The sequence below is a fragment of the Chanodichthys erythropterus genome, chromosome 17 (assembly GCF_024489055.1).
Source record: "Chanodichthys erythropterus isolate Z2021 chromosome 17, ASM2448905v1, whole genome shotgun sequence".
Classification (NCBI taxonomy): domain Eukaryota; kingdom Metazoa; phylum Chordata; class Actinopteri; order Cypriniformes; family Xenocyprididae; genus Chanodichthys; species Chanodichthys erythropterus.
This window is the reverse complement of record NC_090237.1, coordinates 20075194-20219372: the sequence shown is the minus strand read 5'-3', so window position 1 is coordinate 20219372 and position 144179 is coordinate 20075194. Positions and strand designations below refer to the sequence as shown.

General features: G+C 35.7%; 9 protein-coding genes and 1 pseudogene across 9 annotated transcripts in view; 5 read left to right on the top strand and 5 right to left on the bottom strand.

Annotated features, from left to right (window-relative positions):
• scarf1 (scavenger receptor class F, member 1) overlaps window positions 1–2025 on the top strand; it is an 8505-nt gene extending 6480 nt beyond the window's left edge. Inside the window, exons 10-11 of the mRNA XM_067365283.1 lie at window positions 1–71; window positions 596–2025. The exon at window positions 1–71 is cut by the window's left edge and continues 55 nt beyond it. Coding sequence (XP_067221384.1) covers window positions 1–71; window positions 596–1668 — 1144 coding nt within the window. The 3' untranslated portion in view covers window positions 1669–2025. The remainder of the gene's footprint in view (window positions 72–595) is intronic.
• Window positions 2026–2305: 280 nt separating this feature from the next.
• Window positions 2306–7814, bottom strand: vtna (vitronectin a). The gene is made up of 8 exons (XM_067365412.1): window positions 7368–7814; window positions 7173–7292; window positions 6685–7080; window positions 5466–5605; window positions 5141–5297; window positions 4897–5049; window positions 4356–4814; window positions 2306–4260 (listed from the first exon to the last, which is right to left on the bottom strand). The coding sequence occupies exons 1-8, from the start codon at window positions 7420–7422 to the stop codon at window positions 4139–4141; spliced, it is 1602 nt and encodes a 533-aa protein (XP_067221513.1). The 5' UTR covers window positions 7423–7814; the 3' UTR covers window positions 2306–4138.
• A 4099-nt stretch (window positions 7815–11913) lies between these two features.
• On the bottom strand, window positions 11914–20831 carry LOC137004163 (uncharacterized; annotated as a pseudogene).
• Window positions 20832–26580: 5749 nt separating this feature from the next.
• Window positions 26581–35469, top strand: sarm1 (sterile alpha and TIR motif containing 1). The gene is made up of 8 exons (XM_067366145.1): window positions 26581–27038; window positions 28724–29342; window positions 31023–31235; window positions 31354–31445; window positions 32291–32617; window positions 33989–34178; window positions 34461–34582; window positions 35349–35469. The coding sequence occupies exons 1-8, from the start codon at window positions 26581–26583 to the stop codon at window positions 35467–35469; spliced, it is 2142 nt and encodes a 713-aa protein (XP_067222246.1).
• A 2174-nt stretch (window positions 35470–37643) lies between these two features.
• Window positions 37644–42320, bottom strand: slc46a1 (solute carrier family 46 member 1). Its single transcript, XM_067365384.1, has 6 exons — window positions 41895–42320; window positions 40856–41247; window positions 40317–40777; window positions 39216–39299; window positions 38984–39140; window positions 37644–38892 (listed from the first exon to the last, which is right to left on the bottom strand). Exons 1-6 carry the CDS (start codon window positions 42180–42182, stop codon window positions 38829–38831), a joined length of 1446 nt encoding a protein of 481 aa, XP_067221485.1. The 5' UTR covers window positions 42183–42320; the 3' UTR covers window positions 37644–38828.
• Window positions 42321–50562: 8242 nt separating this feature from the next.
• Window positions 50563–70749, top strand: foxn1 (forkhead box N1). Its single transcript, XM_067366242.1, has 9 exons — window positions 50563–50702; window positions 55191–55340; window positions 56296–56619; window positions 56955–57062; window positions 59823–59941; window positions 61230–61326; window positions 61853–62060; window positions 69712–70176; window positions 70481–70749. Exons 2-9 carry the CDS (start codon window positions 55209–55211, stop codon window positions 70747–70749), a joined length of 1722 nt encoding a protein of 573 aa, XP_067222343.1. The 5' UTR covers window positions 50563–50702; window positions 55191–55208.
• Window positions 70750–72611: 1862 nt separating this feature from the next.
• Window positions 72612–85149, bottom strand: unc119a1 (unc-119 lipid binding chaperone a1). Its single transcript, XM_067366342.1, has 5 exons — window positions 84662–85149; window positions 77476–77589; window positions 77220–77319; window positions 74312–74484; window positions 72612–74200 (listed from the first exon to the last, which is right to left on the bottom strand). Exons 1-5 carry the CDS (start codon window positions 84774–84776, stop codon window positions 74088–74090), a joined length of 615 nt encoding a protein of 204 aa, XP_067222443.1. The 5' UTR covers window positions 84777–85149; the 3' UTR covers window positions 72612–74087.
• A 2750-nt stretch (window positions 85150–87899) lies between these two features.
• Window positions 87900–94407, bottom strand: crybb1l3 (crystallin, beta B1, like 3). The gene is made up of 5 exons (XM_067366340.1): window positions 94342–94407; window positions 94134–94252; window positions 88415–88547; window positions 88175–88317; window positions 87900–88065 (listed from the first exon to the last, which is right to left on the bottom strand). Exons 1-5 carry the CDS (start codon window positions 94405–94407, stop codon window positions 87900–87902), a joined length of 627 nt encoding a protein of 208 aa, XP_067222441.1.
• Window positions 94408–96889: 2482 nt separating this feature from the next.
• Window positions 96890–99515, top strand: cryba1a (crystallin, beta A1a). The gene is made up of 5 exons (XM_067364365.1): window positions 96890–96928; window positions 97037–97155; window positions 97580–97721; window positions 97817–97959; window positions 99314–99515. Exons 1-5 carry the CDS (start codon window positions 96890–96892, stop codon window positions 99459–99461), a joined length of 591 nt encoding a protein of 196 aa, XP_067220466.1. The 3' UTR covers window positions 99462–99515.
• A 2022-nt stretch (window positions 99516–101537) lies between these two features.
• On the top strand, window positions 101538–105270 carry dhrs13a.3 (dehydrogenase/reductase (SDR family) member 13a, duplicate 3). Its single transcript, XM_067366339.1, has 5 exons — window positions 101538–101767; window positions 101871–101989; window positions 102077–102200; window positions 102275–102601; window positions 102682–105270. Exons 1-5 carry the CDS (start codon window positions 101641–101643, stop codon window positions 102939–102941), a joined length of 957 nt encoding a protein of 318 aa, XP_067222440.1. The 5' UTR covers window positions 101538–101640; the 3' UTR covers window positions 102942–105270.
• The last annotated feature ends 38909 nt before the right edge of the window (window positions 105271–144179 follow it).

Below are 144179 nucleotides of genomic sequence, written 5' to 3'. Positions count from 1 at the left end.
ATCCGGCTGGGTGACTGATTCATTTGAAACTGATGATGGAGAGGCCATCTACTGTGAACCACCCAGGGAAGGTAAAACTGTTATATATTTCTAGTCTTAATCTCTTTGTCATTTTTACTCTTTAGTTGTTATGTTAACATTTATTTGAAATATATTTTGCCATTATAAATGTTTTACCGTCACTTTTAATCAATTTAATGTATCCTTGCTTAATAAAAGTACTATTTTTTTTTTTTAAATAACTCTTACAGACCCAAAATTCATAGATTGATTATTTTAGAATTTGCACCAATTTGCATTTATTCCACCTCTGACTGTTCACACTAAAGCCACATTGCAATAAAAAAAATATATATTTAGTATAATTTTAGTATATTTGTTACTCACACTGTCATAAAACAGATTTCATCCACCTATTTTTATGCACATTTTGGGATACTGCATTAAAAAAAAAGCTGGATGGAAATTGCAAGTTGCGCATAAATTCTAAAATTGTGCATAAAAACGTACGCCATATTCAATTGCAATGTGAAAGTATATATTCAGAGCAACTTCTGAGCAATACACTGGTTCATATTTACACATTCTCTCACAGATGTCCTTACTGTGGCCGGTGGAGAGCTTCAGGAGCTGAACTCCAAGTGTAACTTCTTCCCTGACCCATCAACCTTCAGCAGCGAGGACATGTCACAAGCTTTTGGTATCCCTCGTACTTCCAGCATTGCCAAATCCAAACGCCCTTCAGTCTCTTTCGCAGAGGGCACAAAGTTCAGCCCTAAAGAGCGCCGTAGCTCGACCCAAGATCTGCCAGGAGCTACTCGGAAACCCAAAGCCTGGGGTGTGTTGATGATCTCTGCCCTGCAAGGAGGACAGGGAAACCATAGTGAGATAGAAACAGAAAAAGAAGAAAAAAACAATGAGGAGAACATCTCCTCTGAGGAGCAAGGAGCTGCCTCTGAAACATCACAATCCGACTCGGAAAGATATTCTGGCCCGCTCAGGACGTACCTCACTGTGCCCGGTGGGAGACGACGCACACTTTCCAATACCAAGAAGAACACCCAGCCATCTGATGCCAGCCAGGATGCAGATTCAGAGAAGTTAACAACTGTTTATGTGACTGTGGGTAAGGCCCAAAAGATGGCTAAACAAGAGCCTCCTTCGGAAGGGCCCGTTCAGGCAATGCTGCGCAGATTGGGCAGCCTACAGAGACAAAGAGAGGAGGCCGCCCAGCCCAAAGGCAGGGGTCAGGCGATTGCCAAGCCCCCGCGGAGGAAACTGGGAGCACGGGCCAGTGCATGGGAGCAAACTACTGGGTCAGGCCAATCAGAGGTGGTCATGAGGAAACCTAGTCGCAGGAAACACAGCTCCCTCAGCTCTCCCTGTACAGTAGGGGCAACAGACTTTCCTCAGGAGAACAGCACTCCCAAGAGGCCCCTGTCCTCTATTTTAAAAAGTGTTCCAGAGAGCGATATGCTCCATAGTTTAGAGGTGGAGCAAGACACTGAAGTAGATTGTGAGACAGAGACTCTGACAGACCACGCTTATGAGACTGTGGCTCCGTCTGATGGGGTCTCCACCTCTTCAGAGATCATTATTAATGAAACAGTTATTGACCAAGCAGAAAATGAGCCAAGATATGAGAATGTTTATGTAAAGCATTCATAATTTTCCTGAACCTTAAAGCAATAATTCCCTTTTAATTAGTACTGTATGTAAATTTTGCATAAACTGCATAAACATATCTACATTAAAAAAATGTTCATTTATTTTCATTATTATTTCCATTAAACTGTAACTTTTAAGTTTAAAGAAATTACCTTATTTTTAGATATATTTTAAAAATATTTTATCAGGATGCTGCCCTCATAATTTATAAGTAACTGTTTACATAACACTGTGACAGTAAAGCCTTTTACATTGTTACAAACATTCTATTTCAAATAAATTGTTCTTTTGAACTTTTTCCACTCAAGAATCCTGAATTAAAAAAAAAAAAAAAAAATTAAAGTCCCCTTGTAAATTTTTATCCCTTATATATCATTAGCCTCATAGCATAATTGCACGAGTAATTTTTTGGCCAAATTGTGATATCTGCCTTTGAAATATGACCTGGGCAATTATGCTATGAGGCTAACGATATATGAAAATGCTAATTAGCCCCGCCCCCGCCCGCTCGCACTCGCTCAAGATCCACTCGGTGAACTTACTGAGGTAAAGCTACACAATGGTATCGCTTTTTACGCCAGACACATAACGGTAAATATGATTTGCCTTTTGCTTGATTGTATTATCAAACAGCTAATAATGTGTTACCAAAGTACCTTTTAAGACAAGTCATTTCACTCGGCGGCCATCTTTGAAACGCCTCTCGGGCATCCTGGGCATCATGCAGCTCCTATCTCTTTGAATGGGGGAAACCTCAGATTCTCCAAAACTGTTTGTCAACCTTACGATTAAATTTCATATTTGAAATCACCAAAGAAATCTAACAACAACCGACTCTTAAATTTATTTTCTAAACGCTCGAATCATGACAAAAAAAAAGTATTTTTTTCAGGCTGGATCAAGCTAATGTGCATGCGCAGACCTAAATGCGCGTCTCTTCGGAGGCGCGCGAAACCGGTGATTCTAACCTATGATTCTAGCGGCCGCTGAAGTGACGCGATGACTTTACCAGTCGGCGATTGGCTCTTGGCTTTAGAAGGCGGGACTTATTCCGCCATATTGCGCGTTACACTTTCTCCCATTCAGAACAATACGAGTTATATATTATATAACAATACAATATATTCTTTGATGTTACACAAACCATGTTCCCGTTAGCGAGTGAGACAGCTGTCTTCTAACAATCAGTATCAGAAACGCTTTGAACACCATAATTTCAGTATAGTTCATCATAACATTGTTAAATACATCATACACCCGTTTTTTATATCAACAGAAAAATATATCGGGATACATTCTCACCAGACTCCTGCTTCAGAGCAGTCATAGTTAATGATATGCTAAAGCCCGCCGCACGTTGACGTGATTGGTTACAAGGCAGTTTGTGACATCAGAAACACCAGCGATTTCAAACCATGGGTTTGAGACTCATTTTTTTTCACTGCAGTTTTAAATAGAAAATACTCCGCAATGGTGTTGACTTATGAATTTGTACATGGTTTGTCTTAAAGAATATTAAAAACACCACATAGACGTATAAACAACATTAAAAACTTGATTTTCACCACAGGGGGGACTTTAAAAAATCGTACAGACCCCAAACATTTTGCAATTATGCATGAAATAACTTCCATTACAATATGGAAAAGATTAAACTCCTAAAAAGAGTTTTTGGCATCTTTTTCTCTATGCATAATACATAAGAATTAGTCATTACATGCATCACTATAGCGCAGTTGTTCTTGGCAGCATGACAGTGATTACTAGTAATATGGGATCATGTACATAAATTCAGTTGCTTGATTGATAGTAGCCTCAGTCTTTGGATAGAGCAAGAAACCACAATAAACTGATGAAAAGTGCCAAAACACTCACTGGAATTTAAATGCATTGGTTGTTGGCAGCAAAAATGACAAAAACACACAATTTTACAGAAGCTTAAACCTTTTTTTAAGAGACATCTGTTCATATTTTTCGAGAGGACTTTCAAAGTCACAGCCTAATAAGATGATACAAATAATTAATATTTTATTATTTTTAGATAAAAAAACTTTGTTTTTGAAGGATTGCACAACTGTTAATCACTAAAAGCTGTAAAGCTTATGGCAACTTTAGCCTTTTTTAAGCATCAGTATATTCCTCTCATGCAACTGCTATTATTCTCACTGCACATCTGAGTATAATTATGATTATATTCATATATCTGTTTATTTGAAATGTTGTTTTAGACTAAAAACTGCATGGTGTCCACTGAGCTTAATCAATCACCAAAACAATCAGAAATACACATTAGATTAGTCATTAAGGAGGGCGACTTGTAGAACATTTTGAATGATATCATTCCATTTGTGTGGAAATCTGTGGAGAGATTCTATAAGGCCCTACTGATCACCTTCATTTTGACCATACAAATGCAGCTTATTTTTGTATGATAAATACTATATTAAATGGCAGTCGTTTGCAGTTGGACTCATCTCTTTTCTGCTCCTGGCATGTCTTTGCAGCCAAGCCAGTATTTTCCAATAGGTCTTGGATATGGAGGGTTTGCATACTCAACCCGCTTTGTTCGGAGATTCACTCTGTAGTACATATCTGTAAAGAAAAAGTTTGACAATATAATATAATATAATATAATATAATATAATATACTGTGGGCTAATATAATATTCTCTTTTCAATTTCAGTACCTCCTTTGAAGAAGTAGACACTCTGTAAGGGCTGACTCCTGCTCAGTATGTCATAGACAATGTCTTCCGAAGGTTTGTATCTGTAGTCATAATCATAGTCATTTTGTCTATGATAATAGTCTCTGCGTCTGTCCTGATCTCGGTGTCTGTCCTGATCTCGCCACCTGTCCTGCCCAAACCTCTGAGCATACTCCTGTCCAATTCTGATGCCCCTCTCAGCCATAGTCTCCCAGTACGGGGACCTATTCTGCCTGCGCCTGGAATCCCACTGCTGACCCCACTGCTGCCCATAGCGTTGACCCCACTGCTGGTCCCAATCCTGCCGATTTCTGTCCTGACGCCTTCTGTTGGGCCATCTCGGAGTGACGTAGAGTCTACCAGCTAGCACAGCATCCACAGGAGATTTGATGCCAATCCAGTCTTTGTTAATGAAGTGATGGCCACCGTGATGACTTTGGGCTGGAAAAAAGCAATTAAAAGTTGTGTTTTGTAAGCTTTCCCAGGTGCATAATATTGATATCTTGCTCTAAAAATGTATTACCTCCACCAAAGAGCTGGTTGAAGTACTCAACCCATCGGTCATAGTAAATATTAGTGTATCTGCTGAAGAGTGCCGAGGGAGATCTCAATGACATCTGAATGCACTCCTCATGGGATGGCTGGTGCTTGAACTCATAATGGTAATACTGGTCTCCTAGATAGAAGAAACATATTCTTTGTTTTGTAAAGAAGATTAATGAATATGAAAGTAAAATCTAAATCTAAATTCAATGTGAAGGCCTGACCTTTAAAAAAATAAACTCTCTCTTTGCCATGATGGCTGTGAGCAGGAATGGCAAAGGCAGCATCAAGATGGTCTGGTATCTTCTCAAATCCCACAGATATGTCCCGTGGGAAGTCTTCATCTAGTACTCCATCATCAAACCTCCAGTATTTTTTACCCTGGGAATAGTATAATAAAGTACTGTATTTTGCAATCACGCAGTGAAACATGGAATAACTTTGATAAAATAAATAAATAACACATATACACTTTTCACACTGAATACACTAAGTACTTGAAATTGTAAATGGTCCAATTAGCAGATTTAAATATGAAATCATTCATACTTTGAAAATGTATGTCTTTCCTTGGCAGTTTATGCGAGTGAAGGCAGCATCTATCGGACCTTTTATTCCCCAGATGTCTTCAATGAGCTTTGGGTATCCCGGTAATACTGATCTCTCATCGAGCTCAAAAAAATATTCTCCTGGTGACATATCAAATGTTCAATTAGAAAAAAAAGTATGGAAAAGGGAATAAATAAATATAATCAGATGAACAAATAATAAGTAATTCTGCAGAATGTTATATTTTTTGTTTCATTATCTTATTGTTTTAACTTTTGTCTTTTGTCTATATATATATATATATATATATATATATATATACATATATACAGCTATGGAAAAAATTAAGAGACCACTCCAAGTTCAGAAATCAATGTTAAGTGGTGTCTTAATTTTTTTCATAGCTATATATATATATATATATATATATATATATATATATATATACACTCTGAAAAATGCTGGGTTAAAAACAACCCAAGTTGGGTTGAAAATGGACAAACCCAGCGATTGGGTTGTTTTAACCCAACTGTTGGGTTAAATGTTTGCCCAACCTGCTGGGCAGTTTTATTTAACCCAACTATTGTTTGAAAATGACTATATGGCTGACTTAAAATTAATCTAAAATGAAATTAAAATGTTAATTTATTAAACATATTAATAAATGTTAATTTTCAAGATATTTTGGGTTCATTTTAAGTAAGCAATATTGTAATTTTGAGTTAAGTAAAACTACCCAGCAGGTTGGACAAACATTTAACCCAACTGCTGGGTTTGTCCATTTTCAACCCAACTTGGGTTGTTTTTAACCCAGCATTTTTTTAGAGTGTATATATATATATATATATATATATATATATATATATATATATATATATATATATATATATAAATTTTTTTTTTTAATTTACTTGTAGTAAATATAATTGTATGTACATTTTTATATTATTGTTGTCACGGTAGGGAAGAAACAAACACAACAACGTTAAACTACGATGATACCAGACAGGAAACTAGGGGCTTAAATACACAGAGGATGATTGACTGATGTAAAGCTAATTAATAACCAAGGAAACTAACTAAGAACTAAGGAAGGTAAAAGAGAAAAGAACACAGAGAAAATGAAACCAAAACTGACTATGTGTTGCAACTGTGAAAAAATTTAAGTAATTTTGTATACTGCTTACATTTTCATTCATCTATGCTGTGAGGCGCTTACCTCTGAATGCATATAAAGAGCCGTTTTTGAGCTGCATGAAGGAGTCAAAGGGTCTGCCACTGCAGACCTCAGCATCAGGGTCTTTGGCTTTTGTTGGTGTGGGATCAGCAGCTGAGGTTGTGCGTGCAGTTGTGGTTGGGTTCTTGATGGTGGAGGGTAATGGAGAGTAATGTCTAGTTGGAGTGGCAGCAGTGGCAATCACTGGTGTTGGGTCATCATTTAACGTTGAATCCGAGACTTGAGAAGCTGGTATTAATAGGCTGAATATTTCAGCAAAGGTTGTTGGAGAAGGGGTCAAATTTTTTTGCTGTGATCTGGATCTGATTGGAACTTCTGTGCTATTTGTTTCCTCCTCATAATCATCCTCAGGGTAAGAAGGAAAAGTGTCTCCACGGGCTGCAACAAGAATAGTTTCTCATGCATCTGTTTTGTTCATTGCATTTCACATGGTTATGAAATGGTTTATGAAATCACACTGGTAAACTTACTCCTAATACGACATAGGGACTCATAGTCTTTGCAACAGCTTTTGTAGTATGTGCACATAGAGTCACACTGGCAGTTCTTGGTGGCATCAAACCCATTTTCACAGCGCTCAATACACGACTCTGATAGGAAGAGCAAATTTCCAATATAACACAGAAAAAGTATATCTTACGGTTATAAAAAGTAAGTGTTCTTACCTTGTTCAGCTGCATATGTGAAAAAAAGCAGTCCTAGCAGCAGAAAAAGCCTCATCCTGGTGACTAGTGAATGTGACTAAAGAACTGAGACCATCAGGACAGAAGAGAAATCAGTGGATCAATAGATTCAGAGGTCACTCACCCACTTTTGTTTACTTTTGCAATATGTTTTCGTCTTTGTTCAACTGTAGTCATTAAAACCAGAAAGGGATTGTTCTGCGTTCTAATAATAATAACAATGACAAAGCTGTTTTATAAGGACTACTTTATGTAACATTTCATTTAACTTGATTAATATTAACATTAATAATTCCGGTCAAAGCAAATGACTTTGAATGTTTGTTGTTGTTGTGGATTATACTATTTTGAGTGATGAATTTAAAGTTATTAGAAAACAATAATGCTTGTTTATAACTTTCAAAATGTAGTCTGTTTAACAGAGTCCACCATGATGTACTTTACTAGACTAATGTGGGAATGCATTACTAGGGACAAATAACCCTGTTGACTTCTGTGAAAAGTTAATGATTAATAGGTCCATTGGACGCAGGTTACCATTTTGTAACCTGTCAGCATCCATACACAGACTTCACCTTGCACAACTGCTTACAAACATTTGCTGTCCTAACAAGTCAGTTCTGGGAATTTCATGCTGTAGATTTGTAAACACTAGTTTAGCATTCATATTTGCATATTTATTGCTTATTTGTTACTTCTGAACAGGTAAAATAATACTGATTGGCAGAGCTGGGTACCCCGCTAGAAATGTTATGTTCCCTAAACATCTCACTGGTGTTAAGGACGTTGCCTAGTAACGTTCCCAGTACATTCAGAGACGGTCACGATGTGGAGTTCTTTTAGGGTTTGGGGGACGTTATTTGGTGGATCTTCACAGAACATTCAAGATGTTCTCTGAACGTTTATGGAACAATACTTTATTTGGAAATGTTCTCAGAATGTCCCTGTTGCCCTTGTCAAAATATTTAATTGAAAATTAGAGCTAAATTGACTAACAAAAGTGTCTGTTCAAACAAAAAATATTTTTTCTTAAATTTCTTACAAAAAAAAGCTCTTTAGGTAATTCCTGGATTAATATCATGAAACCTTTTCTTTAAAATGCAAATCTCTTGCAGTAATTCATTAGCTGATAACAGCACATGCATGAGCTAATAACTGTATCACTGCATCAGCAACTACACAGTTACTGTCTCTAAATAAAGCAACATGCAGCAGAACATCAGTGTTTCTGGATCATCACTGACTGAAGCACAGGTGCTACTCTTCAGCACAATGGTAACCTCACAAAACTCAAATAACAGAAACAGAACATTAAACACAGACAAACCTCTCTGACTTTGTTTCTTTCATACAAATCTTCTTAATGAGGTGTTGATGTTTTATCAAATTTAGGGGCCAAGCACCGAAGGTGCGGAGGCACCTATTGTTATTGTTGGCGTTCTTTTTTTAAATTTTTTTCTTCTTCTTCTTCTTCTTCCGCTCTTGAAGTCTATGACAGCCCATAGAACCGCTTGCGGGAAAGTTATGAAATTTGGCACACAGTTAGAGGACAGTCTGATCTATGTCCATAGCAAATTTGGAGTCTCTAACTCAATCCCTCTAGCGCCACCAGCTGTCCAAAGTTGCACTTAAGTTTATGTTAATAACTTTTGAACCATAAGGGTTAGAAACAATCCTCTGATTCCTTGGCTCAAGCCGAATCGATTGCACCCTATGACGTCATTTTCCGTCATGAAAATTTTTCCGCCATTTTGAATTTTCTGAAAAACGTACTTTTTTGAACTCCTCCTAGGCCGTTACTCCGATTTCCACGAAAATTTAACCAGATCATCTTCAGACCATGCTGACAAAAAGTTATGGAATTCAAGTCGATTGATCAAACCGTTTTCGAAAAATACACGAACAAATTGTACGTAGCGCTTGCGAAAATAGATGTAAGGCTGTATCTCTGCAACACTTCATCATATTCAGACCAAACTAGGTACATGTCATCACAAGCATGACCTGAGGCACCATGCAGTGTTTCGGCACAGCGCCACCTACTGGTGCGGAGATATGAAAAATGGTTATTTTTGCTTATAACTTCTGATGGATTTGTCCAAAAATCATAAATTTGGTCTCACTGGATTCGGGGAATCATGCCGAGTCGAATGATATCCAATTTTCCCACTTCGGCCATTTTGAATTTTGTGCTAAAATGCTGTATTTTACGAACGCATTAGCATATTGTTACGAAACTTGGTATGGGTCATCAGGACAATGCCTTGAAGGAGCCTGAGAAGTTTCAGCACAGCGCCACCTTGTGGTCAAAGGTTATAGCAAAAATTACAAAAATGCTAATAACTTTTGTTTATATTGACCGATTATAATGAAACTGGTCTTTCCTTGGGTCATGCTGAGAACATAGATATCAAATTTGCCATAGTTAGCTGAACTTCCTGTCCGCTGTATTGTTTTTCTTTAAAAACCTACTTTTTCGAACTCCTCCTAGACCGTTGCTCCGATTTTCACCAAAATTGAACCGTATCATCTTCAGACCATGCCGACAAAAAGTTATGGATTTAAAGTCGATAAGTCAAACCGTTTTCGTATAACAGAGCAACGAATTTGAGGCATGATGCAAAAACGACTCTTGAAGCTGTATCTCTGCAATGCTTTGACATATTCAGACCAAACTTGGTACCTGTCATCGCAAGCATGACCTGAGGCAACATGCAGCGTTTCGGCGCAGCGCCACCTATTGGTCGAAAGTGATGAACTAGTAAATCCTCATTTTTGGTCATTTTTCAGCTCGTTTGCCTAAAATGATCTTAATAGGTCTTTAATTGCTCACTGTTGCAGTTAGTCTGATGCTCCCAGCCATGTTGGCTGGCTTCTTGTGCCGTTTTTGTGCTCGGCCCCGTAATTGCTGCTTGCAGCTATATTTTATAAATGTCACCGTTACGGAGGTAAGCGCTTGCTTTAGTTGGGCTCCTGACTCTTGACATTTTGACTCTATTTATAGACACATAAGAACGTTACAATGAGAATATTTGGGACATTAACTGAACATTCCCATATGCTACACTGTTGGTCATTTAATAACGTTCCCGATATGAGTTTAGGGGGACGTTCTGTTTTGGTTATTTTATGGTCGCGTGAGAACATTAGAGGACATTTGGGCAGTTAACAGAACATCCTATAGTAGTCCCCTAAACATTCGCAGAATGTCCTGAATGTTCCCTGAAGGTCCACCAAATAACGTTTCCCAAACCTTAAAAGAACTCCACATCGTGACCATCTCTGAATGTTCTGGGAACATTACCAGACAACGTCCTTAATACCAGTGGACCACCAGTTCTTTTAAGGTTTGGTAAACGTTATTTGGTGGACCTTCATGGCGTTCTGGGAATGTTTAGGGGAATATTAGGACGTTCTGTTAACTTCCCAAATGGCCTCTTTGTAACGTTCTTGCATGATCATAAAATAACCAAAATTGAACCTCCCCCTAAACTCATATCAGGAACGTTATTATATGACCAACAGAGGACCATGTGGGAATGTTCTGTTAATGTCCTCTTTGTAGCATTCTTTTTTGACCATAAAATAACCAAAATGGAACGTCCCCCTAAAGTCATATAAGGAAACTTGAACTGCAGCACTTTCACTACCAAAAGATGTTTTAGGAACGTCCCGTATGTTCTGTAAAGGTTCGGAATTTTTGTCACCTTTTGAGAACTTTTAAGGAACATTGCACAAGGTCCTGAGAACATCGCCTTCTACGTGGGGTACCAATGTAATTGAGAGAAATGTAACTAGGATTGCCCTGATAATATACTGTACTTGCAACTGGAATCTGTCCTGAATCCTTGGAAATATTGTTATACATTATTATACACTAATCATTGGCTGGGTATTTTTGTACTCACAACTAATTTAGAAATTGATTGCTGTGGTTCTATGAAATATCATGTAGACTGCAGAGTGGTTCGTCTAGAACTTTTAATGGTTTTGTTTATTCATTGTACCTAGTTCATCAGTGACACTGAGCGGCTTTTTAATATACTAATAATGTCTCTTGTGTACTGGTAGTGTAGTGTACTGGTAATAAATTACTAATGAGCTGATATTGGAAATGTTCTGGAAACCTGTTGATATGAAAATATAAAAATATATTTTTTAAATACATTAAATCTTAAAATATATTCCAACTGTACTTAAATTATAACCATAAACATGTATTTTAAATTACCATTAAATTACACTAAAGGTAGTTGAAGTGGTTTCATATTTATTAAATTTTTATTTAAAAATATTGTCTTCTTCCAGCAAGTGCCCCTTTTCATTCCAGCAGCCGGGGGGCGCACTTGTGCTCCGCCTCTTCTCCTTCCCCTGGGGGGGTCGACCTGCTCTGCTGCCTCCTCTTGCATATTTGCATTGCATTATCATCTTGTCTATGGGTTAACTGTTTGACTTGAATTTCTCTCTCAGAGTCTTCATTCTAGTCCTGTCACAGTGTTGCATGGTACATAATAACCCTCTTCTCCAACTATCTTTTGAAGCCACTGGCAAAAAGGCCACCAAATGGTCCCATGATGGAGGCAAAGCTGGGCAGAGTGATGCTGTGGATCTAGAAGAGTACAGCTTCACTGTGATCCAGCCTGTGATAGTCTGCAGTACAGACGGCTGGCCATAGTCCTGAAGCTGGAGGAGTGCTTCAGACAGCTCACAGTGGCTGTTGAACTAACTGTAGCACAGTTGTTTTCCAAATACAACAGTGGAGAAGGTGGTACTGTTGAACCTTTGCTGTGTCTTCTTAAGAGACACCTAGATGAGAAATGTCCAACTGATAATGAAGCCAAACACCCAAGCCATTATGTCATTACAAATAGAGATGGGCATTATAACCCAGATCGTCCCGTCAAAGAGGTCTTGAATGATTGAGCGGGAGTGCATCGCCACAATCAGCAGGGTCACGTGAGTCCAGGCGAACATGCAGAACTGCAGCCGATAATGTTTCCTTACCAGGCTCAGAACAAACATGCAAAGCCCTATTAGGTATGAGACGAAGGAAATGAATTGCTGGTATTTGCTGAACATGTGTATATACTCCTCCATCTGCATCAGAGTGAAGAAATAATCTGCGATTGTTGCACCGTAGAAGAAGTAGTTCACACACAGCAGGAAGTACAAGCTTAGGGTTCTGAACCACAGCATGTGGTAAGAGTAATACACTCGGTGACCAGTTGTGATGATCTGCTCGAAGAACTTGATCTGAACGCACAGCCCACTCATCATCAGCGTCATCGGACTCAGATAAATAGCAATAAAGAAGAAGAAGAAGGAGATCACACTCAGAGTGAGGATCTCATATGATTCTTTCTCCCACCAGTTCGTCCACTGTGAGGAAAGGCCTGAGAGGACTTTGTTAAGAGCTCCTGGTGCGTCATCGGCTGGAACAGGAACTTCAGGAACCTCAAAGTCTGATTCAGTCTCATTGTCTGAGGCTCCATCTCTCTCTTGATCCTCTGAGAGCCGATGTTGCAGCACCAATGGAAGGGGTTCAGAATAATCCTCCTAGAAGAAAGACATTTCTTATGATAGTTAGATGGAGATAGACATGTAAAGTTTCATGAATTAAATTCTAAAAGCATGTCTGACGTTTTAAACAATCTGACAGGTCATGTGCTCTAAAATGTGAACAGTACATATAAGAACATACAAATATAAGATGAGGGGTCCGTGTACGTTTTGATAGTTTGTTTTGCAATTTGAAATGAAATACGCAGAAATGAGAAAACGGTGGTTTCCCGTTTGTTCGTTTGTTAAAAAAAAAACCCAGAAAAACTAGATTTAGACTCGATTTTCGTTTTATCGGGTCACGGATAGAAAATGGAAACACGACTTCAAAACTCTTTTTCCACATGTGGGCGGTCATTACACACCCCTTTCAGCCGATTGGTCAATCAAATCTGAGCCAGTGACGTCATCTTCAGTTCGTTCAACAAAATAACAGTCCTCTGCCGCTATATCAGTAGATGTCATAAATCGGCTTCCTTCTGTGCAACCTAACGCGTATTTCACAGAAATATTTATTTCAGAAATGTTAATCAGCACACAGACTGTTGTAATGCTGTTTGTAGTTTAATATGCATAGTGAAACTGCACTACCCACACAGAGGAGCGGATGAAAAGCACAAATTTATAAAAGAAATATATATACAGTTTTTATTTTATTCTATTTTGAATAAATAGAATAAATCACAATAAATAAGCAGTGTAAGCAATTTTGAAAAACGAACAATAGCTCATCTCTCTTTATTTATTTATTTTATTTAGCCTAACATTGCCTGCTGAATATAGGCTAATGTTAATAACCCTTTGGTTAAAAGATTGAGGGAATATGTAAAGATCAAACACTAAAGATCAAAATTACAGCTACATAGCTATTTTAGTTATGACAAAAATAATATATAAATGTTAAGCCAAAACAAATTCATTTAAAGCTGAACTGAAACAGAATCCGGAGTTATAACCTAGGCTACCTCTCTAATTTGACACAAATCCAAATGTTTCAATATTCACGATTTGGAGGCTAAACTATATTTATTATTTAAACGCTTTTATTGTAGCCTACACAGACTACTTAAAATGAGCAGTATAACTTTTTATATATTTGGTTGAATGTATGTTATTTTGACAGTTAACAGGCTGTGGTGTCAAGTTACTAAAACTGATGTTGTGCGCGTGAGGCGCCGACGCGTTCACTTGAATTTTCTTATAAAAGCGGAAACAACTTAAAATACTCAGACATTTATGGTCAAATATATGTAACATCATTCGAATCTGTGAAGGGTTAAATATGCCTATTATTTTTGTACACTCACAATAAAAACAAAACATTGCTCGTAAAATAAACAAAGAAATTTTCTGCCGTCTCGGTTTCCTTTCTGTGAACTTCTCAAAAATGAATCGACACTCATATTGTCGCATTTTTTCCCCTTTCAATTTGGTAATATGTTAATTAAGTGAAATAAATTTCGCGCATAGACATAGGCTATTTATTCCTTTTATATTGAATCCGTTCACAGAAGCGCTGCAGGTGCGTGATGATGATGAATCCTCATGTTCTGTTGTTTATTCTGCTATTTGTTCATGTAGGCTAAAACTAAACCCCTGGGATTTTTTTAATGATTCACAGACATTTATCAAATTTCGTTTAATTCTAATTTAATATAATCTTGTAGGTTAATGAAACGATGATCGCATCAGTTGAAAGTCAGGGGGGAAAAACAGAAATTATATTGACAAGGCAACAATAATTTTCGTTTAGTTTAAGTTTTTCAAAACATCCACAGAACTGCATACAGTAAATTTTCCCGCTGTTTAAGCCACGAATATTTACAAAATAAAATAATTACAAAGATGATAAAAGTTCTATTTAATATACGAGAGTTTTTTTTTTTTTTTTGCTGTTGTCCACTAAAGCAATTGACGCAGAATCGCCAATAGCCGTTAAATCGAAATTGAAAGTAAAATGTTCAGGGCCATTTATAGCTAATTCATTAATAATGTTCACTGTGTTCATAAAAGTGTTTAATTTAAGAGATAAAATCTGTATGGCTATTTTATAAGCTAAGGAAAACTATAAAGCCCCCCGATGGTGATACCGTTATTAGGTGTTGCCACCTAGTGGATAGCCTATTTTCTAATATGACTGCATAGTCTACTGCAAGGAATGCGTCGGCTAAATGATTGAACTTAAATGTATAAAATGTTTCAAAACATTAAAATAAGAAAAATAAGAAAAATAAAAAAAGAGAGAAAAAAGTGCAGCCACTGATCTATAATAGAGAATAGTCTATCATTATGTATAGCCTATTGATCGGTGGTAGAAGCCCAAAGGATGTCATGCGTTTGGTAACAGATGTAGAGGCATTTACATTTTACATTTTAAAAACACAATGACAGCTTAAAAACAGACTTAATTAAATTTACTGTAGGTTTACTGTAGGTTTTTTAAAACCTCTCTTTTTTTTATCTGTGCAAACATATTTCTGTGAAATACGCGTTAGGTTGCACAGAAGAAAGCCGATTTATGACATCTACTGATATAGCAGCAGAGGACTATTATTTTGTTGAACGAACTGAAGATGACGTCACTGGCTCAGATTTGATAGACCAATCGGCTGAAAGGGGCGTGTAATGACCGCCCACATGTGGAAAACGAGTTTTCAAGTCGTGTTTCCGTTTTCTATCTGTGACCCGAAAAAAAAAACGAAAATCGAGTCAAAATCTCGTTTTTCCGTTTTTTTTTTAACAAATGAAAAAACGGGAAACGACCGTTTTCTCGTTTCTGCGTATTTCATTTCAAATTGGAAAACAAACTATCAAAACGGTCCGTGTACCTTCGTATAATTTGTTTTTTCGTTTTTGTCTTCTAAACGGAAAAAGGAAGAAAGCATTCATTTACCACATATTCGACCCTCCTCACGAGCATAAATAAACAAATCTCGAGTCGTTTTTTTCATATTTTTTATTTTCGTTTTAATCACACTTTGTTCTAATCCACCAAAAGGAAAAACAATAAAACCAAAATGGATAAACGGCTTGAATATTCGATTTCTACATGGGCGGGAATAAAACGCCCCTTTCCGCTGATTGGTCAACCAAAGATAAAGCCGCGCCATCAGTTCTCAGCTCCAGAATCAGCTCCGCGCAACAGTAGACTATATATCCGATACATTTGTACGGATTATTACAGAGTTTATTGCAACTACGTTTAATCTAGTTCTCATCAAACAGCCAGACTAATAAATAGCTCGACACAACCCGTGCCGGGGCAGAACCTAGACAGAGCTTTCTTCGGTATTCATTCGCGTGCCGTGAAATACTAATTTATCGTAATAAATATTAATTTACGTGGCATCACAACTTTGGCACACTTATTAGCCTCAATCTGTGTGCCGGACTGTGTGCCGCACTGGACAGCGCTGAGACTGGTCAGTCTGCTGAAGCGCAGAGCAGAATCGATTCAAGGGTCAAGTCATCTTCATTTATATAGCGCTTCTTACAATACAGATTGTTTCAAAGCAGCTTCACAGTGATAATAGGAAAATTAATAGACAGCGTTTGTTTTGAATCAGGGTATCTTCCGTTCATTCATGTTTTGATTTGATATTGAAATCAGAAAAATTAGAAAACCACACTTTTTTTCGTTTTTCATTTTCAAAATGAAAACGAAAAAACAAAAAATTGGCTTGATTTTTCTTTTTTCGTTCTGGGGTTGGAAACAAATAGGCAGTTTGAATATTCGATCTCTACATGGGCGGGAATGAAACGCCTCTTTCCGCTGATTGGTCAACCAGACGTCAAACCATCAGTTGTTCATCGGTTCAGCTCAACAGAATAAAAGTCCCTCGTTCTACAGCTGTACTGATTCTTAACGCGTTTATTCTACATTTTATCTCTTTCTCATCAAATAGCCAGACTAGTGAATGTTGACACAAATCGTTCTGATGCAGAGTCAGGGTTTATTCTGTGTAGACATTAATTCATCACGTGAAATATTAGTTTATCTCATAAATATTAATTTACTTTGCAGCTGCACACAACTACCCCCAGCCTACAACTTTGATACATTGAGTGTAGAAATGTCTTTTGTTTTAGACAACATGGGATGGAACTGAAATGATAGATAGGCTATGAATATATATAATATATATATATATATATATATATATATATATATATATATATATATATATATATATATATATATATATATTTGTGTGTATTTTACAGTCACAGCACATCTATTATGCCTATTCTATTTTGAGTTTTTTTCATAGAGAAGTGTAGGACATGTCAAATGTCAAATATTAAGTTATCATTCTGTTTCATAATATATGTGCAACATGCTATTTTTTTCCTTTTCTTAAAGCTATAACTTTTGTTTAAGGCAATATTCTGAGTTTATTTCATTAATATTGAGTATTAATGAATGTCACACAAACCGGTGTTTTAATTTCTCTGCCGACTAAACTTCCAATGCAGATCAGAACCGTTGTCTGACTGACTCGTAGCGCACAGAACAGTGTTTCATTCCTGAATGAATCAGAGTCTTTGAACAAATCAGTTGACCGAGTGATTCAATGGCCCAAAAGATTATAGAGCTCCAATTGATATATTCTTGAATGAATCAGGGTTTTGAACGAATCGCTTAAATAAATGAATCATTAACACAAAGACTTGCTGACACCTACTGGCGACATTAATTTCATAATCCAATTATCATTTCATTTTGTCATTTAAAATTTTCTCTATTCAAAATGATGTGTAAAACATTAATATCATTACATTATGCAGTTGTAATTCGTACACATATACTGCCCTTTCTGAGCAATCTAACAACTCATAAATCTAAAAGCAACTTCAGGTGCTGCTTCTTTGACACCTCTGCAGGCCTTTGTTTGATACTGATTTAATTGGTAACAACCTATAGCATCATATTATTGTAATTTAAATGACAACATTTAAGAACTTAACATTAAAGAAAGCATACATATCTAATAAGATTAGGAAAAAAATCCTAAAATCCCCTGTAAATCAATTAATCAATTTAATCAATTACAGTTAATTTCTGACACAGACAGATGACAATAAATAGGCTATAAAATACTCTTTATCTCATTATTGTTAGTGTTATTTCAGGGTTTTGATATATAGCCTAATATTGATAAAGTATAACTGATATCTTCTTAAGAGAGCACTATTATGGTTATTTTTAACACTGTTTTATCATTTTCCCCTTTATTTATTTATTTTACTTTTTTTTTAAATGTGTGAAAGCCTATTTCAAATGGGCATAAACGAGTTCACCTCCATCATCAAATCATCCAATTCGCATTTTAAGTCCATCTCTCTATAGCACCGCTTTGATGAACTAATAACATGTAATATATTTTCATATCTGTCATATTTCAAATTCATCCTAGATCCCAAAACTCAGGGTGTTGTCTACAACAAAAGTTATGACTGCTGCATATTTACATCGGCTACTGATTTGCACTTTTTAATTCAATGTGTGCCTATACATTCGCTGCCCAGTGCGTTGAGCAGCTTCGCTAGATTTTTATAGTTGGTCACTTCAATAAAACAGGCATTGTGCCAACATTGTAGAATGGACGTAATTGTGTGCACCTGCAAAGTAAATAAATATTTCATGAGAAAGAGATAAAATGTAGAATAAACGCGTTAAGAATTCGTACAGCTGTAGAGCGAGGGACTTTTATTCTGTTGAGCTGAACCGATGACGACACGGTTTGACGTCTGGTTGACCAATCAGCGGAAAGAGGCGTTTCATTCCCGCCCACATGTAGAGATCGAATTTTCAAACTGCTTATTTGTTTCCAACCCCAGAACGAAAAAAGAAAAATCGAGACAGTTTTTTGTTTTTTCGTTTTCATTTTGAAAATGAAAAACGAAAAAAGGTGTGGTTTTCTCATTTTTCTGATTTCAATATCAAATCAAAACATGAATGAACGGAAGATACCCTGATTGTACACGGACCCAAAACGTACACGGACCGATGAGGCAAAAATAATCTGGTTTATAAATGTTCAAAGTAAACATTTTGAAACCTCACCTCAAGTCCATCATCACTTTGCTGAATGCCAATGTCATTGCAGCAGGCACTGATGTCTGTAAAAAGAAAAAAGATATTTAACAAGATTTGTCTAATTCATGCATTAAATATTTGTGCTTTTAGAAATGAATTTGTCAAATTTCAGGACTATTTTAGTAAATGATAGTACCCTGTGTGTATGAGTAGAAGCAGATCTTGTATCAAACGTGTGTGTTGGGTTATGTTAGGGTTATAGCAGCAAACTGACCCATTATTGTTGTCTCATTATCCTTCAGCTGGCTTGACAGAGGTGCCATAGTGTCCTCTGTTGTATTTTCTAAAGCTTTTGGGATGTCGACTTTACAGTTGGACACGGCAGAGACTGGAACTTGGGGAATGTCAAATGAGTTGACATTAAAGTCACACATGACACTGTTGAGAGCATGGAGGACCTCGCCACTCTGTTCAGATGAATCACCATGGATTTCAGGGTGACCAGTAAGTTCCTCTTCAGGACTGAGGACTTCAGGGTCGCTGGTGATCTGCTGAGAAGTCTGACCTAAAGAGGGTAACGACATCAACATATACCTTGAGGCCCCTACATTAAGTTCCACTGAGTTGTGTGTGTGTGAATTCTGTAGTAAAATTTTAGTTTTATGAATTATGCTTGTGCTTGTATGTTGTATTGTGACACATTAAGTTACAGACTTTAAAAAAATTAGCTATCAGCTGGGTCACATGAGTCCAGCCCAACATGTAGAACTGCAGCTGATAACATTTCCTTACCAGGCTCAGAAGAAACAGGCAGAACCCTATTAGGTTTAAGGCGAAGGAAGTTAAGCTCTGGTATTAGAGTGAGGATCTCATATGATTCTTTCTCCCACCAGTTCGTCCATTGTGAGGAAAAGCCTGAGAGGACTTTGTTAAGAACCCCTGGTGTGTCATCGGCAGGAACAGGAACTTCAGGAACCTCAGAGTCTGATTCAGTCTTATTGTCTGAGGCTCCATCTCTCTGCTGATCCTCTGAGAGCCGATGTTGCAGCACCAATGGAAAGGATTCAGAATAATCCTCCTAGAAGAAAGAATGAATTAAATTCTAAAAAGCATGTCTGACGGGTCATGTGCTCTAAAATGTGAACAGTACATATAAGAACATACAAATATAAGATGAGGCAAAAATAATTTACTATATAAATGTTCAAAGTAAACATTTTGAAACCTCACCTCAAGGCCATCATCTCTTGGATGGAGGGCCTCATCGCACCATTCAGATGAACCAACAAAATCTTGGAAGATGGCATCATCATTGATTTCAGGGTGACCAGTAAGTTCCTCTCCAGTAGTGAGGACTTCAGGGTCGCTGTTGATCTGCTGAGAAGTCTGACCTAAAGAGGGTAACAACATCAACATGTACCTTGACATATACTACATTAAAATCCACAGTTGTGTGAATTCTGTAGTCAAATTTTAGGTTTAAATTCATGCTTGTGCATGTATGCTGTAAAGTGACACATTAAGTTACAGTCTTAAAAAAAAAAAAAAAAAACTGTGCTGTGCCTTCCAACATATAAAAATAAGTATATATATATATATATATATATATATATATATATATATATATATATATATATATATATATATATATATATATATAGCCTCGTGCAGACTTCAGTAAACGAAAAGAGTTACATATCCTAACAAGAACATTTACCATCAGTACTGCTCTCGGGCAGTACATCACTCTGGTCCTCTCTTTCATCTGGACCTGAGTGGGTGTTCTTTACTTCTCTCCTTTCTCTCAGAAGTAAAGCAGTTAGTCCCAGTAAAGTAAGTAGTACCATCTTGAATGGATGAACTACCGTACCGCTGTACTCTACCGCTGCAAGATGCGCAGACTGAGAAACACTATACTGAGCAACTAACTGCAAGTGATGCAGATTTAGCCTTGCAAACTTAAGATGCGCAAACTCAAAGTGAGATTCCACCTATAAGAATGTAAGATCTGCGATATAAGTAACACCAGAATGAGCAATAACTGAAAGTGATGCAGAGTGAACAAAGTCAGCTTTTTATGATGCCAGCGTATTACAGTGACGTCACGCTCCAAATGATGCTCGAAGAGCGTTGGTGAGATCTTTCGCGATTGGACCGTTTTGCTCTGTGGGCGGGGCTTCTGCATAGACGCCTCAGAGCCGATGAGCAGCTCAATAACTTGTAGGTCGTTTTATGAGAAGCAGAATTAAAACCGATATATTTGGGAAAACATTATACTGTGTTTGGTGTGTGTGTAGGTGGGGGGATGGGGACGCAGATAGTCGCTTAATGTTTTCTACATTCAAACTACATGCACGCGGATTACTTAAAAGGGTGAAGCTGAGTCTGCTTTTCCGCACTAAATGCAATATGAACACATTTTAAAATATACTTTTATTAAGCAATTATATGTAAAAAAAAAAATGTATATATAGACATACTTCAGATTTTTGTGGAAACCATGATAGTTTTTCAGTATTTTTTTGCAGAGGTGGGAAGTCCAGGGGTCAGAGAGTAAAAGTCCTGCCATATTTTTATTCCACCCACTGAAGCATTAATGAGATAAATAAGTGTTTAATTGAGTGATGATTGACCATTATTGAAGACACCTGATGATAACAAGCAGAATCACCAAAGGAGAAAATCACTATTTTTAAGTTACCATCATCGAGGTCAGGATTTGTTTTAGTTGAGCTCTCTTTACGCGCAAATTACTCACATATTTACTCGTATATTTACAAGCGTTCCATGAATGAGACCCATTGAGCACTAAACACTTTAAAACTCCAGCAAAACTCCCTCACACACAGACATAAAGAATCAGCATATGAATCTTAACGATGGTGACATGCTTCATGTCACAATGCATTCTGGGTGCATCATGCAAAAAAAATAAAAAAAAAATAAAAAAATTGCAGCATTAAGCATGTCACCATTGTTGAGATTCATACACTGATTCTTTATGTCTGTTTATGAGTAAATCTCACCATAGTTAAAAGTGTGTAGTGTACAATCTGTTTTAAAACCTATTCAGATTTTTGGATTAAAACTGTGTTGGATCTTTACGTGAATCACAACAAAACAAAGTTCATAAGATATTGCTCATATTAAATTCAGTCATGAGATCAGTGAATTAAGCCACTACACAATGATGATATTCTTATCCTGAAGCAACCACAGCATCAGATTGTGTGTTTTTTTTGTTTTTGTTTTTTGTTTTTTTGCAATAACAAACTCAGTTACAGCAGCCAGAAAAACTCTAACATTACAAAGACAAGTCAAACTACCCAACTAAAAAAACACTGATCACCATGATGGTAACAATAATAATAATAAAAAAAAAAAAAAAAAAATTTCAATAAATGATCAACAACAACAAAAACCTCTCTCTCTTAATTCTCAATAAAAGCATATGGAGTTGTTTAATCCTCCTCTGCTGAGATGTCTTCTTTTATATAAGGCTGCGGCTGAAGTCAGCTGTAGTTCTAGTGTTTCGATTTTTTCTGTTCTTCTTGTTTCTCTTTCTTTCGTTCATTCTGCTTGTTAACAGCAGCTATCTTCAATAATTCTCAATCATCACTTAATTAATTACTTAAAGTAGGCCTACTGTATTACTGCTTTCACTGTCAAGCAGCTACAAACTGAGTTATCAAACACCTTTCTGGCAAATGATTAGCTTGACTTGAGTTGCACCTCCTCACAGGAGAATCCTGCACACAGCATATTCTCTCAAAAAGGACAAGTAAAGGACCGTATTCACACATGTTCTGACACCTTTTTTTTTAAATCAAGATTTTTTTTTTTTTCCAGAAATTTGAGCTATAGCTTTTCTGTGTGATGGGACCATGCAGACGGGCTTTGCTCCCTAAATGCATCAGTGAGCATTAAGCCCTCATTGGTTGTCCTTAATTTGGTAGGTATGTAGGCTACTACTAACCACTGCATACCAGAAAGTCTGGGTCCGGGAACACCCCCCCAAAACATGCTGTTTTGAAGATGTCCTATGTTTACATTTACGTCCTATGTTGTCCTTTGCTGTGGCTGAGACGTTGATAAACTCTTCTGTCTTTTCACATCTAAATCATTACTAACAAACTTCAGTATTTACAAAACTCAGCTGCTAGAGTTCTGTCTAGGGTCAGGGCTGGTGGTTCATATTCTTGAAGTCTTTGCACTGGCTCCCTGTCAGGTATCGTATTGATTTTAAAGTCCTCATGTTAACTCTCTCCCAGCTGACATCAGGGAAGCAAATACATTAGTGACTTCTTTTAAATCTGTTCTCAAAACATTCTGTTGTAGAATTGCTTTTACTTGAATAAAGGTGATAGAGAGGATTTTTTCGTCGACTAAGAATCCAAAGACTGTTAGTGAGTTTTAGAAATGAGCGCATTCGTAAGAACAGCCCCCCTCCATCACAGTTCATTTCAAAGGAACGCCTCCCAAAACTCATGCACGAGTATTGGAGCACGAGTGTTTACCACCGGCATTCACTGTGTCGTGTTAGTGGATTCATTCTGTCGGACTCATCGCAGGTAACTCATAATCTGCAGTTGTTATTCCTGTCTCATGACAAAAACATATGGAAGTAATTCAGTAGCAAAACCCAAGAGGTTGCTGATTTGAATGTGAGAACTTGAAATTTACAATCACTGCCCTGACGCGAAAAGCTGAATGTTTCGATTTGCACACACAGACAACAATCAAAACACCCGTGTTACGAAGTTGTAGTTGCAGATTAATAGTTACAAATGTGTAAAATGGCAAACACAAATACAAAACGACAAACACAAATGTGTGAGGCATATTTACTTTTGCTCTTTACTTCAGTTTCGCTGTACAGCTTCAAGTCGGCACTTACAGCCTCTCAGATCTGGCAGTACAAATTAAATTTCTGGCGCTTTGACTTTTGCTACTCTTTTTGCGATATTCCTGGTGCAAAACTGACTTGTGCACTTGAAAGCAGATGTGAGAGAGCAGAGAGCGGGGGAGAGGGAGGGGAGGGGGAGGGTGAGGGGGGTTGAAGCCGTTTTATTGGTCGATGCCTGACCAATGAACAACGCCAGCCAGTGCGGCATTTTTATGCATATGTATGAGACAATATTTTCATTAAAATATCATTAGTTTTAACGGGGTTTTTTTATTACAGTAAAAGATTAGTAAAGTCGTTTATTGGTTAGAGTCAGCCAATGAAATGGGACGTTTTGGTGGTCCATGTAGCAGCCTTTCATCGCGATGGAGGCATCGAGCAATTCCAGGGTAAGTTTTTCTTTATAATACTTATTAAAACAGATTCAAAATAAAATAATTTTTCCTTGACGTATCTATAACGTTACCTTCACTACTGTTAGTGAAGGTGGACTGCGTTAGGTGGTTCTGTAACTTTTATAATGAACTTTTTCATATAATATGAATTTTATAGTTACATAGAAGTATATTTATTTAAATTATCAGTGATTTTAAACATCGTGAGTATTGATTAAAATAAAAATAAGACAAGATAATCCGTGACCCATGTGCAATATTTTTCTAACAGAATAATTACCCTGTGCCATGCATGTGGGGTGGGTTACTACTTGATAATTAAAATATTATTGTTGTTGTTATTGTTGCATTTTACGTGAATGCAACTTATATTGTTTTCTTTCTACAGGAGCAAAATTCAGAAATAGAAAGTGCTGTAAGGAATCTGCTGGGCCTCATCCGAAGGCATAGCAACATAAGTTGCAATAATATTTTAATTATAAAGTAGTATTTTGAATCTGTTTTAATAAGTATTATAAAGAAAAACTTACCCTGGAATTGCTCGATGCCTCCATCGCAATGAAAGGCTGCTACATGGACCACCAAAACGTCCCATTTCATTGGCTGACTCTAACCAATAAACGACTTCACTAATCTTTTACTGTAATAAAAAACCCCGTTAAAACTAATGATATTTTAATGAAAATATTGTCTCATACATATGCATAAAAATGCCGCACTGGCTGGCGTTGTTCATTGGTCAGGCATCGACCAATAAAACGGCTTCAACCCCCCTCCCCCTCCCCCTCCCCTCCCTCTCCCCCGCTCTCTGCTCTCTCACATCTGCTTTCAAGTGCACAAGTCAGTTTTGCACCAGGAATATCGCAAAAAGAGTAGCAAAAGTCAAAGCGCCAGAAATTTAATTTGTACTGCCAGATCTGAGAGGCTGTAAGTGCCGACTTGAAGCTGTACAGCAAAACTGAAGTAAAGAGCAAAAGTAAATATGCCTCACACATTTGTGTTTGTCGTTTTGTATTTGTGAATGCCATTTTACACATTTGTAACTATTAATCTGCAACTACAACTTCGTAACACGGGTGTTTTGATTGTTGTCTGTGTGTGCAAATCGAAACATTCAGCTTTTCGCGTCAGGGCAGTGATTGTAAATTTCAATTTACAAATACAAATATTAATACGACAAGTTCTCACATTCAAATCAGCAACCTCTCGGGTTTTGCTACTGAATTACTTCCATAAAAACATTGCATGCGGCGCCTGTGGAATGTGGAAAGTTACTGGAGCGCGCAGCCGCGCTCGTCTCTCACAAGGAACATCATGGCAGTGATTGACAAGCCAGAGGGCCAATCCGCACACGTCTCTCACAAGGAACGTCACGGCAGTGATTGACAAGCCAGAGGATAAATCGTTTACGCGATCATCGCGTAAACGATTGGCTGATGTTTTTAAGGCCCTACAGATGATGTATATTAATATTATTACTTTCAGTGCACCTCATAAATAGTCTTTTATCAGTTAGTAAAGACAGTTTCAAGTAATATTGCAAAAATGTATAAAACAAAACATCCTCTTTAGCACCTTTAATCATTTTAATTTTTCTATTTCTTTGATGTGTATTTTTTGTATTTAAATGTGTTGTTTTCTCTGTTGTTTTCTTGTAAAGTGCTTTGAGAAAGCACTTTTAAAGGCGCTATATAAAATAAAGGTATTATTATTATTATTATTATTATGCTCTTACCCTTTCATCTTGCCATCATACTGCATAATATTGCATTATCGTCTTTCTCCATCAGGTGGAGCCAAGCATTGAACTGAACATGCTACTGTGATGCTGCTTCTCCACATCGAGTCCGAGGCGAGATACACTGGGCGGGTCTACAAACGGACGCTGAGGATGCTTGAGCATCCATTATTATCAACAATCTTGACTTCATTCAAAATATAACAGCATCACGTTGTTTTATTTAATAAGCATCGCTTTAGTTGGCTTTCACAGGAATTTCTCCGAGGGTGGCACAAGGACAGTGGAAAAAGTCGTCTTTGTCTGACAAAACCTGATAGATTGTCAGTGTACATCAACAAATCGGCTAATTTTGTTACTTCTCTGACGTCATTTGCGTTTATTATTTTTCTCTGACATCAGCAGGGGACTGTCGTTTTGTGCAAACAGTCTCTGTTAATGAATTAAACTGCTTTAATGAATTAAACTGAGTTAACCGCGACGTGATCATTTCTTTTTCACAGCTGAAAGACAAAGAAGCATCAGAACTGTTGAAACAACAGACAAACAGCTGGTAGATGTTTTTGTCCCTCGTCGTTTATATCAGCAAGATTTGCCGTTATTTCTCCATGTTTAGCACCGACAGACTCACGGTTCCTGAATATGTCAGTAGTCGGCTACACAACCGGAGGACGAGCTCCGACCCCAGGGCTGTGTCTCCGGGGATCAGCGCCGATGTCCAGGCCGTGGTGGACGTCTCTCTCCCTGCGTTGCGCTCTGCAATCAAAACGCTGAAGTCTTCCAAAGACACTGGAGATAGGGAAGAGACTCGCCGAGCCATTGCTGAGACTTTCCAGCTGGTTGAGGAGGCCTGGGTCCTGCCCACAGTGGGCCGACAGGTAGCTGAGGAGATCTGCAACAGGATCCGGCTGGATGGGGGTCTGGAGCTGCTCTTGCAGCTGATGCAGACACCTGCTGTAGAAATCACCTATGAGTCTGCCAAGCTGCTTGAGCAGGTATTGGTTTCAGAAAACAGGTAAGGAACATCTTTGAAAAGTATGTTGTTCAAATGGGCCCATAAAAGTATTTGGACATCAAGTCGCAGATGAGTGAATGTTATTGAATTAGCCTTAAAGGATTAGTTCACTTTCAAATTAAAATTTCCTGATAATTTACTCACCCCCATGTCATCCAAGATGTCCATGTCCTTCTCTCTACAGTCGAAAAGAAATTAAGGTTTTTGATGAAAACATTCCAGGATTTGGACGGTTGAAGGTCAAAATTACAGTTTCAGTGCAGCTTCAAAGGGCTTTAAACGATATCAGACGAGGAATAAGGGCCTTATCTAGAGAAACCATCACTCATTTTCTAAATTTCTAAAGTTTTAACAATAAATTCTCATCTTGAACTAGCTCTCTTCTTCTTCTCTATTAGAATTCCAGCAGTGTAGACACTGCTAAGTGTATTACTGCCCTCCACAGGTCAAAGTTTGAACTAATTGTTATATACTTGCACTAGCATATTGAATATGACAATTTAGTTCAAACTTTGACCTGAGGAGGGCAGTAATACACTTAGCAGTGTCTACACTGCCGGAGAAGAAGAAGAAGAATAAGGTAGTTCAAGATGAGCATTTATGGTTAAAATTTATACAATTTTAATTTTTTTTTTTTTTAGAAAATGAGCAATGGTTTGTCTAGATTAGACCCTTATTTCTCATCTGGGATCATGTAGAACGCTTTGAAGCTGCAATGAAACTGTAATTTTGACCTTCAACCGTTTGGAGTCCATTGAAGTCCACTATATAGAGAATAATCCTGGAATGTTTTCATCAAAAACCTTCATTTCTTTTCGACTGAAGAAAGAAAGACATGAACATTTTGGATGACATGGGGGTTAAATTTTAATTTGAAAGTGAACTAATCCTTTAAAGGGATAGTTCAATCAAACATGAAAAATTCTGTCATCATTTACTCACCCTCAAGTTGTTCCAAACCTATACAAATTTCTTTGCTCTGCTGTACACAAAGGAATATATTTGGAAGAATTTTTGTAACCAAGCAGATTGACTACCATAGTAGGAAGGGGGTTGAGATCTGCTTGGTTACAAAGCATTCTTCCAAATATCTTTTAAATAAATTTATACAGGTTTGATACAACTAAAGGGTGAGTAAATGTTGACAGAATTCTCATTTTTGGGCGAACTATCCCTTTGATATCAAACAAAGTGGTGTTTATTTTAAAGAAAGAAAGTTTGTTTTTTTCAAAAATTATCATAAATTAGATATACTCTTCAAAAATAAGTTAGAAGTACGTTTCATGTCTTAATTTGTTGGATAGAATTTTAACCTCATTGGAAAAAATATGAAAGAATATATAATAATAAAGGTGCTATAAGCGATTTTCGTATGGATTGGTAGGCAGAAATCATATTAAAGATATCAATGAAAGAACTGTCCTGGGATCTCATTGTTTTTAGCCATTCAGAAGTGTTTGAGGCATTTTTGGACATAATGGATGGAGCTTGAAGGTCCAGCCACACCCCAACCCTAACCTTACTCTTCCTAAAATCTAATTAGGTCAAGCTCCACTCAGTATCTTGTCTTGTGTCATTTATTTGTAGGTGCCACTTGGTTGGATATTATGTAATGATTTATCTAATATTAGTATAGTATATTTGTTGGATTTCTTTCAAATGCTCATTTTTGTATTTCTCTGCAGGGATTATGTGGCTCGTATGGGCCTTGGGGTCATCCTGAACCTGACCCGTGAGCAGGAGGATGCCCAGCTGGCACGAAGTGTGTCGGGCATCCTTGAGCACATGTTTAAACACACAGAGGAGACATCTGCGCAGCTTATCACTAACGGAGCACTGGACACCCTCCTGTATTGGTGCCGTGGAACAGACCCAACTGTACTGCGGCACTGCGCCGTGGCCCTGGCAAACTGTGCCATGTATGGTGGGCACCGCTGTCAGCGTCTGATGATCGAAAAACAGGCGGCCGAATGGCTGTTTCCTCTGGCGTTCTCCAAAGAGGACGAACTGATCCGGTTTTATGCCTGTCTGGCCGTGGCTGTGCTGGCGGCTAACAGGGAGATCGAGAAAGAAGTGGTGAAGTCTGGTACTCTGGAGCTGGTGGAGCCCTTCATCGCTTCGTTAGACCCTGATGAGTTTGCACGCAACCTTTTGGACAGCGCAGACAGCATGCAGGGCCGTACAGCTGCAGACCTGCAGCACTTGCTGCCCCTGCTGGACGGCACACGTCTAGAGGGGAAATGCATCGCCGCATTCTACCTGTGCGTGGAGACTAGTATCAAGTCTCGGCAACGTAATACCAAGGTCAGACAGACACTATATTCACTTGTCTAGCCCTTCCCCACCTAACAAATATATGTCCCATTGAAAGTTTTGCTAAAGTATGAATGTTCTCAGAGGGTGTTCAAAACATCCAATTTTTTAAATGAGCATTTTAAATGAATTTACTTCTGAATGTTCTCTAAACCATCTGAAAAAGTTAGTAATGTTTAAAAAACATTAAACTAATGTCCAACTAAAAACGTGCAACTGAAAAAACTTTTCATGAATGAAGTATAAATTAAATTTTTGTGGTTATAATGTTATTAAATACCAGGTAACTTTTAACAAATTACAAAGTAATTTATTCCTGTGATGGCAAAGCTGAATTTTCAGCATCATTACTCCAGTCTTCAGTGTCACATGATCCTTCAGAAATCATTCTAACATGCTGATCTGCTGCTCAAGAAACATTTAATGTGTACAATTGTACAAAGTATTTGTGTACAATATTTTTTTTTAGGATTATTTGATGAATAGAAAGTTCAAAAGAACAGTGTTTATCTGAAATCTAATCTTTTGTAACATTATAAATGTCTTTACTGCCACTTTTGATTGATTTAATGCATCCTTGCTGAATAAAAGTATTAATTTCTTTAATTTCTTTTAAAAAAAATAAAAATAAAAATTCTTACTGACCCCAAACTTTTCAACGGTAGTTCATAATGCTACAGAAGCTTTGTATTTCAGATAAATGCTGTTCTTTTGAACTTTCTATTCATCAAGGAATCCTGAAAAAAAAAGTACACAACTGTTTTCAACATTGAAAATAATCATAAATTTTTCTTGAGCAGCAAATCAGCATATTAGAATGATTTCTGAAGGATCATGTGACACTGAAGACTGGAGTAACGATGCTGAAAATTCAGCTTTGCATCACAGGAATAAATTACTTTGTCAAATATATTTAAATAAAAAACATTTATTTTAAATTGTAATAATATTTCACAATATTACTGTTTTTACTGTATTTTTAATTAAATAAATGTAGCCTTGGTGAGCAGATGAAACTTCTTTTAAAAACATAAAAAATCTTAGTGGTTCCAATTAATTAATGCTTAATTAATGCTGATATATAGTACTAGGACATGAGTAAAAATACTATATAAAATAAAATATTCATATATCTAATTTTAAAATCCTGGATCTTTTTACCCAGATATTTCAAGAGAGTGGAGCTGTTCAGGATCTGATAAAAGAAAAAAATATTTAAATACAAAAATCTAATAAAAAATATTATATATTATAATAACATAACCCCTATTAAAAAAAAAAATACATATATTTCATACTAAGTATACTTCAAATCCATTAACATATTTTGAAACTTTATTTGGAATATTTCTTTATTGCACCACAATGCAAATTTCTTAATATTACACCTAAATGCAAGACATTTAAAGTTTACCTAGCAGACTTTAAGTATACCAGTTTAGTATACCAAAAGTACAATTGCAGGGTATTTTTATTTAGCACATCAAATATGTAAATGTATTTGTAGTATACTTAGCACAAAAAAATTATTTCAAATATATTTTAGTATTTTTTTTTTCACTAGGGACATATAATAACTAAGAATCAAGTATACATATAATAAGTATACAAAAATAAAATAAATTTTAATAAATATTTAATGAATATTAAGTATTGTATCTTTCTACACAGATATTTCAGGAGATTGGGGCTGTTCAGAGTCTAAAGAGGATCGTCATGTACTCCAGTAATGGGACCGTCTGCTCACTGGCTAAGCGGGCCTTAACAATGATGAGCGAGGACGTCCCGAGGCGTATCCTGTCGTCTGTACCCAACTGGAAGAGCGGAGAGGTGCAGACCTGGCTGCAGCAGATTGGCTTCAGTGCATTTAGTGAACGGTTTCAGGTTTGTACACAGCTCCCATTTCCTGTTCAGCTGACCAAGATAAAGGTGAAGGATATGATAATATCATGCCGATGTTTGCTGTGGACTGAATCACAGTTTTTTGCACCATATCTCTCAGGAACTGCAAGTGGATGGAGATCTGCTGCTCAATATCACAGAACAGGATCTGATCCAGGATCTGGGCATGACTTCTGGGCTCACTCGCAAGAGGCTAGTGCTGCTTAATTCTTGGAAGTATTCATGCTCAAACATATTTATAGAAATGTTATGTATGTACAACTATCATAATTTTAACCCTAATAACACATTGAAAATCTGGGATTTAAATATGTAATTTAAACATGGAAATAAACTTTTAAGATTTTGAGAAATTTAAATTAAGAAATTAAAGGCTCCATTTACTTGGTTTAAGCAATTTAAAACAATGTTTCTATATGTTTCAATCATTCTAATATGCTTATTTGGTTCTTAAGAAATACTTATTTTTATCAACTTTGAAAAACAGCTCAATATTTTTTTTTGGAAACTTTCAAATAAATGCTGTTCGTTTGAATTTTCTATTCATCAAAGAACCATGAAAAAGTATGTATCAGTTTCCACAAAAATATTAAGCAGCAAAAATGATTTCAACATTATTAATAATAAGATGTAATATTAATAACTGCGAAACAATAATAATTGATAATAAGTGAGCACAAAATCAGCATAATAGAATGATTTTTGAAAGATCATGTGACACTGAAGACTGCAAGTAATGATGCTAAAAATTCAACTTTAGCATCACAGGAATAAATTACATTTCGAAATATAATCACATAGAAAACTGTTGTTTTAAATTGTAATAATATTTCACAATATTACTGTTTTTACTGTATTTTTGATCAAATGAATTCAGCCTTGCTGAGCATAAGAGACATCTTTCAAAAACATCAAAACATTAAAAAATCTTAATTATTCCGTTTGCATCTAAGTGTAAATTAAAATGAAAATTTAAAAAAAGGCAAAAAGGAAGCATTTTCATAACCTGTAGCAATTCTTTGATAACCTCTGTACAGGTTTCTTAGAGATCTGCGTGTACTGAAGACCTACGCCAACTACTCCACATGTGACCCCAATAACCTGGCAGACTGGCTGGCCGATGTAGACCCACGATTCCGTCAGTACACATACGGCTTAATTCAGTCTGGAGTTGATCGGAACAATATTGCCCACATTACAGACCAACAGTTGCTGTCTGACTGCCATGTAGAGAATGGCATCCATCGTGCCAAGATCCTTTCTACCGCCCGCCGCCCTGCTAAACCCTGTTTAACTGATTCCCAGCCCACAGGCCCTGATGTGTTCATCAGCTACCGTCGCACTACGGGTTCACAGCTTGCCAGGTCAGGCCATGAGATGACTCTTATCCATCTAATCATCATCCGTTCAGTTACCAAAGTTCCATTTTAATAATCAGTACCATATTGATGATTGGATATTTAATTGTGCATGCACATTTATCCTATTTTTTTAATATTTTGATTACTTTGCCATAACTCTTACTTAATCTTTAAAATCACTTTAAATTTACATTCTTTAAAGTGATTTTAATGATTTAATCTTGAATGCTCTCTTGAAATTCTTAAATGCAAATCTCAAAATATAAATACATTTTTTCTTACTGTTCATACTGTGAAATGTGGATTTACCATTTTTCATTATAATCTTGTGATTCCAAAAGTCTTAAAGGTGCCCTAGATTCAAAAATTGAATTTACCATAGTTAAATAACAAGAGTTCAGTACATGGAAATGACATACAGTGAGTCTCAAACTCCATTGTTTCCTCCTTCTTATATAAATCTCATTTGTTTAAAAGACCTCCGAAGAACAATCTCAACATAACACCGACTGTTACGTAACAGTCGGGGTGTACGCCCCAATATAGACAGCATGCCAGCCCATGTTCCCAACATTATGAAAGGCATTAGACAAGGGCAGAACATCTGGATCTGTGCAGAGCTGAATCAACAGACTAGGTAAGCAAGCAAGGACAATGGCAAAAAATGGCAGATGGAGCAATAATAACTGACATGATCCATGATATCATTATATTTTTAGTGATATTTGTAAATTGTCTTTCTAAATGTTTCATTAGCATGTTGTTAATGTACTGTTAAATGTGGTTAAAGTTACCATCGTTTCTTACTGTATTCACGGAGACAAGACTGTCGTTATTTTACACTTGCAGTCTGTATAATTCATAAACACAACTTCATTCTTTATAAATCTCTCCAACAGTGTAGCATTAGCCGTTAGCCACGGAGCACAGCCTTAAACTCATTCAGAATCAAATAATAAACACTGTACTTACGCAATTAGACATGCTGCATGACGAAAACTTTGTAAAGATCCATTTTGAGGGTTATATTAGCTGTTTGAACTTTTTTTATGTTGTTTAAGGCAAGCGCGAGCTCTTGGGGCGTGAAGCACCAGATTTAAAGGGCCACACACCCTGAATCGGCTCATTTCTAATGATTTAGGCAGTTAAAAAAATTAATTTAAAAAAATCTATGGGGTATTTTGAGCTGAAACTTCACAGACACATTCAGGGGACACCTTAGACTTATATTACATCTTTTAAAAAAAGTTCTAGGGCACCTTCAAAATCATTGGTTTTAGTGTTTTATTTGTAATTTATTTAGACAAAGTATAATATTGACCATATACTGTTTGAAATAAACCCCATGTCTCCTGTTCTTTTCTTTCTATGCAGCCTACTGAAGGTGCATCTACAGTTACGTGGTTTCAGCGTCTTCATCGATGTGGAGAAACTGGAAGCCGGCAGGTTTGAGGAGAAGCTGATCACGAGTGTGCAGCGTGCACGAAACTTCATCTTGGTGCTGTCAGCCAATGCGTTGGACAAATGCATGGGTGACGTGGCAATGAAAGACTGGGTTCATAAGGTTAAAGGAAAAAATCCTTCAGTGATTAACTTTACTTTTTCATTTTTACATTGAGCAAGGTTCAGTGAATTGCACAAATGCTGTACTTCAACTGGAAAACTCACTCCTTCAGGCTTCAGTCATTACAGTCATTATTATCTAAATTCCTATTGGACAATCCATAAATCTATTCTCAGAAGATGCCAAAATGTTCTTCAGCCAACACCTTGTAATATGTAATTATGTGTTTTAATATTGTCATTCTGCCATGTGAGTCTAAACATTTTGATTTGTTTTCCGCAGGAGATAGTCACGGCTCTGAATGGGAAGAAGAACATTGTTCCTGTCACTGATAACTTTGTGTGGCCCGATCCGGCCTCTCTGCCAGAGGACATGAGCACCATTCTCAAATTTAATGGCATTAAGTAAGTCAACACTATAAACCTATAAGACACTTGTTTATCTTCGAAACACAAATGAAGATCTTTTTGATTAAATCTGAGAGATGTCTGTCCCTCCAATAACTGCCTTCGCAACTACAACTTTGAAGCTTCAAAAAGTTCATAAAGAGATCGTAAAACTAATCCATATGAACAAACCTCTTCTGCTCAAACATGCTGCATAACCAATAAGGTTCATTCTCGTGTGTTACGCAGCATGTTTGAGCTTCAGGAAGAGGTTTGTTCTTGTGCGTCATTCAAGTTTGGTTGAGCTTCCACTTATGTTCGCTGATCAATGTTTACATGTGAGTAAAAGCCTAAATGAAATCTGTTCATCATAAAAAGTGATCGAGTCTCTTCAGAATATTTGGACTAAACCACTTGATTCATATGGATTAGTTTTACGATCTCTTTATGAACTTTTTGAAGCGTCAAAATGGTAGTTGCAGGCAGTCAATGGAGGAACAGAAAGCTCTCAGATATAATCAAAAAGATCTTCATTTGTTTTCCAAAGATGAACAAAAGTCTTGCGGGTTTGGAACGACATGAGGGTGAGTAATTAATGACAGAATTTTAAGTTTGGCATGAACTAACCCTTTAACAAATAATATGTACTGCTGTAGTTTGTGCCTGCTCAGTAATTTGCCGAAGTTAAAATTATAGATCCAAAATTACCGGATCCATATCCAGTAAAAGCTTTTATTGTAATTGTAAAAATAATTAATGTAAATCTTTTCTCTCAATGTCACAGGTGGTCACATGAGTATCAGGAAGCCACTATCAGCAAGATTCTGCGCTTCCTCAAGGGATGCCCCAGCCAAGAACAACCAGATGCTGCAAAAACAGACAAAAAAGAGCCAGAAAAGGAATAATTGCCGTCATGTAACCAGAACACACCTGTTACCCCTCAGAGGCCAGTGTTTCCTTTGGTTGTATGCATGTAGCTGGTCTAAATAGATTACTGTTGAATTTTCTTGGGAGAAAAAGACATAAATGTAACTTTCCCAGAGATGCAATGGAACTTTAAAGGGTTAGTTCACCCGAAAATGAAATTTCTGTCATTAATTACTCACCCTCATGTCATTCCAAACCCATACACAAATTAAGATCTTTTTTAATGAAATCTGAATGATTTCTGTACCTCCATTGACAACTACGTAAAACTAATCCATATGAATTGAGCGGTTTAGTCAAACATTTTCGGAAGAAACATGATCACAGGTTTGGAAGTAATTAATGACAGAATTTTGTTTTTGGATGCACTAACCCTTTAAAGGTGTGGTTGCATTTAGAAAATTAGTAACAGACCTCACTGTCAATAGTGTGGCAATGTATGATACACAGCTCAGACACTTTCAAACAAAGCAGCATTCTGTTGACTTGTCAAATCTGCAAAGGGAAATCTTTCGCCCTCACACAAAATTTGCAATTGCGTGGATTCCTATTGTAATGACTGGAGTTCCTCGAACAACAATAAATGTGACCGCACCTTAAAGGGTTAGTTCACACAAAAATGAAAATTCTGTCATTTATTACTCACCCTCATGCCGTTTCAATTTTCATTTTTGTGTGAACTAACCCTTTAAGGATTCTAAGTTATTTACAGCTTTATATCTGTAGACAGCATTTTTGGCTATAAATAACACTGAATATTCCTCAATTGCAGTATAGTAATCATACTAGCTATGTACTGACTATGTTCCCAGAATTGTGTGGCACTTTTCTGTAACTCAGGAAGTTGAATCAATTTCTGCATTATCAGTCATATTTATGACATCAGCATAAAGCATAGTCAGTCTCTGTTTATATGATAGAGATAGATAATACTAGTTAATCTTGCATTATAGCATTATCAGTTGAACTATTGAAAATAATTTTTCATTTTTTAAAAAGTGGTTTGCAGTAGGTTACTCAGGCTTCAAAAATACTGTAGTTCCATAATAATTGTTTCTGTTTTCATAGGTTTGTGCAGTTTAATTATGTTAAAGGTAGGGTAGGCCATTTTTTTTATAAACACATTTTGTTATACTGGTTGAAACTCTCCTCACATCCTGATAGCAATCAATAATAGAAGTGGTCTAAATATTAAATCATGTACATCTATATTTTGTGGAAGTCTTAGGACCAAAAAATGTTTGTCCAATAATTGCATTCGGACCGAATATGAATTTCCATATTTCCGTTCTCCTCACACATCATAAGCGCATTCCGTATGGCTATGCAGAGTTGTAGACAGACAGTCACCGAGCACAACAAACAAACAGCAGCCAGTTCCTCTTGAAACAAAACAACGAGCTTATGCTGTGTTCACGCCATGTAGTTACAGTAATTACGAGATGGCAACCTGTGAAGCACAGCTACTCGGAGCTGTTCATGTCCTCAGACTCGGATTTATGCGTTTCAACACTATCAACGGCAAAATTAATCTGTAGCAGTCAGGTGGAACAAATAGAGATCTGTAAGTTTATGTTCATTATTATTGTAACACTTTGCAGACTGCTGTGTGCGTTTAGAAGGAGGCGTGGCTTTGGAGAGCGCTCTGAAGGGAGGGTGGGATCTTACGCTTTCAAAGCTAGCTTGCTATTGCTAGCCTCTCTGAAATTGCCTACCTTACCTTTAAGTTATTAAATTATGTACCAAGCATCATTCACAAAACAAATTAAAATTTTCACCTCTAAATCATAATTGTTATTCATTACCTTATGCAGTATTAGGAAAAAATCCTTTTAAACAGTTACATGACTTGAAAAACTGCTGTAGAAGCTTTCTTAGGATTTGCAAGAATATTATGCAGCAGATTTGAGTCATACATTTTCAGACACTGTGAAGATGCAGCAGGTCAAGGAAAATGCTAATGACATTTACTAATACTTCTTGACACCTCAAGCTTTATCCTGCTATTGAGCTCCCTACTGTTGCCTTATGATGTTTGTCAGTCAGTCTTTCATGTTATACAATGTGTAAAATCTGTACAATGAAATAATGAAATATTCTTTTTGGAGAAATAAACAGCAATAAAGCTTGTTTTGGAAAACATCCCTTTATTCTGCATGTCCAGATGTTTGTGTCACAAAAAAAAAAAGAAATTGCATGTTGCACTGTATTCAAATATTCTAGTACAAAACGTCAAACCATCGAGATAAACGATTTGACACAGACAAGCACAAAGCATTAGATGTAATTTTCAATTCCTGTTAGATGTAATGTTCACAGACACACAGTGAACCACACAGACAGACAAGCCATAATTGCAAGTCTCCTCTCACATCCATGTAATTTTCAGATGTCTAGAACACAACTAACATAGGGAAGCATTTAAACGTGTTGAATTAATTAGAGTAATAATAGACTTGTTATTGAAGACAATTAATTAAACATCCTAACAGTCATATGATTAGCTTAGATCAGGACCAGTGCACACCTGAGGAGGGCAGTGCAAGTGTATAGATGCTAAAGACCTGGTGCTCATGTGTGGTTTGAGGCATTGTGTGTTATCTTCTTGACACCATACTTCGTTGTTTGAATTGTCAGTGGTGAAGTAGTAAGATTAGTAGGTACTGAGGATTTCCATGACACACTGCATTAAAAATGTTGATGTTAACATGCAGTGATTTTCCCTGATACACCAGTGAGACGTGACCAAACAGGCTTCTCAATCACTGACCCGGCCCCCATTAGTCAGCAAATTATACTGACCAAAACTCATGCCATTGGTTGAGCTAATGTTGTTGTGTCATGCTGGTGAGGATGAAACAATGTTTTGATAGCACCAGAGTCACAGTGTTTACACTTTTTGGGGAACTCCAAGTACATATGTCACATGATCCTTCAGAAAAGAGTCTAAAATATTGTTGTGGTTCTTGAGAAAAACAGTTGCACTGCTTAATTTTTGTGGAAATTTTTATTCATTGATATAGAAATAATATTTGAAATATAATTATTTTGTAACATTATAAATGTCTTTACTGTCACTTTTGATCAATTTAATGTATCTTTGCTGAATAATTTCTTTAAAAAAATAAAAATAAATCCTTCTTATGGTCAGAAATGTTGTTGGAACATGTCATGGGGAAATCACGTCGACTGCCATGCCCAAGTCATCAGGAATTGCACACGAGTCCATTTTGTGCGCTCTATTGGCAGTCAGCTTTAGGATCCCAGTTGTGCAGAAAATCATTACTTTTTCTTGGACTCGCTCTGTCCTTGCTGTAAAACTCTTACAGACTCAATGTCAGGATATTCCAGAGCCTTCTCTGTTTGTTCTTCTCTCTCTCTTCTCCTGGCAACCCAAGCCCCTGTACACATTACAATAAAAATACATCAAATTTTGTGGTTATGAATCATTCACAAACTGATAGTCTAAATGACGACCATTGAGGGTCTTACCCAATAATGCCAGCTGGAATAAGGAGGATGAAGGCCCCAAAGAGGAAGGGGAATCCCTTCATGAAGTGTAGGCTGGCAGGGTATAGAGAGTTGAAAACCCCACTAGATACTAGTGAGCATAGACCTTCTACACACGCCACTGAAGCAAACAGAGCCCCTAACAAAGACAAAAACAAATTAAATAAGCAAAACACTTCATTCCATTAAATTCAAATTTGTGAATTTGTTTCACCTTGCTCCGAAGGGTCCACCAGTTTGGACAGTTTAGATCTCAAGACTGGGGTAGAGGCCATAAAAAGGAAGCACAGGCCATATCCTGACAACGACAGATAGATAAGCAACTTCTGCAAGTTCATTTACTTGATTCATATTTACCTACTGCAGCCACTGGAGGACAGTGTGAGGTTGCATCAGCACTGCATATCTTTTGAAATATCAAGAAATAGTGTCATGACCTTTATCCTGTAATGTAGGCCTAATCTAAATAGTAGAACATTAACAATGTCATAGTCACTCTGAAAAAGTGTCAGATAAATTATTTAAATTGAATACATTTACACTGACATTTTGCTGTACTGTTTTGCACACAAGTAAACTTTCAAGATCAACTAGCAACTAGTAAATAATCAGTTTTAAATGGCACAATGCATTATCAATCAATAAATATTCATATAACATTAACATACATAATATACATTTTAATAAAATTGTATATGTATATTTTACATAAAATATATTATTATACACACTTTTATCTGTACATAAAAGCTTGTGGTCAGTAAGATTTGTTTCAAGATTTGCATTAAATTGATTAAAAAGTGACAAAGACTTCTCCATTGTTACTAAAAAAAAAAAAACATCAAGAAATCCTGAAAGAATTCTCTATAAAAATATTAAGCAGTACCACTGTTTTCAATATGGATAATAATAAGAAATGTTTCTTGAGCACCAAATCAGCATATTATGATGATTGCAATCACAAGAATAAAAAATATTTATATATAAAAATAGATTTAAAATAATTCATATATTTAAATTATATTTAATATAATAAATATATTATATTTGATATATTAAAATACAAAACAGATATTTAAATTTTAATATTGCACAATAATACTGTTTTTACTGTACTTTTGATCAAAAAAAATGCAGCCTTGGTGAACATAAGAGACTTCTTTCAAAAATATAAAAAAAGGACCAGCCCCAAACTTTTGAACAGTATAAATTGTATATTATATTATATTATATTATATATATATATATATATATTATATATATATATATATATATATATATATATATATATATATATATAGATAGAAGATCTTACCGGTAAACATCAGAGCTGTAGTGTCAGCGACTGAAATCACAATCAAGCCAACAATGTTAGAGGTAAGGCCCACCAGAGCCACCCAGGAGTCCTCCAGACAGCATTGCATGGCCCTGAGCCCTGTCAGGCTGGTGAGGTAGGCTAGATTCTTGGCCGCAGAGCCATAACCAATCATCTCTGGACCCCAGCAGAGCGGAGCACTCAACTCATAGAGCACATAGAGGTCACTGCAACCTAAATGTACAGACACCACCAAAAAGAAGCAGAGAGTGTAAAACCATAGTTTAGTTCTGCGCCCCTGCGGTTCATCAGATTCATAGAGGCGGTAGATGGCCCGGTGATGCCTGGTGGAGAGGAGTTTTGCCTCGGGGTCAGGGGTGACCGTTTCAGGCACAAACAGGTATGTGTAAAAGGCTGCTGCAAGATTTGTGGCCAGTACTAGCCAGAAAGGGTTGATATACCTGGAGGGAAACATGACATTGTTTTTTAATCACAGAAATATTACATTTTTATTTTATGCATTAACAGCTGCCAAATACCCTTGTGCCCGACGCCATTGTCCTCCAATGATGCTTGCAAACATGCCAGCCAATCCCAAACAAGCCTCTAGTATCGCCACACGAAAGGTGCGAGACCCCCTGCCACTCGTGTCAGCCACATACGCAAAGCAACCGGCCAAAATGGCGTTGAAGTCCCCGGAGAGGCCGCTGCATATCCTCCCAATAAGGAACCAGAACACAGGTAGCTTCAGGTACATTACAATCAAATACACTGCCGCCTGAACAGCCAGGCCAAGGGATGGGATGATCAGAACCAGACGCCGACCTGCAAGGTCACTCCATGAGCCTAACAGGGTCACCATAATCAGCCCAACTAGAAAACCACCCAAATTAATGTATAGGCTCCAGTGTGCAGTCAGAATCTCCACTTCCTAGACAAGGGAAATAAATTACATTAAAAAAAAAAGTTATTTTGGAAAGATACAATGTAGTTTTTTAATTATTTTGTCATAGGTTTGATAATGTAGTATCTTTCAGTTGAATATATCATAAAAAAATATACAAATAAAGTAAAATAATCCACTAGTAAAAAGAGCTGGTTTGTCTGCCATTCGCTCAGAAATCGAATTACACTGGTCGAAGTTTGTGATTTAATAATAAAAAAAAGTGTGTAATCCATTGTTTGGGAAAATCAAAATAAAATTTGATTCAGGTACACTAACCAATTTTGTGACTCACTACAGAAATAATCGACTCAGTGTCATTCGTTTGGGAATCGAACCACACTGGTACTGTAGCTCTGTATATTTGTGATTCACTGAAAAAAGAACGATTCATTACAGTTGTTCGTTCAGGAATCGACCTAGGCTACACTACTGCGCTATTCTGTATGTTTTTGACTCACTAAAAAGAACCGAGTGTAATTTGTTCAGGAATCAAAATACAATAGGCGCGCTTTTGATTCACTAAAAAGAACCGGCTCAAAAGCATTAACTTCGTTCGCGTGCTTCAACGCAGATTTCTGGATGAAAAACGGTTCTCGGTTCCAAATCCACACAACGTGTCAAATATCTGTTACCTTCTGCAGAGGGTCGTGGACCGTAGATGCATTACATCCTCCTCCTTTTGTTCCATTATAACCCACATCTTCACTGAGACGATCCCACAGGTACTGCGTGTATAAAGGCATCTGGAGAACTATGGAGAACGTGGACAGGAACATAACGGGCTCCACGGTCACGGAAAATGGACATGAACACGGCGGAGGAGGTTTGTTTTGTGTCACCTTAAAACAACAACAGACTTTGCTGGAGTCACCCGACTCCGAGTCCTCCGCAATAATAGCGCTTGTATCTGATTCATCCATGTTTTAAAGCTTTCAGAGTCCAAATGCTTAAATCACAGATCTTAAATCTGGACGACAGAAGAGTGTAAACACAACTAGTCTGAACAAACAGCTGAGCTGACAGAATGTGACTTACGGAAGCCGCCGTGTCTTCCAGCAGTTTGCCGTGCTTCTGGCGTCCCCTTTTGAAACACATATGAAACTGACATGACAATTTCAGTAAAACTCGACTCCAGTTCTTTTTGTCCCAGTGTCCCAGTTCATTTTGTATGTCTCCCTTATTTGACTGATTCAGATCATCAGCTCGTTACAATGTAACTACAGCACTGTAAAATAAAGAGTAACCTAACAGTTACATAAATTACCAGAATAAAACATGAGCAGCACATTCTGTCAGGTAAAGTAAAATCCTATTACTAAAACAATTCTGTAATAATGGGAAAGCAGTAAATAGTTTTATTTAAAATAAATATATATATATTTATTCATTTACATTTACTCAAGATTCTGATTCAAGTAATAGGATTCAAAAAGCTTTTGAGCATTTTTAAGAGGAATGCACCTAGTTTAACCTCTCAAATAGGATTTTCAGATTGCAGACTGATATGATATATGGATTTTACTTGCTTACAGGAATTTAAAAAAAAAAAATCCGGTTTCAAACTAATCTACTACTTTATGTGTATGAGTAATTGACTTTGCAATATAAAGATTAAGATAACTTATTCATTATTTATTTATTTAAATGTGTATTCAACTGGATATAGAATAAATAATTTGTTTTTGATTCTCTGAAATGTTTCATGGAATGCTAAGTAGTGAAATATATGATCAACTGTTTCACTTAATACAAAATTTCACTTCATACCTTGTTTAAAAAACAATTTAAATTAAAGCTGCAAGCAGCGATGAAAGGGCCCTCGCAGCAGGCTCACCCGTTGGCATCAGGAAAACAGTGAACAGTGGGCGACATGCATGTAAGCGAGTAAATACAGGAGAATTATGGCCAAGTCATTTCAAAGTGCCCCACTTCCTGCAGCCAACAGGTGGTGCTTTGACCGTAACTGAATATTACCATGTCGATGTCTTCAGGCCAGGACTATTATCAAACATGTGAAGTTTGGAGCAGATTGGACATTGTATGCCTGAGTTACAACAGCTTCCTCTTCCATGGCGAAACATCAGATTTTGTCAGGCCGCCACGGACACACCCTTCAACGAAAACTCTAGATCTTCGCAATTTAACATGGCTTAGGCCTTAAAGGATTAGTTCACTTTCAAATTAAATTTTCCTGATAATTTACTCACCCCCATGTCATCCAAGATGTTCATGTCTTTCTTTCTTCAGTCGAAAATAAAATTAAGGTTTTTGATAAAAACATTCCAGGATTTTTCTCCATATAGTGGACTTCAAATGGCCCAAATGGTTGAAATTAATGGTCAAATGGTCAAAATTACAGTTTCAGTGCAGCTTCAAAGCATTCTACACGATCCCAGATGAGGAATAAGGGTCTTATCTAGAGAAACCATCACTCATTTTCTACATTTTTTTTTTAATTTTATACGTTTTAACCATAAATGCTAGCTCTCCTCTTCTTCTCTATTTGAATTTCAGCAGTGCTAAGAGTATTACTGCCCTCAACAGGTCAAAGTTTGAACTAAATTGTCATATTCAATATGCTAGTGCAAGTATATAACAATTAGTTCAAACTTTGACCTGTGGAGGGCAGTAATACACTTAGCAGTGTCTACACTGCTGGAGAAGAAGAAGAAAAAGAAGAGAGCTAGTTCAAGATGAGCATTTATTGTTAAAACGTATATAATTTTCAATATTTTTTAGATAAGACCCTGATTCCTTGTCTGGGATCACATAGAACCTTTTGAAACTGTGATTTTTTAAAAAGTCCATTGAAGTCCACTATATGAAGAAAAATCCTGGAATGTTTTCATCAAAAAAACTTAATTTCTTTTCGACTGAAGAAAGAAAGACATGAACATCTTGGATGACATGGGGTGAGTAAATTATCAGGAAATTTTAATTTGAAAGTGAACTAATCCTTTAAGATTAGACTGAAAACATATGGGGCCTTATTTTAACGATCTAAACGCAAAGTGTAAAGCGCACGGCGCAGGTGCACCAGGGCGTGTCCAAATCCACTTTTGCTATTTTAACGACGGAAAAACGGTCCGTGCGCCGGGGTGCATTTTTGAAATGGGTTGTCCCTATTCTCTTAATGAGTAATGGGCGTAACGTTCAATAAACCAATCAGAGTGTCATCTCCCATTCCCTTTAAGAGCGAGATGCGCTCGCGCCATGGCGGATTGCTATTTACATGCCGGAATTTGTTGGCGGAAAAGCTGAACGCTTTCAAGCGAAAAAAACAATCTGCTTGTGCGCGAAGTTAAAGCGGGCTTGCAAATGCAGGCTTTCAAATAGCTGCACGTGATGAGTCAGTTAATATATATGTGTGTATATTGACACGATTGTTCAATTAATTAGCCAGTTTCGTTCATCATTATAAGTAGTAATAGGCTGAATTGAAAATAGGTAGCCTAATTCTAATACACGCAATGACTATTCATCATTACATTTTTATATTTATGTAGCCTACACAATAATATTCTTTTACACTGTAATCCTTTTGTTTTTAATATTTGGCATGTTTGTGTGATGCTCATCCCTGTGTGTAATAAGAAAAGTCAACGCGCACTGTGGACGCGCCCAGAGGCGCCATTGACTTTATACCAGGTTTGAGTTGGTCTATGGCGCAGTCTATTTTCAGCTCCTTAAAATAGCAATGCGCCGGAACACACCTCTTTTTTAGACCAGCACGCCCATGGGTGCACTAACTGGCACAAATACATTTACTAATTTAAGGACGTGGCGCTGAACGGGAAAACGCGAACGGCGCCGGACACAAACTAGCAAATACACTTGCGCTGCGCCTTGCGTCGCATTGCGCCGGGTAGGGCCCATGGTGTCGATCTGGTTAAAATTCTATGAGGAGTTAATCATAGTGTAAAACATGTCATTTCCTGTTGCCGACAGGTGGCACTATGACTGTAACTGAATATTTCCATATAGACGTCTTCAGGCCAGGACTCTAATAAAACGTGAGAAGTTTGGAGCTAATCCAACATTGTATACCCGAGTTACAACTTCCTGTTTCATGGCCAAAATATCAAACTTTGTCAGGCCGCCACGGACACGCCCTTCAGTGAAAACTGTACATCTTCGCAATGTAACATCACTAAGGCCTTAAGATTAGACTGACCAAATATGATGTTGATCTGATTAAAGCTCTAGGAGGAGTTCGTTAAAGTACAACATGTGGAAATGGCAAAAACTGCCAAAAATTTGAAATATCTTGGGTTTAAAGATTTTGCACCCAGGGGCTTTTTTGTAGGTATTGGGCTGTTACATCTCTCTACCAAATTTCATACCTGTAAGTGAAACATAGCACGAAGAGCACTTAATTGAAATTTTGTAGGTGGCACTATTGAGCCATTTTTGCCTTACCTAATTCTGAAACCCATTTCAGATATATACATTTTCACCACTTCTGACATGTGTGCAAAGTTTCATGAGTTTTTGCACATGTTTAGGCCTTCAAAAATGTGATTCATTTAGAAGAAGAATAATTGACCGAGCACAATAGGGTCCTCACACCATCGGTGCTCAGGTCCAAATAATTTCAACAATTTTGTGAGATTAAATGTAGACTGAGGACTTAAATAATTATCAGAGGGGAAAAAAAGGGTGAAATCCATCCATGGTACATTTCTCATATCACTAGTGTCCCTCAGGGTCATTGCAATTAGAAAATACTTTCAAAATAACTTGCAGTGTGAAGTCATTAAAATGTTAGCAGTGAAATATATGTCACATTTGCGCCATGAGAAAGGTGTTTTTTTTCCGTGGGACCTTCAGCTCCTTTGATAATATCTATGAGATCATGTTGCAGCAACAGAGAGAAAAAGAGAAAGAAAGATTACTATTCCTCTTTTAAGTGCACTTTGGCATTTGATGAAGCCAAGGTAATGACAGCTATTCAGTTCAGCTCCTCTTTGGAGACAAATTACACAGACACATAAACACTTGACCTTCTTCTTGACCTCCTATACATTCTTCATGTTCTCAAGAAACGACTATCTATCTATCTATCTATCTATCTATCTATCTATCTATCTATCTATCTATCTATCTATCTATCTATCTATCTATCTATCTATCTATCTATCTATCTATCTATCTATCTATCTATCTATCTTATTACTTGTGATTTTTTTTAGCTTTTTTTTTTACTTTGTATTTGTTTTTTCATTTGTTTTTAGTTTTGTTTGCTTTTATGGTATAGGTTCCATTTGTTAGCATTAGTTAACTGTATTAGTTAACATGAACTAGCTTCTAAAGTATTTATTAATCTTAATTAATGTTAATTTCAACATTTTCTAATACATTATTAAAATCAAAAGTTGTATCTCTTAATAACATTTAATGGAACTGAGCTAACATGAACTAACAATCAAGTTGTTTTATCTAACTTTAACAAACATTAATAAATACTGTAAAAGTATATTGCTCATTGTTAGTTCATTAATGGATTAACCAACGTTAACTAATGGATGTGTAACATGTAACATATTACCCTTTTATTGTCAAAAATTGCAAGATTTCTATTAACGTGTAGGCCATTCAGAAGATCTGTGCAATTTTTAGTCAGGTAAACCCAAATAACCTGGAGCTGATGGTTGTTACAAGCATATGTATGACATAAAACCAAGCTCCATCAGATTAGATGTTTTACTTAATAATTACAGCCTGTCATGGTGCTACAGAGCATACATATATTTAGAGATGTGAAGGCACGTTTGATTCATAATGTGGTTCTCACTCATCGATCGGGCCTTCAGGTGAGTGTGCTGGTGAGGGCAGTTGTGCCGTCGGTGCTGGCAGCGTAACACACGTTCGCGCTCATCCCTATTGAGAGCTGCTCTGGAAGAAGCTTTCTATGTTTCCCATTTCACATGTGTTCCACACTGAAGTCACCAGAAATTGAGATGAGAAACAGTGCAAGAAGGTGTCTAACAGGAATGACCACAGTCATCTAAAATGCCTTTAGGGCAATATTCAATGATGTTTTCCTGTCAAAGAGCACAAAGATAAGTGACACTCACACAAATAACACTCTACACTCATAAATGGTGAGGGTCCAACAATACATTGTAACTAAAACACACAAGCCTAAAGATTTACAGTGCTTGGACAAACACTGCAATACAATGTAGATTGTTTGTTACTTTTTTTCTGTACTGTTTTGGGGGTTTAAGGCCAAAAAGTAGCTAATTCATAGTCATGAAGAGGAAATCACACAGAAATCTCTCAAGCCAAACACCCTTCTTTGGTTAAAAACAATGCTTACATTTATTAAAGTAAAAGGTTGAAAGACAGCAACTAAAATGAGAATGCCTCTGGCAAACTTACAGAGCTCTTTTCCCACTGTGTGACAAACTGACAGCATGGGTGGAGCAAAAGGCTAAACAAGGGGGAGAAACACTACTGATTACACAATCTGACAGAAAGACAGAATGAACGTGAAATAAAAATTGAGCTATTAAAAATGATTTATTTTTATTATTAGGTCAAGAGTTTTTTTTTTTTAATGTTTTGATTCAGTAGAAGGTATATTCACAAAAGCATGTCTTCATTTTTATGGTAATAGTGGATTAGGACATAATGTGATTATCAAATTTTCAAAGATTTGTTTAATTTACCCAAACTAGTTTTGCATGTTTAATTTGTAGGGTGTTGCGTCAGGATTAAATGTTAAAAGATGAACCTAAAGCATGTGAGGCACGTTTCAATGTGTAGATAGATAGATAGATAGATAGATAGATAGATAGATAGATAGATAGATAGATAGATAGATAGATAGATAGATAGATAGATAGATAGATAGATAGATAGATAGATAGATAGATAGATAGATAGATAGATAGATAGATGTTTTGGACCAACTGGAGGGGACAGAAGGCAAATCCTTTCAAAGTGGATGAGTGTATTGTAAGGATGAGATTGGCAAACTGGGTTGAGGTGGACTATAGGCAGTGTTGACCTCTGGATGTTAACCCTCATGACCCTAACTCATCTGGACTGATCCAACAGCTTGGAAACCACATCCTCTCAGTAAAGTCTGAGTGATAAGTGTGCAGGTTACACAACATCATGAGTTCTCTAATAATGTATCTGCGTTTCTTCTGTGTGTACATGGGATGTGTTACATCAAATAGAATCCATATGATCAATGATGCTGTCCACATTGGATTTTTAACATGTTACTGTGAGCATAATTGGTGTTTTTGCCCTGATAACATATCTAAAAGCTTTTTAGCAAATATTTAGTAAATATTAAGTCTCCTCCACTGACCAGGTCATGAGAAAATAGACATTCACACAGTTATAAGCCGGAAAATGTATGACTTCAGTGTGGAACATACATGATAGGGAAACATTTAGAAAGGTTCTTGGTAACACTTTACAATACGGTCCATTAGTTAACATTAGTTAACTACATTAGTTAACATGAACTAATAATGAACTGCACTTATACAGCATTTATTAATCTTTGTTAATGTTAATTTCAACATTTACTAATGCATTATTAAAAGCTTGTTAACATTAGTTAACTAACATGAACAAAGAATGAACAACTGTATTCTCATTAACTAACACTAACGAAGATTAGTAAATACAGTAAAAAATGTATTGCTCATTGTTAGTTCATGTTAGTTAATCCATTAACTAATGTTTAACAAATGAACCGTATTGTAAAGTGTTACCAGGTTCTTCCGGCCATCTGACATTTTCTTGCCCACTATTTACACTAATGAAGGAAAGGGTATTCTTTTTGTATATTTTCTTTGCATGAGTTGAGATGCCAAACCAGAACAGGAAAAGACTAGCAGAAATGTCTCTGTCAAGTGTGCTTTGTTGTGCCATGTCCTGATGCCAAACTATTCACTATGATCAGTTACACCATCGCGGGGCTTAAGGCATGTTATTTTAAGGATTTCTTTGCAGAACACACAGAAACAAGACTAATCAAAGAGGGATAACTTGAAGTATAATATAATGTATTGTTTTGAGCAAGTACTGCTGAAACATGCCATTTTCAGCTGATTTAGTGCAACATGTTCTATCTATCTATCTATCTATCTATCTATCTATCTATCTATCTATCTATCTATCTATCTATCTATCTATCTATCTATCTATCTATCTATCTATCTATCTATCTATCTATCTATCTATCTATCTACCTATCTACCTATCTATCTATCTATCTATCTATCTATCTATCTATAATTTCTTTATTTATTTATCTATCAGACAATCGATAATATAACATAATATAATATATCACATAGTGATATAAATGTCCCAGGTTTAAAAAAGAAAACTATTCACTTAAATCTATGAAAAACATTCTATATTCAGGATGTTCTTACACTGTAAAACCCGATAAGTTACGGTAACTCCAACCATTTGAGGAAACTGATTGCCTTAAACCATTTAAGTTTTAAAACCAATAAGTATGAGTACTATAAACTCATATAGTTAAATTCAGTTATATTTTAGTGTCGGTTTAGTCAATCATTAGAGTTAACTCAACTTAAAGTTTTTAAGTTTATTTCACCCATTCAGTTTGAATTCAGGTAACAAACATAACTAAGTCTTAACAACTATATAGCTACTTAAACGGTTTGAGGAAACTGATTGCCTTAAATGGTTTAACTCAAAGTAATAAAGTTACATAAGACTAAGCAAAAACTAACATTGGTTTAATACTCAAAACATTTAAGTATTTACGTTTAACTCAATCATGTTAAGTTCAGCTTACTAAAATCAAATTTTAAGTTCACACCATTTTTTGATTGAAACAAACTCATTTCATTTAATTAATTTAACTGTTCGGTTTTAGAATAAATAAACAAACACAAAATAACAAACACTGCACTTAATACAATTTTCAAGCAAAGCTGCATGAGATAAACACGACAATAGTTTCTACATTCTGTCATTTTGTTTCTTCCCCTCTAGTTTTGATTGCCTTACACGAACAAACCTCAAGCAGCAGTGTAACATAAGCACTTAACTAAGCGATTCCTTTTCACTATCACTATTTTTGCTTCTCTCCACCCTTCTGGCCATCTCCCATTCACATTAGAATATGATTTTAATACAGCAGCTCAGAAGGGCCGTGGTTCTGCCTCCCAGGTTCACTAGGAGGGTAGGGGAAAATTCACCTGCATTGACATTCATTTTCCCTCCCTCCCTCGCTCTTTCTCTCTCTCACTCTCTCTATACATATCTGTCTCAGTTGTTTTTCTTGTCAGCAGTCAGTCAGTCAGTCACTATAAAAGCAGAGTGGGGACTCAGAGAGAGATTTCTGAGGAGAACTGCAGCCGGTTTGCAGGTATCTGTGTGGACTCTGACTGTCTTAGATTTACAACCTGGGCCTGGAAGCACCACACACAGTGGTAAGTGAATATTTATTAATTTTTTTTTACTTAATATGCACTGCAAAATCATCTGTACAAACTATCATTTTTCTGAATCTGCTAAACACTAGGATCAACATTGTGATAAGGTTTCATTGACAGCAAAATAACATTCTAGAAGAGATAGATCTGAGCTAAGAAGTCCAAATTAAAGGTGTAAACATTTGTGGGATCTCACTTTTCACTTACACAGATACTATTGTACAACTGTATGGCACCAAAAAATAAGGCATCAAGAAATGTCCCTCAGGCTCCTTGTTAGGCTTGTCTCCACCTGGATGAAATCTCTGCTGAAATTCATTTTAGGAAAGTGAAGAGAGGGATACAAGAGAAAGAGAGCGAGAATGAGAAAGAGGGCAGGGCAGGGCAAGGCAGGTGCAGTCAGATTCTATCAGCAGGGTCGTCTCCCTCTAGGTGCTGAAGTTCGGCAAAGTGCCCATTCTCTGTGGGATATGATTATGGATGGGTCTGATATAACATTTAAAATATGTTCTCATTATAATCCCAGCTGCCAGTGACCCAAGTGTGTGTAGCTGTGTGCACATAAATATGTGTGAATTGGAAAACCTGTTGCAGCAGGCCTGTCCCCTGTGGGTGTAAGGCTTCCATAGGTTGGCTGGGGGCCAAATGGACTGAGCCTTTTACACATTCCCATTTGAAATCTCAGAGCTGAGCTCAGATTTATTTTACAAGGTGCAAGCAATTAGATGAATGTGTTTCATTATTTAATGTTACAAATGTATGTTACAAATGAGTAATGTCACAAATGTATGATCACAGATATGTGATCTAGCAACCTTGTCATACGTTTCTTGAGTATTGATTGAGTATTTTGTATTATTACTGATGTCACATCATCAAAATAATGCTGAAATTTTATTTTTTTTTCAAATCTTTTAATTTATTTGAAGTCATTAAATCACTGATCAGATATAAGAGCTATATGCACATAGATAATGACAAATTTTAGTAATATTATTAATGATAATCTTGTATTATTATATTTAATGTTCATATTTATATTACAAATAATGTTTTATTATATTTATTAGGGTATCCTATTAATAACAACTTAACAATTATTATGGATTTTAATACATTACTTTTAAGTTTATGCCTGAAGACTTATACTGAAATGTCTGTCAGGTGCAGGGTTTGGATTTATGCTTTCCAATCTCATCACATCAATCACATTTGACTGACATTTACAATACACACTAGTATTAAACAGATTTTCAGAAATTAGATTTGCATGATGGTGAAAAAATGATGACAGATATTCATTTTCAGGTGAACCGTCCCTTTTAGGATTCTGCAATTTTACCACATTTAGGGAAGTGAAGTAGGCCTACTGAGATTTTTTCTTTTTTTTTTAACGCTCAGATGTGTTTCCACTGAAGTGGAGTGAAAGTGCTATTGTAGACATACGGGAAGAAATCCTACCAATTACTTGATGGATGACAGTGTAAAGGAAGATGCACAGTCCATTTGAAATGCCACTCAAGTGTGGTGAGAGTGCACGGGTGGGGCTGTATAGACATGCAAGAGACCAGATCAAAGTGAGATAAATGTGATCATATTGAAGGAGGAAGGAGTCTTGAAATGAAGTACTTTTAGATTTATACCTGTTCAGCATTTTTATTTTTACTCATACCAGATGATCCTTTCTCTCTCTCAAACACACATTGGGTTAACATGTTTTATGGGGACTTTCCATAGACATAATGATTTTTATACTGTATAAATATAGGATTTACCAGGACCACACATACACACATCACTTAGTACACACGCATGCATGCACACACACTTTATCTTCTTTCTTATCTTGTATTAAAGGATTATATAGCATGGCTTACTGACCTCATTCAGCATTCTGACCTTTGCTCGATGCTGATGGAAAACTGAATGTGAATTTTCTCTAAATATAATTCTCTAAAAGAACTTCTCTCTTTAAGAACACTATCATTTTGTAGCTTGCTTTAAGCAGTATTTAGTTGGGTCAAAAGTAGTAGTAAAGCTCTTTATGCAGAAAGACCTGGGTCCGTGCAGGAATAAATGAATTGATCCTTTTTACATAAATCAAGTAAAATTGTAGCTCTGTCTCAGTGGATGTATTAACAGGAGCAGGATCTCATTTGGTTCCATTTTAGTTGGTGATTTTCACTGATTTGATTAAATTGACCTCAAAGCAGTGATTAACTCAACATTTTAACCTCAATCTAATCATATAGTAACTTGGCTAAACGCTCCCAAGACTCATATGACAAACCTTTTAAAATGGTCAGTTTTAGTTTTTTTTTTTAAAACAATTTATGCTATTCAGAATTTACATTTATACATTCAGAAATTTTATTTTTTTAGTCTTTGTTCAGAACATACTGTATTTTGTAATATATTTGGCTTTAAACTAGTAATGTATTATATATATATATATATATGTAAAGGAGAATGTGCAATACATTATTCCTCTTATTTGGCTTCTCACCAAGTAAATGAATAGATTCTATTTACACCATGTAAAAGTATCAGTTCTTTGCAATAAGAGTAAATAATAATTAGATGCTGTCTATACTTTATATTGGCAGATACTTTTTGCACTTCAGTATTTTTGTACATTAACAGGATGCAGTAGTATCATAGAGTGTAAATGATAATATTTATTCAAATTATGAAATGGATGCCTTATTGGGAGAATAAAAACCTTCCCTGCTCCTTCCCCTAATCCTACCCAATAAAAAATGTACTATTAATAAACACTTGTTCACAGTTTATTTCCACTTTTAAAACATTATTTTCATTTTTGATTAAAATAAATGCGAGCTTGGAAAAAAGGTGGATTCAATTCCACGTCAATTGCGTTAAAAGCCTGGTCTGCAAGCCTTACTTTCTACTGCTACACCACTGATGATGTTGAATTCTGCACGTCGTTTTTAAAACTTGAGTGTCCTAACCAGACTTTAGTGGACTTTTGCCAACAAGGGACACTATTTGCACTTATAGTGTAAATAGACATTCCAATATGGATTTGTGTTGAAATAATGGTAACACTTTAGTATAGGGAACACATATAAACTATTAACTACGAATGTTCCCTCAATAAACTCCTATTTTACTGCTTATTAATAGTTAGTAAGGTAGTTGTTAAATTTAGGTATTGGGTAGGATTAAGAATGTAGAATAAGGTCATGCAAAGTAAGGCATTAATATGTGCTTAATAAGTACGACTAAATAGCCAATATTCTAATAATATGTGTGCTAATAAGCAATTAGTTAAAAGACCCTAAAATAAAGTGTTACTGAAATAATTTTGTAATCTTACCTGTATAATATCTTGAGGATTCAACTAAGAAAAAAATAGTCCACTACAATGTATAAAACAATCAATTTAGTTAAAACGAGCACTGCAACACAACAAAATTACTGTAATATGAATTACCCAAATGAGCCTCAACTGCAGATGCAGCGAATGACCAGCAATCAGAATCAAGTATTCCAGAGAGCCGAATAAAATTATGTTTTTTAAAATACAAAATTTAGTTGTATGATTGTTTACAGTAAAAAGCGTTAAAAAAACAAACATTTACTTTAAAATTATATGTAGCATAAAATCCGGTTATCATGCCTCATTTCCTTGCCTAATTCTCGTTCAAACACATAAGCACCCAATAACCTTTTTGTATACTCAGCTCTTTTCTCTCAAGAGTGGAAATGGCTTGTATCTCGACCATAACAGGTCAAAGGATCAGTTTAAAAGTCACAGTGATGGACCATAAAGGCCAGCTCAACTTCCTCTCCAGTACTGAATTACACTCTATGTTTCAGGTGGAGCAAAACTCCCCCATCTCCATTTCATGTCACTAACACACTTCTGCTTCTCCTTCATGGTTTGTTGGTGATTTTAATGAGTTTTTGGCTCAAACAGCACTGTCTGCTGACAGTAAATGAGAGTAGCCTGAATTTCCAGGAATACCGGATACTTATGTGGCTTTATGTTTTACCTGTTTATGATCAGATAGCAGCCAGACCAATGATGTACAGCATATAGGGCCTTTTTCAGTTCAGCAGGGAACATGTTTAGTAGACAGTTGGAAAGGGATTTTCATTACAAGCAGTTAAACATGGCCCATAGGTTTGCCCAAAGGACAAATAGCTAGGGAATTGTTTAGAGCCATGGAAAAATCCCTTTATGACTTTTTATGAATTATTATAATTATTTTTATTTGTGTGCCCCCAGTTTAGCAAGGATCAAGCTAACAAGCATGATAACATTCCTATATGATTCACAATTCGTATCTTTAAAACCACAGCCCCTGACATTTTAGTGTAAAAAAATGTTTTAGGGTACAATGCGCTGTTTTTTTTTTGTTCTACAGTAGCTTAAGTACCTCTCTTTTTTTTTAGCTATTTATCTTTCTGTCTACAAATAAGACTAAAAAGCTGATGAGCTGTTGTGTTGTTTTGAAGAGGCAGGTTGTAGGGACGATGTCCTCTGCGTCCCAGGGCCTCCTGTCTTTTCCATCCGTAAGCAGCAGCAGCTCACCAATTCCTTCTCCTTGTGAACTACAATCCTTTGACCCTCTTGGGTCGCCCTGCTTTCAGATGCCAGAGTCACAGGTATTACTCATTTCATTTTAGAATTAGTTTTTAAGCAATTTTGTATTAGTTTGTTTTGAAGTTCTTATCTTATAGAACGATAGATAGATAGATAGATAGATAGATAGATAGATAGATAGATAGATAGATAGATAGATAGATAGAACGATAGATAGATAGATAGATAGATAGATAGATAGATAGATAGATAGATAGATAGATAGATAGATAGATAGATAGATAGATAGATAGATAGATAGATAGATAGATAGATAGATAGATAGATAGATAGATAGATAGATAGATAGATAGATAGATAGATAGATAGATAGATAGATAGATAGATAGATAGATAGATAGATAGATAGATAGATAGATAGAACGATAGATAGATAGATAGATAGATAGATAGATAGATAGATAGATAGATAGATAGATAGATAGATAGATAGATAGATAGATAGATAGATAGATGGATGACTGGTTCTATAACATCAGGTTAGACTGTTCTCTAGTTGCCGCTTCTTAGAAACCTCTGCCCGCCAGCTGCTCTCATTACGACAGTGTCACAATTATTACTTTTTGATGAGGACATGAACCTCCGCACAAGGCACTGTTCAAGGACACAAGACCCTGGGGCAGAAATAGAAGTATTTCATCCTGCCTTTTCACCAAATCCTTTTGATTTAATATTAATTAATTATGGCCCCTAGGGAAGGCTGTATGTCACATTAAATGCTTTTATGGACTCTTTAGTAGATCAAAGATTTTTACGTGCTACTGCATTTCCATTTGGAAAACTGCTTTATGTTAAAGAGTGCATTCATTAGAAATGAAACTGCAGCATTGCTTTACGTGGAATAGGTGTTGCGTGTATTTGCAATTTTAAGTTCAATGAATTTCATATTTCTGAGCTAATAGGCATGTTTTATAGATATTAGATGTGTTTTTACATTATTTTGTTGTTCAATCCTAGTGTCACCAGAGCAGTGTTGGAGAGGGGTTTACACTGTACTCCCAAAGAGAAGGTGTTCCCTACAGGCAGAAGAGTGCTATTGCAGAGCGCTTTCGTAGACACAGTATAGACGGAAGCCCTGTTGAACAAGAATCTGGGCTGACTGAGAACAATCACTACCATCCGTACAGGCGTCAATGCAGTGAAGGGGCCATCAGTGAGGTTCAAACCTTCAGTTGTCTCAGAAGAGCTGGACTGGCTGGGAAACTCACTACGGCCGATGGATTGGAGGAACAATCCTCATGGAGTCCATTAAGCACTAATGTGGAGACGACTAGCATCATGGTGAGTCTGAGGGACTGTTTAAACAGAAAATTAAAGATTTCTCGTTCAGATGAAAAAAAGAGATTTCCCATTTTTAAAGGATTTTGCACAGTATTTAGTTATTCGTTTTCATGGATTTCGTTTAAAAGAGCCTTCAAGGTTTTTACATATGTATATAAAACTTTGAAGGCTCTTTTAAATTCTTGCCAGCATATTTAGGCCAGGGGGCAAAAGACATGGAAACAAGAAGATTTGCCAGGCAGATGTGCAAGCAGATGTCCTTATTACACTTTCTAAAGAAGCATTAAAATATGATATGTTACAACTAAGTAAATCATGGTCTGCTCTTGGGGCAGGGAACTCAAAACCCCTACAATGAGCCTCAGACGAGCTCTGAAGATCCTCCCAGCTACACATCAGTTAACCATCAGACGTACAGTGCCATCAGTCCTCTACAACATCAGGTACACTGGAAAGAATGTGTGATATACTAATTATATGAATACCATATAAAAGTTTGTTCATGTATGTCTTGTATGCTCACCAAGTCTGCATTTATCATTTTAGGATTCTTTAATGAATATAAAGTTAAAAAATAAATAAAAATAAAGTCCAAAAAAGTTGGGACACTGTACAAATTGTGAACAAAAACTGAATGCAATGATGTGGAAGTTTCAAATTTCAATATTTTATTCAGAATACAACATAGATGACATATCAAATGTTTAAACTGAGAAAATGTATTATTTTAAGATAAAAATAAGTTGATTTTAAATTTCATGGCATCAACACATCTCAAAAAAGGTGGGACAAGGCTCCTGTCTTAGGTCTGCTTTGTCACATCTTCCTCTTTATGATGCGCCAAATGTTTCCTATGGGTGAAAGATCTGGACTGCAGGCTGGCCATTTCAGTACCCGGATCCTTCTTCTGCGCAGCCGTGATGTTGTAACTGATGCAGTTTGTGGTCTGGCATTGTCATGTTGGGAAATGCAAGGTCTTCCCTGAAAGAGACGATGTCTGGATGGGAGCATATGTTGTTTTAGAACTTGGATATACCTTTCAGCATTGATGGTGCCTTTCCAGATGTGTAAGCTGCCCTTGCCACACGCACTCATGCAACCCCAAACCATCAGAGATGCAGGCTTCTGAACTGAGCGCTGATGACAACTTGGGTTGTCCTTGTCCTCTTTAGTCCGTGCCAGTTTTCCAAAAAGAACTTCAACTTTTGATTGGTCTGACCACAGAACAGTTTTCCACTTTGCCACAGTCCATTTTAAATGAGCCTTGTTCCAGAGAAAACGCCTGCGCTTCTGGATCATGTTTATATATGGCTTCTTTTTTTACCTAGAGTTTTAGCCGGTAACGGCGAATGGCACGGTGGATTGTGTTCACCAACAATGTTTTCTGGAAGTATTCCTGAGCCCATGTTGTGATTTCCATTACAGTAGCATTCCTGTATGTGATGCAGTGCCGTCTAAGGGCCCGAAGATCACGGGCATCCAATATGGTTTTCTGGCCTTGACCCTTACGCACAGAGATTGTTCCAGATTCTGAATCTTTGGATGATATTATGCACTGTAGATGATGATAACTTCAAACTCTTTGCAATGAAACTCCTATTTTTCACCACAGCATTAGGGGAATTGGTGATCCTCTGCCCATCTTGACTTCTGAGAGACACTGCCACTCTGAGAGGCTCTTTTTATACCCAATCATGTTGCCAATTGACCTAATAAGTTAAAATTGGTCCTCCAGCTGTTCTTTACACAGTATGTACATTTAACTTTTCTGGCCTCTTATTGCTACCTGTCCCAACTTTTTTGGAATGTGTAGCGCTCATGAAATCCAAAATGAGCCAATATTTGGCATGACATTTCAAAATGTATCAATTTCAACATTTAATATTCATCTATTGTGAATAAAATATAAGTTTATGAGATTTGTAAATTATTGCATTCCTTGTGTCCCAACATTTTTGGAATCGGGTTTGTATAAATCTAACATTATAAAAGTCTTTACTGTCACATTTGATCAATTTAATGCATCCTTAATTAATAATAAATAAATAAATAAATAATAAAACTCCCAAACTTTGAACTGTAGTGTAAGTTGATATGATTACTGTAGGCAAACCTTGACATTAGTAGATAGAAATGCAAATTATAACGGGTTTTGGATGCATTTTCAGTCAAAACATTGGCAGGAAGTTCTACCACATCCTCAAATAGACAAATAATGAAGATTTGCTCTTGTTGAACATGGGTGTAGTATGTAATGAAAGCTTAAAAATGAAATAAGCAAAAATAATTAGTCCTGTGAAAATGATTAATCACACTTAATGACAAATAACATAAAAGTTTGTGTGTGTGTGTGTATATATATATATATATATATATATATATATATATATATATATATATATATATATATATATATATATATATATATTTACACACACACAACAGTTGGTTCTTTCTGGTTCTCGATTCTGATTGGCTGACAGTCGTGCGATATTCTAGTAATAACGGCACTCCTACCTTTTCACTGTTTGTATCACTTTGCTTGTATCACTGTCATGGCGGGCAAGCAAATCCACTGTTTTTACAAATACTACACTTGTTGTACCATGAACTGTAGTTTTAAGTGTTTTTAGGTGAGAATGTAGTTGTTTAGACTGAAATTTGTGACTTCAAAATAGCGGCTATTTTACTGTTTTGACGCCGTCAGCGGCCGGTCAGTGCTCGTGTACCCGAAGAGAACAGCTTCATCTCGGCCGCCCATTTGGGTATTTGCCGCTGGCTCTTATTTAGATAACATTAGTGGTTAAAAATATAATTAATTTGGGGTATAACAAATGGGCAATGTTTGGTCTTCTTAATCTATTACTTGTTCCAGAGCAAAACGATTTGGGTTAATGGGAAAATTCAATTTCATAATTATATGACACTCATTTGTTGTTCTTATTTATTTAACGTTACATATGCCTTCAAACGGTTGTATAAATGCAATAGGCCTATCACACTCGTGATGATATATATGTGTGTGTGTGTATAATGTAAAACTGTTGTTACATGCGATTAATCGATTTGACAGCACTAAAAATAATGTACTAGTTTTTTATTTACCGATAATTACACAATTAAGCATTCATACCTTTACAGTATTGTCTTCAACACTTTTTAAAATTGAGAAGAGTTATATTGTGTGTATGTATTGTCTCTAGTTTTACTCTTCAAGAGGAATAGACACGGTTTCTCACTACTATAGCCAAAGCCTCTCATCACAAACATCTCAAGACAATTCTGCCCAGACACTCTACCCTAAACCTGTCTACTCTTACAGGTACGTATATGCACCTACCTGTATTATCCTGGTAAACTAAGACGTATTTTCAAAATAGATCATTTTTGAAATGTCATCTGAAACCTGTCATCTGCAATTTTTACAACAAGTACCATGTTTAAATGTTTGTCATTTGCTTGAGCACATAATAGGCAGATATAAAACGTTTATAAAACGTTTATATTTCTTGTGAATGTGAATATGTGTGTATTACTGTATTGTGTACAAAGAGAATCACAATGCCAAAAAAGCATTTTCAGTAACTTTAAGGACGTTTGGATTTTTGAAAAGAAAATAATGGATTGATGGAGAACTAATTAGTTACAACTGGGATCAGCTGTGCACCACAAACATGTCTTATTATGTAAAAGCACAATGAGCTTGTGCTGCTTCTGCACCGCATAAACTGCATAGGCTATGCACTGCAAACGGAGGATGTGTGAAACAGGCTTCAGTCTGTGGTGAGGATTTATAAGTTACTTGCAGTTGGTGATGACATGTGACTGAGTGAGTCACTGAAAAAACACTGATTCGTTCAGAAACAAAACATGTACAACATAACCATAGATATATATTAATAGATGCCTCACTAGTGGCTGTTTATGGGCCGCTATACGTAAGCCGTTCGCCATATTGGAACAGTCAAAGCCGGTCCATGAACATTTAAGAGCAAGTTGACTGAAAGTGAAAGTGTCTGGCGGTTGAATGTGGCATCTTCGTATACATATCTATTAACATAATTGCCATTTTATCTAATAAATGTAATGTTTTAAACTGTTAAACTACTGTTGGTCTAAATATCAGCTGTGAGTGTGAAAATGTGCAGCTTCGTGTAAAAATAAATCATGAAAACCAATTTCCAGCAGAATTCAACAATTTTAATATATCAAATAATACAATAATACTAAATAACTGTATTAAATGATGACCAGCAAATATTTGTCAGAATGTCTTATAAAACATATACATATACATATACATATTTAATCAATACAGATGTAGTTACAAATAATAATAAAAAAAAACTAAACTTCTGACAACTTAACCATATAATCAGTCATCTGTTATGAAAAGATTAATTCATAATTCATTATACCACATACCAATAAAACATATTTGGATGCACTGTCACTTTGACAAGTGCCTGCCAAACGCATATGTGAAAACATTGAAAAAAAAAAAAACCCCATCACAACTGACAGTACTTCCAAACAAATCAAAATAAAACAATGCATCACAATAGTCTTGTCTTATTAGTGATTCTTCATCGTTGAATATTTCTTTGCAGTATTCTCATCTTCCTGGCTCTGAGGAATAGCAAAACAGGCAGTCTGCCTGTAAGTGAGATCTACAGCTTCATGACAGATCATTTCCCCTATTTCAAGGTAAACTGCAACTACCACTTCTCAGAAAATTTTCTACATCTAATATGCATTGATCTACAGTGAACAGTAGAGGAGGATTGATTCTGGCAAAGGGCTCTTCATGAGTAATGTATACAGAATGTAAACAGATTTGTTCCTCAAACTTTGTGGAAAATGCCTGTCATGGCATGATTTTTATATGCCTGATAATATTAATTCACCCTCCTCTCGGCTCTGTGCTGGTAAAGGGATTTTCAATGTGACATTATTTTGGCTTATCATTAGGTAAACATGCAGATTCATACCGATCCAGAGTTGACTTCACTGATTGAAGGATTGTAAGAAAGATATTTCTTTATTTATTTAGAGAACTGACTGAAATAACTGGATCTCTGTTTTAGATTCAGTGTTTTTCTGTGCACACCCTAGAATACCCTAACAACATCATGGCAACCACTCAGAACACCTTAGCCTATGCCTCGCAACAGCTTAGCGACCATCGTCAACAACCACTTCACAACCTTATATTTCATTTCTGATTCCTTAGACAGCACCTGATGGCTGGAAGAATTCTGTCCGACACAACCTCTCTTTGAACAAGTGCTTTGAGAAAGTAGAGAACAAGAATGGGAACTCCTCTCGAAAGGGCTGTCTATGGGCCCTGAACCCAGCGAAGGTAGAGAAGATGCAGGAGGAACTTCACAAGTGGAGACGTAAAGACCCGCTGACTGTACGGAGGAGCATGGCCCGACCAGGTGCGCAGAGGGTTCAGCTGCTAATTAAGAAAATTGTATATAGACTGTATTATTTTATAGATTGTAATATTCAAGGTTCCCAGTGCAGGTGTTGTGCCGAATTTCGACTACACCCCCACACCTAATATCCTAAACCTACCCATACTGGGGATTTAGAAGGGTTATAATCTGGTGGGGGTCAGAATTAGGCACAACACTGGTCCTCCCTAAGGTGCATAGGGCCCCCTTGCTCTCAAAGATTATTTAAGTAGCCTATAACTATATAATGTAAACATATTTTTATAACAATTATAACAGCTTTAGCGGAGTCATGTGGATTTTTTTTCCCTAATACTTAATAATTTAAGTCCAACTGTTTTGGACTCGGACATCATGCAGTGCGGCAGGATGTAGGACCGGCACTGAAGGTCCCATTTGTTGGTCTGAAAGTTAAAAGTGCAAAAAATGTCCCAGATTACCCAAATTCACTTATTTGATATGATTATTGTGAATGTATTTTATACTTATGCTCCCCTGAATTTCTATTTCAAGAGAGAATAAAGAAAGGTATTTTATTTGAGCCATTATATACAGTTTTTTACGGAAGACGATTAGGGCCAAGCAATAATAAAAAAATCTTGAGATTAAAGTTGTTAAATTTCGAGAAAAAACTCAAATAAAGTCGTCAAATAATTTAGCTATTTTGTTCTCATAATCTAACAACTTTTTTCTCGTAATTTAATGAGTTTATTCTCAACATTTTATCTCGACTTTTTCCTCGAAATTTAACGACTTTTTTCTCGTAATTTAATGAGTTTATTCTCAACATTTTATCTCGACTTTTTTCTCGAAATTTAACGAGTTTTTTCTCGTAATTTAATGAGTTTATTCTCAACATTTTATCTCGACTTTTTTCTCAAAATTTAACGAGTTTTTTCTCGTAATTTAATGAGTTTATTCTCAACATTTTATCTCGACTTTTTCCTCGAAATTTAACGAGTTTTTTCTCGTAACTTAATGAGTTTATTCTCAACATTTTATCTCGACTTTTTTCTCGAAATTTAACGAGTTTTTTCTCGTAATTTAATGAGTTTATTCTCAACATTTTATCTCGACTTTTTCCTCGAAATTTAACGACTTTTTTCTCGTAATTTAATGAGTTTATTCTCAACATTTTATCTCGACTTTTTTCTCGAAATTTAACGAGTTTTTTCTCGTAATTTAATGAGTTTATTCTCAACATTTTATCTCGACTTTTTTCTCAAAATTTAACGAGTTTTTTCTCGTAATTTAATGAGTTTATTCTCAACATTTTATCTCGACTTTTTCCTCGAAATTGAACGACTTTTTTCTCGTAATTTAATGAGTTTATTCTCAACATTTTATCTCGACTTTTTTCTCAAAATTTAACGAGTTTTTTCTCGTAATTTAATGAGTTTATTCTCAACATTTTATCTCGACTTTTTTCTCGAAATTTAACGAGTTTTTTCTCGTAATTTAATGAGTTTATTCTCAACATTTTATCTCGACTTTTTTTCTCGAAATTTAACGACTTTTTTCTCGTAATTTAATGTTTATTCTCAACATTTTATCTCGACTTTTTCCTCGAAATTGAACGACTTTTTTCTCGTAATTTAATGAGTTTATTCTCAACATTTTATCTCGACTTTTTTCTTGAAATTTAACTATTTTTTCTCGTAATTTAATGAGTTTATTCTCAACATTTTATCTCGACTTTTTTCTTGAAATTTAACTTTTTTCTCGTAATTTAATGAGTTTATTCTCAACATTTTATCTCGACTTTTTCCTCGAAATTGAACGACTTTTTTCTCGTAATTTAATGAGTTTATTCTCAACATTTTATCTCGACTTTTTTCTCGAAATTTAACGAGTTTTTTCTCGTAATTTAATGAGTTTATTCTCAACATTTTATCTCGACTTTTTTCTCGAAATTTAACGAGTTTTTTCTCGTAATTTAATGAGTTTATTCTCAACATTTTATCTCGACTTTTCTCGAAATTTAACGAGTTTTTTCTCGTAATTTAATGAGTTTATTCTCAACATTTTATCTCGACTTTTTTCTCAAAATTTAACGAGTTTTTTCTCGTAATTTAATGAGTTTATTCTCAACATTTTATCTCGACTTTTTCCTCGAAATTTAACGAGTTTTTTCTCGTAACTTAATGAGTTTATTCTCAACATTTTATCTCGACTTTTTTCTCGAAATTTAACGAGTTTTTTCTCGTAATTTAATGAGTTTATTCTCAACATTTTATCTCGACTTTTTCCTCGAAATTTAACGACTTTTTTCTCGTAATTTAATGAGTTTATTCTCAACATTTTATCTCGACTTTTTTCTCGAAATTTAACGAGTTTTTTCTCGTAATTTAATGAGTTTATTCTCAACATTTTATCTCGACTTTTTTCTCAAAATTTAACGAGTTTTTTCTCGTAATTTAATGAGTTTATTCTCAACATTTTATCTCGACTTTTTCCTCGAAATTGAACGACTTTTTTCTCGTAATTTAATGAGTTTATTCTCAACATTTTATCTCGACTTTTTTTCTCAAAATTTAACGAGTTTTTTCTCGTAATTTAATGAGTTTATTCTCAACATTTTATCTCGACTTTTTTCTAGAAATTTAACGAGTTTTTTCTCGTAATTTAATGAGTTTATTCTCAACATTTTATCTCGACTTTTTTCTAGAAATTAAACGACTTTTTTCTCGTAATTTAATGTTTATTCTCAACATTTTATCTCGACTTTTTCCTCGAAATTGAACGACTTTTTTCTCGTAATTTAATGAGTTTATTCTCAACATTTTATCTCGACTTTTTTCTTGAAATTTAACTATTTTTTCTCGTAATTTAATGAGTTTATTCTCAACATTTTATCTCGACTTTTTTCTTGAAATTTAACTTTTTTCTCGTAATTTAATGAGTTTATTCTCAACATTTTATCTCGACTTTTTCCTCGAAATTGAACGACTTTTTTCTCGTAATTTAATGAGTTTATTCTCAACATTTTATCTCGACTTTTTTCTCGAAATTTAACGAGTTTTTTCTCGTAATTTAATGAGTTTATTCTCAACATTTTATCTCGACTTTTTTCTCGAAATTTAACGAGTTTTTTCTCGTAATTTAATGAGTTTATTCTCAACATTTTATCTCGACTTTTTTCTCGAAATTTAACGAGTTTTTTCTCGTAATTTAATGAGTTTATTCTCAACATTTTATCTCGACTTTTTTCTCGAAATTTAACGAGTTTTTTCTCGTAATTTAATGAGTTTATTCTCAACATTTTATCTCGACTTTTTTTCTTGAAATTTAACAAGTTTTTTCTCGTAATTTAATGAGTTTATTCTCAACATTTTATCTCGACTTTTTTTCTCGAAATTTAACGACTTTTTTCTCGTAATTTAATGTTTATTCTCAACATTTTATCTCGACTTTTTCCTCGAAATTGAACGACTTTTTTCTCGCAATTTAATGAGTTTATTCTCAACATTTTATCTCGACTTTTTTCTTGAAATTTAACTATTTTTTCTCGTAATTTAATGAGTTTATTCTCAACATTTTATCTAGACTTTTTCCTCGAAATTTAACAACTTTTTTCTCGTAATTTAATGTTTATTCTCAACATTTTATCTCGACTTTTTCCTCGAAATTGAACGACTTTTTTCTCGTAATTTAATGAGTTTATTCTCAACATTTTATCTCGACTTTTTTCTTGAAATTTAACAATTTTTTCTCGTAATTTAATGAGTTTATTCTCAACATTTAACTCTACCTTTTTCTTGAAATTTAAGGAGTTTTTTCTCGTAATTTAATGAGTTTATTCTCAACATTTTATCTCAACTTTTTTTCTTGAAATTTAACAAGTTTTTTCTCGTAATTTAATGAGTTTATTCTCAACATTTTATCTCGACTTTTTTTCTCGAAATTTAACGACTTTTTTCTCGTAATTTAATGTTTATTCTCAACATTTTATCTCGACTTTTTTCTTGAAATTTAACGAGTTTTTTCTCGTAATTTAATGAGTTTATTCTCAACATTTTATCTCGACTTTTTTCTTGAAATTTAACAATTTTTTCTCGTAATTTAATGAGTTTATTCTCAACATTTAACTCTACCTTTTTCTTGAAATTTAAGGAGTTTTTTCTCGTAATTTAATGAGTTTATTCTCAACATTTTATCTCGACTTTTTTTCTTGAAATTTAACAAGTTTTTTCTCGTAATTTAATGAGTTTATTCTCAACATTTTATCTCGACTTTTTTTCTCGAAATTTAACGACTTTTTTCTCGTAATTTAATGTTTATTCTCAACATTTTATCTCGACTTTTTTCTTGAAATTTAACGAGTTTTTTCTCGTAATTTAATGAGTTTATTCTCAACATTTTATCTCGACTTTTTTCTTGAAATTTAACTATTTTTTCTCGTAATTTAATGAGTTTATTCTCAACATTTAACTCTACCTTTTTCTTGAAATTTAAGGAGTTTTTTCTCGTAATTTAACGAGTTTATTCTCAACTTTTTATGTAGACTTTTTTTTCTTGAAATTTAACTATTTTTTCTCGTAATTTAATGAGTTTATTCTCAACATTTATCTCTACTTTTTTCTCGAAATTTAAGGAGTTTTTTCTCGTAATTTAACGAGTTTATTCTCAACATTTTATCTAAACTTTTTTTCTCGAAAATTTAACGAGTTTTTTATCGAAATCTAACAACTTTTTTTATTATTGCTTGGCCCTAATCCTCTTCCATAGTATTTATATATAAAATGCATGTATTTATGTATTTAATGTTTCAACGAAATTCTGTATGTTTGGGGTGTTTTTTTATTGGTTTTGAAAGAAGTCTTTTAAGCTCACGAAGGCGTTTTAATCAAAAATCGACTTTTTTCTCGAAATTTAACGAGTTTTTTCTCGTAATTTAATGAGTTTATTCTCAACATTTTATCTCGACTTTTTCCTCGAAATTTAACGACTTTTTTCTCGTAATTTAATGAGTTTATTCTCAACATTTTATCTCGACTTTTTTCTCGAAATTTAACGAGTTTTTTCTCGTAATTTAATGAGTTTATTCTCAACATTTTATCTCGACTTTTTTCTCAAAATTTAACGAGTTTTTTCTCGTAATTTAATGAGTTTATTCTCAACATTTTATCTCGACTTTTTCCTCGAAATTGAACGACTTTTTTCTCGTAATTTAATGAGTTTATTCTCAACATTTTATCTCGACTTTTTTCTCAAAATTTAACGAGTTTTTTCTCGTAATTTAATGAGTTTATTCTCAACATTTTATCTCGACTTTTTTCTCGAAATTTAACGAGTTTTTTCTCGTAATTTAATGAGTTTATTCTCAACATTTTATCTCGACTTTTTTTCTCGAAATTTAACGACTTTTTTCTCGTAATTTAATGTTTATTCTCAACATTTTATCTCGACTTTTTCCTCGAAATTGAACGACTTTTTTCTCGTAATTTAATGAGTTTATTCTCAACATTTTATCTCGACTTTTTTCTTGAAATTTAACTATTTTTTCTCGTAATTTAATGAGTTTATTCTCAACATTTTATCTCGACTTTTTTCTTGAAATTTAACTTTTTTCTCGTAATTTAATGAGTTTATTCTCAACATTTTATCTCGACTTTTTCCTCGAAATTGAACGACTTTTTTCTCGTAATTTAATGAGTTTATTCTCAACATTTTATCTCGACTTTTTTCTCGAAATTTAACGAGTTTTTTCTCGTAATTTAATGAGTTTATTCTCAACATTTTATCTCGACTTTTTTCTCGAAATTTAACGAGTTTTTTCTCGTAATTTAATGAGTTTATTCTCAACATTTTATCTCGACTTTTTTCTCGAAATTTAACGAGTTTTTTCTCGTAATTTAATGAGTTTATTCTCAACATTTTATCTCGACTTTTTTCTCGAAATTTAACGAGTTTTTTCTCGTAATTTAATGAGTTTATTCTCAACATTTTATCTCGACTTTTTTTCTTGAAATTTAACAAGTTTTTTCTCGTAATTTAATGAGTTTATTCTCAACATTTTATCTCGACTTTTTTTCTCGAAATTTAACGACTTTTTTCTCGTAATTTAATGTTTATTCTCAACATTTTATCTCGACTTTTTCCTCGAAATTGAACGACTTTTTTCTCGCAATTTAATGAGTTTATTCTCAACATTTTATCTCGACTTTTTTCTTGAAATTTAACTATTTTTTCTCGTAATTTAATGAGTTTATTCTCAACATTTTATCTAGACTTTTTCCTCGAAATTTAACAACTTTTTTCTCGTAATTTAATGTTTATTCTCAACATTTTATCTCGACTTTTTCCTCGAAATTGAACGACTTTTTTCTCGTAATTTAATGAGTTTATTCTCAACATTTTATCTCGACTTTTTTCTTGAAATTTAACAATTTTTTCTCGTAATTTAATGAGTTTATTCTCAACATTTAACTCTACCTTTTTCTTGAAATTTAAGGAGTTTTTTCTCGTAATTTAATGAGTTTATTCTCAACATTTTATCTCAACTTTTTTTCTTGAAATTTAACAAGTTTTTTCTCGTAATTTAATGAGTTTATTCTCAACATTTTATCTCGACTTTTTTTCTCGAAATTTAACGACTTTTTTCTCGTAATTTAATGTTTATTCTCAACATTTTATCTCGACTTTTTTCTTGAAATTTAACGAGTTTTTTCTCGTAATTTAATGAGTTTATTCTCAACATTTTATCTCGACTTTTTTCTTGAAATTTAACAATTTTTTCTCGTAATTTAATGAGTTTATTCTCAACATTTAACTCTACCTTTTTCTTGAAATTTAAGGAGTTTTTTCTCGTAATTTAATGAGTTTATTCTCAACATTTTATCTCGACTTTTTTTCTTGAAATTTAACAAGTTTTTTCTCGTAATTTAATGAGTTTATTCTCAACATTTTATCTCGACTTTTTTTCTCGAAATTTAACGACTTTTTTCTCGTAATTTAATGTTTATTCTCAACATTTTATCTCGACTTTTTTCTTGAAATTTAACGAGTTTTTTCTCGTAATTTAATGAGTTTATTCTCAACATTTTATCTCGACTTTTTTCTTGAAATTTAACTATTTTTTCTCGTAATTTAATGAGTTTATTCTCAACATTTAACTCTACCTTTTTCTTGAAATTTAAGGAGTTTTTTCTCGTAATTTAACGAGTTTATTCTCAACTTTTTATGTAGACTTTTTTTTCTTGAAATTTAACTATTTTTTCTCGTAATTTAATGAGTTTATTCTCAACATTTATCTCTACTTTTTTCTCGAAATTTAAGGAGTTTTTTCTCGTAATTTAACGAGTTTATTCTCAACATTTTATCTAAACTTTTTTTCTCGAAAATTTAACGAGTTTTTTATCGAAATCTAACAACTTTTTTTATTATTGCTTGGCCCTAATCCTCTTCCATAGTATTTATATATAAAATGCATGTATTTATGTATTTAATGTTTCAACGAAATTCTGTATGTTTGGGGTGTTTTTTTATTGGTTTTGAAAGAAGTCTTTTAAGCTCACGAAGGCGTTTTAATCAAAAATAGTAATATTGTGAAATATTTTATGTGGCAAGGCTGAATATTTAGCATTATTACTCCAGTGTGTATTTATAGTTCCCATTATGCTTATTGTTTCAGAGGAGCTCGAACGTCTGCTTGGGGAGAGGCCTGAAAAATTGAAGACTCTTGGAGCTACCTTCAGTCTACCAAGCAGCCATTCACATTCTCATTCCTTAAGAGTTGCCATGCATCCTGCTTATGGCCACCAACCTGTCCATGAGACTAGTGTCCTGCATCAGAAGTCTCTCTACAGCCCTTTACCCTCTCAAACTGTCGTCCCACCTCCCCCCTACTTATCGTCAGACCCTTCAGCTTTCCCGTACTACTCTCCTGTCACCCATCAGCCCTGTGCTGGGCACCCCTCCAGTCCCAGGACAGGCAGCTTGGATTCACCTTTACCAGCACACACCCCACCAAGCTACAGCACCATCCTGCAGACTGGTCACAGTGCTACAGCAAGCATGCAGGAGCTTCTGCTGGACGGAGAAAACAGTAATGATGTCGATGCATTAAATCCCAGCCTCACAGATCTACAATTACATGGTAAGACCGAGTTAGATCTAAATGACTGAAAGTCTACACTGTGAAGCGCAACTGTTTAGATCTGATTTGTGTGTCCCGTGGCAGATCATGGTCCCAGGTCATGTAATTTTCACCTCTCAGAACTTTTAAAACTGTTTTGAGTTTTTGTCTGCTGAAAGTTTTTTTTTTTTTTTTTAAAGATGTTCACTGAATGCATGTATTCTCTCCCTCACAACCTCATTTTCATTCCTGTAAAATTAAAAATGGCGCTATGTCTTACCCTGTCTGTTTTTGCTCATGCCATGTTCTCTGTCTTTGTTTAAAGGGAATCTTTGGGAGGAGCTGAGGAATGACAGCCTCGCTCCGGATTCACTGGTAGTTATGGACACAAGCCCTTCACTACCCCAGCTCAGTCCCAATCAAGCACAGGATAGCGTGGGGGTCTGTGGGGGTCTATCGGAGACTGAAGGTGGGGTGCAAGGCAGTGTTTCTGGGCTGTATCTCAGCGGGCTCTGCACAACCGCGTTCACCAGTGCAGACAACATGTCAGGTCTACTTTCTTCCTCAGGAAACACCCCTATTCCTCTTCTATGAGAAAGTAACCTCTGTGTAGCATCCCATCAAGCCATCTCTATTTTTCCAAAGTAGAAAAGTTTATATTTTTGAATGTCTAAATTGTGTGACTTCTATGCTGAATGGTGCACTTGAGTTTTGACATTAGCTTTAATGTTTTTAATGCATAAATGTCCAATCCCACTATCAACGTTTTTGACTTCAAGGCCCTATTGTCCACAACAATATTCAAAGACCCCATGATTTTTAGAGTCATTTATGATTTACTGGATAAGGATTAAGGATAAAAAAAATGTGTACAGAATTTCTTCCTGAAAAAAATCTACTAGAGTCATAACTACTGAATATGAATATAAAAATTAATATTTATATCAATGTATATAACTGCCCATGCAATTGTAAGATTTTATTAATTCACATGACCACAAAGTTCTGTAGTTCAAAATGTGCCAGTGCAGTACAATATCTTAATTTGTTTTGTTGAAGTTTGCTGAAATTCAACAATATATAAATATTGTTTGCTTTTGTGCAGGTGTCTTTTTTTTTTTTGAAATCTATAAAAGTGTTTGACTTGTTAAGATTTTAATGAGACGTTCTGGATTTGCTGTAGTCAGTATTGATTATTGTTTGCATTTGTCATAGCAACCACTAGGGGGTGTGGTTGCCTCTTTTTTATACTGTCTTTCTACAGTAATACACATTAAAGGCACTATAGCAAGTTAAAACAGATCTCCTGAATTGCAGGATTTTTACTGCGACTGTCATGTTTGACTAAATTCTTCAAATGGATCATAATCTTTTATTAAGCAAAAATTAATGCCTTATACTCGAGTCCCTCAGGTGGGCATGTCTGATTTATAGCAGAAGACCGACACATATGATCACAACATGTAAACATGATGGTTATTGTCGACTAAATGTGAACATGCATTTACTCATCTCACTTGCACGAAAACACATTCAGTGATCCTGAAAATGAATAAAACAGTGAAATACAAACTCAGAATATTACGCAAACCTGCAATAATTAATTACATGTTAAATTAAACAATATACTTTATGGATTTAATCTCACTTTCTCACTTTATTAACTAATGCATTTGCCGCTGACCTTCGATGATCCAATTCAACCATACTAATAAGCCAAAATTACTTTAGATAAACATCACATTTGTGTTTCATATTTGAGTTTTTATTGCTGAAGTAAGAGTGTTGAACATCTCCTGTTCTATTCTTCTGCAATTCAGAATGGTAGCAAAGTTGAAAGGTTTGTTTGAGCTGTGCTTTCTGCTGTACAAGCCTGAATTTGCATTTCCTTTAGCCTGAGGCTTATTCATTTCACTTTCGGTATAAAAGGGCCTTTCCGTCTGCCAAAAATAAACCTATTTTTTTTCTCTTCTTTTTTTGCTATTAAAAAATAAACAAGCAAACCCAGACAGTTGAGAAAAAGTAATGCAAATGTAATGTTACATTACTTTCCATAAAAAGTAACTTAGTTACTTTTTAGGGAGTAACATTATATTAGTGCATTACTTTTAAAAGTAATTTTCCCAAACACTGCTAATAATAATGTTTCTTGAGCATCAATCAGCATATTAGAATGATTTCTGAAGGATCATGGGACACTGAAGACTGGAGTAATGATGCTCAAAATTCAGCTTTGCCATCATAGGAATAAATCAATAGTTTTTTAAAAACAATTTACTGTATTTTTGATCAAATAAATGCAGCCTTGGTGAGCATAAGAGACTTTCAATAACATTAGAAAAATCTGATTCCAAAATTGTTAAGGGTAGTATACAATTAAAGCATTGTTTTATCTGAATTACAACACTATGCAGGAGTTTTATGAATAAAAGTAAAGAATTGAATCATTTCAAGCACTTTGGAATTTTTATTTTTCTCTTTTTTGTTCAATTGCATGAAACAATTACACATAATGGATATCTATCACTATTTTTGACAAAAGATTCTATTAAAAATATGTTTGACAATGTATATCAATATAAATAAGCATGTTAATATAAATAACACAGATTTACATAATTATTGACCAAATTATAAGTATTCAAAAATGAAAGTGAGAAAAGTAAAGGAAAATCAGGGCCTTTCAGAGAATCTAAAAGGAAGTAGGTGCAATGTCAGGACAAAATATACAGCTCCTGATAATGTTCCTTCCTTTAAAGGTGCTAAAGAGGTTCTTTTTGTCGACTGAGTTTTTGAAATGAGCGCATGGGTAAGAGCAACCCCCCTCCTTTACAGCTCATTTCGAGGGAATGCCTCCCAAAACTTGTGCACGAGTATTGGAACACGAGTGTTTACCACCAGCATTCGCTGTGTTATTAAGCCGGGCACACATTTTACGACTAGCTAAAACATTGTGACTGTGCTCAACATACAGCGATAGTTTCCTGCTCTTGAAGCAGATTTATATACTTTCACATGGAATTTAAACACTGACTGTATTCGCAGACTGAACGCAACTGGCTCTGACTGGACGCGTTTGAGCGCGATCAGTCATAAGTATCAATTTACATTCATAATCGGCCTTACACTTAAAGCCGCGCACACACTTAGTGGATTCATGATGTCGGACTCACCGCAGGTAACTCATAATCTGCAGTTGTTACTCCTGTCTCCTGACAAAAACATTGCATGCGCCTGTGGAGTGTGGAAAGTTACTGGAGCGCGCAGCCGCGTGTCTCTCACATGGATCGTCATATAAGTGATTGACAAGCCAGAGGGCCAATCGTTTATGCGATGATCGCGTAAACGATTGGCTGATGTTTTTAAGGCCTTACCTCGTGCACAGATGATGTATATTAATATTATTCCTTTCAGTGCATCTAATAAATAGTCTTTTATCAGTTAGTAAAGACAGTTTCAAGTAATATTGCAAAAATGTATAAAACAAAACATCCTCTTTAGCACCTTTAAAGGTTCAAACCCACTGCACCTCACTCTACATGAGCCTCTTTTTATGTATTAGAAGCCTTGAGTGATGTCTCTGTATGAACATTTAGTCACAAATCAAGCAAAGTCATTTAAAATTATTTAGCTTTGGGCTTTGAAAAATACATTAAAATCCGAGCATGCAGGCACACTCATGTTCTCAAAGAAAAATACAATTATCACACACTTTAAATGATTCTAAGGAGAAAATAAAAAGTAGTACAGGCCCATTCTGAGAGTAATATTCTCTCTCACACACGCGCGCAAATATGCACACATACAAATCCTGAGATTTTTTTTAACCAATGCACCATCACATACAAGATTAGATGCCACTTTCAGTAGATGTTCCTATGCCAGTCCACCGCAACTGGATGCAGATTTCTGCAAATGCTGAAAAAGACTTTCTACGGTCCACCGTTGTAGGAATAATCTGCCTTATTGTGCATTACTAGCTTGTTGTCCACAAAGTAAAAGCTGTCGGATTGTGTCTCATATGGGTGAAGGATCATTTCACGCACTGTGGAGGGATGCAAGAAACACAATATCACTTGTATTATGTCCTGCCACAAACCAGTCAATAGATATTAAGTCACAATCTGAGTTCATTAAAAAAAAGTTTATGACTTACTTATGTCTTCAGAGAGAGGTGGGAACTCATATATGTGTTCACAGGTATTCTTACTGCTTGGGATACAGAAACCAAACTCAAAGTCAAAACTCTTCAGCAGCTGGCCACGGAAATAGTGGCGCTCAATCATTCGGAAGTTGTTGATTGGAACATCGCCTACAGTGAATTCCACCCTGTGGAGGTGGGAAAGGACACATTTAAGGGCAGATGGAGTATGTAGCAATGAAACTGGCTCCTGCCATGTTCTGGAAGGAGATAAGACACATAATGTACACAACACGCTTAGAAAAAAAGATTCAGTGGGGTTCAAAATCTTAACATTGCGTGTTGTTACCTGAAAATGAATTGTTGGATTTACTTAAAAAAAGCAGTGTCAAGTGGTTCCACGCAACTTTATTGAGTAATTTGTACAAATAACAATTTAGTTATATAAACAAAAGAAAATCAAGTAAAGCTGACAAAATATCTTTGAGTAAAAACAAATCGTTTGAATTTGGCACTGTTACATAATATTTATATGTGCAGTTTACTTAATAATGTTATGTTTATTACGTAAGGTGAGCACATTTATTGACTTTATTTACCTTATTAAATTAACTATTTGCATCTGTGAATGCAATATGCAAAAACATAACTGAACATTAAACACTAACATAAACTAACATCTTTCCCTTTACTGAAAAACACATTAAACAACACTTTAATCCCTAAATGTACTCTCCTAATGCAGTCCCTTGCAAAGCATGCTGGGAACTACGGATCCACTGCCCAGTTAGTTATGTCAGCATTAATTTGTGTGTTTCACTCAGCAATGTTAAGTTGACTGAACAAACACTTAAGTGAAGCTGATACTAAATACTCAATTTTAGTAGAAACAACTCAGCTAAATTAAGTTTATGTAGTTTCATGAGTTTAAGTAATGTGAACAAGGATAATTTGAGTTTTTTGAGCGAATAATCAACAACTGTTTTTCTGTTTTCTGATAGTTGTTCCCTTGTTTGTCTGGAGCAGTTAAACTGAGCACTGTTCTTCAGAAAAATCCTCCATGTTCCTCAGATTCTTTGGTTTTCTAGCATCTTCTGCATATTTAAACCCTTTTCAACAGTGTACGATTTTGAGATCCATCTACTAACACGGAGCACAACTGAGGGACTCATAGACAACTATTGGGTGAAGGTGAAAACCTGCTCAAGATGCATTCAATTTTCTTATTTTGTTTCAAGATCATTTTTTTCTTCTTCCATTTAGCACAGATATTTACGTTTTCCATGAAGGCAAAGTAAGTACAATTTTCTTTCAGTAAATTTTACACCCACCAGGTTTTAAGCATATTCTGCAAGGGGTATTCAAACTTATGAGCAGAACTGGCAAGTATACAGTGGCATGAAAAAATATGTGAACCACTAGCAGAATCTGTGAAAATGTGAATAATTTTAATAAAATAAGAGAGATCATACAAAATGCATGTTATTTTTGATTTAGTACTGTCTCGAGTAAGATATTTTACATAAAAGATGTTTACATTTAGTTCACAAGACAAAACAATAGCTGAATTTATTAAAATAACCCCATTCATAAGTATGTGAACCATTGAATCTCAATACTGTGTGTGGTTACCTTAGGTTATGTTTTGTGATAGTTGTTCATGAGTCTTTTGTTTGTCCAGAGTAGTTAAACTGAGCTCTGTTCTTCACAAAAATCCTCCAGCTCCTGCAGATTCATCAGTTTAAGTATTTTTGCATATTTGAACCCTTTCCAGCAGTGACTGTATGATTTTGAGATCCATCTTTTCACACTGAGGACAATTGAGGGACTCAAACACAACTATTAAAAAAGGTTCAAACATTCACTGATGCTCCAGAAAGAAACACGATGCATTAAGAGTCGGGGGGTGAAAACTTTTGAACAGGATGAAGATGTCACAATTTTTCTTATTTTGTTTAAATATCATTGTTTTTCATTTATTACTGCCCTTCAGAAGCAACAGAAGATACTTACATGTTTCCCGGCAGAAAAATTAAGTACAATTTACCATGATATTTGAATTCAAAAGTTCTCACCCCCCAGCTCTTAATGCTTCATGTTTCCTTCTGGAGCATCAGTGAATGTTTGAACCTTTTTTAATAGTTGTGTTTGAGTCCCTCAATTGTCCTCAGTGTGAAAAGACGAATCTCAAAATCATACAGTCACTGCTGGAAAGGGTTCAAATATGCAAAAATGCTTGAAAACTGATGAATCTGCAGGAGCTGGAGGATTTTTCTGAAGAACAGAGCTCAGTTTTACTGCTCAGAACAAACAATGGACTCATGAACAACCATCACAAAAACAAACAAACAGTCGTGGATCATCAGGTGACCACACACAGTATTGAGAATCAATGGTTCACATACTTATGAATGGGGACATTTTAATAAATTCAGCTATTGTTTTGTCTCGTGAACTAAACGCAAACATCTTTTATGTAAAATATCTTACTCAGGACAGTACTAAATAAAAAATAACATGCATTTTGTATGATCTCACTTATTTTATTAAAATTATTCACATTTTCACAGATTCTGCAAGTGGTTCACATACTTTTTCATGCCACTGTATATATTTCTGGCAAATCGTTGTCTTATCGTTAGTTCTTCTGATGCTTAGGACTAGTGGTATGTATCCTACTTTCTCCCCTGTGACATGGTGGGTCATGTGTTCAAGTATTTATCTGTCTTTTTTCACTTGGAAGGAAGTTTTAAGTTGTGAAACGGTATGTTTTCATAGTACAATTAACCCATTTATCTCAATATTTGATTCGCTGTGATATGACTCCTTTAAAGATTAAGTCAAACAGACTCAAGTGTGATTTCAGGCTAATTTTAGGTTGCAATTTAGGATCAAGTGTAATCCTGCCACTGATTGCACTTACGTGGCGCCAACCTGGCGTAGTCGGAGGAAGGCGGGGGTGAACTGGTAACGCACAAAGCGCCCGGCGTTCTGGTCAAAGTCGGTTCTATCCTCCCCACTCTCTGTGAATCAGAAAGGGGTTAACATTATCAAATGAGCCTTTGAAGGGCTCTTGTGCAGCACACTGCATCTAAATGGAAATCAGGGCTTTATAAGGAAGAAAAAAAAAAAGAAGATCAAGACAAGCCTTGCATTTAAATGTGCAGCCTGTGCCTTACCTGTTGTAGGGGGTTTGGTGATCTCAAAAAGAACTGTGCCAGTCTCCATGTCTCGGATTTTGAACCTGGTGAAGTCAATCTTGTGTATGTTCTGCTCTGGACCGCAGAGGTAATCTATATGGAAACAAAACCCAACCGCAACGGTTGAAGGTGTGCCTCAGTTATGACTCTCATTACATTAACATTGAACATTTGTAAGATAATGAAATATGAATAGAACATTAACATGGATGCGATTCTCTCCAGACTTGTCACAACGTTTCAAAATATAAAGCTAACCACATTTTAACACTGACATAGGTCACATGCATCAAGTGAGCTATCAAAGATACGCCTCAGGGTTGAGCAAAGCTGAGAGCTGTAACCTTGTGTGATAGACCGCAGGGACAAAAAGAGCTATTTCTGTTCTCTCTGATGTTGTATGGAAATGACATTGATGATGACCATACACCTCCTCCATTCATTACCTGCCTGCAGAGACTGATACTGTTTAGAAATACTGTCAGAACAATAGGAAAAGAAGTATACTATCAGACAAACATTATTAAACACATTGTGCTTTTATTTTCAAGATTTTCTATTTATAGATCATTTAAGATTGCAGGAACAGTGTGCTTGTGCTATTTTGTGTAAAATCAGTGGCAGCTGGTTGGATATTTTTGATGTTTTATAATATTATTTTCCATGTAATATTACAATAATTTGTCACACACATATACATTATATATATACATTATATACACACACACACATATATATATACATACAATAAACAATTTTTACTGAGTGTATATATAATCATGAGCAGTTGTTTTCTTTTATTGATATTAACAGTAAGAAATAAAATATAAATAGATTTTATTACTCTAATAATTGGTATGCAATCCACCTAATTATATAAATATTTTCCATTTTAAAATTTTTATTTCTTACTGGTAATTGGAAATTGAAAATAAAAAAATGTATATATATATATATATATATATATATATATATATATATATATATATATATATATATATATATATATATATACACACACACACACACATACACATAAAACCAAAATGTATTCAGAAACCTTGAACATTTCATTCATTAATACAGTTTGTTCATGATAGTTTAAAAAGTTAAAAGAGTTCAACTGAGTCAGAAAAAAATTATCTTAATTACGTCAGATAACACTTAAGCAAAATATGGTCAGGTCAAAGTGTCTGAATAATTTTTGGCTCCAAATTTTTAACATTTTATATATATATATATATATATATACACACACACACACACACACATATACATTATATATATATATATATATATATATATATATATATATATATATATATATATATATATATATATATATATATATATATATATATATATATATATATATATATATATATATATATATATATATATATATATATATATATATTATATATATTTGAAAATCGAATGCAATGCCATACAGTAATTTGTACGTCTGACTTAACGGTCCAAATAATTTGGTGTCCGCTATATGTGGGGATTTATTTGTGGCCTAGAGTTGGTGAAAAGTTTGGGCCAGTCCACTCTTATCATGCCCTTTAACATTCGTCCCTTTTTCCTCATGTCAAACTCCCAAAGGAGGCATATGAGGTGCGAGGAGCAGCTGTGTCAGCCCTCTTCTCCCTGGGATGGATTATACCTAAGAAGCTTACATTGTTCCCCATCACATGGCACAGATTGGGAGATACTAAGGGGATTTAGGACAACTCTAACTTTTGAGAGGTCCATCTCTGCTAGGATGACATTGAGATGAGTATATACTTCCTTCCCGTGGGACATTGAACCATAATAGTGTTGTTCTACAGTACAGACGTCCCACCTGTCTTCCACCTAAGCTTCCTTATAGTTAACAGATGGCCAACACTGGATTTAGCCAATCACTTGAGATATTTATAGCTCCTCTGCTTAAAAAGTGTGCCAGACAGAGATAGGGAAAGCAAAATGCAAACATCTGCTCTTGGGCTTTAAAGAAGCTTATTTAGGTTTATTAATGAAATAATTATCCACTTTATATAAGGCAAGAAAACGGATATGCTGATCTTAAAAACAGTGGCAGGGTACCTCAAAACTGTCATACATCAAATATTTGGTGATGAAAATGATGTGACACTTTAAACAAATCAAGCATAAATCATTCACAAAAAACCTTCTTAAATTGTTAGTTTTCAAACATGCCCTGCGGTTATTGACACATTCTCTGAGCACAAGAGCCAATTCAGAGTAGAACACTGAAACTTGAATAGACAAGAAACAGATACCTTGCATATTTTCCTGTGTTTTAATGCACTTGCCAATACCACAAAACATGACTGGAATATCAGCACTATTATATCTCCGTGAACTTGTTCATGGAAATGTTTTGCTCTGTTTACTTTACCTCATGAATTGGCACGCAGTGGGACCAATCTATGTGAGGTAACACTACTGTGTGTGAGTGTGAGTGCTAAAATACAAATAGTCTGGATAATTGAGAAGGGAAGGGAGGGAGAGAGATAGCGCATAGTGTGTATTTTTAGAAGTGTACATCAAAATCACTTTATTTAGTGATTTTTAATATGTACCAAAATAAATAATGAGAGACATAAAAACATAGGTAAAATAAATAAACAAATAAATAAAGATATATATATAAAAAAACTATTGTCTAGTTAGTTTTTATAACTCCATTTTTATGACAGAGGAAACATAAGTGTAATCAATTATTTTTAGCTTTTTATATTGAGATTGAGAATGTACATTTTAATAATATAATATAATATAATATAATATAATATAATATAATATAATATAATATAATATAATATAATATAATATAATATAATATAATTGTGACGAGCAGGGCGGGCGAGAGCCGTGAGGGAACGGCGCGAGGCCGGTGACGCGAGTGATAATGAGCGTCACCTGCGAGACGTGCCGGTGTTGTGCCGAAAAACGCACAAGGAGCTCCGGAGGCATAAAAGGAGGAGCGACATCAGTGAAGGACGAGAGAGGACCAGGCCTGGACTTTATTTTATGGTTTATTATGTTTGTGTGGCCGGCAGACGTCCGCGAGGGTCTGCCGGCATTACTTTCGTTTTGTTCTTTGTTTATTTTGAATTAAAGTTACGTTGAATGTTCGCCGGTTCCCGCCTCCTTCTTCCCATTTACGAACTGTGTTACAATAATAATATAATATAATAGTAATGCTCAGTTTGGTATCATTTTCATTGTGTTCATTTCTGGTTTTGCCTGTCTTAGGGGCCGTTTACATGACACCGTTTTCAACTAAAAACGTAAAACTTTTTATCCATTTTGGCTGTTCATTTACACAACAATGCCATTTTGGGGGCCTGAAAACGCTAACTTTTCAAAATGCAAGTTTTTGAAAATGATACTTTATCATTTCCTTGTGAACTACAACACTCGCACTTTTTCATGCACATGCGTATTATGTGCTCAGTCTATGTGCGTAGTGTTTCTTTACAAAGTGACATCACCAACTACTGGCCTGGCATGAATAATTACAGCTTTTTTATTCGTTTCGTGGATCCGTGTGAATTAGGGCTGCAACGATTAATCGTAATTAATCGTTTGCAAAATAAAAGTCTGTGTTTACGTAATATATATGTGTGTGTTCTGTGTATAATAATTATGTATATATAAATACTCACACATACAGGTATAAAGTTTAGAAATATATGCATGTATTATAAATATATATATATATATATATATATATATATATATATATATATATATATATTTTATATTAAATATAAACAAATATTTTATATATAAATATAAAATTTTTCTTAAATATATACATGAATGTGTGTATTTATATATACATAATTATTATACACAGAACACATATTACGTGTAAACAGACTTTTATTTTGCAAACGATTAATCGCGATTAATCGTTGCAGCCCCAGTGTGAATGGTAATCTTTTTGTCAATGGCGTCGTCTGTATGCGAAAAATGCCAAGGAAAAATCGTCGGCGTTAGTTATCTAGTTAGTTTTTCTTTGTTCTCAGTTTCCCACCACTAACTTGTTTCCTGTTTGTATTGAGTTCGTTATTTTGACTATTTAAGCCCTCCAGTTCTTTCAGTTCAGGGTCTGGTGTTTGTGCATGACAATCTGTTTTGTTGAGTTTGCTTATTTTAATAAATACGCTACCATTTCATCCTTTGTGCCTATCTTCATCATCATTGGACTAGAACAAGACTAATATACTTTAATATAAAATACTGTTATCTAGTTTTCATAACCCCATTTTCATGGTGGAGACATCATAAGTATACTCAGCTTTTTATATAGAGATATAAAGCTTCTGGTGTGCATCTGCTTTTTTATTTGTGAACTATAAAAAAGTGAGAAGTGCAATTGTGTGAGTTACCTTTTCTTGTGTAACCTAATGTAGCCAGGTTGATCATTCATATTAAGCAATATTTGTGTGATTATCTGACAAAAAGTCAAATGTGCAATGAATTAAGACAGAAAAAAAGCTATATGGCAGTCAAGTGTCAGTGTAGCTTTCCAAACCACCAAGGCGCCATACTTCACTGCTTCTAATGCTGTCACCTAGCAACATATCTTCTGATAGCAATCCAGAATAACTACTACCTGGTTTTTTAAGGTAAACAAAAGGAACTGATTTGTATAACAAACACAGATTATTGGCATTTACAAGACCACACAAGTTCATTTAGATTTATGAGGCATAATGTGCGTATCTAAACACCATAATTAATTCTTTACGAAGTAATGCTTCGAAACACTTTAAGTGGCAAATCGAGCAGTTAATCAAAAGATTATAGGAGGATGTCATGTAACCACTTGCTAAAAAGCCAATCCACTTCCCTAATGAAACTGTAAGCCTTAACATAACTTATATTTATAGTATTTATCACTTCATCCATAAACATACTCTGTGTTCTTGTTTATAACAGTAACAGGATAAAGAGGACAAAAATGCAATTTGTAAATAATAATAAATCCAAAGCAAGCATGCATACGGATGTCCACCTTCCTTAGGATAGCAGCCTGTATCCTTAAACAAGAGCAGCTTCTATTTTCAGAGCGTTAATCCAAGTGATTAGCCAGACACCAGATTTTTTCCATTTAGAAGAAGAGTGGCATCTAAATGTGGTCTTAGCACTTCTCTCAGGCATTTCTTCTATGCATATGTAAATATATTTATTCAAAGAGATGTTTTAATTCAGAGCTCAGAGGATAAGAAAACATTGTTGATTTTCAGCCACAAACCACTCGCATTTCAAAACTAATGACTCAACAAGAAGCGATGGCAAACATGAGACAGTGTAGCTATTATTTCAAAGTGAAATATTCTTTATGGACTGTAAGAAGTCATGTGAGAAGGGTAACAGTAATGCAAATGTCTTTCAGTCAGTCTGCTTTGTAAAACTGTTGCCATTCAGAAGATCTGGATTCAGTAGAGACTAAGCATTTGCATTCCACAGATCTGGTCTTAGATCAAGTATATTTATTTTAGTGCCTGATATAATGAATTGCATGCAGGATCAACAAATCATCAAGACATCATCAAAATTTGTCAAAACACCAGCTCACAAGTAATATTGAGTCATCCTGCCGAATTAAAGTTCAGCATCTGCATTTGACTTCCTTTTTAAATTGGATCAGAGGATTATTAGTCATATCAAATGTTAACACTGTGCAGTCTGTTTGATCCTCAACACATATCTTCAATCATCATCACACTGATCTGATTATGTATACTCATGTAATGCATGCATGGTTCTTCATTTCATTGAAATCTGTATCATTAACCACCTGTCAGTGTTATTGTATTATTGAAATACTATTATAGTTTTTATTAATATTTTGAATTTTATATATATATTTCCTTTTAATTTAAGTCAAACTTTTAATTAGTTTAAAAAATGTCTATGAATTTATCTATAATTTCTGTTTTAGTTTTAGTAATTTTAGTACATTGAGTTAAACTAAATGAAAATAAGAAATTTGGACTTGGCAACTAGCTGAAATAAAGCACTTTATTTCAGTTAACAATATTTATTGTATTTCAAGTAACATTTTTTTTTTTAAATTGTTTTTGTTAACTATAATAACCCTGCCACCGGTTTAAGTATATACAAAACATGCTCTTTCATGCATGCTGCTTCAGAAAAAAATTAAAGAATTCTGCTGTGCATTTATAGTGAGTGGCACAGAGATACACGCATTGGTCTATATACAGTAATTAAAGTATAAATGCTGAAGCCTGTTTTAAATAAACCTCCCCTGCTGTATGATTAAGTATGAGTTAAGTAATAACTTGCTTAATCTTACATGGACATGTAAACATTCATTAGCAGTGAATAATGGATGCAAATCATCCTCTAATCCTAAAATATCTTTTTCAGATTCTAGAAAGATCACTCACAGACTTTTTAGAGGTGACATTTAATAGCCATAGCCTACATGCTAAACAAACTATGATTATTTATTTCGTTTATTTATCTGAAATACTGATTCCAATAAACATTCAAATGTGTAACTACACGTTTTCATATGATTTACATCTCACGAGTCATTTTTTTTTTTTTTAAATACCTGCAAGTGGCGTAAGTGTTTTTGATTCACTAAAAAGAACCGGCTCAAAAGAGTCGTTCGTTCGATAATTGGTCTACTAACGCTGTGTGTTTCGACTCTCTCGCGGTGTCACAGCGGCAGCTCTGATGAACAGTCGAGTGTTTTAGTCCACATCGACGTGAATCGTTAAAACGTCATGAAATTGTCCAGTTAAAGTATTTTTTTATTATTACATCGTCATTATCACTTTCAGCAGTAGGCTACATGGAAACATCCACAGTGTTTATTTACCAAGAAGGAGGCGACTGAACCATATCACTGGGTTCTTTCGACCAAAAATGAGGACCGTGCAATGAAAACATTACATCGACGTCACATTTTAAACGAAGACGGTCCATTCTTAATGAAGTTTCGCACTAGAATGTCACGGCGCGAGACTGCACAAAAAACGACAAACATGGCATTTCGCACTAGTAAAATATGTGCAACAGTGTGAGCTAGCAGAGCAGCACGTCAGCGTGCGATTGTTTTCGGAAGCTTCCTGTTTGAGAGTGGCATGATATTAGGCTATTGACTTACTGTCTGTGATCTTCTGCAGCCCGAGTACATCATCCGGCGTTATTTCTGTGTTTTTGAGCAAATCTTCTTCAGTCGTACACAGGACACCCGCGTCGCAGCCTTGCTTCACTTTCATGTCTAAATGCGATAAGATGCTGCTGCTGTTCGTGCACGAGTTGCAGTCTTTGCACCCAACCTTTCTGGCAAGGGCCGTTTGTTTGCCTCACCTCTGCTGTGTTATGCGTCCTGGTTATTTAACGCAGGCTCTTTACTGATACAAGAATAGCGCATTCACCTCCCCCAGCCAGTCAGTCTTCTAAAGATGTTGTGTTATTTTACTCCTTTCCTAAGGCGAGGGACTCTCGCTCTGTAATCTGCATGTCTGCCTGCTGCTGAAGGTATTAGTGCAACCACTTCATGTAATTGAGCAAACCCCGAGAGAGATGAGCTGTATTAACTTGGTGCGGAAGGAAGTGGGCAGACGGTTCACTCAAGTCGCTTCTTTTTAAAAGTAAATATCTGCTGTCTCATATTGATCAGACTTGTTATGCTCTATGTGGACACAGCTTGCATTTATTTCTCTTGTCTTGGAGAAAAAGCTTCTTTTTTTTTAGCTACTAAATGATATAGGCTATATGTAGCCTATGTATTATGGAGGACCAAGAGTGCCACTTAAAAATAAAAAGAAGAATCAATGAATTAATTTAATAATTCAAACATAAAAATGTATATAAATGAATCACTTTTTATATGGGCAAATTAATAGACATATTTAGACATGTTTATTTAATTCCTGTTTTTAAATGTAGTTTAATAAAACAATACATTTTAAAAATCTTTTTTGAATGTATAAATAAATAGACACATTTGAAATGGGATATTTAATTCATTTTTTAAAACGTAGATCAATAAAACAATAAAAAGTACATTAGTAAATCATTTTAAATGCGTATTTAAATCACTTTTTAAAAAAGAATTAGAACTTTTTTAAAATAAAATTGTTTTTATTAAACTACATTTAAAAACAGGAATTAAATAAACAACTTTAAATATGTCTATTAATTTGCCCATATAAAAAGTGATTCATTTATATAAATTTTTTTATGTTTGAATTATTAAATTAATTAATTGATTCTTCTTTTTATTTTTAAGTGGCACTCCTGGTCCTCCGTAATGTATATGGGTCATTGACGAATAAGGTTTTTAAAAGTGTAAAAAAAAAACATAATGGAGATATATAATGTTGAAGTTTTATTAAGAGTTAACAATGAGATTATGTGGTTTTTATAATCAATTAACACTGCTTTTGTCATTTTTTTTTTTTTTTACAAGATGGACAACATTTTTCACCAAAAAAGTCATTTGGTTTAACCAAAGATTCGGTTTTACCGAATGACACTTTTGGTTATACTGAATGACAATATTTTCAAACAATGCTAACAGACTGATATCTAACTACCTAACAAAAGGACAATCAAACATTTTATATTTAGTACAACATTTTCCATGTTTTATAGCGTTTGTACTGAATGACCTGATGTTTCAGGATATGCGTATGAGCAAGTGAAAACAATTTTTCACATAGTTAAAGGTGCTCTAAGCGATGTCACGCGTTTTTAGGCCAAAACATTTTTTGTCACATACAGCAAACATCTCCTCACTATCCACTAGCTGCCTGTCCCCTGAACACACTGTAAAAAAACACGGTCTCTGTAGTCGCCACAAGCTCCAAAAACGGCAACAAAAACAAACTGGAGCAGCCTGGACCACAAAACATAATAAACATGCTCCAGCCAATAACCGACAAGAATGATTTTAAATGGGCGTTCATGACTGTTTCAGGAAGCACGGAGGGGAGGAGGAGGAGGAGGAGGAGGGAGGGTCCAGCTAGCCTCTGTTTTGTTTGACAACACTTCGAACGTCAACAGGAAGTTACTCCACCCAGGATCGCTTAGAGCACCTTTAAAAGAGAGTTAGTTACTTTGCTTCATGACCATGTGGTCCTTTTCAGGTGTCTGAATGATGTCACATGATATTGGCCACATGACTTGATCCAAAATGGCCCCTTTATATTGTTTACTCCGAATGACATCAATGAAATTCATTTTTCCAGACATTTTTTCTCACAACAAAGCAACGACTTCTACACATAATTTTAATACCATTTTGCACTATGTTGATAGATGATGTTATAAAATCATGCCAGAATAAAAAATCTATACAATTATTACATTTTAAGATATTTTAATCACAAATGAAGTGGCTGTATTGGCCTTTGGATGGTTAAACCGAATGACCTTTTGACACTTCAAAATCTTATATATATATATATATATATATATATATATATATATATATATATATATATATATATATACTGTGTATATATATACTGTATATATAAATTGTATTGTGTATTGTATTTTCTACTGGTAACAAGTTGTATATTTTGCCATGGTTCAGATAGCACTTCCAAATAGTATGTGTATAATTTTTCCAAATTTATTTTGCATTGTGAATTACATGAATAATTAAACAATGAATTGAGGACGTTGTACAATAATTGTGCTTTAAAATCTTTTATTTTTGTTTATGTATTTTCTAGGAAATGTGTTTTTAGATGCCAGCATCCCTGAGAAAGATAAAGTGATCTCCTCTAGGCTATTTTGTAAATAAAGGAGGTCTAAAATCTGTTCCTGGAGAGAGAAGAGGAAACTTCTGTTCTCTCCTCCCATCCGGCCTGCCAGGTTGAGAACTCTGTTCGTCACAATACCGGCTGAACATCTTGGTTCAAGAAGATGTGGTGTGATGAAGCAGGAGAAGGTTGAGCATGCTGAAGTGCTGAATTGCACCTCCTTCTGGTTCAGTGAATATTCCTGGCAGGATTTTGCAGCTAAATGAGAAATTGATTCAGATTAGCTTTACAGTAGGTAATTTGTGGATGTTCATATGGTAGATAGTCTTATATAAAGTAATAAAGGCAGAGAGATAGAAAGTCTAGGTAAAGCAAAGAAACATATAATGATGCAAAACTATCAAACAAAACTGATGAATGTTTAAACAAGCACTAAAATTGGGACATAAAATAGTTTTATCTATTTTCTTTAGATAAACTATTATCTATTTTCTTTCTTCTCCTATTGGTAATGTCTGTTCCGAGAAGCTCTTTTGATTATGATTTTTTTTTTTTTTTTACATTCCACAGAGTTTTCCCTGCAGGGCCTTGTTGTATCCACCTGTCCATGCCACGTATCATTCCTTATGCCATCTCGAAGCAGCCTCTGTGATGCGTCTGCATGTCCCTCACTCTGCGCACAGACTGGATCTGGGGGTGACTGGCACCCCATTCGTTCCAGTGTTTATAGGATCCAAATTCAAACAGGTACTGATATCCACGGTAGCCAGGGTACTGGTATCCAACCCACCTATAGTAGGAAACAAACATAGCAAAAGGTAATTCATGAGATGACTTCAAATGCCTAGATAATCTTCATCTTTTGTAATAGTACATTTAAGAGATGGTAAATCACTTACGTTCCACCATTTACTTGAATGCTGGCGACTCTGTCCTGAAAGCCGTAGCACCACAAACTTGGGATGTCCTCATCAGAAACCTCCATCTTACGACCATCAAAGTTCATGCACTCATACAGACAGATGTTATGATCCTGTGGGTCCTACATGGAGAAAGAAACAGTTTCTATGTTTCTTATATTATTAATTGGATATGGATAGTGATAAAATGGGAAATGAACTGTTATAATGTTCACCCACCATTCTGACGGGCCGCACAGACATGAGGCGATCACATCGGTAGCTGTTGGACCAAGTGTCCCAGCGAGGGTATTCGCCCCTCTCCAGCATGAACGTCTCACCAGTCATATCCTGTTGCTCAAAACCTACCCATCTGCAAGACAAAGGGTGCAAACATACTGTAAATGGTCTGTTTACATTGATTCGACTGCATGTACATTGATAAAGAAATATTTAAAAATCAGGTTTTATGGTTAACTATGCCAGTTTTAATTTCCTTTTAAGTTAACAGATAAGAAACATTTCACAAGTATTATGGAAATATATTTGTACATTTTTAAATAATTCTGAAAATATGAATTCAGGATGAAAGAAAGGTTTTGAAAGAAGTCTCTTAAGCTAACCAAGGCTGCATTTATTTGATCAAAAATACAGTAAAAATAGTAATATTGTGAAATATACCAATTAGGCATAACATTCTGACCACTGACAGGTGAAGTGAATAACACTGATTCATCACAGCACCTTTTATTGGTTGGGATATATTAGGCAGCAAGTGAACATTTTGCCCTCAATATTGATGTGTTAGAAGCAGGAAAAATGGGCAAGCGTAAGGATTTGAGTGAGTTTGACAAGAGCCAAATTGTGATGGCTAGACGACTGGGTCAGAGCATCTCTAAAACTGCAGCTCTTGTAGCGTGTTCCCGTCTGGTCAGTATCTATCAAAAATGGTCCAAGGAAGGAACAGCGGTGAACCGGCGACAGGGTCATGGCTGACCAAGGCTCATTGATGCACATGGGGAGTAAAGGCTGGCCCGTGTGGTCCGATCCAACAGACGAGCTACTGTAGCTCAAATTGCTCAAGAAGTTAATGCTGGTTCTGATAGAAAGGTGTCAGAATACACAGTGCATCGCAGTTTGTTGCGTATGTGGCTGCATAGCTGCAGACCAGTCAGGGTGCCCATGCTGACCCCTGTCCACTGCTGAAAGCACCAAAAGTGGGCACGTGAGCATCAGAACTGGACCACGAAGCAATGCAAGAAGGAGGCCTGGTCTGATGAAACACATTTTCTTTTACATCACTTAGATTGCCAGATGCGTGTGCGTTGCTTACTTAGGGAACACATAGCACCAGGATAAACTATGGGAAAAAGGCAATCTGGCGGAGGCAGTGTGATGTTTTGGGCAATGTTTTGCTGGGAAACCTTGGGTCCTGCCATCCATGTGGATGTTACTTTGACTCGTCTAACCTATCTAAACATTGTTGCAGACCATGAACACCCTTTCATGGAAACCGTATTCCCTGGTGGATGTGGCCTCTTTCTGCGGGATAATGTGCCCTGCCACAAAACAAAAATGGTTCAGGAATGGTTTGAGGAGCACAACTAGGGATGTCCCGATCACGTTTTTTTGCCCTCGAGTCCGAGTCCGAGTCATTTGATTTTGAGTATTTACCGATACCGAGTCCCGATCCGATACTTCTATAATACATGGAAAAGAATAAAGAAGAGCGAAAAAACAGATCCAGGAACAGTGCTTTTCAGGTTTTTCAGGTATCTAACAGTCGTTTTCACGTACAGAAAATGGATAAAGTAATCAAATATAAAATATCACTTCATATTAACAGGCAGCAAGAATAGTTTTTCTCCCTTTAAGACATGCACAATCCAGTACATACCTTTACTGTTCCACATGCGCTGTCTTTCTCGACTAATATACGTTCACTTAAGACATAACCGACTATGTTTGCTAGGATATTAGCTAGGACGGGCATTTTTAAATAATGTTTGTATGAATGTGGCCGCCGAAGCGCAAGACGTGAAAGAGAACTCAGTATTTGCGCGCTGACTGGAATAATGGTGCGTTCACACCGGACGCGAATGAAGCGGTAAGCGCGAGTGATTTACATGTTAAGTCAATGCAAAGACGCGAATTGACATCCTGCGGCGCGATTCGCGCGAATGAAGCGGCGCGAATGACGCGATTCGCGCGAATCGCGCAAGTTGAAAAATCTGAACTTTGGCGAATTTCCGCGCCGCGTTAACCAATCGGGAGCTTGCTCTAGTAGTGACGTGACGTAGCGAGCTGAGGCAGAAATTCGAAACAACAATGGAGGACAAAATCATCGTCGCTGTACATCTTCATACATTTATAGAAACAGAAATAAAAAGGACCGTGTTTGAAAGAAAGTGAGAGAGGAGGTCGGACAATCTGATAAGTTGTAAAAAACGGTCTTTACTCAATTTGAGCTATATATATACATATATATAAATACATATTGAGACTACAAGCCAACTAAAGACGACCAATTGAGCTTATTCGCTGTAATTTACAATTATTTCCCCACTGACAAGTTGTGTTTATTCAGAGGAAGTGTGCAGAAGCAGTGGGAGAGTCTGGGACACATAAAGGAGCGGGAGAGCCCCTCTCATGACGCAAATTCGCGTCTGTTGTGAAGGGATTTTCACGCGCGAATGAAGCGAGTAAACTCAAAATGTTCGCGCAAGTCGCGTCTGGTGTGAACACAGCATAAGCGTGTGCGCGCTTCGGATGAGTGCACACAAATCTTCTCACAGCGCGTGCGAGTTCACTTTCGCGTCTTGTTCTTGAAGGTTTAAATCAGCAAGGCTTAAATGAGTTAGTTTAAACACAGATAGCAACGTGTGCTGTTCAGGTCTCACCTGTATCAACACCCGGGTGATGACGGCGTAAATGACTGGACATGAGAGCAGACGGCACTCGCAGTCAACAGTTTACAAAGAGTGACTGTTTTGTCCACGCTTTTTGATTATCGTTGTTGTAACGTTTTGTGCATCCATCGACTGAAACATACATCATTTGAACTCTGTCTGTCTGTTTTCCATGTTGCTATTTTAAACAAACCATACGGTACGGTTCGATTTTTTTACCGAGAACCGTTGCACCCCTAATACATATATCCGAGTCCTGATCGGGAGGTAACGTCCGATTCCGATCGAGTCTGAAACCACGTGATCGGGCCCGATTTCCGATCACATGATCGGATCTGGACATCCCTAAGCTAGTGATGGCCGATTTCGAAACACATGCTTCATGAAGCTCCGAAGCTTCATGAATCATTTGTTTCAAATCAGTGATTCGGAGCGTGTATCAAATTGCCAAAGTCACGTGATTTTAGTAAACGAGGCTTCATTACGTCCTCACTGTTTCGAAACATTTCAAAACAGTTCAAAATTTCAGTGGTTCACCGGTAGAGGGCGATGATAAAGTTAACATATGAATCATGCAGATTCACTGAGAAGCATTGAACAAGTGTCTATGGGTTTTACCTGATCTCTGATCAGTTTTATAAATTTGTAGATGTTTTAATTAGACATTAGAATAATTAAAATGAATAATGGTAGTTATTAATCCCTTATTGGCCTGTTTAGCTTGAGCCATGGAACAGATAAACAAGCCTTGAAAATTGATAAAAGAACAGATATACAGTCACTCTATATGTAGCCTAATCTTATTAGAGAATTAGTTAATTGCATTTAATAGATTTTACTTTCAATAAAACATTTGCAATATATTTGTAAAAGGTGTTTTTACTGCATGTTTAGTTTGAGTTTTTTTGCATTTACACTCTTTTGACCACTAGGGGTCACCATGGAGTCAAGTGTCAGATTGTTTCGAAGCCTCGAATCATCACGGCACATTTGATTCAACTGCTTCAGTGTTTCACGAAGCCTCGCTCTGCCCATCACTACCCTAAGCACAACACAAGTTCGGGGTGTTGACTTGGCCTCCAAATTCCCCAGATCTCAATCCAATCGAGCATCTGTGGGATGTGCTGAACAAACAAGTCCAATCCATGGAGGCCCCACCTCGCAACTAACAGGACTTAAAGGATCTGCTGCTAACATCTTGGTGCCAGATACCACAGCACTCCTTCAGGGGTCTAGTGGAGTCCATACCTCGACGGGTCAGGGCTGTTTTGGCAGCAAAAGGGGGACCAACACGATGTTATAATGTTATCCCTGATCGGTGTATTATTACCAGTGTTGGGCAATAACGCGTTACTAGTAACGCAGTTACTTTTGACAGTAACTAATACTGTAACGCATTACTTTTAAAAAATAAATTAACTCCGTTACCGTTACCATATGGTGCGTTGTATACGTTACTTTTTTAAATTAATTAATTTTGGCTGAAGTGTAACCTACAGCCTAACCTGTTTACAGCAGCGACGCATTGTAGGATTGGTGGATGCCAACCACTGTAAACATGAAGACGCACTGTGGGCGTGTTTCCGTTTATTGAAGTATGTGCGGCAGTTGAGCATAAAGACAAAAACCTTTTAGTAAAATGTAAGCTGTGTCTTTCTGGTTCGAAGGTCCTATATACTGCGATAAACATGTGACATGCTGGATCTAAAATATGTGAAATAAGTTTTTCTGGTAGACTAGTAGTAGTTCATTTAAGCCATTAGTTGACTAATCACATTTATATTAATTTAATTTCTTAAATACTGGAGAGAATAAACTAATAATGAGTGTTTATGTAATATAGGCTATGCACTCAAGTGCACGCATAAAGCTTGCCATAAAGAAGCGGCAAAAGTAATGATTATGAATTATGACATTTTAATTGTTTATCAATAAAGTAATGTTTTCTGAATCAGTGTCGGCTGCAAAGATGAAGTTGACATTGCTGACTCTCATCATCTCCGCATACACTGGACGCGCCTAGAGAGAAAATGCACATTTCATTCGGAGTACATAATCAGAGTAGACTCTTTTCGTTTTTAATTATTTCGTTTTAAAGTATTAAGATATTTCAAGCTTTCTATAGATATATTTCTCATGTATGCGAGGCAAGCAGCCTATACGCTGAGTTTCGGTTCATTTAACCTATAAGTCGCGCTCCAGTTCACGCGCCAGTGATCGCGCCCGCGCTTCCATGATTATATTGCCTGCTATATTTGCTTCTTATTTATTAAATCCAGGCAATTGGTTGATGAAACATTGATTAAAATTAAGATACAATTTTTACAAAACGAAATTCACTTTAAAGAGAGGCTTTCTATAAAACAAAACTTAATGAAGTGGTCAAAATCATGTCTGACCCACTCCATGACTCCCGATATATTGCGCATCTTATGATGCATCTTACTCATGGTGTTCACTTTTCATTATCAAGTAAATTAATTTAAAACATAACATAGGACTATTTAAGCATATATATGAAACTACATTTTCTTTAATGACAGTACAGAGAAATTTCATAAGCAAGAGCGGATCATGAGTCATGAGTCGGATCAAGAGTTATTTATTCTTAGACTTATATTAATAATGGGGGCATTCAAGTTATTTGACATATTTTAATTTTTTTTTAAAGTAACGCAAAAGTTACTTTCCCTGGTAATTAGTTACTTTTATAATGATGTAACTCAGTTACTAACTCCGTTACTATTTGTGAGAAGTAACTAGTAACTATAACTAATTACTTTTTTAAAGTAATGTGCCAAACAGTTTAAAATACATTTTTTCAGCCTCCATTGTCACATGATCCTCAGAAATCATTCTAATATGGTGATATAGAAACATTTCTTCTTATTATTAATGTTGAAAACAGTTGTCCTGCTTAATATGTTTGTGGAAACTGTGATACATGTCTTTCATGAAGTCACTGGTAATTTGTCCTCGCTCAATTAAAGTATTAGTTTCTATAAAAAAAATCATATATTATGCATTTGTTTTGTGAGATGAGTACTTACGGCCCACACTCCACTCTGATGGAGCCCACACGGTTTAGCCCTTTGTCACAAACGTTACGGCACTCTCCACTCAGCTCCATCATGCGCCCTTGGAAATTCTCGTACTCAAACAGATATATCTGACCAGAGAGATCACACAGTAAAGGCAAATATAGTTCAATGAGTACTTCTTCTACAAAATATGTGTAATGGGACAGGTTTGACATACTCTTTGGGAGCTCCTTCCTGTGGCATAGCGACTCCCCATACTTCCTTGTACAGCAGTGTGTGACATGGCTGAAGCTGCAAACGATGGAACAGAGAGAAGTTGAGCTTAAATGAAAAATTAATTCTGGAATCTTACAGTCATTTCCTCCTTGCTATTTATCAGAACACATGTGAACCATTTTGAAAATCAGTCATGACATTTTTTAATGGTCTTTGATATAAAGCAATAAGCTTGGGAAAATCTTCTTCTTTACTCAAATCAGACAAAAGCAACTAAATCTGTGTATTTATCTTTACATTCCCTGAATTACAACAAGCATATTTAAAAGGCAGCCACTCTGAAATCACTAAATGGGATTCCTCTTGAATTTGATCAAAAATACTCTAAAAAACATAATACTTTGAACTGTTATTACAATTTCAAATGGCTGTTTTCTTTTTAATACATTTTAAAATCGTATTTATTTCTGTGATAGCACTTTTCAGCAGCCGTCTTCAGTGTCACATGATCCTTCAAAAATCATTCAATCTAATAATTTTCTACACTCAAAACAGTCAAGAACATCTAAATCTTTATATATATACATTCCCCAATCATAACAAGCTTATTTAAAGGGTGGCCATTCTGAAATGATTGAAATGACCAATCAGATCTCACCAAAACTTTTGCAGTCAGAGGAATGGAATGTAAAAAGAGTGCTGGCGGAGGAAAAGATGCTAAGGCCAAATGTACAAGGGCTTCAGGCTTCGAATGGGTTGTATATACATATATATATATGCCAGCAGTACTTCTGGAGCAGAATGAGACCAGGCTATTGGATAAAAGTGATGGCCATTTGGAGGGGTTTGGAGTGGAGGCTTATCTATGTGACCCTGCTGACTCTGCTCATTGCTTTGTTCCAGGCTACGGCTGGATGTCTGACGTCTACCTCCATCAGCAAAAAGCGTGGCACTCCACGGCCCCTATCTCTTCAACGCTCTCTCTCACACACTCATTCACTCTCTACAGCATGGCTAGCAATGTGCTGACCTCAGTATACTGGCAACAGACCTCTCCATTGAGGGAACGAGGACTTGTTGCCGTTGTGTGAAGCTTCAGCAGTTTTCTGGGTGGTTACAGTTATATTTTATGTTGTCAAGGATTTTGGAGCTTAAGTTTGAAGTAAAAGTTCCTACAAGTGTGCATTTCAGTACTCTAAATTTCCTGATTTAGTATTACACAAAACATAAATAGTGATGCATTTAATTATTCACACAATCGCATACCTATGACTATCAACAAATCAAAAATACATTGAACCACATTGAAACTTACCCCAAAACCTGCAAAATTATGAATCAATCTTCTTATTTACTTGAATGCCATAATTCACACACTTAATTTTACTTAGTCATGCACCTCTTAGAGCGACACCGGGCCCCAGCCATGCAGCCTGCTTTGCATAAAGTCAAAGGAGTGGGCAGGACATGGATGTTGAATGGATGTGCTTGTAAGGGCCTGTTGCGTGTGTATGCATATGTGAGGCAGAGCGTCTGTATGTGGGCGAGTATGTAAAGGCAGGTGGAAGTGGGTTGTTGAAACATTCTGTAGCTGCCACCGCGCTGACAGGAGAGCAGAAGGGTCTAAAAATGGACTTTTAATGATAGATAATTTTTCGTTTTTAATATTTAAGGATACCTAAAAGCTTGTACCAAGCATTTTTTGCTTGAAAAAAAAATTTTGTGTTGTTTTTGCTGGAACGATCTCAAGTCGAAACAGCTTGCTTGTGTTTCTGCAAGCATGTGTGCTTTGCCGTACACTCCGGTCATATGTAAAAGCATGCATGGAATCACAGTGCCTGGCATCCACTCCGTTGGCAGATGCCAGTAGGCACGATGCCTCCCTGGCTACGGCAGATGGCATTGTGAGCTGGGTAAAGCCAAAGGCTCAGTCCAAAACAATGAGGCCTGAGGCAAAGTGCTGACTCCTGCCTGCCCTGTGGCCAATCTTCCCTTTCTGTCATGATACATATAAATAGAGCCCTTAGTTGGAGGTCTGGAGACCGTTGTGTGGAACTCCTGAGTGCTTGCAGCTATTTGTTGGGTAGGTCAGGTAAGCCCTTCATGTTAGTTCTTTCAGCCGCTGCGGTCATCTTTTAGTGTGCTTTGCTGATCTGCAGTACTCTATGGGAGGGGCGCACATATACACAATTGAAACCCAAAACAAAACATAGCAAGCCTATATGTGGGAGTCTTTAACAAAATATGCATCAGCATTTTTTTTTTTTCGTCAATATGAGCATTTTAGAAAATGTAAATTTCTGTAAGCTGTGGTTTTATTCTGTTATGTTTGGATGATATCTTCTAAATCAGTAAAGAGAATCGGTATGATGTATCATGTTAGGTCGAACTTGTTGGAACAAAGTCATTTGGCTTCTATATCTTGTTCTTTATCCCTAGGCTAATTTGTAGAGTTGCCATAAATTATATAGAACCCATGCATTTTTTTGTTGTTGTTGTTGTGCATATCGGTGTTGTTCAGGTCTATCAGCATTGAAATATCTTCAAGGATGGCTCTGACTAATCCCATGCCAATGGGGCCATGGAAGGCAAGTAAACACTTGATGCTTAAGAAATAATCCTGGTCCCAATAGATCAATGGTGATGATATAGAATGATATGAATCACATCTCTTTTGTCTCTGTCAAAATGTGTAGCTCACAGTCTATGACCAAGAGAACTTCCAAGGCAAGCGCATGGAGTTCACCTCAGCCTGTCAAAACATAATGGAATGTGGCATGGACACTGTCCGCTCTCTGAAAGTGGAGTGTGGAGCGTAAGTCATGTATTCACAAACACATACATCTAAATGAGACCATACGTCAGTTGTTGTATCATGCTAATTAGAAGTACTTTGGCTTAACCCCTATATAAAAAAGTATTTGCATTTTAAAAACTATATATTTTAAAGAATATTAATAATAATGTGTATGTAAATTATATGTAATTGTATAAAATAGAATATTATTTGTGTATAATAATCAAATTTATAATTTTTACTCTACCATTCAAACTTTTGGGGTCGATAAGATCTCATATGCTCACCATGGCTGCATTATTTGATCAAACGTACAGTAAAAACTGTAATATTGTGAAATATTACTACACACACACTTTCATTATGGTCCTTCAGAAATCATTATCATTATCAATGCTGAAAACAGTTGTGCTGCTTAATATTTTTGTGTCTGTTTGAACAGCTGGGTGGGCTTCGAACACTCCAGCTTCTGTGGGCAGCAGTTCATCTTGGAAAGAGGCGACTACCCTCGCTGGGAGTCTTGGAGCGGCAGCAATGCCTACCACATCGAGAGGCTAATATCCTTCCGGCCAATCTGCTCTGCTGTGAGTTTGAAACCGTATCAACTAATCAATGGCGAAATGGTTTAAACATGTCTCCAAATTAAATACAATCTCTTCCACTGTTATGATCTACGCAGAACCACAAGGAGTCAAAGATTACTGTCTTTGAGCGAGAGAACTTTATCGGACACCAGTGGGAGATAAGTGACGACTACCCCTCTCTCCAGGCCATGGGCTGGCCCTCCAATGAGATCGGATCAATGCAGGTGCAAAGTGGGGCGTGAGTACCATACTTGTCTCTCTCTCTATACGGCATCAGCATCTGGTGCTGTAACCAATGTTCCCTCCAAGATGCACACGTCCATCCACTTCTGATGTTGCATCTGCGCAGAAGAAACAAAATGCCACACAGAAAGCTTTTTAAAAATATTTCAAAGAATGCACTGCAAAAAATGCTGTTCTTACTTAGAGTTTTTGTCTTGTTTCTAGTCAAAATATCTTAAAGTTCTTAAATTAAGAAGCATTTTCTTGACAAGTAAAAATTATTTTCTTGTTTTCAGGAAAAATAAGTCAAAATTAGGTGAGTTTTTCCTTAAAACAAGCAAAATAATCTGCCAATCGGGTAAGCAAAATAATCTTATTTCAAACCAAAAATAAGATATATAAACTTGTTTTCAGTTTGGATTAAGATTATTTTGCTTACCCCATTGGCAGATTATTTTGCTTGTTTTAAGGAAAAACTCACTTAATTTTGATTGATTTTTCCTAAAAACAAGGAAATAATTTTTACTTGTCAAAAAAATTCTTCTTGATCTAAGAATTTTTAGATATTTGGACTTGAAACAAGACAAACATTCTAAGTAAGAACAGCATTTTTTTGCAGTGTGGCACAGTTAACACAAAACTGTAAAAAAAAAAAAAAAAAGTTTTCTCAGATAACCTTAAAATGTGCTTCATATTTTCTAAATTAACGGCTTGTTTTCAAAAATATGATTTATTTTTCAAGGTAACATCAGAAGTCAAATAAATACAAATAGCACTTTAAAGCCACCATGAAATCAAAAATTGACAATTCTTATATTTTATGGAATATTGCAGTATTTATTATAAATGATTTATCCATGCAAAAGTCATTATTATTATTTTATTTAAATTCATGTGCCCTCGTAATCTTAAATCAAAATAACTTCCCCTCCCACTTGCATCGACATCTCCTCTCTTCTCTGATGATGTGTTTACTGACATGAGGGCGGGACAACCTGTCACTCACATGAGATCGACCAATAGCAAACCACAACCATCCAAAGATCCAAACAGTTCCCCATGGACAAATTCACGTCTCGCCCTACATTTTTTGTTGTTCAAGAAACTGCTTCACTAGGAGATACGTCACAATAAGGAGGAAAAGTCTATCAAAATTTCTGTGTCATGCATGATGTAAGCACTTTTTTTGTATACACTGTACAGATCTGCCATGTTTTTGCTCAGGTGGCCGGATTGTCCATCCTGTAGAAAGAGGTTTTGCCCAGCAAGAAAAAACAAATTAGAGGGCACATTGGCTGTAACCTTGCAATATTTGAGATACTTAGAATATTAAATGAGGCATTTGTCATGTGTTTTCTCACTGCATGTAGCTGGGTTTGTTACCAGTACCCCGGCTACCGTGGTTACCAGTACATCATGGAGTGTGACCACCATGGCGGCGAGTACAAACACTACAGGGAGTGGGGCTCCCACGCTCAGACCTTCCAGGTGCAGTCCCTCCGCCGGGTTCAGCAGTGAGGGCAGCTCGCTCAGCTCCCTTCCTCCCTCTCCCACCTCCCCCTCCCCCTTCACCTCCTCATCCTCCTCCTCCTCCTCCTCTTCCTCCACCTCTTCCTCACCTCCACCCCTTCATTCCGATACCGGCAAGCCCAGCACAGGCTGAACGTCTGGTGCATTCGGCAAATGTTTACAGCGCTTTCTTCTTTCTGCATGCTATCGATTTGAAAGAAAAGAGTCCGAGGAAGAACTCAAGCAGACTGATTCTGTGAGCGGCACAGTGGTGTGATTTAAGCTTTGCTTCTCATCACTGTCATGATGCAGTCTGTGCAAAAGAGATCAATAAAGGGTACACACATAAAAAACAACCATTGTGAGAGTTTGTTTGATGCATGTAGTGTAGTTTGAAACTAACTTTGTAAAATGGCTCAAATTGTAACTATCATTAGCACCAAAATATTCTATAACTATTGTTAAAAAAGAGTTGATTTCCAATGGCTTGTGAGTACAGGGATAAAATAGGCTGCAAAGCTGAAAATGAAAAAAATAAAAGTTTATTGTTGTTTTCACCTATGCTTGGGTACTATGTCGATTTTCCTTGCCTGTCATAGCAAAATACATGCTAAAATAACCTATTTATGATAAATATTGACAAATCTATCCACTTTAAGAAAGGAATGAATTTAAACTGCATGTTGGATTCAAATGATTTTCAGATCCATCTACTGAATCATCACAATCAGAAAAAAATCTTACATTACTTTTTTGACAAAACAGCTAAATTTTGAATATGACACGTATTAAATACAGCAGCAAGTTGCTACAAATTAGTTAAAATTAGGAACATTTTCTAAAAATTTGAAATGGTTTCTTTACAATTTGTGTGGTTGAGACAAACAATATATTTATATGTTTTTATCAACAAATAAACAAACAAAAATACAAAACACAGAGCCTGTGTTGAGACCATAGACTGTAAAAAAATAGGTTGAAACCAAGTTGAGCAGGTTATGACATTCACATTTTTACAAAATGTTTTGTTGGTGTTGGCTTTTTTATATATATATATATATATATATATATATATATATATATATATATATATATATATATATATATATATATATATATATATATATATATATATATATACAATCAAACCAAAAATTATTCAGAGATTTTTGATATATTTTTACTAGTGGGTGCAGGACACTAGTTCGTTTATATAAGTGAGGATAGCAAAATAAAGTGAACTGTGACATATAATACCCATAAATTCTTCATACAGTGGACTACCAGTAAAATTGATAAAAATTTTGGACCAAAAATTATTCAGACATTTGACCTGACAGATGTTTATCTGACAGATAAGATTAATTTTTTCTGACACATTTTAACTCTGAGATCTTGTCATATTTACCATTTTTAAACTATAGTGAATAAACTGTATTAATGAATAAAATTCGTTGAATTAATATTGAATGAAATGTTCAAGGTGTCTGAATAATTTTTAGTTTGACTGTATGTGTGTGTATGTGTGTGCATATATATATATATATATATATATATATATATATATATATATATATATATATATATATATATATATACCTTATAAAATGTATATTTTTAATTAAATATATTGTTTTAAAATTAATATTTGTAAATTTTAATTTTTAAAGACACCAATACGTCTTTTTTTTTTACCTAAAGTGTATATATTTGCTTATGGCCTACTATATAAAAAATATTTTTTATAATAAGGTTTTGTGTAGTTATAGTCTGAGAGTGTTTTAGGGGTAGTGTGTGATAATATAATGACATAATATTGATAAGGAATAAATAAAATTAAATATTTCAGTTTTTAAATATTTCAGTCATTTCACAGTGGAAATGGTACTTTTTAAATACAAATGGCAGGTAAAGTTATGGGACATTTTTGTGGTACTAAAACGGGCTTATTTTTTAAAGTATAATTTCGTATGCTTTTTTTGTTCTTGGGAAAGTGCGACTTTTCTTCTTGAGGTTCATCCCTGACGAAGAGAAATTGCGCCATCCAGCGCTTGTCAGAAGTTTAAGCCGGAAGCTGTCGTTGGCCGTCACAAAAACCTAAAAACACGATAACAGTCGGGAGAAAGCAACGGAGCGAGACACGTCCTCTCCTGAAGTTTGTAACATCCCTTAACTGACGCAAGACATAATGTCAGTCCTGTTGTCAGTGCTGGCCGGTGTGCTGGCTGTATATATACTGCTTTATTACACCGTGTTTAAAGGAGCCAGATTTAAGAGCAGTATCACGTTAAAGGGAAAAACAGCAATTGTTACAGGTTGGTAACGCCTTAATACGATACATGGTATATTTGCATATTTATATCTACTGTAGTTACATCACGTTGTCTCAAGTTTGAGTAATCAATAATGTGTATGCAGGGAGTAACACAGGCATTGGCAAACCCACAGCCTTGGATCTGGCCAAGAGAGGGGCCCGAGTGATCCTCGCCTGCCGAAACAAACAGAGAGCTGAAGCTGCAGTTTATGACATAAGAAAGGTGAACCCATCCATTAACCTCAATTCCTCCCAGTTCTTAATACACTGAGATGAGTCTAAAAGAAATAACTTGCTGTATATCCTCCAGGAAAGTGGGAACTCAGAGGTACTGTACATGCATCTGGACCTGGCCAGTTTGCAGTCCGTGCGAGATTTTGCAGAGACTTTTCTGAAGAGTGAACCGAGACTCGACCTGCTCATTAACAACGCAGGTAACTTGAGAGGGAATCTGGTGCATGAAAGCATTTCAAGAACATGATGTTAGTATGTGAGGTTTTCTCTCTAGGTCTTATCGCATCAGGCAGAACTGAAGATGGGTTTGGCATGGCGTTCGGCGTCAACCATCTGGGCCACTTTTTGCTGACGCTGTTGCTGTTGGATCGTCTAAAGCAGGCAGAGCACAGCCGCGTCGTCAACGTGTCTGCCCTGCTGCATCGGCTGGGTTCTGTCGACTTCAACCTCCTCAACACGCACAAGGATCTGGTCACAGGTCAGTCGTCCTGGGACACGCTCAGAGCCTACTGCCACAGCAAACTCTGCAATGTGCTCTTTACCCGTGAGCTCGCAAACCGCTTGGAAGGGACCAGTGTCACCTGCTATTGCCTGCATCCCGGTTAGTGGTCCTTCATTTTTTTTTGTGTGCTATTAAGTATTATCGTTCCCCCACATTTATTCATTGTCTCGTCCTTATAGGTGTCATAGCCACTGAGATTGGTCGGAATATGAACATGCTGCAGAAGCTGCTTTACCCAGTCATGTCCAAGCTGTTTTTCCTGGACCCAGAGGCAGGTGCGCAGACCACGCTGTACTGTGCTTTGCAGGAGGGACTTGAGCCTCTGAGTGGACGGTACTTCTCTTCCTGCGCTCTGCAGAACGTTAGCGCTGATGGACGGGATGATGCCCTGGCCAGGAAGCTTTGGGAAGTGAGCGAGAGGCTGTGTGGCCTATCCTAAGTGAGCTCACGCAGGTTTGTGGAACAATAGCTAACTCCACACACAAAAGCCCAATAACAGTCACAGGTGTACACAGGTGGCTCGTCTTTGCATTCAGTATATATTGTTTGAAAATATGTTGTTGCAGTGTGTTTAAATTAGGGGTTCACTGATATTTAAAGGATTAGTTCACTTTAAAATGAAAATTACCCCATGATTTACTCACCCTTAAGCCATCCTAGGTGTATATGACTTTCTTCTTTGAGACAAATACATTCAGATGTTATATTAATAATCACCCTGATGATCCAAAGCTTTATAATGGCAGTGCACGGAAACCACCTGTTTGAAGCTCAAAAAAAGTGCATCCATCCATCATAAACATATTCCACACAGCTCCGGGGGGTTAAAAAAAGGCCTTTTGAAGCGATGAAGTTAGTTATTTTACTTTATAACGTGTTATTTATGGATATTTGTCTTCCACAAACGCATAGCTTTGCTTCAGAAGGCCTTTATTTACCCCACTTGTGCATCCATGATGGATGGATGCACAAGTGATTTCCGTGCACTGCCATTATAAAGCTTTGGAGCATCAGGATGATTGTAATCGTCTGAAAGAAGAAAGTCAACATTTTAAAGTGGGTCTAATCCTTTAATTTCTGCTTGATATAATAAGCTGATAGTAATTTTTTTGTTACGGCTCTATTTATTGACGATATTAAAATTTTGTTTCAGTCAAATAAAAATAAAACACTAAAACCTAAACTGAATTTAAGCATCACAACATTATAATGTACAGTATGAAAAATGGATTTTCTTTTTTGAGATTTGTAAAGATTATATCTAACATTTTATTATTACTCTTTTTCTTGTCATTAGTATTAAATTATGAGTATTTTTTAAGATTTGCAAAAGTAATATAAATATAGGAGAAATGAGCATCAAAATGAATTGTAATTAAATTATGACTTAAAAAAATTGATGAAAAAGTTGGCCAATAACTAATGTTGTACCAATGTGTTGTGCATCCCTACTTTAAATGAAGCAACAATATATACATAGCTTGGGGAACAGTAACCAAAGTAACCTTCAATGTCCCTATGATTTGTAATGCTTATTATTTTTGTTGAAAATATGTAGAGGTGAAGTGAGGTTGTGATTTGTATTCACACACTGGACTTTCATTGTGCTGTTCTTATAAACATGCGTGAATGTGTTATTGCTTTTTTTATTATCAGTTCTTTAGACCTGAATGGGAACATTTACATCCATTTATATTTTTTAAACTCATGACCATTTTAAAATACCTCATGTGTTTCAAAATCAAAATCATATGAAGAAAAAAAAAAAATATTTTCAAGAACAATTTCTTTCATGCATTTAATGCCTCTTTCCTTAGTCTGATAGGATGTTGTACCCTTTTGGTTCACTGGGGGGCAGTAGCGTGACACATTTGGCAGCCTTCGACTCAGGGCGACACACAACCTTAAGAGTCTGCAGAGACCTCTGTCAAGATGACAATCATTAGAATAAAGTAGGTTAGATTACACTGAGAATTGCAGAAGTAATTTCATGTAATATTAGAGTTTGCTTTTCCACTGAATCCCCCCCCACCACCACCAAAAAAAAGAACTTGTTATAGACCATTACTCATATCCATGCATCTTCAACAGAACCCCTGTTGCTAATAGGTCCTTTACCTTACAATGGGATAGTCACGTTTTGACTTTTTAGACCTCATCTTCGCATCCTGATATTTTTACTCTTTATTCTCTGACTTACTGTATACTCTCCATGTGGATGAATCTGGTCAGTTTTACCCAGTTTCTTCTGTGCTTTTATTGTTTTCTAGCCTGAAAGTATCAGAGTATCCATTGACTGTCACTCATGCCATAATTATAAAATCTATTCTGTGCTCATGTCACCGATCTCAGCCACATCTCCTCTGTGTGTTTGTTCTCATGCACGGTAAGTCTGTAACTACACCGTCCCCTTTCGATTCGTTTTGTAGAAGCAAAACACATTGATGAGTGACGGCAGGTGTTTACTTTGGACGCACTCCCAAGCTCTTTGGCACAGTACTTAACGACTGGATTAGTGCATCAATTAGCAATCACTGCATGGGAGGAGCCTGATTGATCGAGACTGCTGCTGCTGCTAAGGCTGGGCGTGGGGCATGCTGGGGCATGTGAGTGTGGGAAGCAGCTGTGTGTGTGTGTGTGTGTGTGTGTGTGACTGTAGTGTCCAGCTGCTTGAGAATTAGTTCAAAGGATTAATTTCACTGCATGATGGCAGGATAAAACCATACGGCCCTTGTTGACCTTGTAAGGATATTACATGCAAATCTGGAACTGGCACATGATTGTGATATTAATATGATTGTGATATTAATTTTATTTAAAATAAATAAATAAATAAATAAATGTGTGTGTGTGTGTGTGTATATATATATATATATATATATATATTTATATATTTATTTTTTATTTTTTTTAAATCTTGCAGTACAATATTAAGACAAAAAAAATAAATATGAATTACACTGAGACCACTTATTATATTATGGTAACTGTCTCATAATATTTGTTGCCTTGTTTATATTATAACAATACAAGATAAAAAAAAATAGCATTAATTATGAAAACTATTATTAAAATATATTTTATTGTCTCATCATAATACAATCCAATATATGATTGAATATATAATTTAGAGCTATTATATTAAATTATTATTATAGTATATTAAAATGTCACAATATAATATTATGAGACAACTATTTAAATATATTATGAGACATTATAATACACTATTATAATATAATAGAGTTGTCTAAAAAATCTGTGGTAGGGCACTATACTTGGTGCAAAATGATACACTGCAGCTTTAATTTTATTTTGTATGTTAGCACTTAACCCTCATGAAATCAAAGGAGTTTTGTGGCTTTTAGTCCATGTCTATTAGTATAAATGCCAATGTAGCTACTCCAAATGTTGGCAAAATTCATTTTTAGGAGATATGTGCATCTTAAAATGATATATATATATATTTTTAAGAATACAGATCAAAAACTGTGATGACTAACTACACAGATTCTTGTCCAATCAGATGTTCTCTAGTATGAGAATGTCTCTTCCCTATAATTACCTGCAATTGATGGCAAGTAGCCCTTTGCATCTAAGATGACCGTGAAGTAAAGCCTATTGGGAGTGTTGGGGAAAGTTACTTTTAAAAGTAACCCATTACAATATTGCGTTACTTCCTAAAAACGAATTGCATTACTTAGGGGGCTTTCACACTGGCAGTTTAGTTCGAAACAGGGTTCACACAAATAAATCGCTAATGTGAAAGCTGTCTTGCGAACCCGGATGTGCACCGGGGTACCGAGCCCGGTGCAGAGGTGGTCTGAGTTCGGTTGCACTCGAACTGTGCCGCGGTTCGCGTGAATATGAAAGCAACACAGACTCGGGTGCGCACTTGTTCAGGAAGTAAAGTAACCCGATTATAATATATTTACTAAAATAAAACGCATGTAAGAGATGACAGTGTTGATGATTTACCTAGGATTTGAGCAGGAGTGAACCTGTAGCGCTTTTCGAGTGCAATCAGAGTGGCAAATGAATGATAATCAGCTGTCTCCTGAAAATAGTCTGTTTGCAAGCAGCGGAAACCCGTCTACATGCGGCGCACATACAGTAAACACAAGTGTCGTTTACTCTGCTGCACACAATAGCACCAAAATAATAAACACAATTTATTGACCTGTGTTCTGTTTTCTATCATGCGCCGTGCACTTCTGTGATGACGTAAGATGAACACAAACGCACCAGGGTTCGATAGAATCAATTTGATTGTGAAACCAGATCAACGCTGCAGGGGCACCGGGAACAATCGAGCCCAGGCTCGGACCGCGGCAAACAAACCCAGTGTGAAAGCTCCTAAGTTAGTTGTTATGGAAAGTAATGCATTATATTATTTTTGCGTTACTTTTTCCTCACCTCGGCTGGGCTTGCTTGTTTATTTTTTAATAACAACAAAAAAGTTCTATTTTTTAGCAAATGTAAAGGCCCTTTCACACCGAATGTGAAATGAATAAGTTTCAGGCTGATCACACATGGGAGCTTTTTTTTTTTTTCTTCTTATATGGGTGAATTGGATCATCGAAGATCAGCAGCATTAATAACGTGAATATTTGAATATAATTTCATATATTTTTTATATATAGTGAATGAAGAAGTATTTTGTTTAATAGTTTTTGTGCAGTATTCTGAGATTGCATTTCACTGACGAATACTGAATTTCGTTTTGTGCAAGTGAGATGAGTAATTGGTTACATTTAGTCTAGAACAACAACAACCATCAAGTTTACACAGTACACACCGTTCTGCACTTTTGTGTTATCAACTCACTTTTTTTTTTTTTAATGGGGAACATGTCAAGCAGGTTCATTAGGTTTTTAAGTTATATTTTTAATAACGCATAATTGGCTGAGTGCGTGCAGTGACTGGTTTTCAGTTCGGAAGGTAGCAGGTGGTCAGGGGAGCAGCACACTTCGATCTCAGTCTGAAAGGAGGGAGGATGGCAAAGTGATGCTGGGTCTCACTTTAGAGTAACACATGAGGTGTGAGATGAGAAGGGGGGTTCGATTGTGAGACTGGGTGACAACATTTTGGAGAGTCATTCAAATACAGGCTGCTTGTGTCACAAGCAAAGCCTTCCAGTTTTTCCCTCATCCTCCTCGTGCAGAAATGCCATCTGAAGGCGGTAAATAGAAGCATCCTTTGGGTCATGTTATTTCCACAGGTGCAATTAACACCCCCATCTGCTAATCTGTGATTAACGATGTTTACAAATATGCTGCACATGCCGGAGAGTGTCAGAATAGCAGCTCACACCTTCTTCTTACTCTTTACTCTATTGTCTGTCTGTCTTCCCTGCTATTGTGTTCTTGGTTTAGTAATTAGGGTTTTGGGTGGGAGGTGGCAGAAGGAAACCAGACCCTTATGCAGTAGCATCTGAACAGGGCAAATTTACCAGAAATAAATAAAATAAAATAAAAAATAAATTGGATGTATCATTTTGGTATTTTCTGTTCTTTTAAATACATTGGGTTTCAGAGGACTGAGACCAGTAATTATATTTATGTAATTCTATATATATATATATATATTAGCATGGTAATGCTATAGCATTGCTCTGCTATACTGCTGCTGAATTACTGCTGTTGTAGATTATTGCTGCTGCTGCAGAGCAAGTACAGGAACTTGCTACTGCCAATACATACACCGATACGCTGCTGTGAGTAAGACATATTGCTGCTGCACAAATACCATATATCAATAACCCATCTATACAGGTGGAGCTGGGGAAGGTGGAGGGTTTTAGAGGAACTCTGAAGTGCGCTGCAAACTGCTATAGTGAATGTAACCAACCAGCCATTTAAATGTGTGAGCAACAAGCTCATTGGCTGCAGAAGTCACATGGTGACATGGACCAATCAGCTTGTTATATATATATATATATATATATATATATATATATATATATATATATATATATATATATAATATATATATATATATATATATATATATATATAATATTATAATATATATATATATATATATATATATATATATATATATATATAAAATATTATTATATATATATATATATATATATATATATATAAAATATTATTTTATATATATATATATATATATATAATATTATTATATATATATATATATATATATATATATATATATATATATATATATATATATATATATAATATTATAATATATATATATATATATATATATATATATATATATATATATATATAATATTATAATATATATATATATATATATATATATATATATATATATATAATATTATAATATATATATATATATATATATATATATAATATTATAATATATATATATATATATATATATATATATATATAATATTATAATATATATATATATATATATATATATATATATATATATATATATATATAATATTATAATATATATATATATATATATATATATATAATATTATAATATATATATATATATATATATATATAATATTATAATATATATATATATATATAATATTATAATATATATATATATATATATATATATATAATATTATAAAATATATATATATATATATATATATATATAATATTATAATATATATATATATATATATATATATATATATAATATATGAATATATATATAATATATATGAATATATGAATATATATAATATATATGAATATATATAATATATATGAATATATATGAATATATATAATATATATGAATATATATAATATATATGAATATATATGAATATATATAATATATATGAATATATATAAATATATATAATATATATGAATATATATGAATATATATAATATATATGAATATATATGAATATATATAATATATATGAATATATATGAATATATATAATATATATGAATATATATGAATATATATAATATATATGAATATATATGAATATATATAATATATATGAATATATATATAATATATATGAATATATATGAATATATATATAATATATATGAATATATATGAATATATATATAATATATATGAATATATATATAATATATATGAATATATATGAATATATATATATAATATATATGAATATATATGAATATATATATAATATATATGAATATATATGAATATATATATAATATATATGAATATATATGAATATATATATAATATATATGAATATATATGAATATATATATAATATATATGAATATATATGAATATATATATAATATATATGAATATATATGAATATATATATAATATATATGAATATATATGAATATATATATAATATATATGAATATATATGAATATATATATAATATATATGAATATATATGAATATATATATAATATATATGAATATATATGAATATATATGAATATTGAATGTTAATAAAAACTATAATTAAAGAATTAACAAATGTCAATAACACAATTTTTTTCATATTTGCCCTTTTTTGCTGTAAAACGGCATTCAAGATACATTAAGTTCAAAAGTTTGTGTGAAACCTGCTGATCATGTTCTCCAGTATGATTTTGATCCATTTGATTTTTATAAAAATATTTTTTATAAAATTGACATTAATCTGTTAAGTTATAAATGAGATTTATAATATACATTTAATTTAAATATAATATCCCACACTGTAAAAAAAATTACGGTAAAAAATGGCAGCTGCGGTTGCCAGAACTTTACCGTAAAAAATACAGTAGCTACGTAAAAAAAAAAACTGTTACATTTACGGTAAAATAACGTATTTCATTAACTGATATAATGTTAATTTACCAACCTAATGAAGTAATAATATCTGTTTTGTACCTTTATAATACACTGACAGTCACCAAACACAGTGGTGATAAGAGTCACATGATGAATCAAAGTTCATCACAAGCTGAGAAGCACAACACATATAGTAGGTGCACACAGTGTCATTCACACACACGCTAAACACCATCATGATAACATGCATGAATTAAAAAATGCAATAAACATTAATTTAACAACATTAGATAACATAAAACCCTAATGTACATAACTGATTAGAAAAAAATGAGAAACTAAGAAGAAACAGAGTTATTTCAACGAAAATATATCAAATGTGAAGTGTCATGCAGGGAATTGTGGGAATGTCAATTTACGGTTTTTCACTGTAAATTTTACAATGAATTGTTATTTTTCACTTCCAAAAACTGTGAATTTAACAGTATTTTACCGTAAAATTACATTAAATGTACCGTTAGATCTATTACAGTTATTCACTGTATATAGTATGGAAACTTTCTGTAAACCAATTGACAGTTTTTCACCGCAGCATTTTTACAGTCTTTTACTGTTAAAATCACGGTCATTTTTTCCAGTGCAGGTTTTCCAGTTGTTTTTTAATGTTTAGACCTCACTGCATATTCCCTGATCTGATTTGTATTTTAATCATAAATACCTTGAATGCTTTTAATATGAATTATATTTTTGATGCATTATTGCAGTGTAGTCAATCCTCATTTATTTGAGTGCTTGCAACAGATCATTGCATTAATTCATTGCAGAAAATAAGAAAAATACTCTCAGATCACTTAATGTAGAGATTCCATTCAAATTTTATCTTTATTTTTATTGTTACAACTTTCTTTTTAAGTATACATATAAATATATTAAACAGTGTAAAAATATTCATCATTAAAAACCACTATAATCATCATTATAATGTTTGCATACTGAATTTTGCTGTTGTGATTTCCATTCCATTCCATCAACGGCACAAAAAGAACCTAAAGCTTATAACTTACTTGAAACTTTAATACTATTCTTTTGCTGTCTTGTAAGCATTGGAATTTCATTTAAGAAATGAGAAATGTAGTTTTGTATACAGTCACATTTAAGGTTCTGTATACCTGTCATATAGTGTTGAAAACTTTCCCAGTGATGTGCTGGTTTAAATGAGACCGTTGCTCTTTGACTGTGCCTGGAGACAGGAGTGCATTAAAGAATAGACAAGCAAGTTATTGCTGGTTTTGTAAAAGCTTCATAAACATACATTAATTTACACCATTTAGGTAAATGAGCCCATTTCCTTGTTTTAGCAATTTGCTGTAATCTAATGAAGAAATGTAGCTTGCTGTGCACAGCTCTGAAAGCATGCTGCTGGGTAAGCCAGCTTTATAAACGCTATCAATTAGGCTGATGCTACAATGCTCCACAATTGTTTTACTAATTGCCAATTAGCTACCTTGAAATAAAGCACCGTTTTTGTTTTATTTTAGAGATTTACTGAGCAATCAGTCATTTTCAAACAAGTACAGGATATTTGCAAAACATTAACACTGTCCCAAAGGAAGGAAGGAAGGTGATATCTTGTGGTGTAGGGAAGAAAACTGCGCGCAGCATCAATCCGTTTCTGTTTGTATGGAGGAGGAGAAGGACAAGAATCACTGTTAATCACAATTTACTTGGTTGAAACACACATGACACTAGCAGTATTTACTCTCATTTTTAATCTGTCGTACTCCTGAGAATACCTAATGAATTGCCAAACAGCAGGCTGGTTAATAATTAGTCAGGGCGTCTTTGGTTAAACAAAGAGAAGGAAAAACTCTAGATCTTTAATGGTGGGTTTCAGTCAAGTTGTGACAGTCATTCATTAAGACATGTCTTATAAAAAGAACAGCTGGTGCAACAACGTCATGCTCTGTGTTTTTGGAAGTGTGTTTTACAGTGAAGAGGTGAGACTCTGAATGGATAACAACTTCTCTGGGGCTGTTTTTGTTGTGATGCATCACATGAACAACCCTTACATTTTTCTTGTCAAATGCCCAGTCAAATGCGAATCGCCCGGTTACTCAAAGACAATGAAAGAATTCCAATTATGCGTAAACAACTTCAGTTGGAGAGCTCAGCGAAAGCACCTAACGTTGCTGTGAAGGTAAACAAGAAGCTCTTATTGACAGTTCAAGGCTTCCTCTTTGTCTGAAATCCACTGAAAATTGATAGAGAAATTCAGAGGAAGCATGATTATTGATTGGATACTAATTGCACTCCTGAAAAAATAAACAGGCTCCTTTTTCAGGCCCGACTGGATCAAACATACCCATCAGATGCACTATTAGCGCCTCATTCACCGCGTGAAAGAGTAAGCAATGTTTAGGACTTACTTTAGAGAGTTTTGGAGGGAAAGTGCCTCCCAAAAATGAAAATTGTCGTTGTTTACTTGTCAATACTTTCTCTCCTCTGTGGAACAGAAAAGAACAAATGAAAAATGTCCCAGTGTTTTTTGTCCTTACAATGTTTTGGACCCCATTGCCTTTCATTATATGGACAAAAACATTTTCAAAATGTCATCTTTTTTGGTCAGAAGTCATGGAGTGACATGAGGGTAAGTAAATGATGACAGATTTTATTTTTTATTTTATACTAAGCGAGCAATAAGGACATCCACTACTGGAATATATATATTTACACTGGCAAAACTCAAAACATTTGAGGTAATCACCAATTTTTTTTTTAAAGTTAAGAAATTCAAAGTTTAAGTTAGCAGAACTGGCAGATTTCAAGATTCAGGTAAATTTAAGTTTGTCTAAATTTAAAAGAAACAAGTTCATAAAACTCAAAACAATGAAACAATTCAGAGGACTTAAATTGTGTCGGTTTTGTGAACTCAAAAGAAAAAGAAAGTTCTAAATACTCACAAAATTTAATCTGATTGAACTAATTTGTTTAATTTGAGTTTGCCCTTTACTCAAACCGTGAGCGTTAGGGTTTACGGTGTATGTATATATATATTTTAAAGAAACTAATACTTTTATTTCCAAATCAATTCAGCAAGGGTGCATTAAATTGATCAAAAGTCAAAAACTTTTGAACCGTCTTTGGATAAAACAATGGAGCTGCACACTTATGGCTGTTGTAAATTTTTCCTGCCAAAGGATGGCACCGTTTTCAACACTCTTGATGATGCTTTGAAACTTTTCCCAAAACATTTTGAGAAAAGCGGCTTTATTTCTCCATCTCTACTCAATAGTTTTAGGCCTTTTTGTAAATGTTTCAATCAAATTTAGCTGTTTTAGAGAGTGTTTACACATTCTGGGCATGTTTTTAAACATTAACAATCTGTAATGTCATTCAGATAGATTAATAATCAATTTTAAAATTACGTAAAAATAAAAACTCCATTAATTAGCGCCCTCTCGTGGTACACACAGTGCCTACAGCTGTACGGCTGCAGGTGCCACTGGTCACAGAAGTATTATTTATTAACCAAAAAAACACTGAAATACAAAGAGGAAGATCAAGAAAACATCAAAGGTAAAGCAAACCACATACAACTAACAACAACGCACAAAGAACAACAGAAACTGAGGAACATATACACAGACAGGATTACCCGGGGAAGAAAACAAGGCACAGGTGCAGACTAATCAATCAAGTAATGATTCACTATGACAACTAAGGAAACATGAAAGGAAAAACAGGAAACAGTAAGAAACAAACTAAAATGGAGGGTATGCATGTGATGTCACCGTCGACCGTTACGCCTGTGGTCACGCCCACTGAGTGGCAAAAGACTGAGCGGCAGCATTGGCTTTCAGCATGAATGTCGCGAAAAACGCACAAAACGCATCCAAAACGGGAAAGGGCTTTGCGACTGACTGTACAAATAGCTTTGACACAAAACCTGAGGTATATACTGCATTTAAAAACTGTAGAAAGCTACAGAATAAATAAAGCAAATGGATCACTGCAATTCACAGAAACAGCTGGACTCCAGCAGAGAAACATGTTTTGCATTTATCATTTTGTGTCAAATTGTTGGATTTTGAGTTAAAATCATACTGTATATATTGTATTGTTATATATTATGTTGACAAATCATCAATTAAATATTTTCCATCTTATATTCTGCATAATTGGGTGTTTTTCAATAAACAACGCTGACTATAAAACTACATGTTTTAGGGCTGGACAATATGACGATATAACATTGATATAAGTGATTAGGCGGATTTAAACCTACCGATATTGTAGTTATATAAAATATTCACAGGCAGATGCTTTATATGTTTCCCCAGCGTCGAAATCAGGCAGGAAACATGACTCCTGGCTGCATGTCAATATCCATGGATTAGGTTTATTTGACAAGTTGTAAGAAACACATTCAGTTCCAACCTTTAGTGTAATTCGTTAGTTTTACTCGCGTTTTCACAGTTTCTCCTATTAAATCCAGTCATGCAGCAGGTTCTTTTGCCACTCAGTCCAGCTGAGGGAGCGTGCTTTCGGCGGGAAAGTGACATCGATGCATACCCTCTATTCCTTGAAAAACAAAACTGAAACTAGACTACACATGACACGTGACTGAAGACAGGAGTAATGGTGCGTTCAAGTCTTCCTGGGAAGTTCGTATTTACGAGGTGGGAAATCGTGTGTACGACGGTAGGTGCGTTCAAGTCACTTTCGTCGGAGTATGATGGCGGTGTGCCTTCTCTAAATTAATTACACAAAATAACAACACTTCTGCTTCTAGAAAATGTAGAGCAAATAATGTACATTAGTTGTATGTTGCTTTTTTATGTTTTTTAATTAATGTATGAAGCTGTTGTAAACTTTATTGTTGCATATTACATTTTTATATTGTGATGCTATTGTATTTTTTGCTGGGAATCAGCTTACTTTGTTGTAAATAGAAAAGCCTGACAATTCACTGCTAAATACCTGTAATATTGTGGTATTTCGCCATGTTTCTGACTGACACGCCCCCAACTCGTACAGATCGGAGCTTAAAGAAAATTACGAGCTTCCCACTGGTATTTACGACATTGTGGTGGCGTTCATGTCAGTTCTGCTCGTAAATACGATCTTTCCGACATGACTTGAACGCACCATAATACTGATAATTCATTGTGAATTCACATGAAAATTCTTAAAGGTGCCCTAGATTGTTTTTTTTACAAGATGTAATATAAGTCTAAGGTGTCCCCTGAATGTGTCTGTGAAGTTTCAGCTCAAAATACCCCATAGATTTTTTTAATTAATTTTTTTAACTGCCTATTTTGGGGCATCATTAACTATGTACTGATTTTTTCAGCACGGCTCCTTTAAGAGATGCGCTTCCTCTGCCACACGAGCTCTCGACTATATATACATCGCATAAACACAGTTCACACAGCTAATATAACCCTCTAATGGATCTTTACAAGATGTTCGTCATGCATGCTGCATGCATGCTTCGAATTATATGAGTAAAGTATTTATTTAGATGGTTACGTTTGATTCTGTGTTAGTTTGAGGCTATGCTCTGTGGCTAATTGGCTAAAGCTAACATTACACACTGTTGGAGAGATTTATAAAGAATGAAGTTGTGTTTATGCATTATACAGGCTGCAAGGGTTTAAAAATGAAAGTAGCAACGACTCTCGTCTCCGTGAATACAGTAAGAAACGATGGTAACTTTAACCTCATTTAACAGTATTAGCAACATGCTAATGAAACATTTAGAAAGACAATTTACAAATATCACTAAAAATATCATGATATCATGGATCATGTCAGTTATTATTGCTCCATCTGCCATTTTTCGCTGTTGTTCTTGCTTGCTTACCTTGTCTGTGCACAGATCCAGCCGTTAATACTGCCTTTCCTTGTCTAATGCATCGAATGGGCTGGCATTATGCAAATATTGGGGTCATACATATTAATGATAATGTTAATGTTACGTAACAGTCGGTGTTATGTTGAGATCCGAGTGTTTTCCGGAAGATTTACATAAGAAGGAGGAAACAATGGGGTTTGAAACTTAATGTATGTCTTTTCCATGTACTGAACTCTTGTTATTCAACTATGCCGAGGAAAATTCAAATTCTGACTCTAGGGCACCTTTAAACAATAAATAAAATAGTAAATAAGTGCCTTTGTGAGCAAATGAGACTAAAAAACATCTAAACTTTTGAATGGTTGTGTACATTTCTTTTTCTCTATATCTAAATGCTCTGCTAGCACGCAAGATTTAAATGGCCAAATATTATGACGGCTCGTTCACGAGGGGACTAGTGCTTTGACAGCGGTGCCTTTGAGCCATTTTCTCAGGGGGACTAAATCTGTTAATTAATGAGCATGGTGAACTAACTCTTCTTGGCTCTGGCGACGGCGGAAACATGCCAAAGCAACAAACACAAACAGATGTGCAAGGCAATGGGATGAAAAACATCTTCTCGCAACCACGTGCAGCAAGTTGCCTTGTGCATAGCCTACTTCTCTACATCTTATTTTTAATTTTCTCTTATTGATGTCTAATTGCTGCATCAGCTGTGGTCTCCGTCTCTGGGTCAATGTGTCTTGGCAGGCTCACATAGCCACGAGGGCTTTTTATTTATGGGTTGAAATTTGTAGCAGGAGGGCTACTTTTGATCACTAGCAATTTATCTAATAAGGTGGAAAATCCTTAACCACATGAGGCCGAGAGTTTGGGGCGTGTGGCGTAGAGGGGGCGGCGTAGCTGTGCCGCATGGGGAGCTTGTGATTCCTGTTCTGAATCAAGAGTGCAGCTCAGGTAGGGTTTTAATTATGGTTCCCTACTTCCCCAGACTCTTCAGACACACAGGCCTCACAGTTGGGACTCTCGGTCTCCAAAGCCCTACCTGATGCCACTGAACCAGAGAGGTGCTTTTGGGCAGACAACTGAGATCTTGTTGTCTTACTATCCAAAGCTCAATGGCGATCAGGTGGGGTGTGTTGATTGGATTTATGAGGTCTCATTGATCTCCTTTCATTGATGCACATTCACTGCTTTTGCACTCTTTATGGTTTTTGTAGGAGGGATTGATTGACTTCAAGAGCAGCAATGTAAACAGATACTAATGCAGCGTCCGGACAACTCTGAAATCTTACTTGAAAATAATCAACGGAACTGGGCAGATAAATCAACCCTTGCTGCCTTGCACCGAAATCACGTTCTGTCTGAGTAGGTACTATGAATTTAAAATTACTTCACGACCGTTGAAAAAGAATGTTCTATATACGAATGCGTGTAGTATGAATGAAATCCGGATGTACTACATACGCCATGTTGTTGCTGTCACATGATCTACCAGCGTCAGATACGTCCCTTCAACTCCATTCACAAATCCTCTCCCATGGCCTCATGGGATAGTAAAGTGTCCACCGTATGGCATTTCAGAATCTCGCCAGAAGTAATAAGTCATCCGGGTACTTGTCACCTACTGTTTTTCGAATACTATGAATTCGGACATACTACTCTGTTCACATACTGTTTTTCGTGTACTATATAGTAGGGAAGTATTCGATTTCATAACAGAGCCTCATGCTGCGTTCCAATTCGCCTACTTATACTACGCCCTAAAAGTATGTACTCTTTCTGTGAACAAAAAGTACTTACTTTTGAGTGTGTAGCAAAAGCGTAGACAAGCTTTGGGACATACTAACACGTCATACAATCGCGTCAATTCTCTCTGTCGCATCCTGTCACCGTAAACTGGCCTGTCAATCATCTTACATCCTCCACATTTCATTTAGTTAATTTCCTACCGTATCGGAGAGAAATACAGCACGTTGATCTGCAGTCGCGGGTCTTTCATGTGGAGAACTCTCCTCATATTAATGCATAATGATGCATTTAAAAGTTAATGGCCATTCGGATCTTTATAAAAGTCCACATTGGTATTTGCAGATGAAAAATAACACGGGTAACATTAAATATATATTTTCTATCAGGTTAAACTGATTATTAGTCACTCATCTCTCAGCGTCGATCGCGCGTATCCGCCATGTTTTGTAGTTTTTTAACACTTTTTACTCGTGTTTGTAGTTCTGAACTGAATCCTCGTCCAATGCGCAATGGGTTGTGGGCAATATTAGCTTTTATAGTGTGCACGGATCCACACTTCGAAAATCTACCGGAAATAGTAGACCATCCGGGGACTTTTGGCATACTCTTTTCAAAATCGAACTCCTAACCTCCTGTACCCATTCTGTGACGTCAAACAACTTCCCTGTGCAAAGGATCATGGGGGCCCGAAGTGTCCATCAGTTGTTCCCTTCGAAATCTTTCATTTCGAAGGGCCCTTTTGAAGTGGCCAGTTTTGAGCACTTTGGTTTGGAACGACCCTTCAATATGGCGGCCATGATTATTTTCACTCCGAAGTGCCCGGTGTGAAACGCACCGACTTATTTTAATCTCACATACTATTTAGGATGGATAGTATGGACATTGGAACGCAGGGTGAGTTTCTGTTAAATGTGCCATTTGATGTCATTTTCAAGATGGCGGAGACTACCATGACCAGGAAATAAAACGTATATAAAACATTTTTACATTTAATAATCATTTAATAAGTTAATGTTAATTTGCCCATTCAAGAATTAATGTTATGAAAGAAACAATGAACAACAGTATAATCACACATTATTTTTTTAATGACTTTTTAATTTAAAAATTGCTTAAAATATTTTAAATAATTGAACTATTGCAAAGTTGTTGCAACATTGTTTAAATGTTTTATTATCTTTTATTGTTTGAAGAAAACACATTTTTTTTGAAGTAACCTACTCATGAAGTTCACTATAATTTATAACAAAAGTAGTAGTATTTTAAATGATTTCTAATCTGGATTTTTTTTTTTTTAAATGTAAAAATATTTTTACTAATGTTTAATATTATTGTTAAATTAAACAAATTAAACCTAATTGAAAACTTTTACCAACATGATTTGCTGAAGTAGTCGTTAAGTTATTAATATTTCTAATTATTTAAATACATTTAAATTATCAGTTTTTTATCAAGATTTTTTTTTTTTTTTTTTTGCTGCCAATAGCAAACGCAAACATTCTGCGGTTTTATATTTGTGTCTTCATTAGCATTATGGGATTGGCATTTGACTATGATGTATGATTGGCTGGAATGCTTTGGGGTTGGCAGTTTTTTAACTTTACAATTCGCACCTCTGATTTCGTTTGCAGTATTATATAGACATCGGGTCCAACAATGGACGACAGTGATCAACAAGTGCAGGAAGACAGAGGCCCGCTGCCCTCTTGGCAAGCTTCTGTTCAGCAGACGGGACAGAGTCATCAATATTGGCCGCTGGCCATTGATCGGCTGTATTGATCAGGATGGGCAGTGGGGCCAGGGGAAGGAAGGGCCTGCTGGATCTCATCGGAGCAATTGTTTAGGGTCACTGACAAATTCAATTGCCTATCAGGGAGCGATCATGGAAACAAACGGCTGCTGTCGATGCAAAGGCTGTACCCCGTGGTAGCTGTCACTCAGCATTACTCCCGGTTTGGGAGAGCATAAGGGGTTGTTTGCGCACATACATATGTCAGTTAGGTTACTGGGGCACTGGAGGGCAAACTCTTGCCCCTGACTGCCCACTGTGTTCTGTTTGTTGCCAACAAACTCTCAAATTCTCTACGCTATACTGCTGTCCTGTTCATAGTCTAAATTAAAGCTGTATTGCCATGAACAGCTTACTAAAACCACAAACCTGCCCTTTTGTGACATTTGCTGAGTGTGTTCAAGTTGGCTACCACTATTGACAGATAATGTCATTCATAGATTGCACACGGTGACAAGCAATTTAGCTTTCTAGAGTACTTTGATGTTGATTTTGTAGTTTCTTGTCAGTTTGTTGTCTTAGATCTTTTTCCCAGCACATTTTGTGATTTTTTTTTTTGTATTGTCATTTATGTTTTTAAACAACAACATAATTATTATTATTCTGGATAATTGTGGGTAACCTAAGAAATTACTTACCATAAATGGCTTACTGACCATGAAATTGTACTTTTTGCATTGTTTTTATCATTAAAAAGTGTATTTAATTTTTTTTAATAATAAAAAATGATTTCAATAGGCAATGCTTATTATTACTATCATATTCATGACTATTTATTGTAGTAACATTGTATTTTTATTGAAATATATATTTTTCTATAAAAAAATGACAATGCAAAATACAAATTACAAGCAGAATTTTGTCACTCATAGCATCATATGCAAGATGAACTTTGTCTCTCAGTGAAACTGAGACGTGTAGTAATTTATTTTATCATGTTTATGTCTACATGTTGTTCTCAATGAATATTCCTTTATAAACTTGGGATAGTACACTTTTTTTATGGAGGTAAAGTTGTTGTTTTCTTCAATATCTGGTTTGAAGACCCTCTCATATCACTTTCATATTGTAATTCCTTACATCGACCACCTGGATTTATTTACTAGCTAAAGCCATTTTTCATCTCATTTTGTTTTTTGTGAATGTTCATATGCACTCCTGCATGCATATATTACAACATAAATCCCATTCTCTCTCATATTCAGCAGTGAAACACCTCAAAAGCTGAAAGCAGTTCATTCTGTGCTCCGTTTGCCCTATAACCTGAGCGGAGATTCTGCATGGTCATGTGACCTGCTGTTTAGGCTGACTGCTTCTTCTGTTTAGGGTGTCAGACGAAACTCCTAACTAGCTTGTGGGGCCCTCAATCAAAAGAGTGGCTCGGGGCTCTTCGTTAACTAATTACAGAAAACAGGAGTGCCCTCCCTCATCCCGCTTCTCCACAGCTTTTTTTTTTTTTTTTGAAGGGGTGTTTTTGATAAGGTTTGCACTCTTGTCAACAAGCTCGTATTTAATTAGTGTTGATTGTTGTTAGCATGTTCAATAGTTATTAATTAGAGCTGGGAGGGGCCTGCCACTTGATTGCATGCCCGGAGCAGTGACATCTTGTGCTGTTTCACACTCAGTCATGACATGGTGTAGAAACGAGGGACCAAAAAACAGGGAAAGAGAAAGATGAGAGCACGGAATGGTTATTTCTAAGAATGTGGAAACTGATAAACATAAATTTGAACTCGGGAGCATTTGTGGTCACATTAGTAATTAGGTCAGCGACAGATGGAAAACACCATAAAGGGGATTTGTTGTAATGATAATACTAAGTACAGTAAATTGAGCATAATGAATACATTTCATAGAAGCCAATGACAACGCATTTTTCAATTTCTGAACCTTTATAGAATTTATTCCAAAGAGTTCTATATATATTATATACATTGTTGCTAATCAAGATATTGGCACTCTGGTACTGGAACTCTAGGTTTCTTCCTTTTTCCGTCCCAGTTCCGCTCACAACAAGGTGCATTGAAAGCTGCTGCTTAAATGCAGAAATGTTGCATAAACGTGGAGACGTTCGGATGAGGTCTGGTAGAAAATGATTTCTATATGTATGCATATTTCACTATATACGCGACAGAGATGGGCTAAAATATATCATTTTCTGTCTTTGTGCACCAGGAATTGTCTTGAGGTTCATTCTAAACTTCTGCTGTGGGGTGCATTTCCCGCTGTTCAGCTGAGCATATACCCTCATTCGAAGTCGGCGCGAGCAGCTCTGCCTATTAAAATGTAAATTCCCTCTCGGTGCAGCAGGCCCAGACTGTGGAACTCAGCGGGTGAAGAGGGTGTGTGTGTGAAGAGACAAAGTGTGTGTGTGTGTGGTGAGCCTATTTTCCAGCTTGGTCTGCTCTTTGGATTGGCAAGATGTGACAGTACAAAAATAGATGTTCGTTTTCTGTTCATAAATGCATAAATAGTGTTCACATACTTTTTCATTAAAGTTATATTGAATTAACTACTGGGCATAGCTTCGCTGTGTATGTTAAAAATATATTAAAGATGGCAAGAAAACAAGCCCATCGCTTACATTAAGCTGCTGCATTGAACCAAAATAATGAATTATGACAATATTATTTAGTATAAATACATATGTATACTATATCATGTATATATTAGATATTTTTTCCCTTTTTTGAATGTTTTTGAAATCATTTCACATAATAAGTAGACTAAATATGGGAGAGAAATATACTTGCAATTTACGTTTCCTTTTTTACTTGTGCATTTCATAGACATACATTCTGAAATAGTCTATTAGGGTCTGAATTACACTTGAGGCAGTATAAATCACTAGTGTGTGTTTTTACTTTCTTGCAGTGGATGTTTGGTTTGTTTTAAGTCCTATAGAAAAAGTTGTGCATAGAAATGGAGATCATTTTAACTAAATTGTTCATTTAGGTATTTGGAAATAGTGCTCTTTGAAAATTAGAATCTATATACACTTTTGAAGGTTGACAAATATCTAATAATGCAAATATGATCCAAAGCATGTTGGAAAGATCATTGTGTCAGTTCCATTCACTACCATTCGTTTCTTGTACATTGCACTAGGTGGAGCTGTGATCTTTTGGTAGAGGGCCACTGAGACGTGCGTGTGAGAAAGGGAGAGAGGGAGAAAGAGTGGACAGGAGGGCTGAAATGGCTCTTTTTTTTTTTCCTTTTTTTATATACCTGGTAGGCGCTGTGCAATTGCAGAGGCATACTTCCGTGACCCATTGGGTAATTAGAAATAATAGAGCGTACTGTGAAAGACCCAACATTCAGAATTAATCGATTACTCTTGTAGTATTAATGTATGACTGTGATTTGTGGTGTGTCCAAACTGAGAGTCGCTGCAATGCATTGGAGACCCCAATGCAAAAGTACTCGCAACCCCTATTTCAAAAAAGAAATGAATTTAAATTATTTTTGAACTAACTAGGTTTTAATTAGTTATACAGTTGGCACACCCTCCAAAGATGTTTGAAACAGACTGATATTGTTGATAGATCAGTGTATTTTGCAAATATTATCATATTGGTGTGGTCAAAATCTCATATACTTGATTTCTTGAATGTATACTGTTGTCGTTTTCATAATGATGCTTTTAAAGACATGAGAAAATATCACTGGATGACCTCAGTGGTGCTGGAGTGATTGACTGTGTTTGATTGGTAAATGGTGTTCTGTGTACACTCCAGTGAAAATAAGTATGAGCACATACTTGATACACAAAAGCAGCCTGTTCCTGTAAATCAGTATAATCCTGTCATGGTCCCCGATACAGCTCAACCAAACCAACATCTCAACGTCTTATATTTTCCTCTAGTCCTTGTTAAAGAGTGGCAGAAATAATGTAGAGGCTCATTTCAGATGCATTGCTGTCAATTGTCTCACAATAATTGGCATTGATTTAGCAGTTAGAATCTGATTTAGTCAAGGCTCTTGTCTGTAATGTTCCTTGGGCTTTAGGTGCTGGAGTCTTTTCTTAGACTTTGGTGGTAATTAATCTGAGAAGACGGATAGACGTAACGGATAGATGGTGGTGGCCTTGCATCTTAACATCGCAGTATGAACATGAAACGACTGTGTCGATGATAGAGAAGGTGGTATAGTGCCATGTTTTCACCACATCAAGGCATCTTTTGTTAGAGAAATGGAACATAAAGATGGTAACCTACAGAACCCAGAAAGATAACCGTGTTCTCAGCATGTTAATCCCAAATGGTGGACATCAGAATTAACGGGGCAATACACGGTACCACCCAATTGCAGACCTACTTGAAAAAAGCCATTTCAGGAAGACTTAAGAGAACAAAAATTGTTTGCCCATTTTCTTTAGCAAAAAGAAGAAGAAAAAAAAGTCTTGAGTGGGCCAATGGCGAACCCATAATAATTTGAAAAGACTCAAAATATCTTTCATGTAATTAGAGGTCATTTTAAGGAATAGCACTGCAGCCTATTTTGAAGAAGCCACCATTCAGTCTCAATTGTTGAATTCATCCAAAAGTGAAAAAGTAAGGCTGAATGATGTTTTTATCCAGGCCTTTTGAACCTAGAGTTCAAACATTATTGTTTGTGGCTCTTGCTGAATAGTAGGTGCCAAATGCTGTTGTTATTGCTGATTGAAAAAGCACAAGCGCCCTCATAAAAGCACTGAAGTACCCTGGAAAAAAATGATATAAAATACTCCCCTGTCTGTCTTGTCAAAATATCGCAACACGTTTGCCATTCGACGTTCAACACAATGACTTAATGTACAGAAAAGGCAAAAGCATGTGATTTATTGAGGTAACCGAGATTTCCTTTACATATCCGGTCAGCTTTGAGCTCTTACGGGGCTCCGTGGATGTTTCCAGGGATCCTTCTATTGTCCGTTTGTAACGGGCCGCGTTCACGAGGTCGTTTAGAATGGGTTATTGATTCGTTCTTTCCTGCTTACTGTGTGGTGGTCATAACTAATTACGTCAGGCCTCTGAAGGTGTCTGCATGCGAGTATAGGTATGTAATTACTCTGTTTAATTACAGATCTTTTGAAGATCAGTGACTGGGATGTATGCGGTGAGTAAATGTTGTGATTGTTCACACACAATATTAAAGTGATTGCATTGACCTTTCGCACTCTGCTGTATGAACTGTGTCATTTGTTTTGTTGTCCTTATAGATCGGTTCAGGCAGGAGTTATCTAAAACCAACACTTCCATCAGACTTAGAATGTGTATGTTTCTTAGTTAACATTTCAGCATGTTTTTATTTTACTTGACAAGGAGGAAAACAAATGTCCAGAGGGAAAATCCATTCTTTGGCTTAGCGGCGCACACAATGAGCCGAATTTGCCTCGACAACAATACAAGTAACAAAACCTCATTGTTTACCCAGAACCATTCACTATTATTATCTTATTTTCTCTGTAAGCCATTACACTTGTTTGGCATGCTTTATTTTCAAGAGAGCGTTTAAAAACAGTGTGAGGTGAATTGTCCAATGTGCCTCCTGATAATGACCTAAGATTTCACCAGACCCGTTTTTCCGCTGAGCTTGAGGCCCTCGGCTCAAAACGCACACGTGCGCACACATATAAAATGATGAGACTCCGGCGGGCTCGACGCAGCTAAACACATTGTGATTTATTGTGCTTTAATTTGGATGCTGTCTATTGTTTGTGGCTTGAGGAGGGTTGCCCGCTGACAGTAATTTCAGCGGTTTGTGTGGATTCTGCCCGAGCTAATAGCACTTTCTTTTACTCTGTGTTTGGCCCCAATACGACAGAAGGAAGCAGGAAATAAACAGTGGTTCCTATTTACCCTGCCAATTTCACTTGACGGCGCGCTGCGTATTGAAATGAACTGGGCAGCCTTCTAATACTACGGAAAGTATGGAGCCGGCAGTGGCAGAGATAGATTGTAGCAGGCAATTACGGCGGTCCGGCCTCTGATTAGAGAGCTGCCTGCTAGCCACTCAGCCTCACGGCTGCCTCTTATCATGATGAGGCCGGTATTGGCCCGGACATTGTTTGATTGCTTTCAGACACATTAACTAAATCCAACGCACACAACGTTTCCTGTTCCTTCATGCGCTGCCGTGCTCACAAACTGCTCGAATTGTTTAACTTTCACCCCTTCACTTTTGCCCCGTCGGTTAGCACGTTTTTCTTTTCCAGATCTGTTGGTCTGATTTATTTTGTGGTCTCTACTACACTCTTAAAAAAGATGGTTCTTTGAAGGTTCTTTACATGAAGTTACAGTTCTATTTAGAACCGCATGAACCTGAAGACCCCTTTATATGCTGAAATGGTTCTTTGTGTTAGAGTTTAGGGTTCTTTTTTCCAGCCTTTTTGTTTTTCAGATCTGTAACTGTCAAAGCCACATCATTATGGTTTTTTGGGGCTTAGCCATGCAATTACATAGACTGTCAACACACTCTGAACATGTAAATGATTTCTTTCTTAAAATGTCTACAAATTTTAACTTTCAAATTGTAACTGGTTTCCTACCAATGACGTTTTTCACACTATTGAGGTCCTATAGCACTTTCAAAGCATGGTTCTTTATGGAACCTTATAAAAAGGGTTCTGCTATTTTTACAAGCCGAAGAACCCTAATTTGGTACTGCTTAGAACCATTTCTCTTGAATGTGGAAGTTTCCTGTGATTTAAACTCTAACTCTGGTTCATCAAGATTTCATATTGGTTTACATTCTATTAACTGACAGTGAAAGTGAAAGTTTATTGTTTTTGTAGAAATTTACATAAATATCTAAGTGTGATGTTGAGAGTTGTGTCAGTTCTGTAGCTATATTATTATATTTTTTTTTTTCATTTTTATTTATTTTATTACATTTTGTTTTGGAAGTATGAAGTTGTGTCAGCTTCTAGAAGTGGTTGTTCAATAAACTTGGATACAGGATATAGAAACATGGCAAGTTTACATATATTTTAAATGTTCAGTTGCAGTCAGACTATTTAAATATGTAATATTAATAATAAATATTAATAAATATTAAATATGTGATATATATATGTGATATATATGTGATTTTATATATATATACAGCTATGGAAAAAATTAAGAGACCACTCCAAGTTCAGAAATCAATCTTAATTTTTTCCATAGCTGTATATATATATCACATATATAAGAACTACAAGTGACTTCAGCAAAAACCATTTGGTTAGTAATAAGTAAATCAGATCTTTTAGTCAGATCTTGAGAGATTTAATGTCTTTTACCTTCAGTTGATTTCAATTTGTTTTGGCTGAAGTCACTTGTAGTTCTTGTGTTTCTCTTTTCTTCAGTTATTCTGCTTGTTAACAGCAGGTGTTCATCATTAATCTTTAATCATCCCTGAATTAATAGCTTAATTATTTCATTAACTTTAACTCTGATTCAGTGTTATTTTAACACTATTACACACAGATAGGGACCAAATGTTATCTGAGCAGAGTTGATTTTTTTGTATATAATTGGCCTTGGTGTTCTTTGGTTGTTCCAAAGATAATCAAATATTTGATTACGTATTGTCATGTATGCTTGGATGGATAGATAAAGATTGTAGCTTGACTATGCAAAAACTCTTTGTAGCTCAATTATAACTGTAAATGTACTTTCCAGAATCTTTGTTTAAATTGTCAAACTGCATAGGTGCTTTGGACTGAGTTTTGCAACCAGACCTGACGGAAGGAAAGATGACTCTTTTCTTTATCTCTCTGTCTCTCTCCATTCTTGCTAGACACTGAGCAATCATTCAGTTAGTTATGCTGTGAAATAACACTGAGCCTTTGGCCAGATGCTGCTTAGTTGCTAAGTTCTCATCTACAGGATATATATGCATATGTGTGTAGGTGCATATGTGTGTGGTTGTACGCCTGATGAAAAGCTCATTTGAACATGACCTGTACAAATGGGTGTAATGCAGTGTGCTTTCACATTATTGCAGTGATAGTTGCATTGAAACCATGGTTGCCTAAGGGAGAACTAGCAGTTGACTGCTTAAGTGTCCTATTACAGCATACATGAAACTCTGGTTGAAAATGGTGCTAGATTAGCATTTATTAGGAAACTGGCTTTTTCTTTCTCTCCCTAAGTCACATATATAATTTACTTGTAGGAGTTTTATTCTTGGACATCCTTATGGCTGGCTGATATATTGAGAATACACATTATATCCATGATGATTTTAATATATTATTAAGCTATATTTTGTGTTGAAATGATTTTAGTGCACTTATTTGGTAGTGAAATTAATACAGAGATGTTAAAGGGTTAGTTCGCCCAAAAATGAAAGTTCTGTCATTAATTACTCACCCTCGTGTCGTCCCACACCCGCATGACCTTCATTCATCTTTGGAACACAAATTAAGATATTTGTGACAAAATCCGAGGGTTTTTGAACCACACATAGGTAGCAATGTCATTGCACCTTTTGAGGTCCAGAAAGGTAGTAAAAACATCGTTAAAATAGTCAACGTGGTTCAAACTTAATTTTATGAAGTGACAAGAATACTTTTTGTGGCAAAAACAAAACAAAAAGAACAACTTTATTCAACAATTTGAACTGTTGTCATATGCAGTTGATGTAGTGAACGCAGTACAGGCTTCCGTTTTTATGTCCGAAAGCCGGCTCAGTATTTTAACGATGTCTTTAATACCTTTTTGGACCTCAAAAGGTGCAATGACTTTGCTGCCTTTGTGAGGTTTAGATTCATCGTCTTCACTTACGTTATGGTTGCGCTAAAGGGAGGGCACATTATGAGAAGTTGCAGCTGTACTCGTGAAGCCGTTTCCTCCACAGTGGGTCCAATATCATCAGCTTCGAGATACTGTGTTAAATGGACGAATGCCCAACTGCAAACATTGCTCAAAGCCTACCGTCCACTCCTGCTGGAAAAGCGCTATGGTCTGGCCGAATAAAATGCAGCCATGCCTCAGAGTGCTGGTCCATTAACTACAGTACCCATCTGCACCCCACAGAAACAGTCTGGTATGACCGAGAAATAAAACGGTCACAACAACATAGCATGCATTTACATTCACATCCCCAATAGGGTTGTATCGTGGACCGGATGCTTTGATTCTTCACACACAGTGGTAATATGCTTTCTCCTTATTTACACACATGAACACATGATCCTGCATGTTTTGAGATGATACAGCCAAGCTCTGCATTGGATATGGATAAAGAGGAGAGGGAAACTGGCTGTTCTTAGGCGTGGCTACGAAGATGAGAGGGGCCAAAAAGGTTTAATTTTCTTATCGTATTGTACATGTATGTTATTATTGGCTAAATGCCTTTTAAAGTTGCACCACTGACTCCAGCCTCCCAGTCTCAGCCCCTCAATGAGAGCCGAGTCACTGTTAATAAACAGACCATGCAACCCCAGCATATCGCAAGCACGGGCGGAGAAAGCTGCACGCGCTGATCCCAGCTGTGTGTTCGCCGCCACCCAAATTAATCCCAAGCAATTTTTTCTGCACCACTTGTGCTCCTGATAAAAAAGCCCCTGCATTCAAATAGCAGGGTCCCTGATGGCATTAAGTTCTTACGGTATTGGGCCGTAGACAGACCTGCAGTGGAAAAAAAGAGAAAAACTTCTCACCCCAGACCTTTCAGTCTACATAGCTCAAGAAAGGCCTTTTGGTTCATTTCAATTCCTAGTGAATAGCGTTTCTTGGAAGCCCTTGTATGTGGATGTGTTTTGTAAAATAATCTCATTAAGTTTAATTCATCAAGTTTTATTTAAGACATTTGCAATTCATTAGATCGGGGCTTTCGCTTACAAATGCGGTTTTGACACCTCTGTCCTTCCTTTAATGCTATAGAATTATTCGAAGGGATCGGGAGGTGGAGCGTTTGGAGAGTGAAAAGAGATATTAACAGTCGAGTAAAATGGAATTAAACAGGTTAGCATACAGACTTGTTGCATTGCTGTCACAAGATGAGAGTGTTGGCGAGGCATTGAGGGGAGTCTTTTGTGCCATCGCGTGTGAGTAGAATGGTCAAGGCGAGGTGCTTCCTTATAATGAATATAACAACTACTTTTGATATGATTGGTGCTTGGATGGGAAGCTGCAGTGTATTGTACTCCGAGTAAGTATAAAACCCATGGTCCTATTATAGATACTGTGCTTAAGGAAATAGCGTGATGATGCCTGTCGTCCTCACTTTAAAGCTATGAAAGTCACCAATCAATGCCAAAACCATGAAAAGAAATCTCATGTTGGGCTGTAGCAACTAATCGTTAATGAAAACAATCAATGCGGTAATGCCCATTTACGATTGTGAATATAGCATTTCTATGGACAAAATGCATCTAAATGGAGTGCGGGAATAGTGCATGAACCTACAGTATTTGTCCTAAATATATTAATATATTAAAGGGTTAGTTTATCCAAAAGTGAAATTTCTGTCATTAATTATTTACCCCTATGTCATTCCACACCTGTAAGACCTTCGTTCATCTTCCAAACACAAATTAAGATATTTTTGATGAAATCCGAGGGTATCTGAACCGCACGTAGGCAGCAACGTCATTGCACCTTTTGAGGTCCAGAAAAGTAGCAAAAACATGGTTAAAATAGTCAACGTGACTACAGTGGCTCAACCTTAATGTTATGAAGCGACAAGAATACATTTTGTGCGCAAAAATAACAAAAATAACGACTTTATTCAACAATTTGAACTGTTGTCATACGTAGTGAATGCAGTGCAGGCTTCTGTGTTTACGTCCGAACGCCAACTCATTATTGGCCGAAGCTGAACACGTGAGCAGCATGAGGCATGCATGTAATGCTGATGCAGGAACCGGCCAATAATTCGGCATTCGGATGTAAACAAGGAAGTGCTGCACTGACTTCACTATGTATGACAACTGTTCAAATTGTTGAATAAAATCGTTTTGTTTTGTTTTTGTGTACAAAAAGTATTCTCGTTGCTTCATAACATTACGGTTGAATTACTTTAGTCACGTTTTCTATTTTAACCATGTTTTTACTAATTTCCTGGACCTCAAAAGGTGCAATGACACTGTGTGGTTCAGATACCCTCGGATTTCATCAAAAATATCTTAATTTGTGTTCCGAAGATGAACGAAGGTCTTACTGGTGTGGAACGACATGACTGTGAGTGGCAGAAATTTCATGTTTTGAGACTTGTTTTCTTATTGCATGACTTATTTTATGATTATATCCTTATTTGTATGTTAGAAATTCATTTGTGTATTTCCATTTTGTATAACCGGTCATCACTACTGTCAGGTTTGAGGTAAGGGATGAGTTGAGGACTCAAGGATGTAGAGTAATGGGCTTCTTTTATTGATAAAAATATAACCGGCAGCTGGCCTGGGCAGGACAAGACAAGGCAGGAACTGACTGGTAACAAGGGTACATCAGACGATGAACTGGCACAGGACTGAAAACACAAGGAGAATAAATAGGGAGCAAACAAGTCAGGTAACGAGGAAGGACAGGTGTTGCAAAAGAACCAATAATCACATTGCAAGATAGGCGGGGTTAAAGGGTTAGTTCACCTAAAATTGAAATTTCTGTCATTAATTACTACCCTCAAGTCGTTCCACACCCGTAAGACCTTCGTTCATCTTCAGAACAAAAATTGAAATATTTTTGATGAAATCCGAGAGGTATATGACTCGTCCATAGACAGCAATTTAACCAACACTTTCAAGGTCCAGAAAGACATTGTTAAAAAAGTCGACGTAACTTCAGTGGTTCAACCTTACTTTTATGAAGCGACGAGAATTTTTTTCTGAGCAAAAACAAAACAAAAATAACGACTTCATTCAACAATCTCTTCTCTTCCCTGTAATTATCCTTATTACATAAGGATTTTATGTCCGAATGCCGGCTCGGTATTGGCCAAAGCTGATTACATGAGCAGCACGACGCATGTGTATGATGCCGATGCAGGAGCCGACCAATAATGAGTCAGCATTCTGACATAGAACCTGGAAGCGCTGGATGGAAACAACATACAGTATATGAATGACACAGAAGAGAAGATATTGTTGAATAAAGTCGTTATTTTTGTTTTGTTTTTGCACACAAGTATTCTCGTCACTTCATAAAAATAAGGTTGAACCACTGCAGTCACGTCAACTGTTTTAATTTTCATTTATGGGTGAACTATCTCTTTAAGACAATAGACAGGAGAGCATATGGCACATAGAAACAAACATGAACAAACCATGGGCTCAAACAAAACTTGACACAAACACGCAGCCAGTGAGATCTCTCATAGACTACATGTCCACACAAAATATAACATGAAAGCACCCGCCAGATGAAAAACACAAGCCGCGTGTGACACAGCACAAGATAAAATATGAAAGCACTGAAAACAACACCAACACACGGACAGAAGAACATACGGCCGAGCGAACTCGAAACCACACGCTCACAAAAGTAGGCAAACACACAAACCCCAACACAGAACCAACACAAAACTAGACCGAAGTACCAGGATCCGAACACCATGCTGCGCACGCAAATCAACTCAAAGCAATCTCGAAACCACACGCTCACCATGACAAGACAATAGCATTGTCAAAGTTCACAGTTGACAGAACCCTGACAACAACTGCTAGCGAGTCTCTGTTTAAGTCGCGATAAAATGCAAGTAGTGACAAATCTTTTGTTCTGTATTGTGATATACATCCAAGTATAATGGATTATTTAAAAAGAAAAAAAAATAGGATGGGAACTAGGTTTTACCCATCACTTGCGGTTTTTGATTTTGAGATGTTGATGTGGATTTTGTGGATTTTAACTGGGCATCACATTGTTTGCTTGAAAATAGAAATAAAATTAAAAAGAAAATATAGTTTGGCTTTTTCATATAAAATCTAGATATGCTTGTCAGGTCAGGTTTTTCCCTTGATCCCCTGAGATCAAGTGTAGGCTACTGTTTGTTTTCTTGAATGCAACTTTGCTTCTACCTGGACTGGACTTTGCTTTTCATGTATTGGTGACATTCACTGCATAGGCTTTAATGAATGACATTGAAAACCGCTTGAGTTTAATATTTGTTTAGTAAATAGCAATTCAGATTAGCTGAGACAAAACTCTGCTTCCTCTGTTGTGGAGGCCATGAATCATAGAGGTTACAGGATCTGATATTCGAGGATCCTCATGTAGTTAATGAACCACATCACCAAACAGCACTTCATGCCCTGTTCCTCAATAAAACCTTTTGGAAAGTGCTTCTGAAAGCCTTGCAATTGCTCATCCATTGTGTAACCATCCGCTCTGTTCAGTGTCTCAGTCCTTGAAGCTTTGACTCTATCCTCAAAACCTCTGCATCATAGGTGGTAAGTGTCTGTCTCAAGCACACATGCAAGCTCGTGCAAGCAAGGCTGCAACAAGCTACGGCCTTGAAATTAATTCAGACAGTGGAGGGATGCGATGGAAACTTCGGCCAGGCCTTAAAATATATGGGTTAGAGGCAACATTGATAGCCCACTTGAGGGAAAATGAGGCGGCTCTTTTAAAGGATAATAGTGATAGTTCATCGATTGGGTCTGGAATGCTCTCTTGTGATTATTCAGATTGGAGTAACATTCTGCAGCCGGGCTCTGGTCATCTCACAGGCACCTAATCATATAGCCAGTATCTGACCTCATGTCGTTTCTATCTCAACTGGCTACTGAGGCCAAACACTCAAAGAATGATTACGCAGCACTGAATGTTTTATCATAGCAATTTTTTTTTTTTTTTTTTTTTGTCCCGGTCCATGCAATGAGCAGCATTTTGTTCTCTAAACAACTGCCATTGGATAAAATATTTTAAATTATGTTTATTGTCACTGATTAATCAAACCTTTATGAAAATTCTAAATTCTTTTTCATTTAAATTCCTTTAAAATCTTTAAAATGTTCCTCTGACTTGATCAAAACCCAGCAGATGCATATTATTGAAGATCTGTTGTATCACAGAATAGACACAATCCAATTCTATATAAGGATCTAGTATAATTGTATTTTTTTTACTTCATTATTGATAATAATGATCGCTTAAGGTGTCATGAGAAATCGAGTCCCCCCAGAAATTGGGTCTCCTTTAGGATCCAGAAAAGTTATCGTGATGTCTTGACTAATTATATCCTATTTCACTATTGTATGATGTTTATTCCATTAAGTGCACAAAAAACATGCTTGAAATATTAAATGAATGCCTTTGTATTGCATAATAAAACAAACTGGAAGCCGATATTGAAAGCAAAAAACATACCTAATATAATAAAAGCTAAGCTAGCAGGCTAATCAGGTAGATGTATGCTATGATAGTCCATAAGATAACTAAAAAAAACCCCAGTAAGAACTAGAAATGCTTGACTTTACAACCTATAGCTTCAGTTATCTACTAGTATATGAACCATGTAATTTAAAAGGCATTAAAGGGATAGTTCACCCAAAAATAAAAATTTGATGTTTATCTGCTTACCCCCAGCTCATCCAAGATGTAGGTGACTTTGTTTCTTCAGCAGAACACAAATGATGATTTTTAACTCCAACCACTGCCGTCTGTCAGTCATATAATGCGAGTGAATGGGAACTTCTACTATAAGAATAAATAAAACTTGCTTAGACAAGTCCAAATTAAACCCTGTGGCTCGTGACGACACATTGATGTCCTAAGACACAAAACGATCAGTTTGTGTGAGAAACCGAACAGTATTTATATGATTTTTTCCCTCTAATACACCACTATGTTCAACTGCGTTCAGCACTCGTTTAGTGAGGTCTGATCGCGCTATGACAACTGAAGTGATGTCTATCATTGAAGTATACGCGCGAGACATCACTGCCGCTGTCAGAGCGCGATCAGACCTTACTAAACGAGTGCTGAAGGCAGTTGGACATAGTGGTGTATTAGAGGTAAAAAAAATCATATAAATACTGTTTGGTTTCTCGCACAAACCGATCGTTTCGTGTCTTAGGACATCAATGTGTCGTCACGAGCCGCAGGGTTTAATTTGGATTTGTGTATGCAAGTTTTATTTACTCTTATAGTAGAAGTTCCCGTTCACTCCCATTATTTGACTGACAGACAGCAGTGGTTGGAGTTAAAAATCATCATTTGTGTTCTGCTAAAGAAACAAAGACACCTACATCTTGGATGCGCTGGGGGTAAGCAGATAAACATCAAATTTTCATTTTTGGGTGAATTATCGCTTTTAATGGTCTTTATAACGCATTTTAAACTATATAAATAATAATGTGATTTTGCAGGAATTATAATCAGCCGTGAAAAATACTACCCATTAAAAGTTAGTTGACCCAGTGGGATCACTCAGAGTCCTAAAGGAGACCCGATTCTTGGGTGGGGATTCGATTTTTCACCACATTGGCTGACACTTGCCTACAATGGATGCGAGTGTCGCATCAAAAACAACTAGGACCCATTATAATCACTGATGCTGTCTACACTGGATACAATATACAGACGAGTGTTCAGTTTCTGAGACGCTCCACGCGCTCGAGTCTGTTGACAACAGGGTAAATGGAAAAGTAAATGGAAGTGTAAAGATAGAAAAGTTTGCATTAATGCGTCCTGTTTAAACGGCTCATTTGCTCATTTCTGCAGACTTCAGCATTAGGAACAAATGAATGATTTAGTTTTAATGGCGTCAAAGATTGCATTGGAGGATTATATGTTTGTTTGGAGAATTTTACTGCATATTGTAAATGAGGCATAGCATAATGGAGAGTTTGCAAAGAAAATTTTGTTAAAAGATGAAGCAGACAACTCTATTTGATCGACAGCAGCTGCATCGCAAGCCTTAAGTAAACGATTTCACAATGCTTTGTCTGTAAATTACAATTTTACATGAATAAGGTTTTCAAAACACTTACTCACGTCCACATAGTAGCTAGCTATTGCAGATATGCACAGATGCACTTTCACTGTTCCATGTATAAAAAAAGACTTCCATATGAAAGCTTCTTTGATATAATGTTAAAACAGTTTTATACAAATGTTCTCATATCAATATATTTTGTTGTAATGTCACAAGTAAAAAAGTTTTACATTGTTACAAAAGATTTTGGTCCCACTTTATATTAAGTGGCCTTAACTACTATGTACTTGCATCAAAAAATAAGTACAATGTACTTATTGGGTTCATATTGAATTGCAAAATACTTTTGCTGCTATTGAGGTGGGATACGGGTGAGGTTAGGGAAAGCTTTGGTGGTTTAAGGGGTAAGGTGTAAGGGATGGGTCAACAGAGTAATTATAAATGTAATTACATGCAGGTGTTTTTAGAATATAAGTACAATGTAAAAACATGTATGTACACAATAAGTGCATTGTATCAAATGATTAATTTAAATGCAAGTACATAGTAGTTAAGGCCACTTAATATAAAGTGGGACCAAGATTTCTATTCAAATAAATGCTGTTATTTTGAACTTATATATATATATATATATATATATATATATATATATATATATATATTATATATATATAATATATTATATATATATAATATATTATATATATATATATATATATATATATATATATATATGAATCTTGAAAAAGTATCACAGTGTCCACAAAACTATGAAGCAGCACAACTGTTTTCAACATTGAAAATAATACAAAATGTTTCCTGAGCACCAAATCAGCATATTAGAATGATTTCTAAAGGATCATGTGACACTGAAGACTGCTGAAAATTCAGCTTTGCCAGTAAAGTACTTTTTAAACTATATTAAAATAAAAACATTTTTTATAATTATTATTTTATTTGTGGTATTGCTTATAATGTGTTAATTTGTTCTTGTTGTATTACTGAATGTTTACTTGTCTTTATATTTATTAAAATACTAATAATACTTTTTTTTTGTGGTGGGGCCTATGAACACAATATATACATATTTGTTTTTTATGCCAAAAACTTTATTAACATTACAAGTGAACCTCAAGGAACATATTAAAATCCATATCATGACCCCTTTAAGGGTCCTACTGTTGGCTTTATTTTCTTCATGCACAATATATATATTTTTTCTCTATATCGTATAATGTGATTTGGACAATTTAGAGACAAAAGTTACAAAAAACAAAACAGAAAAAAAAAAAAACAAGGTTAACAGAATATTTTTCATTACGCAATGAGTGTTTTTTTTAAAACACATTTTTGCTGATTATACAGGCAGCACAAGATAATACTGCCAAGGAGGTCAGCAGAATTAAGCAGCATTGGCAGCAATGGTTTCTAGAAATCTGCATGAGAAAGCCTGCTGCGGATACCAGGCTTTGACAGAGGAGCCCACCTGAATGACATTTACAAATTACCCCGCCGAAAGTGCTCTGTCCCCTGACCCCTGCTCCTGTGTTCGGCACCCTGTGAGATTTGCAGCATTTTGTCATATAATTATGGTAACTCCCCTGAAAATACAACCCCCCTCCCAACACCTCCCCTCTCTCTCTCTCTCTCTACACACACACACACACACACACACACACACACACACACACACACACACACACACACACACACACACACACACACACACACACACACACACACACACACACACACACACACACACACACACACACACACACACACACACACACACACACACACACACACACACACACACACAAAGCTGCACTGAATTGTAATGCTTGATGCGGTGCTGTCCGCACAGCCAGTCCTCTTGACAAGCTGGAGGGATTCAAAACCACAGCAGGGGCAGAAAATAAGTGCAGAGGGAGAAAAAGTGGGAGAGCTAGGAGAGATGGGCTGCGTGGGTGGGGGGGAATCAAAGAGCAACGTTGGCAGAGAAGGGACTTCTCTCCATTTACCCCTTACAAAATGTACTAGGTTGAACCATGTACTCCAATATTACTAATAGTCCAAAGAAAAAAAATGTGGTTTATATTGGTATTATGTCTAAACATAGTAATCCCATAGAACTTTTTTTGTAAGAGACACTATGATGAAACATTTGCAACTCCTTTCACAAATATTTCTGCGTGAGACAGGATGTTTAATGTTTGAGAAAAAATGTTTGACAGAACCTTATGCAATTTATTGGATTGTTAAAAATGGCTGTTACATGTTAGACTAAAATCAGTTAGTTGGATCAATTACTTATGACATTTATATATATACTTGAAAACTTTGTTTCCATAATTGCAGAATCAGTTTCTTAGCAAATTATTGTACCTGGTGTTATATTTTGTCTTTCATACAAGTCAGTCATCCACAAATTGTTACATTTTGATGAAAGATAAACATTTTTGGAGTATAAATCATGTATAATAAGACTATGTATTAAGAAAGTAAATAAAAGTAACTGTGTAAAGTTGTTCTTTGTCTCTCATTCCAGGGTTGAATTAAGTCACAGAATCAAGGCTGCAGATCACGTTCGTTGTGCTTGTCATTCTTACTTCTTTATCACACTCATTTCTCTTTTACTCTTTCACCCCATCTCTTCCCTCTGTTGTGAATGTATGTGTGTTCCTTCACATGTGTATTAAGGCTGTGTGTACATTGTTGTTGCTGTATGTCTGCGTCTTGAATGCGCACAAGAAGAAAGAAATGAAAAGGATAATCTAATTGAAGGACTTTAAAGCGCCGTGGCCGTTTCATGTAGTCCTTTGGAATGGACGTAATTTGAACGCCGTTACCCACCCAAGCATGTCTGCAGTGAAGGTCAGCTGTCTGCCACCAGGAGCATGTAGAAAATGTAAAATGAGTCTTTCTCTCTTCTCCTCCTCTTCCTCCTGCTTTGTCGAAATAAGCCAGAGCCACTCACACAAATAAAAATTTACAGCCATAAGTAACCGCTGGTTAGAGTAAATCTAATTCTCGTAGTGATGGATAAGTCACAACTGCGGGAATATACTGACGTTTTGACCCCTGTCAGTTTTATTGTGGAATAGTTATATGATAATTGAAGGTTACTGGATATTTGTTACACAAAACAATTGTTAGATTGTTTTGTGTAACACATTGGTTCCCAAACTTTTTAGCTTGGAGTACCCCCTGAAGGGATTACCATCCTTCTGCGTACCCCCTTTCTCCCACTTAGACTGCAGTCACACCTTTACCATTAAGGGACAATATTTGCCCCCTAAATTGATTTTCCGGTGCATTTTTTTACCTTCATGAATAACTTTATAAAATAAATTATGTTTTAAATAAAAAATGTTAAATGGAGAAATATGCAATATGGAAAACTAAGTAAAACTTTTAAATATTAAACTAAAACCGCCAGTAGGTGGCAGCAAGTCACTGTTTTATGAGTGAGTCATCGGGTCATTCATTCATTAAAGGGTTAGTTCACCCAAAAATAAAAATTCTGTCATTTATTGCTTACCCTCATGTTGTTCCACACCCGCAAGGCCTTTGTTAATCTTCAGAACACAAATTAAGATATTTTAGTTGAAATCTGATCGCTCCGTGAGGCCTCCATAGAGAGCAATGGACACTTCCTCTGTCAAGATCGATTAATGTAAACACATATTTAAATCAGTTCATGTGAGTACAGTGGTTCAATATTAATATTATAAAGCGACGAGAATATTTTTGGTGCGGCAAAAAAAACAAAATAACGACTTATTTAGTGATGACCGATTTCAAAATAATGCTTCAGAAAGCATCGGAGCACAGTGAATCAGTGTATCGAATCATGAATCAGATCACGGGTCAAACCGCCAAACTGCTGAAATCACGTGACTTTGGCGCTCCGAATTGCAGATTCGACACACAGATTCATCTGTGCTCTGATGCTTTCTGAAGCAGTGTTTTGAAATCGGCCATCACTAAATAAGTCGTTATTATTATTTTTTTTTTGGTGCACCAAAAATATTCTCTTTGCTTTACATTATTAATATTGAACCACTGTACTCACCTGAACTGATTTAGATGTGTTTTAGTACCTTTATGGATCTTGACTGAGGAAGTGACATTGCTCTCTATGGAGGCCTTACTGAGCCATCAACTAAAATATCTTAATTTGTGTTCCGAAGATTAACGAAGGTCTTACGGGTGTGAAACGACATGAGGGTAAGTAATAAATGACAGAATTTTCATTTTTGGGTGAACTTAAATGAACTTAAATGAACCCTTTAACGAAGCAAGTGGCTGTGAATGAATCATTGAAAGATTGACTCTCACGATTCGTTCAAAGCCGCAGAATTGTTCGCGAAACACAGACGTGTGTTGTAGTTCTGGCTTTCGTTAGAACTATTATTTAATTGCAAAATAGAGTAAATACTGACAGTACTGTGTTTAAAATGTACTTTTTTATTTTTTGACCTGTTGTATAATAATGTCACGTTTGCAGTCATGTGGATATTTGGGAACAATTACGTTCTTGCTCGTTATTATCATTAAATACAAGAACTCACACAAGATATGTTTTTGTATCGGAGAAAGTTTGAATCTTAAATCGAAATTAATCCATTATCTGTGTCTATATTTGTTCTTCATGCGAGTAAGTGCTAAATCCCCACTTTTACAAAGGTGCATTGTCAAGAACGACAGTAATTTAGCACGATTTAAGGCAGCAGACTGCACGCAATCTATCATATGTTTGCTGCTTGTATGGATACAGTCATTTTTGACTGCAAATGATGAGGTAATTTAATTAAATGTAATGGATTTACGACATTTTGGCAGTTAGAAATACATGCTCGATTTTAATATTATTTTAAGGTCGAATTAAATGAACTACTCAGCATTTTGTTTGCGTACTCCCATTTGTCACCTCACGTACCCCAGTTTGGGAACCACTGGTGTAACAAATGTAGGGATGTCACGGTTTGGTTCATGCAGTTGTTAGATGACAAATACCATTGTAAAAAATAGTCACACTCTAATCCAGAAGGGGGCGCGCGCGGTGATGCATTGTAGCCTACCCTAACCACTGTTAACCAGCATTAACCACCAATAATCGCAATAAGCTCTGTGTTTTGTTACTTTCGACAAGAAACAAAATGTCATATTTAAAGTTTTGCCGATTTTATCACGAATTTCAAACAATAAATGCCGTTTTGACGCTTTTTGCTGTGGTGTAACAGACGCTGTATAGGCGCCTCAGTTCAAGCGGAAGCGCAGAGCGCGAGTGAACGCCATCGCCATCATCTCTTCCTCTTCACTACTAGTTACAGAATGAACATGAAAGAACATCTGGACTGAAGGTATGTTGAAAGATACACTACAACTTACTGAAATGTATCATATCTCGCTCAATCAGTGTTTCAACTGCGGAAAGGTCAATAAAACAGTTTGTAAACAATGTCACGTAGCATTACTTTTACCACAGAAATGCCATTGTGTCCACAGCTTGTTAGTTCGCTAGAGAGAAATTAAAGGGGTGGTTCACCCAAAAATGAAAATAATGTCATTTATTACTCACCACCATGCCGTTCAACACCAGTAAGACCTTCGTTAATCTTCGGAACACAAATTAAGATATTTTAGTTGAAATCCGATGGCTCAGTGAGGCCATCATAGGGAGCAAAGACATTTCCTCTCTCAAGATCCATAAAGGTACTAAAAACATATTTAAAGCAGTTCATGTGAGTACAGTGGTTCAATATTAATATTATAAAGCGACAAGAATATTTTTGGTGCGCCAAAAAATAAAAACAAAATAACGACTCATATAGTGATGCATGAATTCAAAACAATGCTTCAGGAAGCTTCGGAGCATAAATGAATCACCGCGTCGAATCTTCTGTTCGGAGCGCCAAAGTCACGTGATTTCAGCCGATGGCAGTTTGACACGTGATCTGAATCATGATTCGATACACTGATTCATTTGTGCGCTGATGCTTGAACCAGTATTTTGAAATCGGCCATCACTAAATCAGTCGTTAATTTTTTTTTTTTTTTTGGCCCACCAAAAATATTCTCGTCGCTTCATGATATTAATATTGAACCACTGTACTCACATGAACTGCTTTAAATATGTTTTTAGTACATTTATGGATCTTGAGAGAGGAAATGTCATTGTTCCCTATGAAGGCCTCACTGAGCCATCGGATTTCAACTAAAATATCTTAATTTGTGTTCTGAAGATTAACAAAGGTTTTACGGGTGTGGAACGGCATGAGGGTGAGTAATAAATGACATTATTTAAATTTTTGGGTGAACTAACCCTTTAACTCTTTCACTAAATGGCTATATATTAATTTACTTAACCTTTTAGTCATGTCTTAATCCGTCATGAAAACAAGTTGTGACATCCACTGCAACAACGAATTGGAGAAACATAATTTTATAATTAGATATGAAAGTTAATGCAAAAACTGTCTTTTGTGCAATTTACATGTTTTCATACAATTTTTTTTATTATTATTTGAGTGTTGATGATTATATCTAAAAAAAAAAATAGCAACTGAATGTGATAGTTTGAACTCTGTTATTAAAGGGTTAATTCACCCAAAAATGAAAATTATGTCATTTACAGTTTTCTCAATCGATTTGACACATTTCTCCAAACTCGAATCACTGTTCTCAAAACAGTTAACTCAGTGATCTGAACACTTTGTTATTGTCCTAAACAGATTGTACGTTTTCATTAATTTTACACAAATCACAAATCATGTGATCCATTTTCTCAAAATACTACTCACAAAATTCTGAGATGTTTTCATAATAGTTCATACAACCAACAAAACTTTAATATATCAGGAAAAAACAATCACAGCTTTATTTATTGGCTTTACAACATTTATTTACCATTTGTCCAAACACAACAAATTAAAAATTTGTCATATTATCAAATGCACATGCTTTCAATTTATGTTTCCAGTTAGCCCCAAACTGATATCTGCTTGATTAATAATACACACAACACAGGAAATGTGGTTTTCCCAGATGTTTATGCATTTATCACAATTGCGTAATTATGTTAAAGGGAAAGTATAAATAGAGCAAGAAAATATGCAAGAGAAGGGGAAAATAAAGAGGTGTAAGTGTAAAGGTGGTGGTGTGGGTAGAGGAAGGGGTGTAATGAGAAGAAAAGGAAGAGTGGAACATATAGAAGGAGATCATATTTGAGGAGAGAGGAGGAAGTGAAAAAGGAAGGTGGAGAAGAGCTGAGTATAGTGGAGGACACTGGTGTAGTGGAAAGAGCAAGAGGAGAAATTGTAAGAAGACATGGACATAGTGAAAGTGGACAGCAGGGTGGAAGGGGTGGGAAAGGTAGATTTCAAATGAAATATTTTTAGTGATATTTGTAAATTGTCTTTCTAAATGTTTCGTTAGTATGTTGCTAATGTACTGTTAAATGTGGTTAAAGTTACCATTGTTTCACCATTGTGTCACGGAGACAAGACTGTCATTATTTTCATTTTTTAAACACTTGCAGTCTGTATAATTCATAAACACAACTTCATTCTTTATAAATCTCTCCAACAGTGTGTAATGTTAGCTTTAGCCACAGAGCACGATCAAACTCATTCAGAATCAAATGTAAACATCCAAATAAATACCATACTTACGCGGTTAGACATGCTGCATGACAAACACTTTGTAAAGAACAATTTTGAGGGTTATATTAGCTGTGTGAACTTTGTTGCTGTTAAAGGCAATCGCGAGCTCCGTGGGTGGGAAGTGTGAGCATTTAAAGGGGCCGCTGCCTAAATCGGCTCATATTTAATGATGCCCCAAAATAAGCAGTAAAAAAAAACAAAAAAAAAAAACCTATGGGGTATTTTGAGCTGAAACTTCAGACACATTCAGGGGACACCTTAGACTTATATTACATCTTTTAAAAAGACGTTCTATGGCACCTTTCAGGAATCACCGTTATTTGGAGATGCGGAACAGTTCTGGTGTAGGTTTGTTTGAAACTATTTTCATGAAATTGAGCAAAACCAGACATTATTGTGGCTAAAATTGTCACTTAATATCAGCTTGTTTATTGGACTTTAATCAGATTTTCAATCATGGCACTACTCGGAGAAACAGGAGTATACTCATGTGATAATACTTAACTTACACATATTAGGCTTGCTCCGATCGACTGTTCAGCAGCAACACTGGTTAGGGTCTATATCACTTGCCTCCACCTTCGCTTTGATTTTTTTAAATAGTAATAAGAATCATTTAGTTTAGTTAGAAAATAGACACTACAGTTAACTGAACGCATCTGCTCAATTCAGTGAGCCGAACGGTAGTTGCAGCACAGATCAGCAGCAGGTGTCAGATTTCACCTCACTTCACCCATTTCGCCTCAATTTTCTGAATGACGAGATGATGGATGAAAATTTGGTTGATAAGCGAAATGTAAAAGTGCATATTTAAGCGAGATTGTCATTGTACTGTTTTGTTGTTGTGTTTTTCATTAGGAATAATAATGAACCCACCCACCATTCAAGCAATTGCCGCCTCTGAATTGCTCCTACTTCAAAAGTGAAAGTATGCGCACAGGCATTCATAACGGGCGTGTGTTTTTTTTTAAAGGGGATCTATTATGCAAAAT

What these genes read in the sequence shown, in the direction of transcription:
- dhrs13a.3 (XM_067366339.1), top strand. Translation starts at nt 101,641, where the DNA reads ATGTCAGTCCTGTTGTCAGTGCTGGCCGGTGTGCTGGCTGTATATATA. An exon ending in CAGTTTATGACATAAGAAAG is followed by an intron (nt 101,990 to 102,076) that starts GTGAACCCATCC and finishes TATATCCTCCAG; the next exon opens with GAAAGTGGGAACTCAGAGGT. An exon ending in CCTGCTCATTAACAACGCAG is followed by an intron (nt 102,201 to 102,274) that starts GTAACTTGAGAG and finishes TTTTCTCTCTAG; the next exon opens with GTCTTATCGCATCAGGCAGA.
- vtna (XM_067365412.1), bottom strand. Translation starts at nt 7,422, where the DNA reads ATGAGGCTTTTTCTGCTGCTAGGACTGCTTTTTTTCACATATGCAGCT. An exon ending in GTCCCTATGTCGTATTAGGA is followed by an intron (nt 7,081 to 7,172) that starts GTAAGTTTACCA and finishes TTCTTGTTGCAG; the next exon opens with CCCGTGGAGACACTTTTCCT. An exon ending in TGTCTACTTCTTCAAAGGAG is followed by an intron (nt 4,261 to 4,355) that starts GTACTGAAATTG and finishes TTTTCTTTACAG; the next exon opens with ATATGTACTACAGAGTGAAT.
- cryba1a (XM_067364365.1), top strand. Translation starts at nt 96,890, where the DNA reads ATGGCTCTGACTAATCCCATGCCAATGGGGCCATGGAAG. An exon ending in TGCCAATGGGGCCATGGAAG is followed by an intron (nt 96,929 to 97,036) that starts GCAAGTAAACAC and finishes CAAAATGTGTAG; the next exon opens with CTCACAGTCTATGACCAAGA. An exon ending in ATGCAGGTGCAAAGTGGGGC is followed by an intron (nt 97,960 to 99,313) that starts GTGAGTACCATA and finishes CACTGCATGTAG; the next exon opens with CTGGGTTTGTTACCAGTACC.
- foxn1 (XM_067366242.1), top strand. Translation starts at nt 55,209, where the DNA reads ATGTCCTCTGCGTCCCAGGGCCTCCTGTCTTTTCCATCCGTAAGCAGC. An exon ending in ATCATTTCCCCTATTTCAAG is followed by an intron (nt 61,327 to 61,852) that starts GTAAACTGCAAC and finishes CTGATTCCTTAG; the next exon opens with ACAGCACCTGATGGCTGGAA. An exon ending in CACAGATCTACAATTACATG is followed by an intron (nt 70,177 to 70,480) that starts GTAAGACCGAGT and finishes CTTTGTTTAAAG; the next exon opens with GGAATCTTTGGGAGGAGCTG.
- unc119a1 (XM_067366342.1), bottom strand. Translation starts at nt 84,776, where the DNA reads ATGAAAGTGAAGCAAGGCTGCGACGCGGGTGTCCTGTGTACGACTGAA. An exon ending in GCTGCAGAAGATCACAGACA is followed by an intron (nt 77,590 to 84,661) that starts GTAAGTCAATAG and finishes GTTTCCATATAG; the next exon opens with ATTACCTCTGCGGTCCAGAG. An exon ending in CACCAAACCCCCTACAACAG is followed by an intron (nt 77,320 to 77,475) that starts GTAAGGCACAGG and finishes TCTGATTCACAG; the next exon opens with AGAGTGGGGAGGATAGAACC.
- crybb1l3 (XM_067366340.1), bottom strand. Translation starts at nt 94,407, where the DNA reads ATGTCACACACTGCTGTACAAGGAAGTATGGGGAGTCGCTATGCCACA. An exon ending in ATCAGAGTGGAGTGTGGGCC is followed by an intron (nt 88,548 to 94,133) that starts GTAAGTACTCAT and finishes TTTGTCTTGCAG; the next exon opens with ATGGGTAGGTTTTGAGCAAC. An exon ending in CTGTGCGGCCCGTCAGAATG is followed by an intron (nt 88,318 to 88,414) that starts GTGGGTGAACAT and finishes TTCTCCATGTAG; the next exon opens with GACCCACAGGATCATAACAT.
- sarm1 (XM_067366145.1), top strand. Translation starts at nt 26,581, where the DNA reads ATGTTTTTGTCCCTCGTCGTTTATATCAGCAAGATTTGCCGTTATTTC. An exon ending in CTCGGCAACGTAATACCAAG is followed by an intron (nt 29,343 to 31,022) that starts GTCAGACAGACA and finishes CTTTCTACACAG; the next exon opens with ATATTTCAGGAGATTGGGGC. An exon ending in CTCAAATTTAATGGCATTAA is followed by an intron (nt 34,583 to 35,348) that starts GTAAGTCAACAC and finishes TCAATGTCACAG; the next exon opens with GTGGTCACATGAGTATCAGG.
- slc46a1 (XM_067365384.1), bottom strand. Translation starts at nt 42,182, where the DNA reads ATGGATGAATCAGATACAAGCGCTATTATTGCGGAGGACTCGGAGTCG. An exon ending in TCCACGACCCTCTGCAGAAG is followed by an intron (nt 41,248 to 41,894) that starts GTAACAGATATT and finishes TCCCTTGTCTAG; the next exon opens with GAAGTGGAGATTCTGACTGC. An exon ending in GGTGGACCCTTCGGAGCAAG is followed by an intron (nt 39,141 to 39,215) that starts GTGAAACAAATT and finishes TGTCTTTGTTAG; the next exon opens with GGGCTCTGTTTGCTTCAGTG.